Source organism: Taurulus bubalis, assembly GCF_910589615.1.
Source record: "Taurulus bubalis genome assembly, chromosome: 19".
NCBI lineage: Eukaryota > Metazoa > Chordata > Actinopteri > Perciformes > Cottidae > Taurulus > Taurulus bubalis.
This window is the reverse complement of record NC_136607.1, coordinates 10,527,845-10,649,740: the sequence shown is the minus strand read 5'-3', so window position 1 is coordinate 10,649,740 and position 121,896 is coordinate 10,527,845. Positions and strand designations below refer to the sequence as shown.

At 41.2% G+C, this 121,896-nt stretch overlaps 2 protein-coding genes across 2 annotated transcripts in view; one reads left to right on the top strand and one right to left on the bottom strand.

Moving 5' to 3' along the window:
• Positions 1-1,152: 1,152 nt before the first annotated feature.
• Positions 1,153-71,344, bottom strand: strbp (spermatid perinuclear RNA binding protein). Its single transcript, XM_079235565.1, has 19 exons — positions 71,312-71,344; positions 47,274-47,378; positions 30,003-30,177; positions 22,022-22,284; positions 21,270-21,438; positions 19,115-19,388; positions 16,306-16,418; positions 15,347-15,442; positions 14,535-14,646; positions 13,694-13,791; positions 12,221-12,326; positions 11,699-11,782; positions 10,879-11,087; positions 9,523-9,675; positions 9,152-9,286; positions 8,344-8,484; positions 7,772-7,901; positions 7,362-7,415; positions 1,153-1,266 (listed from the first exon to the last, which is right to left on the bottom strand). Exons 3-19 carry the CDS (start codon positions 30,003-30,005, stop codon positions 1,172-1,174), a joined length of 2,235 nt encoding a protein of 744 aa, XP_079091691.1. The 5' UTR covers positions 30,006-30,177; positions 47,274-47,378; positions 71,312-71,344; the 3' UTR covers positions 1,153-1,171.
• Positions 71,345-114,125: 42,781 nt separating this feature from the next.
• The window catches only part of sh2d3ca (SH2 domain containing 3Ca), a gene marked incomplete at both ends in the record, with an annotated part of 31,929 nt that continues 24,158 nt past the window's right edge, over positions 114,126-121,896 (top strand). Inside the window, one exon of the mRNA XM_079235367.1 lies at positions 114,126-114,206. Within this exon, the coding sequence (XP_079091493.1) occupies positions 114,126-114,206 (81 nt within the window). The remainder of the gene's footprint in view (positions 114,207-121,896) is intronic.

Below are 121,896 nucleotides of genomic sequence, written 5' to 3'. Positions count from 1 at the left end.
TGTGTTTGCAGAAACAAGGAATAGTAATGCGTGCGAGTGCGCTGTGCTTTTGGTTCCTAAGGCGAGCGGGACGGAGCTGGCGATTGTTGATAGGTGAGTCCGCTAACGTGTGTTAACGGCAGATGGAGGAGCGCGTACATCAGAGTATACACATATATACTATACACATACAGTACTGTATTTGTAACAACAGTATTCCCTGCCAGCAGTGAGACTATAGAAAATGTGCTTTCTGACAGGAAAGGTGTGTGTGCGTGTGAGTGTGTGCACAGGTGTGATTGGGTTATGAGTGTGTTCAGTAGCGGCCACCTCTGGTCCAGGTCACGTAAACAAACCTCGGGCAGCAGAGAGCGTGCTCACAAAGGCTCAGAAAGACATACAAAGATAGAGGAAACGTTTGAACGAAGGAGGAAAGAAAGAAGGAAGCGTTATCATTCTAACAGCAAAAGTTAATATGAATACCAAAGATAATATTGCATCTCCTAGAACTAGCTTCAATTGCTCAGTGTATATAAAATTGGAAGAAAGCTATACTGTGATATTACAGTTACATTACACTTTATAATTCTAAAATAATTTATACCAACAATAGTTATATTTTATAGAATATTTACATAAATACATTATCATATAGTAATATTATTGTCAACACATCGTTATAGAAACATACACCATACATATATGTGTATATAGTCATGTTATAGCCACACGTACACACACATACGATGAATATACAATCAGAATGAGCTATTGCAATGCTGTGTTGGGTAAAACTCCATCGGACATTCACTTCTTCTCAATAAGTAAGCTTAGAGAGGAGTTCTGGTGTATTGCTATAAGAAAGAGCCTCGCACAGTCGCAGCTGAACGTTTCTCGTAAAATCCGAGTATTGCTTCATGTAGTTTCTCTCCTCTGAAGTGATAAACTGAGCGGAGAGTAGAGAAAACAAAAGAGGAGCGATGAGCCTTTCGGTCAGTAGTTGAGATTGTTTCTGTCGCCGCTGCTGTCGGGCAGAACGTTTTTTGATCCCAGCGGACCGATCAAACGGAAACAAGTTTTGGATCGATGAGTCCGTCACCTGGATAGAGAGGCAGCCCGCTTAGACGGACACAAAAGCAGGTGTCCTGCGTATACAGAAAGTGTGAAGAGAGTATCCAACAACCTGCTGTCCCTAGAAGTCAGAGAAGAGATCTTGGGGACCCAGATGAATGATAAAAGGAGCGAGGGTCCGCGGCTGGTAGAAGGGATTGTCAATGAAAAGACCACCTGCAATGAGTTCAAGAACAGAGACAAATAGAACATGATTGGTTACTACACACACACATATCTGTACATCTATATCATCTACATATATATCACCCATTCCTCCAAAGTCACTTCCCAAAAATGAACACATGACCACACACTGCCAGACTTCTGTTGAAGAACGAGTCCACCAGTGAGCGTTAGGGGTCCAGGTCCCAGAGAAGCAGCAGAAAATGAACGGGTAAATTGGAAATGGAATCTTGTGACAGGAAGCTTAGCTCAACATTAAGGCTAAAAGCAGGGGAAGCAGCCAGCCTCTGTCCAAGGGGAAAGAAATACACCTGTCAGCATATCTCTGCTTTGTCCACAAGATAAAAATGATATCGCTGCTTCCGCCCGTTTCCAGTCTTTATGCTCAGTTCCCCAAAACTAGTCCTTTTTATATCTTACAGCTATTCAAATCATGACCATGTGGAAACGCCTAATAACAATGAGTTAAGATGGAAAACGACATCAGACACAAAGAACATGTAAAAACTCCCTCTAGTTCGCTCTAAAAATAGATTTCAACCGAACAGAAGAATAACAGCTGGAAATTAATCTTCAATCATGTGAGACTGAAATAAAGCTTTGATGATGTCAGACAAATATCATTTGAAAGGTTTCACAACAACTCAATGGAGCTCAACCAACCATTGGACGACATGCTGGGTCCTCTCGTCTAATGGCTGCGCCTCACAGCTGTAATCACGTTGTGAGCGGTTATCTCTGCTGGTTGGATGACAGATGTGGTGAAGGACAATCTGACCTTCTACGAGCAAATGCTCTTTTGTACTGTTTTTACCTCTTAGATTTGTAATTGTTTTTACCTCTGACATTAGGTCATTCTTGTGTCAAATATGTAATTCTTTATTGAAACAGACAGTCAGGGATAGTTTCAGCGCTTCAGTTGGTGCCGATTCTTCTTTGACGGTTGAGTACAAAACAAACAAAACAGCAATGGTACTGATATTATAAAACAACATAAAACACAGTGAGGTTTGATGAATACATGTGGGTCCCTTATTGCTGCTTTTGATTGTAAATTGCATCATAGTTTATGTTCCAGATCTATAATACATGTTTGATAACAAGCCAATAGGAACGAGAATTACCACCTCACAGTTTTAAGCCTAAGCCAACCTGTCAAGTTGTCCAAAATGTCATTTTATACTTACTTTATAATGTTATCTTATTAGACATTTGTGTGAAAGTGTCGTTATTGGGATATCACTTCTACGGCCAGTAATGTGTTTTGTGAGGTCACAGTGACCTTTGGCCACCACAATACAATCAGTTCGTCCTTGAGTCCGTGTGGATGTTTGTGCCAGATGTAATGCAACTCCCTCCAAAGTTATGTTTATGCTAAATATGAAGAAAATATGAAAAGATTCCCTCCAGGCGCTCCCGAGATATCGCGTTTGTGAGAATTGAGCTGACGGACGACCAACCCGAAAACATAACTCCTCAGGCCACGACTATGGTATGGAGGCATAACAATATAGAGATATGGAAGTGGTCTATGTAGAAGTAATGTATTTTTTAAAGCCATTTCAAACCGATTGATCCAACTACAATAACGTATCGAGCTCTAAAATGTATGCAGCAAAAAGGCTGCAGCTGGCTAACATGACTCCCTATAAGGCTCTGCTTATACTGTAGTTGATACCACTGATGGCTGTGGGAAATCTGCCAAGCATTAATCCACGTTAGGTAATGGGATCGTGCAGCCGACTGCAACATGCAGGATCTAACAAGAGCTTTCTAAATTCATCCGTTGTCTTCGTGCATTTCTCTCTGAATATCTATAAACTGAGGGTCAAAAGGAAATAACGAGAAGCCCCGAGGTACGTAGAAAGATTGAAATTCAATCTGTGCATGTATGAGGCTGGAATATTAAACACAGTATTTTGTGCAGCTTGAAAGAGTGGGTAAATCCTTTCTCATGTTAAGTGACATACATAATAACTGCTCTAAATAGTCAAAGTCCAACCCAAAACAAAAAGTTGCTACTCCAGCAAGTTTCTTACCAGATTAAAGTCTTCAAATCAGATGAACAGGCGTTCAGCTTTTATAGGAGATAAACTTTATTAATTTGTCAACATTATTTATTTATTCCTATACATCCGTCACACAGCTTATTATTATTTCCTTCTTTCTTTTTTACATAGAATGTGTGTGTTGTGTGTATCATATTGCAAAGGTTCTCCTCTTCTTAGCAAAGAATTAACACGATAACAAAAGGTTGATATATATATTTATATAATTTAGACTCAAAGAATGATGTTATAATTCACAGTACAAATCCTTCAAGTTTTTATCTCTTAAGAACTTAAACCTGCAGTATTTCTTCATATTCATAAAAGTTTTCGAAACAGAAATAAAAAAATAGCTTTTAAAAATCTTCATCTTAAATCCTTAATCCTCTCCCCATCATAGATATTGTAGAAAAAGTTTCCCTTCTTAAAAAAAAAAGAGCAAATTGTACAGTCTGAATAAAAATGTTTGGTATGGATGAAAAGGCGCTTGTTGTGTGTCTGTGTGTGTGCCTGCGTGTGTGTGTGTGTGTGTATGTGTCCTATGCTAAAAGAAGTGGTAGTGCGGGATGGAGAAGGTAGGCATTTTCATGACAGGCAACAGAAGCATTCTCTTGGGCAAACCTAGAGGGGAGACATGAGAAGAGCACAGCTCCGCATGAGTCCAGGGCAACAAACACACCTCGTGGTTATATTCTCACTCCACTGAGAGGGCTCCCAAAGGGGGAGTGTAAATGTGCGAGAACAGGCAGGGTTGTGAGTACACAAAGTGACACCCTTCGTCGGTGGTTAGAGGAACCGAGAGGGAGAGAGACTCAGAATGAAAGAGGAGAAAACAAACGGCCAAAGTTAACGATTCATTTTGATTTATTACAACTTGGATCTTGTCACTGTTGCCTGATCATTCCATCGATAATTAAATTGTACACTGTTCGCATGGCAAGTTGATTGCTGGGGAGTGCAGGTCAACGTTGAAACGTTTCCTTTGTTTTGTCTTTAAAGAATATTGGCATATCTGGGGTTTGGTTCTTTTCAATGATGTCACATTGCCATATCTACACAATTAACTTGGTGAGTACAATGTGGATGTTACTGACTGGAATTATGGACAAAACTAGGACCCACGTTGTAATAAAGTGGAAGAATTATTTAAAAGGAGACAGTTGAGCAGGAGAAGTTGTGTAGTGTAATGTATAGGAAACTAGTCATAATGTACATTAGAGATCTAATGTGCTATAAGATGTAATGCAAAAGGCTCCACAGAAGGTTCTAGTGATCCCTGCAGTATTCAAGAATGCATTGTAAGTGTTTCCCAACAAGGAAGCCCAAAGCAGCTGCGGGTGCCAGAGCACAGTGAAAAAGCAGGAAACAGGATGAAAGCTTTGTTTCCAAAAGATACAAGGAGAAGTTCAAAATGTTTTCATGTGCCTTTTTTCTTCAATCTCATTGAAATGTGAGCCCCAATGGGGCCCCCCAAAGATTGTTTTTACTAATTAGGACACATTTTCCTCTTATTCTGGAAGTATTATTATATTAATAATACTATCAGTATTCATTCTTATTCTTCCCCTCATCTACAGCTCTGCATCATAAGTCAACTGTATATATTACAAATGTCCACCTTAACAGCAAGTGCATTCAATATTTGTGTATTAACTCAGAGTCTCTGGCCACACGTTGGGACCCATTGAGCGAGCCAAGCTTAACAGAGACAAAAACCAGCACAGCAAGGTCCCAACAAACATGCTGTGCTGACACAAATTGCCAGGGTGAAACATTTCCTCCCATAATCAAATTCTGAGTATAACTCTAGTTTTCATGTCTGTCTTTTCTTTGTTAAATAACACAGGATTGACATCCTACCTACTTGGAGGAGGTCAGCTGAACGCACAATGATCTCTCACCAGGATACGTGATACAGTAGACTGCTGAGTCATGGTGGCAGAGATGCACACAGTTAAAGATTTACGCTCAACCACCCTGAGCTTCCAGACCATTTAGGCGCATTATGTGACACTTTTTTGGAGTAAGTGCTCCTAAATCTTTATAACTAGGTGCACCAATGTGACTTGCAAATACCCCCTTTTTCTTTTCCTAAAATAATCACCCTATATCATGTGAAATACCAGTTGGGAGCGAGAGCGAGTGTGTTTGTGTGTGTGTGTGTGTGTGTGTGTGTGTGTGTGTGTGTGTGTGTGTGTGTGTGTGTGTGTGCGTATCCTGTCCACACCAACACGCTGGTTTGCATTGACACTAATGGCACTTTTTACGTACTTAAAAAAAAGACCAATTCTGATTTATCAACGACGTGTAGATTCTGAGAGTGCAACTGAAGGTGAGAGAGAGAGAGAGAGAGAGAGAGAGAGAGAGAGAGAGAGAGAGAGAGAGAGAGAGAGAGAGAGAGAGACTTTTGCAGTCACTTTATTCATAGTGGTGGGTATGGCACCTCGTACACAGAAGCCATTATGAGATGTCTATGTTTAAAAAAAGGACTATTTAGTTTCATGATTTAAAAAAATTAAAGCAACACATCCCTTTGTGACTGTTCAAATTAAAACAGCACATTGTTACTTCTGTAAATTGTCATTCATTCATTACTAAAGCATTTATTAGTAACACAATTAGTATATTAAAATGCAAATAAATGAAACATTTTAATGTGTTGCCTTGCATGTGATTAAGTGTTGCTCCAAAATCTTGTGCTGGAGCCCCGCCCCGCCACAGAAGAAACCTGTTTATTTGCCAAGTCTTTTCATTGGCCGGGCATGAAGCGGCCTACTGAATGCCTTCTCAAATATTTTGGATGTCATGGCCATCAACCAACATGATAAAAAATAAGTCTGTCACTTAAATGTTCTAGTTGATGAAAGCAGAAACTACCATTGAGTTCTTTGTATTTCAGTAAAGATTTAGTAAATTGTGCGGCTACCAGGGACCAAAAAGAAACACCCCAAACGAATGCAGAGCTCCACCATAAACATAAAAACTAAGGCACACTTCATATTCAGGGCTGTTTTGGGGTCTCAGGAGGGTACTAGATGAGTGCTCCGGGCCCCGGATCAGTTTCTCCGAGCACATAAGACCCATTCAAACTCAAAGCTGAAGGATGGACAGAAAGGCCTCCCAATGCTACATGTGTGCGCCCGCTACACAAGGCCGAGTCTGTCGAGGTAAATATGACCTTGTCTGACAGAGGGACGTATGTGTGATTGCATTTTGCACCAATACCTCTGCTGTCAAAAGGTCAAGGATTCGTATAGATTTTAGCCTATGCACCGTGTGTGTGTGAGTGTGGGAGAGAGAGAGAGAGAGAGAGAGAGAGAGAGAGAGAGAGAGAGAGAGAGAGAGAGAGAGAGAGAGAGAGAGAGAGAGAGAGAGAGAAAGAGGCTCTCAGCAGTGATGACATGAAACCCCTTAGCAGCAGTGACATGACAGGAGCAGCCGGGCAGTGGCAAGGGTGCTCTGTCACCCTATCTTAAATAAAGTGGCGGGTAAAGTGACAAACCTCACACTATGTGTTCTGCTAATCTCAACAGAAATATATTTGCAGCAAAGTAGTGTGCCGGGGTTATAATCAGTCTAAAAGAGCTTGGAGATTTAGTGAGAGGTGGCTGTTTTATCGTACAGTTCTCTATTATTTTCCAGTTCAATTCAAGACAGACTGTGATCGGCTTCTAATGAGATACAAGCTTGAGACTGATGGCAGCTCTTTACTGGCAGATTGGTGATCCAACCAGAAGAGATGAGGAAGAGAATGGCAACAAGCAGATTAAGATCAAAGTGGTGAGCGGATAATAAGCCAAAGAACAGACTGATTAGCTTGACGCACGAAACAAAGAAGCAACGGTTTAGGCTTTGAGTAATTGTAACTGACACTTTGAGCACTGAATGATTAATTAACCCACAAATAGTTAAACTTTATGGTAAGTAGGATTAGAAAGGAACTGTATGGTTAAGAGAGGAGAGAAGGTGGAAGAAGGTCATAGATGGTAGACGGAGGGTAAAACGAGTCGACAGGGTAAACAAACAAGAAGCACATACCGTATGCAGGAGCAGCTGCTGCAGCAGGGCTGTAGCCATACGGTGTCCCAAAGCCTGTTGGGGAAGAGGTTACAGCGTCTAATTCAATTGTGCACTTGTTTAATTCAAGGCTGCATTTTCCAACATGTTGGAAATCATCCTACACTCTAGCAGACAGGTATAGGTGCAGGATAAGGCACCTGAGTGGAAGCTACTATCCTTCTTAACAAGATCAACATACTGTTCATTCACATATATGAGTGGAGGTCCAGCACAAACTGAAATGTAAAAAGGGCCATGAATATTATCAAGTTCAATCAAACCTGATGTGAGCGTCCAACAAATTGGGGCAAACACTCTGAGACATTATATATGTACACACACATATACAGTAAAAACAAGAACACCACACACAGCTATCCTCTAACTACCTTGTGTGACATATCCAGGTGCGGCTGCACTGACGAAGGGTCCTCTTGCGAGGGCTGCTCTTCCTCTTCCTCTGGCTACCTGAGCTGCTACTGCTGAGGCTGCTGCTGCCGCGGCCAGGGCTCCTTTAGTCTGGATACGGACACACTGTAAGGGAGAGTGTTTAAAACAGGCACACACGGCTTTTAGATGCATAGATTAAAAGATGTACGTCTGCATAAATATGATGCACATAAGTAATTAAACAAACACACACACACACTAATGCATTATGGGTCTAATTGTTCACAAATCGATTGGCACACAGGCTCATTGACAAAATCAGTGGAAGACTGTCCAACCTTCAGTAATCAATGAGATGACCAAAGTGGACAAACAGCTCTGCAGAATTGATGATTACTGATCACAAAAGACTATTAAACATTACCATCTACAAAGCTCCAGTTTGTCTCTCAAGGAAGAGAGCAACAGATTGCTTCAATTATACGTTTCATTGTGTATGTGTGTGTAAATTCCCCAAATTGAAACCGTGCCGTCTGTGTCTGATATGTATTGTATGTGTGTATCTCTTCACCTGAGGCAATATCTTCTTTTTCTTGTTTGCAGCTGCGTTGGGACCAGAGAAGAGCTTCTCCAGAGCCGCCAGAGCAGCACTGGCCTTTGCTACTTTTTTGTTGGGGCCTGCCCCACGAAACTTCTGTCCATCGACCTCCACCTGACATGACACACACACACACACACACACACACACACACACACACACACACACACACAGAATGTTAAATATCATTCCGAACAAGTTTTATGATTAGAGTTAGACAAAAAGAACACATGTGCATCAGGTGAAAAGTATTTTTTTCCACAATGGATTTTCTGTTCTAATTATAATTGCTATTAGTGGTTTAATATTTTATGTTGCAGCTCTGTCAAAACAAACAATCCCACAATAATTTTTCCCAAAACCCATGCATTCATCAGTCATCAGTAAGTCAGCCAGCGCTGAACAAGACGGCTTGTTTAGCGAGTCCCTGCTGCCAAGTAGGCCTGCTAATCAATCAGCAGAGCGATGGAGCAGCCGAGCATGTCGGAAAACAACACACCCCACAGAGAACAGGCCTGCTCCAGGAACCAAGTTGACTGATTGACGTACCCGTTTCTTTGTGTTTGTGTGTGTGTGTGTGTGTGTGTGTGTGTGTGTGTGTGTGTGTGTGTGTGTGTGTGGTTTAGCCTCTGTGTGTCTCTGCATGGCTAAAGCTCATGTGCACTTATATTGTTTTACATTATTTGGATTATATGTCACTCCATGTCGCTCCACAATATGTGACATGTTTTATAATCGTTTATCAGAGTCAGACTGTGTGTACAATAAGCTTTCACTTCACCTCCATAACAAAGCGTTTGTCGTGGCTGCCTCCACTTTCAGAGATGAGTTCATATTTGAGGCCTCGTCTCTTTTCGTTGAGCTCCATGACCGGGTTCTTCCCACTTGCTGTCAGTATGGGACCCTGAGTTCGCACCTGGAGAGTGAGAAAAGATTATGAATAATTCTTATCTTCTTAGCTATATTAGATACAGTACACAGTGTACAGTACACCTGGCAGACTGAGCGTAAAGATTTAACAAAGTTTGGATACCTTTTAGGCCCTTAAACCAGAGAGACGGTCACATTTGAATCACTTGCGTCAGACTTAGATTTAAAAGGATTTTAACTTAGTGGTTGCATTTGTATCAGCACACGTATCTCAATCCCCACCTCCAGTGTGTTGGAACTGTCCGTGGAGTGTTTTGGATTATTGCTAGTGTGTGACGACGTCTCGCTCTTCCCCTCACCATCCGACTTCTCGTCTGAACTCATGGGGTCCAAGTCTGAGTCAAAACCTGTCGGGTAGCCCATCGCTTGGAGAACCTAGAGAAGAAAGATGATATTAAAAAGGGTAAAAATTAGTTGGGAGGAAAGCAGACAAAAACAAAAGCTTATATTGTTGGCTATGACAAAAAATATGTTTTAACAACTTGTATTTTGCTGCTTTTGAGCAGGCCTAAATTAAAGTCTTTACTTTTGTTGTGTTGTTTTCGTTGATGTGGAAATCCAAAGTGACTAAAATAATTACATTGTGTTCCTACTGTCCTTACACACAATCTATGTAATAAAATAACACTAAATGGGATGAGATGGATCTTAAAATATGAGAATAAATTCCCACTGGCACATTTATAACCCTTTGTGTGTGATGGCTCTGTTTTGAACATACTTCATTGGCATTAATAGCCATAAAGGAAGAGAGCTGCTACCTCAGGCAATAAGAATGAAAAGGAGTGCATAGACAGGTAAATGTGTTCATGACACAAAGGACTATATTTTAACAAAACAATTCTACCGGATACAGCAATACTGCAGCATACACACTTTAATTTAATTTCCACAATGGTTACAATAAAGCCATTACAATATGCTGTCTGCTGCTGAGTCACACACGTCTACTGTAAGTCCTGGACAGCACACAGAGCAGCAAAGGGATTCTGAACAATATGCACACACAAGAGAATAGAAGTATGACACGTTTTTGACCCAAATAGGTGATTGCGTTGCACCTGCTGAACCAGCCAATACAGTGAGTAAGTACAGCAGAGAGAGAAAGAGAGAGAGAGAGATACAATGAGAGAGAGAAGGGGAGATCAAAAGGGCAGTACATGAGAGAAAGAAAGAGAGTGAGAAGAAGAATGGAAAAGGGGGAGAAAAAGCCTTTTATGGAAATGGAGCGGATAGCGGATTATCCTGGCTCTATGCTCTGGAGAGCCTCTTTGTTCACAACCACTTTGGGATTACATGGATTTGCCCACCTCCATCCCTCCAAGTACGCACATGCAAACACGCACACACACACACGTATAGATGCACACAGGTTTAGGCTGCCGCTGGAGCTTGGAAAGTTCTTCAGGTAGCCAAAATGATCTGTCTTTTTTATTCATGGATCTTTTATCATTTTGCTGTTCTGTGAACAGTATGTCCAAACAAGCACAAAATAAATGAGAGAGGACGTTCTTCACCTGTCAGTTGCACATACATAACACACACACTTCCCTCTTTCCTATTCACTTTCCTCCTAACCTTAACAGCGACGTGGAGCTTGGCGGTCTTCTTGGAGGATCCAGATGCTTCATAAATGGTCCCATCCAGATCCACAGACATGGTGAAGACCGGCGCGTGAACCGGGCCCGACTGGGACAGCAGGCGATACTGCAGCCCCGGCCGGATCTGGTTCAACCGCATCAGGGCGTTCATTGGCTGGTTGGAGTCTATGGCTTTACTGTCTAGGACTAATGCAAAACAAAAAAAAGGAGGAGGTATGGTTACAGTTGAAAGTAGAGCATATTAGGATACATTTAATAAGGTTTTGTAGAAGGTGTACCAATTATTCAGACGAAATTGGACAGACCGGGCCAATTCAGAGATACTGCATGTAATAAATCACACTTTCTAAAAGGTTTTCAGAGCACTCGCCGGTTGTTTTCATGATGAATAAAACTGTCTCTCTATTTTCGTTCTCTTTCAATCACTTTTCTTGCTTTTGCCAATATCTAAAAATGCCTCTCTGTCTCCATTAGACGTGTATCATCTTCTCCTTGTATGAAGAAAGAGCTGGGGATGGTTGGGTGGCCTACTAAAACGTTAGCAATCAATACTATTGATCTGCCTCCGAGGGATGAAAGGAATGTGGAGAGAAGCAGGCAGGGAAAAAATAGAAGTGGAGGAGAGAAGCAATGCTCGACTACAGACAACAGAATCTGATTACTTCCATCTCTAAGCATTGTGCTGCTTTGTTTTTTAGTTGTTTGAATGAAAATAAAATGTTAAATAATTGGTGTGAATTAACGGAAATAGCATGAGAAACAGATCTAAACACTTGTTCTTTCTTTCCCACTCTCACCTTTCCTCAGATTCCTCTTCATCTTCTTAATAAGATCCTTGTCATCCATCGCTCCATCCTCGTATGGCCTCTTCAGACCTAAGCCTGAGAGAAAGCAAGAGGGAGAGACCCAGAGAGAAACAAACATAGATTTACAAATCAATCAGTGACTACAAGAGATGTTAATATGAACACAAACAAAAGGCACTTATGTGTGACAGAAGAAAGGGAGGCGAAGGCAAAGAAAATAAGCAATATGTGAGAATAAGCATTGATGGCTAAACCCACAGAGAAGATAAACAGAACAGACAGGCAGACCAGCTAGAAGTCAAACAATGGGGAGACTTCTGTCTTGCATGCACCTTAATCGGTAAATGCTTTGTCAATTTGCCATGTCAGCGTCACGAGGCAACAAAAAGCTTGAATTGATTTTCCATGAAAGTCGCCTTGAAAATGTGCCAACAATGAACAAAAGCAGAAAGAAAAAAAAAAAAGAAAAATATTGGACACAAGACAGAGATGCACAGGGGGAGGTAAACACACCTTCCTTATCAGACCAAGGATATTTCTGCGATGGTTTATTTGAGGGAAGAGGCTCCATCTCCAACACCTTGTAGATCTGTCCGAACGCCATGAGTCTGAGAGCGTGCTGTTGGACGTAAAGCACAGGAGACAATTAGAAGATGCATTCAAACCTATATGACAGTATGGACGTTAATAGTCAAATAGTTTACCGTTCTCATACTGGCATATAGGTATTACAGCAATTTTGTATTGCGCTTACCTCAAAGTTAAACCTACATTTCCCATAATGCTAACTGATAGTGTGTTTCTTAGACCTTCCCTGCCTCCTAAATGCCCACTTCCTCCAACCAGAAGGCGTCCAGTTGAGTGAGTAAAGCCATCATAACACAGACCAATGCAAAATGAATACCCTGCAGCTAGATTTGTGGTCGCATATTCTGGTTTACAGTAGACATGTATCTTCCCTCATGAAGAGAAAGATGAATCCATAATGTTCTTTTTGTTCGGAAATTCTGTTGTCGCATTTTCATTCAATTTGAAGTGAAGCTGTCTGTATTAATATAGGACAAAGGTGGTGAGTTCTGGTTGAATAACTGAGACCGAGCAGAAGTTCATCTAGAATATTAATGCTGATGAAATGATATTCATCTTCACAAATATCAAGAGACCAAGTCTAAACATAGAAGCACATGGGCACAGGTGTACATATGTAAATGAACACTAAATCTCGGCCAGGTCTGTGCATTAATGAATGTCGACATGTTTATAAAAAAATAGTTATCTTGCAACACAGATAATCAAGTTTGTATTCAAAGATACTGACCAGTATGTGTGTGTGTGTTAATGTATCTCAATCTACTGTACACAAACAATCAGAAAGATAACCAGAAGGGCCAAAGTGGCTCTGCTAATACAAAACCATTAGGGAAGCAGAGTGTCTCAGATATTCATGAGGCTTGGTGTAGCTCATTGACAGAACAGCTCCCGCTCTAATATCTGCTCTTGTATCTGCTCCAATACAATTATCCCCATTGACATTCCTGCCTCGTTCAGGCTGCTGCCTTCAAAGGAAATGGACGGCAGGATTCACTAAGCCATGCGGCTCAGAGGCTGCCCTGCTCAGTCGAGTGTGTGTGTGAGTATGAGAGTGTGTGTGTGGGAGAGTGAAGGAGGACATGACGGCACGCACGCCCAAAGTGCATGCACACAAATACTGTCCTCGGGCTGTCAGGAGATGGATTTATGGCTTACAATGGCAATAGTTTCCCACACCAATCATTAAAATGCAGCACCACATAGGTCTTTTCTGGAGTGTGTGTGTGTGTGTGTTTGTGCATGCAGATTGTGTGGTTAGGGTGGTGATGGGGTATTTCTGTCTGGTAATCGGCATGCTGCTTACAGATTCCCACACACTGACAGCTCAGGGCGAGGGCAGCTGGGTGATAACAACTGTGTCTTTAAGCTGACGTGTGTGTGTGTCTGCGTGTATACCTGTGCACGGAAGGTAATGGCCTCAGCCTGCTGGTCGGCCATGTTGGCTAGTGTGTTTGTTGGCTCTTTCTCACATGGGTCGTGTAAACCTGGACCACCTGGGGGAAGCCACAGAAGAAGACGACACACACACACACACACACACACACACACTAGCCAGTTAGTTGTTTTCACTTTATTTCTCGCTCAACAACATTTAATTAGGCTTCACTGTTGTGAAATAAACAATCGTAATTGACAACCGCAGCTATTGGAGCAAATCAAACTAGTCAAACTGGCTGTGAGGTATTCAAACCAGTCACTTAATTAAAAAAGGTAAAAGTCCTCATCCTCTAATTGCGCCACATTTGGGTTACATCTATAGGTTAATATTCTCCTGCCAGGGCCACTTTTTTCTCCTGTAAAGTAATTCTATAGATTAAAATGTAACGTTCGTATACACTGTTCTTTCCCCTCTTAAAATATATTTATTGTATCTTTAGCATCCAAATAAAATGTCTTAAATCAAGTCAAATGAAACTCAGCTTTCCTATACTTGCAAAGAGTGTACAACATTCTGCAAGAAACCCTACAGCTGCTTCTAATTAAGATGCTCTCATAATAATGACTTTCCTCCGACAGCTGCGCTCTGCTAGGTCACGCATCGACCTCTCTTCGAGAGCAACGGCTCAAAGATGTGCCAAGCAGAGCCTCGATATATCCGCTCATCTCCCCAAACCTAGCATGCTCCCTCGCTACGCTCAGCAGCGACGCCAATTTGCATGGAAACACACATGCTCCTCTGATGATTTCTTTAATCTTTCCAGCGGTGTGTATTCATACATCCGCCATGGATCCATACCTGGTAGCAGTATTCCTGAGGCCAGACACTCCATGACTCGACGCAGGGCTTCACCGGCCCCGAGAGGTCTGTTGCAGGTGGCTATTGCCTTCTCGCAGATAAGCTCCAAGGGCTGCAAGTATACACACATACTTATGAAGACAGATGAACATGCAACAATATTTGGAAAAACGTATCACCATCTGTTGCAACAACACTTCTACACAGTTCAGCCACATGAGTAAAGGTATGTTTTCACAAGAGATTTGAAGAATTAAAAAGAATCGAGCTTACATTTTTCAGCAATTATCTCTTCACACTGTGCCTTAGGACAATAGTGCCTCATTATAGAGAGAGCTGAGATTGTTCTGCTAATGTTGATATAACACATTTTGTATCTCATATACAAGTGCCTTTAAAAGGTGAATTTAAGAAATTCTGTAAAATCGAGAGAATGACCTCAGATCTCAGGGAGTTAAATATTGTGAACACATAATATATTTAGCTTTTTTTTTTCTCATAACTAATCTTTCTTGCTAACAAAATTAAAAGCACTTCTATGAATCAGATATTAATGAGCCCTATTTTATGGTGTCCACTGGAATTCTTCAGCCTTGTATGGGCCACACGGTTCACTTATGGATTATGTTTGAGCACAACTCTTCAAAATGTTTCAATAAAAATAGGAACCTCCCAATACAGCAGGGTGATTTTGTTTGTACAAATGCAGACAACGGCTTAAAAAATGAATGAAAGTTCAAGGGGGCTTAACGCTTTCTTTTTATTTCATAGGATTAACACTCAAACATGGGCAGTGACAGCAAAAGACTCACCCATCCCTTGAGGGGTTCCCAGACGGGGTGTCTATTGCACATGTCTCTAAGTATCCTGAGAACGATAACGCAGGACTTGAGCCCGTTCACTCGAGCCTGAGAGAGATCGTGCGATCAAGGGGAGAAGAAGGACAGGTGGAGGGATGCAAGAAGGAAGATTAAACAGAAAGAGGGAGTGGTATTTAAACAAACACACACAGATAAACAGCCTGCTTTACATGACAAAGCCACATAATGAAGTGATAGTTTCTGTCAAAACCCCCACAGAGAATGAATATCCTGAGTTCTGAAGACACTAAACATTTTTAATTCACTAATCATGTTTTATTCAATATATTCCTCTAAATTAGTAAAAATAATAATCTAATAGTTTTGTCAACAGAAAAGGCCTACATCTTGAATGTAAAATGTTGTCAGTAAGGTACGTGAGTGAGGAGATGGGAAGGGGTATGGGAGGGGAATCAAAGGGAAGCACTGACATACTGAACAGAGCAGGCAGGTTCACATGATAGCCAAAAGAAAAACAAGTATTAATCATTGCTTTTGTAGCCTTACGATTCTTCTAATAATAATATTTTTGCCAGTTCATGAAGGTGGGTGGAGTGCAAAAAAAAAGAAGCTTTTCTGGAATAATTTTAATGACTGATAATCTGAAAGTATTTATGTATCTGATGGGAAATATTTCTTCAAGGATGTTGAAAAACAAAATCTTGCTTGACGGAACTGGTGATGGGCATGCATACAAACACATGTTTATCAGCCATATTTCCTTTAACTTTATGATAATTTGTAATGATTCGAGCATGTGAATTAAAACTGATAACTAGTAAGCTGTGTTTCCGGACTGATCTGATAATTAGCATCGCAGCATTAGCTGGCAGCGATTGTGTGCCCTCTGGGTGAATCGTCAGGCTACAATAAGCATCGGGCAGGAAGACAGGAAGTGAGTGGGTGCCGACCTGGAACCACTTGGCGTGTCGCAGCGCTGCCAGGGCCAACAGACATCTGTGTCTATCCAGCACCTCCCCCTCCTCCTCCTCAGCCTCCACTGTCTGCGCAGCAGCACCCAACACTGCCACAAAACAATAACAACCCAATATAGAGAACGTAAAACACACACACACACGTCATGTCTGAGTGTGTGTGTTTGAATTGTGCGTGCGTGAATGTGTGCAGACCCACTTGATAATGAGTGTGAATGCACACATACACACACACACATGCATGGATATTTTGGTACATACAAGGTGCTTTTCATGCCATAAAGTTGTTCCCCTCCTTGTAGAAAGCGCTGACTCTCTACAGGTCACAGATCTGTGATGAATGCACAGAAAAAACACCTCACTCTATGGACAATGTGTCATTTTCAACACTGTGATAAGTCTAACATGTTAACTGCATCACATGTTGACATCTTAAGCACGTAGTGATACAGGATGCACCGTCCCCCGTATACATACAGTACACGTGTTGAAAATGAAACACACTATTCAACAGTGGGTACGTAGTTTTCATCCATCCAGTCACTGACAGATCAGTGAAAGGGAGAGCAACCGGGGTCATGAGGGAAGAGACAACCTTTTGGGATGGAGAGCCCCCCAAAGACATACACCAAACAAATACCTAAGGAGTGTTTGATTTAATGTGTGGCCATTGTTGGGACACATCCATTCATTTCGCTGTGCCCAACACGGTAAATCAATCTCTCCTTTATGTATTTGAGGAGGATTTCATTTATTTTGATCCAATCCGCGCCAAGCAGGAGTCAAAATAGAAGTTTTATTTTTCTTCTGGATTACTTAAGGTGCACTTGATTTCACAGGCTTTAAGAAATGTGTTGCAGAGAAAACAAATCAACTCCCTGTCTGGGCAAACACAGAATCAAGCGCTCCTAAAGTAGAACTGAAAATAAAAGAAAAAATAAATAATCTAAGATAGCTTGACCCAGTCTCAGACAAACACAACACAGGAGGGATCCAGGCAGGGTTTAGTCAAGAGCATCGGGTTGGTAAAAAGAGGAGCATTCTTGAGCTTTTATATGTAAGCGTTTGATTCATGCTGCCAAGCACACCCCAATGGTTGAGTTACCACGAGCTCACCAATTCTGCTATTTTAGTATCCGGGAAATCTGATGTGCAAGGCGAGCTGAATCAAACGCAGCTGTGTATGAATGAGTGTGGTTACATGGGTTTCTGAAGAGGGTTTATTGTGTGCAGGATCTAGTGGAAGTGACATAAAACACACTAAAGAGCCCTTTGGGTCTCTATGAAAACACGACTAGGTAAATATTTTCTGAATCACTCTCCCTTGAAAAGAAAATCCTTCCCTGAAGAAATATTAAGTTGAAATGCCAAATATGTGCAATGTGCAGCAGCTTGAGCACATTTATCTCACGTTATCCCTGAACTCATCCAGTCGCTAGCTCTCCCTCTGTCTAATGCATGCAGTGGTGTGTGTATTTGTGTTTCTACGTGATGTATAACGGTGTATCCGAAGGTCTGTCAGCGGGAACCCAGCTGTACGTGGGACCGCTCTGTTGCTAGTGGATCATTATAGTGTTTGTCCTCCCACTGCTCTCTCAAACGCTCTGCTTGCTGAACCTGCACTCAGCACTCTTATTTTATCATTATCTCCTTCTGTGTTACTCTCGTTTAGTCTGATTAACATTTTTTTTTACTGTCACAGCACCCTCCCTCCCTCTGTCCCCCACAAAGCACTGCAGTGACCGGCATCTGAGCTCAAAGAGTACGCAGGCAAACACAGTAACCCGGATTCACATGGTGACCGACTAAAGTGTCCGATAAAATTACCACTAGTTTAAATCAATGGGTTGATTCCACATCAAGGCATTATTGATCAAAGCATTTAAATAGCCAAGACGTACTGCTGTTAATCCTATTAAATGTGTGCACTACATTGGTGTGCATGAGCTGGTGTGTCTTTCAGAAACAGTAGAAACACTCTCAAAATGCATTGCTAATAAATGTTCTGACCGGACACGAGCAGCTGTAGCTGTAAGAGAGCTGCAGGAGGTGCCGACATTGGAAAACACCGCCGGTATCTGTGCCGGTCAATGCATGTGTTAATGTGTAAAAGCACTACACCCTTCCTTTTTACGATGTGACCCCATTAGACAGATTGGCCCACATCCTTCAACGCCACGGGTGCCCGATGGTATCTGAGCAATTAGACATCCAGTGTGACAGCCGTCTCTATCAGTCAGGTAAAAAAAAAACAACTGTGTGTGCATGCCTTCTCCTCCGTGTGGCTGCGTGTGCGTGCCCGTGTGCTCTTCCTAATGTGCGAGAGAGAGAAATACGAGCGGCCCTCTCCGTCTTGCCGTGGCTCGTGGCATGACGTACGGCTAACCTTCGCGTTATCTTTCATCTCTCTCTGAGACCTGAGTGTCTAGTTGGATGGGAGCCACAGGATGGATGAGCAGCTTGCTACTGCTGGGTTATTGATTTTGCTGGCCTGCTGGCCTTGCCGTCCCGTCCCACCTCCCACAACCACTTATAATCAGTTCCTACTACTGGGGGGAGGTGGGGCTGTTATTAGAATGAACACTGAACAATTTGTGTGTGTTTTAGCTCTTGTATGCATCCTGCAGCCGTCTTGTCTCATGTCAGCATCAGTTTATGAGGTCATACCTCTTGTTTGAGGGAAATACAACTGTTCTATTAAATATACAAATACATTATACAATTAAATTACCCATTGGGATGTGTAGTGAGAAATAGGGAAAAACTGCAACTTGTGTGTTCCTACCTCGCCCATTCTGCTTCTCCTGCTCCTCCTTTTCATCATCCAATTCCTCCTTCTTCTCCTCCTCCTCCTCCTCTTCCTCCTCTTGTCTTTCCTCCCCATTCTCCAACTCCTCCTCTTCTTCCTCCTCTTCCTCCTCCTCCTCCTCCTCATCTTCCCTCATAGCTGGCGAGGTGAGGGTAATCGTCAGTGTGAGTATAGGGTCTGTTGTAGTTCGTACCAAGATGGCCGCCTCGAGCAGGGAGCTTGTGACCTCATATTTCTCTTCTGTCAGCTTCTGTCATGTGTCAAACGAACATAACTAGATGGTCAGAGCAGCCAAGGTCACAACATGACTCCGTGCAGATGAAAAAAATAAAACAGGAAAATAACTCTGGGCCTGCTTCTGCTTCACAATGCTGCAACAACATGACCAGGTGTGACAGAAGACAAATCAAATGAATCATTACAGAAACTGATGATCTCTTGATATTTTGGTCTCTAAGATGTGACTGATATCTTGATGTAAAGCAAGATTTTGAAATGTGAGACATGTCAAACTTGCTTGTCCACACATAATAATGGGCAAAAATACAGAATTGTTATTAAAAGTCACATTCGTACCAACACTACAGCATCCATCTTGATTTTACTTGTGACAACATGCAAATGAATAAAGGGCACTAAAGGAAAGATGTGAAACACATTCGATGAAAAGAAAAGTAATGATGTGTAGTATGAAAGCCACAAGCTCTTATCCTCTTGAAATTTTAGACACAGTCATGATCTTGTGTGTGTTTTTGTGTCGACATCTATTGTTTCTCAGTGTCACACATCCATTTGATACATTGTCCATCTACACACACTATGCTTTATTCAGCTCCCATTGATTTTTCCCAACGGCCACATGTGTTACTTGATACAGTCATGCATTTTAGCATACATATGAATACATACAAGAATGAATGGGATAACAACAACGCCAAAATCTCTCCTCAAATCTCAAAACAACCAACAGTCTCGCCCACAAAGACACTTCAACACAACCACACACACACACACACACACACACACACACACACACACACACACACACACACACACACACACACACACACAACAGATAAAAACAGACTACATCCCATTTGGCCTTGATGAGAAAATGTAAATCTCTGTTCACTGAGCTGAGACATGAGATTACCTCTCTGCGTGCACACACACACACACACACACACACACACACACACACACACACACACACACACACACACACACACACACACACACACACACACACACACACACGTAATGTTGTTCCCTCTCTCACACCACTTAACTACTAAAGACAATTAACAAAAAGGCACAGGGACAAAATCTATTCATTGAATATTTGTTGCAACAGTCAATGCTGGTGTGTGTGTGTGTGTGTGTATATATATATATATATATGTATATATATATATATATATATATATATATATATATATATATATATATATATATATATATATATATATCTGACAATGACTTAAGGTGTTTACAAGTGGGACTCTAATCCTTAAGAGCTACAGAAGGCCTGAACAGTACAATACAATTGAATTCCCAGATCATTTAAGATTACATGCAAGCAAGTCCAAGAGTTAAAACCACAGCATGTAAAAATTAGGAAAATATGTCATGCTTATTTGTTCCTGCATTTTCTGTGCACTCCAATGTGTACTGTAGGGATCAGTGTGTTTTGTATTTCTGTATCATGACTTGTTAATGAGGAAACCAGACACGTAGGTAGTGACGAGAGCATTAATCACACATACATACTAAAACCGCTCTCAACATCCCACTTGATGACATTGCTGTTACTTACCTTCTTATGCCAACAAGCGCCTCTCTACACTTACGCATGCACTTTTATACACACACACCAACGCACCAATGAAAGTTGCCAAAACCAAGCAGAAACACTCAATAAAATGTGGAAACTAATTTATGACGTTGCAGAGGACTGTGCAATACAAATAGAGCTTTTTGGATTACATTTTTAAAACTATGACTGAAGGTTTGATGCAGGGCTAAGATGCTTTTTGTGTGTTAGCAGTATGTTTGCCAGCGAGTGCGTGTGAGAAAACAAAAGAAGAAGAGAAATAAAAAAACAGCATTGGTGTTGATGTGCGTTTCTAACCTCTATCTGTGTGGGTAAATTGTGACAGACATTGTCCAGCAGTGTCTGTGTGGGTTTGTCTCTGCACATCAGCACCAGCTCCAGGTCCATGTCGCCTTTGATCAGGAGGCCTTTGGCCACGAGTCCGATCCTCATCACTCCACACAGCACGCCACCACTGCTGGGCTCTCTGTTTTTAATGAAAAGCAGACAAGGGGTAACATTCGTATCTCATGTAGTTGTTAACAATGAGGACACACATGTCAGTTTACAGCCGAGTAAATTCAAAGGTTACCACATCTCTTTTTTTCTCAATCAAATCTATGCTTGTACATGGAATAAAATATGGAAATCCCAAAGAAGAATTACTTGATGTTTACATTTGAAAGAAAAAAGAAAAAAACAGTTACATCTCATGTCTTGATTTTCAAACTCAGCCCTAAAGGCGTTTCCGACGCCTTTTGCCAAACATAATACCACAACTTTCAATATGTTTCAACATCTTGATTAACAGATTAAAACACAAGGTGCCAGTTCAAACTGCAAAATAAGATCCAAATAGGCAATTCAAGACATGAAAGAGAAGTTGTGAACCTCCAATAAAACAATTCATGAAGATAGCCGACCATGGGACTGTGCCCAGAGTCGATCAAGTGTTTAAGTTAATTTGCTCCTATTTCCTGGAAATTAAGTGTATTTCGCAATATGTTGACCTATTCCTATTCCATATACATCATGCATTGCAGCTCTACTATGCTTCACCACTACCCCACCTGTAGCTGTCAGTGGAATCCTCAGTTTCATTGCTGGGCTTATCGCCAGCTTCGTCCTCCTCTGTACTGGCTGCTGGTTGGCCGTCGACCTGGCTGTGGACATTGCTGCTGCTCTGATCCAGCCAATCAGAGACGTGTTTGAGGGCGCCCTCGACAGTGGACACCAGCGTCTGAACGGCTTCCAGCTCATGAGAGGAGGGGTAGATGGTGGAGTGTTTTGCCATGACGTGGCGGTCATCGTTACTAAAGGAACGGAAGGACCTCTGGAAAGGAAGAAATACGGAGTTAGTTGACAGAAAGACATCAAAACACAGAGATGCACAAATACCTGATCAATGTACACACACACACACACACACACACACACACACACACACACACACACACACACACACACACACACACACACACACACACACACACGGCACCATTGGAAAGAGGTTTTCAACATCAGATTGAGCTTCAATCCATCAAGCTTTGGTCTCCCTCTTGGACCTGAATTCTCTACATTACACACCCAAGTCAAACTAACACACGTTCGCAAAAATGCGTGCACCACAACGCACAGCAAAAACCTAATTCACACTTACTGTCCCACCAAGCGTGAGTGAAAATTGCTTTTGTGTGTGTGTGTGTGTGGCGTTGCTTTCTTGCAGACTGCGCATGCATCTTTTTTTAAAATGGGAAAGAAATATATCTCTAACTTAGTGACAGCTTCCATTAAATGGCACCGACCCTGACACGCATGAATGCACACATGCACACCCAGCTATCAAAAATGAATCGGACCACCATCTTCATATCCTCTCCACCTGTCCTAATTCAATCAGACATTCTGGCCCTGGGAATTCATGTCAGCCCTTTTGGTCTTTCTCATTTGCTCCTTCTTACGGTCTGGGAGTTATGTGGAGGGAACCACTGGAAGGAGGAGATCAGGCGGGGGTAGCTTCAGAGGAGAGTTAAGGTAGAGATATAATTCAAAGATGGCTGGAAAAGTAAAGAGATGAAGGGGAGTCGCAGGTGCAACCGTAGCATGTCAATGTAGCGGAAGGTCAATGGGATAACCCTACAACAGATAAGGTATATACAGTATATACAGTATATATATACACACACATTGTTTTTAAATTTCTGTTGTATTCTTAATTTTAATGAATGTTTAACTACTTTTGTGTGTTTCAACTATTTTGTGTGAAAAAAACATCACAATAGTTCAATAGTTTCATATCTCTTCCTTCACTTTCTCTTTTTCACTCTCTTTACCACTCTTTATTTTCTTTTGGAAACATAGAGATATCATATCTGAGGGAATCAATTAAGATTACAAGGTATTGTTTATCACGTGGTTACCTGAATCTGATGAGGTTCATTTTCAATCATTAGTGGTTGTCGCACTGTGCCGGGCGCCTGAGGTACATGACCCAGTTTAACATGAGTAGGCTGCTTATCTGCAAGACCCACATTTCCCTTTTTTTCACGACACACATCTACTCAAAAGAGAACCGCACACCAGGCATGCTAATTGACACACACACACACACACACACACACACACACACACACACACACACACACACACACACACTGACCTTTTTTGTTGTAGTATTGATAGTGCAGCTTGAGCTCTACTATCAATTTAGATCAAATCCAAGGACTGTGCGCACGCACGCTTTTCATCCCATTCCTAATTGAACTGGTGACATTTTCTTTCACCAGATTGAGTGAGATAAAGCTATTAACAGAATGGAGTACAAGCACTGCACAATAGCTGCAGCCTCAAAGCCCGTGTAGCTCAGTGTGTAGAGTGTGTCACGAATATTCAGCAGGGTTGGACTCTACATTCTCGCTGGGAAAAATAATCCCCCAACACTTTGGCACTGGAGTGACGTGGAGTGAATTTCAATACCTTGAAAGAATGCCAATGTTAAAAATCTCCATCATCGTGTCTTATTTTAAATACATGGACATAACTCGGCTTCATTTGACATTTTCCGACAATCAATACTTAATAAATGCTGTATTGTATAAATCTTTACGAGTGTCATCCTTGAGAGGCATGACATAGGGATCAGGATAAAACAACACAGTCAACAGTTTCATTTGTGTGAGCACATCAGTTGAATACAAAATACAACACTTTCCTGCAGTCTCTTGTGTCTTTTAAATCATAAAAAGGTGAATATTTGGCTTTTGGTCAAACAAACAAAAGATACAGTTGTTGACACATTTTTTATTAATTAGATTGTTTCTGAAAATTGTGAATCAACGCAATGTTCCGTCATTGAGCTAAGAGTCTCCAACTGATGTTTGACCTCTTTATAGAGAAAATATTGTATTTTTGGCTTCAGCAAAAAGCATCATACAAAAAAAACTAAATGTACCTACATGTGTATCTCTTTACTTGCGCGTCTTAGAGCGGTGTTTAACAGACCAACAGTCGCACATTTAATGAGCCGTTGCTAATGTGAGCTTCTGCTGCCATAAACCACATTAGGAAGAGAGTGTTGATGTATCTGTGTGCATGTGCGTGTGTGTGTGTGTGTGTGTGTGTGTGTGTGTGTGTGTGTGTGTGTGTGTGTGTGTGTGTGTGTGTGTGTGGGTATTACTCAACCATGGGGGAGTTGTGGCCCAGGCGCTCTGATCACCATGTAAATCAGAGCAGTAAAGGAGGACTCACTGACAGGAATCGACCCCCTAAGCCCAGCGTGTGTCCAGATAATGTTGCAGACATTTAGACAAGTGACACGATACGTAAGCAACTGTGGCCAAGATAGGAAGTGATGCAGGATTTCACATTTTCACACTAGTGAAAATGTCATGGTAACTGCAAAACCTAAACGTTCTTCCAATTTAATGAACCAAAACCAAACAAAAAGCAATACGTCTGAAATGCTCCCTGGTGAGTTAGTGCTAGTTGCTCTCATCCCCTCTTCTGATTAAAAAGACACACACTCAGTTTGTTGAAGACAACACCTTGGTTGTCCTTGAATCCATCCTGCCTGGCACATAACCCAGAGGTCAATCACACAATATGTTCTCCTGTCCACGTGAGCGATGAGCAAGCGTATGATTGAGTGTGAAATAAATCACAGATCTCTATCTAGATGCCTGTAACAACCCCCAGTGTCACTAACTAACAAAATAAAACGGTATCCAATTTCAGCACATTGACCTAAAGCTGATCCTTGGAAGGGAACAGTTCAGGTGTCTTATATGCCGCTATCTCTACAAATTCAATATACATCCAGAGTCGGCTCATATCACCACGCCCCTTTCCTACGTTCTGCGTAGACCACAAGAATGTAAAGGGAAGAAGTTGAAACATGTCTCCAAATTTCTACTTTAAAGAAATCGCTTTAAATTAACATCATTCTGTCCTAGAGTTGCAGTGTAGTTGGTTGCCTGAACCATAAATCCAAGAGCTGATTGCTGATTTGATCCCTTGCCTTGTATAGATATAATAGATGGGCTTTATGGTTCACAGACATAGACCAGACCAGAATTGCATCACCGCCAAAAAGCTGAGCTCCCTTTTTGGAGAAAGAAACCTTTCTGTCTCATTAGGAGAGAAAGAGGAATATGCCGAAGAGCTTTTGTGCAGTCGCTTTTTGAGACGCATCAGAAAAGACTAAAGGGGCCTGACGGTGATAAACCTTAATTTATTAAGGTATTGCAAACGCTCAGGTTCAGACATGGTTGCAAAAGCCTTGTGTGTATTACAAAAAATGGTTGTTTAACAAGAAATAAATGCATACAATTTGTCGAAATGACCACACATCAAATGTGTTGGGTTTCCAGCCCTCAAAAAGGGAAGCCATACTGTATGTGCTGGTCTGATGTCTCCAATCAAGATCAGTTTCAGATTAAGTTTCGATAACATTGTTGATTGGCTGTAAATAATTAAACCTGGCAACATCTCCACAACAAAGTGTGCAAGGGCAAGACACAACAGCAGTTAAGAGTATCAGCCAAGTTGTAAACAAGCCAACAGTTTAGCCAAATCATCCAAACCACTTTGTTTTGAGTGCGCACAAAATGTCAGAAATACTCTTCTAAATTGGCTAATTATTTAAAACCTGGTCTAGTTGTCTCACTGCTCATGTTCCCAAAAAATCAGCAATTAGCTTGATGAGTGCAAAGCCATTTGAACGATGACCAAATAAATGAAAATAACACAACGCCAGAATTTCCCCCAACAAGTCCCAGGATGAAATGTCCCCCAACGGTTGGCACATTTACTCAGAATAAAAAAAATAAAAAAAAACCTTAACTAAGCTGTTGTATATCACTTTCTCCTTTTGAATCACTTTTTAGATCCTGTTTAAGTGTTATTAATATTATAATAACGGGAATATGTAGAAATGATGCATATCATTATAAAGAAATGAAAGGATATACATTATTGAATGAAGACCTGGGCATGGATCTACATTGTGGCATCCCAGTGTACAGGTGTGTATTCTCAGAGTTTGAGCATAAATTCAACAGCTTGCTTCAAAGCAAATTGTTTCGCTAAAGCTCAGACATCCAAAACAACTGACAACCTTGAATAATACAAAATGTGTACAATTTTATAAGGGAATCTGTTGCTTGTTAATCTTCCCCTCTAGGAATCAGAAACAGAAATACACTCATAGCACTGTTGAATCCCAGCTGTCTGCAAGCCACCAGCACACACCATGCACTGTGCTTTGTGTGTGTACATACGAATGCCATAGTCGTGTAGTGCTCTTAGACCACACACACACACACACACACACACACACACTAAATACGCTGCATTTCATGCTCCAGTGGGGCCGACCGGCTGGCAGGCCCAAGTTACATAACCACACTATACAGCATTTACAACTCTCTGCGTACTAAACTAATGTGCACACACACACACACACACACACACACACACACACACACACACACACACACACACACACACACACACAAACCCTAAACATATCATGGCAAAACAAAAAAATCCAACATATTCATCATTTAAAAATGAAAATCATGAATGACACATGCACATAAAACCCATGTATCACCCATCCATCAACCCCCCGCCCTCATTATGTGCGTCATGCCCTGAAATGAAAACCTTTCAGTTCAAGGTGTTGTGGTTAGACGAGCACCCGGACAGTAGCACCGACGTCCCTTTAGGAGCAACAGAATCCAATGACTCTCCTTTCCATCACCGCCTGTCTCTTTCAGTCTCTTTCTGTGTCATCCTCTCTCTCTGTAGCCATCTGCTAAAAAAAATACCTGACCCAGTGCCAAGGACAAGACTCACTGGAACAAAAGCAGCTGTGATTGGATTCCATACCGTTTGATTTTTTTCTGTCTACAAAAATCATTTATTTTTAGAGCACCATATAGAAACATTGCACTGTATGTGTGTGCGGGCTATGGCAGCGCGCCTGAGGTGTTTGTGTGCTCATATTTTTAATAAGTCATGTGCCTAAAGTGCACGCCGACAACACACAAGACGAGGTTGTGAAGAGAGAATGAGAGATGAGGGCGAGAAGAGGAGACAGAGAAAGCCTCCGAAAGCAGAGATCGACAGAAGGAGATGCAAGGAGATATAAAGACAACTGGATTTTTATATTTTTAGCCAGATGCAGAAACAAACATTCTTTTGCTCTGAAGCTGACAACACATCTTTATTGTAAAAATACACTGAAACCCATAAATACCACGCAAAACTTTGAGAGAAAATGTCAAACCGAACATGAAAGCAAGTAAAGAAAAAAACTTCACAAAACTGGCTCAAAGTGATGGATCAAGCCACACATCTGCAAGACCCACATTTCCCTTTTTTCACGACACACATCTACTCAAAAGAGAACCGCACACCAGGCATGCTAATTGACACACACACACACACACACACACACACACACACACACACCTCTGTAACATCCAGCAGCCTCTGGGAGATTGCATTAAAAATTCATCCTGTGATTTATCTGCACTCTGCTATCCTGTTTTATTGGGTCTCTCTCTCTCTCTCTCTCTCTCTCTCTCTCTCTCTCTCTCTCTCTCTCTCTCTCTCTCTCTCTCTCTCTCTCTCTCTCTCTCTCTCTCTCTCTCTCTCTCTCTCTCTCTCTCTCTCTCTCTCTCTCTCTCTGTCTCTCTGTCTGTCTGTCTTTCAAATTACCACGTGTACAGTCCCTTCCACCTGCAGACGAGAGCAGGGTAAACATAAAAATCAAAATGTATCCATCAAAATGTATCCATCAAAATGTATGTGGAAAATCATCGCGCAAACAATGAAACAGGTTTACAATGTCAAACCGGCCAAAGGGATAAGGATGGAATGGAAAACTAGAAAAAACACGATACAGGGAAATACATAGTCATCACGTCTGCACAATGCCCAGCAGAGATGACATTCATTGAAAATGTGCAGTCATCAATCAAGCTTATAAACCAGCTACTCCAAACTACAGTACCCAGCCTACTTTGCACGAGAGGAAGAGAGTTTCCTTTCTACGCCCTTTACCCCCTTTAATGTGTCGGCATTGGTTTTAAAAGGTTTATGGTCTGCCTATAAAATATTATGACCGGAGCGCTAGAAGCAGATGAGCTGACATGGCACTGTTTCTGGGCATACTATTACAGTATTGAGTACGGTCATGTCTACAGGAGGGAAATACCAGAACACAATGAAATAAACATACAACTATGTGATATGGAAGAACCTCATTGATTTTTTTTAATAATGCAATGCGGTTATGTCTTTTACTAATTGTACATCAAAGATGCAACAAAGGAATATTTTACAATATGATATGAGAAGCGAAACTGAAACCACAAAATTGTTAAAACTTTCCGCTTGGCAACATCCGCAGCGTCTCCTCCAGGAACTGATGACATGTACAAGGACGGAGCGATACAACCTGCCCGGACAGATACCAAATAATCAAGCCAAGATGTGTGTGTGTGTGTGTGCGTAGGAAGGGAGTGAAGACGCGGAGAAGCACTGTGGACATGTAAATTCATTAAATGCAGAAAGCGCAGAGGTACGTCAATAAAGAAGCTGTTTGGTGTGTTGTGTGGTTTGCGCGGTGACACCCTTGGCAAGGTCACCCTCAGTATTTGCTGCATCACCATAACTCAAGACTAATCACACTACTGTGTTTTCAAGCTGCGCACACACACACACACACACACACACACACACACACACACACACACACACACACACACACACACACGTGTCTCATTACCCTTGGTTATTTATGAGCTCAACCATGTGCCCTCTCCTGCGAGTCCAACCTCAGCACCATCAGCAACATCTTGTTTTCTCTCAATCAGTCCTTTCTCTCCCCCCACCCCCACAGAACACTCTTCCACTCTCTTCCTTTCCCCCCTCATTTTTCCTCCTACCTCCTCTTGTTCTAGTTTTTAAATAATTCATCTTTTGCTCCGCTCGCCCCTCGGGGAAAAGCTCCCACTGTCACAGGCCAAGAGCATTAATCAATCCCTCGTCTCTCTCTCTCTCACCTCACTTCTCTCCTCCATTTCTTCATTCCACAATTCTCTTTTTGCTTCCCATATCCTTTGCACTTTTCACCTCTCATGTCTCTGTCCATCATTTATATTTTTACGGTCTTATCTGCCCCCACTTGTCGTTTCCCCCTCCGTTGCTCTCTTTGATCTTTTGAGACGCCCTCTCCTCCTCCTTAACAACACACTAGCTCTTTTTCCTGCATCTTCTTCCTCCTGTAACACGTCTCATCAACAAACCTAATTTTCATATTTTCTTATTTAACATCAACAAATGAATACGGGCAGGATTTGATGCATTAATTTCTTGCAGAATTACTAAACTACAGGAGTATGCACAATCTCTCTTGAACTCTTACACCCTCTAGTCTCGAGAGTGTTGCTCTAATGAGGATAATTCACCAGCATCCAAGCAAACACAAGCACAGCACAGGCATTCACTCACACCAGAACCTGCAGACAGAGAGTGTATTACCATGCCTGCAGGAGGAGTGGTCGCACGTTTCCTTCCTTCTGACGCCCCGCTTCTGGAGTTGCTGTGCTCGTGGTGCAGAAGCAAGGTTACCGGTCAGGATGTTGCTGTCACGCCGTTTCCGCTCCTCATGTGCTCCTCTGTCCCTCTGGCCACCGCTCTACGAGAGGTTGTGCTTCTAAAGTGATGGATAAATAGAGAGAGTAAGAGGGGGAAAGCATGAAAGATCCGTGCATCAAGAACTACAGGAGGGGAGTGTCAAGGGGGAATTGCAATCTCTTCCAGATAAAAACACAAAAAAAGAAAGAAGTGTAGATTGCATACATAACTAAAGTATTAATACAACACAATATAGTTTTTAAACAAAGAGCAAAGGAGATCAAACGAAGCCAGTAGCATGATCATCATCTAACAAGCGCCAATCCCATCACATTAAAGCAGCATTAGTCTAACCCTGCAGAAACCAATTCCACCCATACCTTCATTTCCCCCAGTAACACCCAATTTACTCTCACACGGTTTCTGAGCAGGGCTGCTTGAGTAAAAGATCTGACAGAATGGTTGATCAACCAATGTGGAGAGAGACAAGTGGGGGGGTGGACGGACGGACACACACACACACACACACACACACACACACACACACATACACACACACGCACACGCACACGCACACACACACTCATTCATTTTTCATGAACTGGCAGGGTCTGAGGGAGGGGGATGTAATACAAACATGTTCTTGTTTCTATACACTGGGTTACACACTTAAGCCACACCCTCCCCCATTTACACATACACACACTAACTAGTTGACTAGTCTTTCTTCTGGAAAAAGACACACACACCTCACATATATTCATATATATGTGATATATATATGTGTGTATATGTATATATATACACACACATATATATATATATATATACATACAGGTGTGTGTGCGTGTGTGTGTGTGTGTATAAAATAATACACTGTATATATATGCTAGTGCCATCATGAAAGATTTTTCCAACCACGTTATAGAAGAAGCAGTGATAAAATTGGCAAGAAAATATGATGTATTACTGGAGAATACTGCTTCTGAAATCACCCTGAGATGAACAGCAGAGAAAGCGACAGCTCGAAAGGAGACAGAAAGGGACAGAAAACTCAGAGCTGGATATGAAATTAGAATATTAAGTGATTGGCGAGAGCCGGACCACTGTGCTAGAGAGAGAGAGTGGTCCTGCCAATAATATTTGTGACAGTTATGGTTCTAACCGCATCCCTTCCTGGCTTTTATTCCTGTCAGTGAACAGAGGTAATACCGAAAAAAGAAAAAGGTCCATTTAACACACCGAACAAACAAAATGATTATTAAATGCCAGTAATCCAATTATTCTTTATGCTTTTCCATGCCTGTTTTTGTAACTTTCTAAAAAGTTAATTAATTGCAATCTTGAACGTCAATGAAGCTACTTGTGACTTTTACCTTTCGCTCACAGGGCTCCGGAAAGTAACCTAAACATCTGATGTTGCTACGAAAACACAGGCCAGCTTTATCAGTGTGAAGCAAGCCGAGCTGAACAGATACACAGGGTTCCTATTCACAACAGAAAATGTCAACAGTATCACCACTGACAGCACACAGACACATCTGGTCGAACTCAAACCAGAGCAATGACATTTATAGAGCTGCGCATGTGTTCACACAAGAGTGTATGAGATGATTCCTCAGAGGTCTTCCAAATTCATGTTTGCCTATTCAAGCAGGTGTGGAAAAATGCAGCCAGTTTTTAAACAGTCGAAAATGTCTTGTTTTGTTTTTGTCTATTTATTGTTGAAAGATTTAGCTAAAATGGGATTTAAAAATAAGTAAAAACCTGAATGTATGATGACAATAATGGAGCATGGTATTCATGAAAATATCAGGGGGGGAATCAGTTTCCCAGAGTTTAAGATGATGGTTAAAATGTCTCGTCTTGTCTGAGCAAATGTCCAAAACCCAAAGATATTCAACTTATAATAAAATAAAACAATCACTTAGGAGAAACTCAAACAAGCAAATTCGCATCCGATTTTGCATTAGACTTGCATGATAAATTATTAAAATAAGTTAATCAATCATAAAAATAGGAGCAGATACATTTTCTGTTGATCGGCTAATTATTTAAATAAAAAAAAAGCCTCCAAAATAAACACTTGCCAGAGCCCCATTACTGCCCCATCATCTCTGAGGAATCAGATTAAGCAGACACTGCACTGCTGTGGAAAACAATACGGAGATTCATGTCGCAGAATCCAGCTGAATAAAACACATATATATCTATTTGATTCCATTACAGACACCAGGCTGTATCTCCGCTGTTGCACCTTGCAGAACTATCAGTCAGTTTTTCATTTTTTATGCTCTACCTGATAAATAAACACCGTCTCTTATGTGTAGAGTATCTCATTACCTTGAGACTACTAAACATACATCCAGGATTCAATCTGGATGCTGTCAGAGGACAGAAAAGATAAACACACGTGTGCATATTGGTGAGTAGACCTGCTGGGGGATTTCATTGCGTTGAAGCTGCAGCCTCTCGGTGAAAGATCAGTGGGATCTGCAGAGAACAAGAGCGAGAGAGGAGACAGATAGAGATGCACGGAGTAGTTCAAGAAAGGTCAGTGAAAAATGGGGAGTGGGGGAATTGGAAATGTGCATGAACGGGAGCACATAGGAGAGCGGGCAGACGAGGCAAAGAGCTGAACTATAAAGGAGAATACAAAGTGGTGTGAGGGGACAGAGGGCAATCGGATAAACAACAAGGAATGGCAGATATTGAGCTGCCACCTCGGGCAAACAGACTCTACCAGAGGCTGCTCCTCACTTTCCCTCCAGGTCTCCCTCTGTAAGCTGCTGGCTGGCCACACTGGCTGTTACCCCCTCAACACACCTGGCACAGCGGCAGCGTCCGTGTCTATGTACTTGTGTTTTGCCAGTTACCTTACAGCCAACACGTTGTGCCTGAGGGGGGGTAAGCTCTCTTCCAGCTTGGCCAGGCCACTTAGGCTTGTATGCGCATTATTGTAGCGCACGCACACAAACACAAACACGGGCACAAAACGCCCTGCCAAGAAGCATAATAACAACGTGCCAGCTGCCATTCGATTCTCATTATCAGAACAATTCAGTGAGACACAACAACACCAATTCCCTCCCTTAGTTTCTGTTTCATGGCACTTTCCTTCTCATTTGTCTTTAATTAAAATCATGTGCACACGAATGAAAGATACACCCGTGGAAAAATATAATAGAAGAAAAACAGAATGCTTATGTTGTCTGAAATGAAGCCGTGGCTCTCCAGAACAACAACAACAACAACATGTGGCCTAATAGGTACCCAGCCTCCTCCGTCTCCCACTGGGACTGAGGGCGAAAGAAGGGACCATGTTTATTCTTGCAGGGCTGCGTGTCGCCTGTACAAACCGGAGCTGCCTGCTCGTGTTTTTTTTCCTTCCTTAGGCTCAAGCTGACCAATTATTACATTTCTCCCTGCATCCCCCCCATCCATCTCTTTATGTACGCCTCCCACCAGTATTCACTCTCATTTTACTTCTTCTCTCTTATTCACACCATTCTGGTGAAAAAATTAATGATGGATTTTTAGTTTTTCTCCAGAGAAGAAGAGGAGAGAGGCTGAGGGAATCTGGCCGAGGTCCTGCCTCATTAACACTGGTGGTGGCTCATCGACATTAGCATGTGCACACACACACACACACACACACACACACACACACACACACACACACACACACACGCACACGCACACGCACACACACACATGCACCAGCGCCTCAATTTGGTCCCATAGTTATTGAATATATTTCTCCTCGAAGTTTATGCAGAAGGAAACACACACCTGTGCTGTGTCCTTCGTGCGCCAAGAGTTGGTGATAAGATCCCATTTTCCCTCCACTGATGAAAGGACTCAGGCAGTGGATAAGAAACTTGGGAAGAGAAGTGAACGCTACAGGAGAGATGGCAGAGCTGGGGGAATTTGCTGAGATGGCTCTGAGCAGCAATTTACACCTTTCTCATCTGATAACCATCAAATGCGATGAGCAGTGGAAACCACGGAGCGAAGGGAGACAGAGGATTGACAAAAGCCAGAGAGTGTGCTAATTAGTGTTGGAGGAGCTCATTTTCCCCAATGCGTCGCCTTGTTTATCTGCTGAATATTGTGATCAGAAAATCAGCCGTCACTCCGTAAAATGTTGTGGACTGATGTTCCATGATTAAGGCTCGGTTGAAATGTTTCATCCATTTCAAAATTCAAGACACTGTACTTGAATTGAAAGGAAAAGATCTCCAATTAACGGCTGGCTACATGCATGGTAACTGGAGGACGAATGTGGTACAGCCACAACCAAAATGTGCTGGCGCTTCATAAAATTATGAATTACAAAACAACAAATTGGTATCTTTTTGTGTTAGGGAGTTTTAGACAACCCCAAAACTAATGATCTACAACAACAAAAAACATCTGTTGAGTGAATATAACCGAGAAAGCCCTTGGCCCTGTGCCAGGAAACAGCTTCCTGACAGTTTTTCAAATAAGATATCATCTCGCTCAAACAGAGTCCACTGGTTTGCTTTAGACATGATGCATTTCACTTCCGCCTTGCTGGTTATCGCTTTCCTTTTATTTCTTTAGCTTATCACAACTTTACTAATGCCCATGGTGATGTCTTCAAATTGCTGGTTTTATTCAACTGTCCCAACATATATATTCAGATATTCAGTTAACCCAAATATCAAACAAAGAAAAATCAACAAATGTCCACATTCAAACCAACGATTGGTCTTGTATTTGCTTGATGAATGAAGAAGAATGATGATGAATGAATGAAGGAATGATGAATTAATCATGTCAGTGCCAAAAAACCTCCATACAACTTATCAACACCTGAGGTCTAAACTCAAGCTTCTATCAATTGACACCATTATTAACTGCACGGTATTGTCTTCTTTAAAGATGAACCTTGACCTTTGACCACCAAAATGTGCAACAGTCCACGTAGAAGTTTGTGCCAAATTTGAAGACATTCACTAGAAGCGTTCATGAGGTATCACGTGAACGAAAATTCAACAGACAGACACGGGTGGACAACCCCAAAACATAACATATATAATAACATGACAATCAAAGAAGGCAATAGGCTTCGGTACGTTCTTGCAGCTCTGTGGATTCCAGCTCTTGCCCTGATGTCACATTTCAGACTGAATAAAACTGTACAGACGTCTCTATGCACTCCACTGAAGCACACCCATGAAGATAATCTTAGGCAGGTGTAAATATGGCTGATGCTTTTGGCAGTTAAGTTATTTTAAAGCTCAATTTGTTGATTTTCCTCTTTTTATTCTTGGGTAAAGTATTTTTGCTCTCATGAATGCTTTTTCCTCACCAGTGCTATTTCTGATTATGTTTAAACATTCATCACACACCTGAAAGGCTGTTAGAGAGTGTGAGTAGTCTCTGTGTTACATTAGGACTGACTTGTGTGTGGCGGGCTCCAGGGTTATTGCTGCCATAATAATGTTTGCATCTGCGAAAATATCTGCAAAAGTGTGTGGTAATGCATTGGACAAACCATGCGAGCACACACACACGCACACGCACACACACACACACACACACACGCACGCACGCACGCACGCACGCACGCACGCACGCACAATAAATAACCATTTCTGTTGTGAAGAGCATGCAGTGTGTAAACAGGTGCTCGTGACCGCGACCCCTGTTTGCCCATCTATTTCTCTACCGGGGTGAAAAAGCCAGACAAAGACAGATAGAGACAGATGGGGAGACAAGCGGTCAGAAATATCGACAGCAATACAGGAATAGAGAAAGACATGCTGAGACAGGGAGAGAGGTAGAAAATAAGAAAGCGTCTCATTTCATAAATATTTTTTTGGGGACTGTGAAGGAGATTGAAGAGAAAAGCTCCCAAGTGTTCAAAGGAGAATATGGTCTCCGTTCTTCATGAAAATGTTTAAAAAAATACAGAATTTCGATTAACATTAAGATTCTCTGCACGCTCATGTATTTTCTTTTCATGTCCGTTTCACTACTCATCTCTCCTACAACTTTACAACACTTTTTTCATCCATTTCCTTATTTCTGTGCTTCCGACACGTTAAAATGCTCAAGTTTAGCAGACTTTAACAGACTCGACTACAAACAGGCCGCCTAAAATAGAAGTTGCAATAGTTTGAATGTAATCTGGGCTGAAGAAAGCAGGGCCGAGACTCTTCTTTTGTTGCCACGAGAGTTAAATGACTCACAGCTATGCTGATAGAAAGTATTATGAGAAAAATAAAGTTGCTACTAATTGCAGGAAGAGAGCAGCAAAGACTACTTGCCAGTAGCAGGATTTCTGTGACAATTTAATTTCATCATGGCTTATTGTCACAACTATAACAAGCACCACAAACACGCAGACAAAACTTAATGGATTACTTTTAGACAAACACACAATGAACATCCTCATACCAATGTAACTTATTGACAATGTGACACCAATCCAGTTATACAGTTTAACCTTGTGAAGGCATTTCCTTCCCAAAATGAACTGCTAAATAAACAATGAGTTTTTCCCCCAGAAAACAACTTACATGTCTTTCAATTTAAGAATTAAGGAAGTCCTTCCTTTGTAGACAAGAAGTCATGTGAAGAAAAAGACAATAACCAGGGTGTGAAATTGGTCAGACTATGTAGATAACGAAAGTCTAAACACAAAGAAAACTTGAGTAAAACAGAGGAAGGGAGACACTTCAATGAGAGAGAAGCTCTTGGTTAGACACACTGTTCTTTTTTATTGTTTTAGGGCCGAAGGCAAAGGTCGGACACTCTGAGCCCTTTTGTTCATGTTCCGCTCGGTGTGCAGTATGTGGAGCCCACTTATCCAGATCTGAGGGGCAAGTCCAATGGCACTACTGTGGAGGCTCGAGTAAGCTTGCCCTGCAGCCAAAGTAATAGGCTGTATTCCATTGAGAGTTCAGAGACATGCCCAGATAAGAAGATGAGTGGAAGGTTGCCTTTTCTCATTCACTGGAAGGCTTTCCTGGCTCACCTGGCGGTGGAGGCCAGGCACTGCTCGCACCGGAATTGCAAATTATCAGCCAGTGATTAAAATATGAGTGGAATGCCTGGCCGGTGTCAGTGAAAAGGCCACTTCCACTCACTTCCACTTCCATCGTAAAGGTGTTGGGCGTTCCTGAACAGTAGGACGTTACACTGATCATCCTGGCCAGTGGGCACAAATGCAAAAATAATGTTCAAATATGAAAAACAACATATTTTAGACTATTAAAAACTCTTAGCCCTCTCGAGCCAGTGGTGCGGGTTAGCAGTTCAATCTTTTCGTGAATGAGGAATTACACCGATTGAGATAACCTGGACGTGCAATGGGGAGATCACCCTTGATTGTTTGTCGCAGAGAAGGATGGAAAGCCAATCCTCAGGTTATGAATCTACCAGGAGTAGATAGTGTGAAGCTCCTTTGATATGAATGCAATGGAATAGTTAGTCCAGTTTGTTAACTGTCAAGCAGATCTTGAGATTTAACTTAAATACTTAAAAAATGCTGTTTTTCCAGCCCACATATTCTTATGATTTCCACCTGTATAAATACAGAAAACAGCCAAAATACAACAATGCCCATGCCTATTCAAAGGTATCAGCGTTCATGCCCTCTAACACTCTCCATAGTGAGGCACGCTCAGGAGTAAGTGACATGCTGTGGATATTGTCTGCATTAGGTCTCATTAATGCAGTGCGATGCAGCAGTGTCGACACATGCTTTAAGGACATTAGAACGAAGGACACCGGGGATATGATCTCAGGCATGTACTGCATGTGCGTCATAGTGATGGTGTGGAGGCGTGTTGTTGTCTCTCCTCATTCCTGTTCATTCTTAGTTGCGTTTCTCTCAAAGAATAAAAAGATGTATGTGCACGCTGTATATAAGTTATATTCCTTTATAATGGCTTTCCTTTTGCCATTTCTCGCCATGTCTCTGTTTCTTTCTCCTTTTTCCAATTTGCTCCTCCTTTATTGATTTATGTATATTTCTTTTCTGTCTTGTTTTCTCTGTCCGTTCCTCGACTACGCTGCAGTTGTTGAGCAGTTGGCAAGGAGATTAATTAACGGGTGTCACAACAGGCAGAACAACGGCCAATTGCAACTTGAAATCACAGGAAGTGGCCGATTAAAACATCACATTAATTTAAAACTATGGCTCTTGATTCCAGTCCACGGAACAATGGTTTTCATTTGTGTAATCTGGAACTATTTTAAAACCGAGAGTAAAGGGGAATGCAAATTAAATAGTTAAATGGTACATTATTAAAGACATTTATGTCTTTTTAGTTTTTTTTAAGTGTTTCATCTATTGATATTTTCAGGAACAATGTGATTTTAATGGCCACATATTGTGGAGAAAAATGTCTAACATAGATGGTCTCACTAAGGAGTAAGCATGAGTCTCCTCTCCTCACAGTGGACACACACCGCTCCACTGCAGAAACACACAAGAGCAATTACTTACTAATACCTACTCTACCTTGCTGATTTCCCCACTGATTTCAACTGATGCACCTGGTCTGTTCCAATTGATCGTAGCCCTCCTACTTCTTATGTTTTCCTGCTGTTTTATTAGCGACTTGTTCCGTCTTTCAGAGTCAGTAAGTCTGGTATTACACGTGATTATCATCCTTAATAGTTAAAGTTTGCTCGTGGTTTCTTTTGTGATGAGATGTTGACGTAAGCCCTTTGGGGGGGTTTTATTCCATTTACAGAACTTAAAAAAAAAGAAAAAGAGATGACCTTGTTTTTCTGCATCAATGTTTTCTTTATTAAAAAAAAGACCTTCATTCAAAAAGATGCTCAGTGTGATGACTCAAATTATTTAGGTTCACTTCTACTACAATGACAGTGTTCAACAGTTCAATGGCAATCACCTCTAAACCATCTGTGCTGCTTTTAAAAGCCTGCAATCAGGAAATGCATCAGGATTGCCCACAATAAGAAACTAAACACACTGTAGGGCTGCACGTACCGTGTGGAATGCAGCCTGATGCAGTTGACAAAAGCCAGTACCTTGGAAACAAGCTTTAGTTCATTGATTCAAATCGGGATTCTAATCCATTCATCAGCAGGACCAGGTTAGGCCAAGCTTTGTTTAAACCCAGTAACTGTGACTGCTGATGAGCTTCTTTCAGGTAACATTTTCACGTTTTTTCTTCTATTTGTAGGCACAAGCTTCCCTGTGATCATCAAATGTAGGTCTAAAATGTGAGTTACACAACCCTGCTACCCTGTATATGTTTTAGAGTAGGGTAATATGGTTCTGTGCAGGTGGAGGCCAGGGGAGGTCAGACCACAGAGTATTGATGAGGCGGCAGAAAGCAGAGGAAACGCTGATGTTGCATCTGGAAGGGAAATAGATAACATTGACAGGGGCATGCAACTCCCCTCGGTCGATTATTAAAATGCAGAAAAGCAGTATGTGTGTAGTTCCTGCTGACTGGCTGACCGATGGGGCTATCTACCTATCTCCATAATATGTTTGTGCATCCACATCATCTTAAAATTAGCTTAGCATTAGTCATCTCTGACACACACCTGTCATCTCCATGGGCTACCTTACTTTTAACTGAAAACTTAACTGCCATAGACACACACACACACACACACACACACACACACACACACACACACACACACACACACACACACACACACACACACACACACACACACACACACACACACACACACACACACCCAATTGAATACTGTCCTGCGTCAGCGTGGGGAAAAAATAGACTATCACTATGCCAGAACTGAAGCATGCTGCAACTGTGTGTGTGTGTGTGTGCGTGCGTGCGTGTGTGCGTGCGTGTGCGTGCGTGTGTGCGTGCGTGTGTGTGCGTGTGCGTGCACTGTAGGCTCCTGCTGTGCTGATTTCAGCAGGAACAGATGGTGCTGCCAGGGCTCTGCCGAGGCTCCACACTCCCTATGGGAAGACTTGTGAATGTGCATACAGTGCGTGTGTGTGTGTGTGTGTGTGTTTCCTTTTTACCATTAATTTACCACACTACTTTACATACTACTGTCCACACACACAGACACTGATTGTCGCAGTGCAAGTGATATCCTAGTGGTCTTTGGCCTAGTTGTCTGTTCCATTGACACTTCGCAGCTTAATCCTGGTTGAAAGGCTTTTCACTGCTATGCTCATGTTTGCCAACACACAAAGCTGTCACACTCCGCCCTTTGTGTGTGTGCGTTTGTGCGTGTGTGTTGGTCCGAGCAGGTTTGTGAATATGTAAGTGGTTATAAACACTTTATCACATAACTGCGAGAAAATGCCAAAAAGCTGCATCCAAATGACACTTTTGTTACTTAATAATTAATAAATACAGAAAATACACAAATTAATAAATAGCAAAACAAAGGGTGCTACTGACACACAGCACTCATTCATGGTTACGTACGGTAGGTAAAAAAAAAAAAGAGGGTGGCAGAAAGAGAAGAGAGGTGAGATACAGAAAGAAAATAACCTCATGTTTGGTCCAGCTGTGTGGATGTCATTGAGAACAAAATCTAATAGAATATGATGAAAATCTATTTAAACAATGAGTTTCAAGGTTGTGGTATAGTCAAAGCAAAAGAACAGGTCACGGAAAAATCTAGACGGGTCACTTAAATTATTTGGAGAGAATTGACAATCAATTAGAATGTTGCTATTCTGAAACGTGCACGTTACAGTACGATTTGTGAGCACATGAGGACAGCTAGGGTTGTCCAGATGTGGACCAATTCCCTAATGGGCTTCTACTCAACAACACACACTGGCTGGCAAGCTGTCAACACATTACACACACACACACACGATATCCCAGTGGTGTGTGTCGATTCCCTATCTATCGCTCTCTGTGTATTTTCATCAATAAAAGCAGTCGGGTGGAGGCAGATGAGCAGATTAGCGTGGCGTATCACGAAAGCCAAATCGCATTGAAGGCTCAAGTATTTTTAAGAAATTAATTTTGCAGGATGCCCTCAGAGTGACATCATCTTACATTAATGAACATGGAACGACTTCAGTGACTTCGGAGAGAGGGCATCATATCATTCCGTCTCTTTCTGTTTGTCGGTGCTTTCCTAGACGTGCCTCTCTTTAGCTGCTGCCGTGCCCGTCTGCCTCTCAGTTCTCTGTTCAAACAGCAGAGAAATTATCTTGAATACAGCTCGCTTCCTCCTTCTGCTGAAATGCGTGAATTCATGGACTTTGCCAAGTATCGATTTCAGGCAGAATGCAGCAGAAAGAAAATGATTCTTCTGTAATCATCTATTATTTCAAATACAGCTCACTGGTATAATAATAATAATATTCCCAAGCAAACACACATACAGCGTTGTTGATTGTGTACTTTGACTCACCGATGCCCAAATTAAACACGTTTGTGTACTCATTCTGTCTGATAGTATATGTTGTGCAATACATTAGGCGGCTTAATTTTATCTCCCAGCCCCCTACTTCTTCATCTGCACAGCTTTGGCTGGAGCCGATCAGTGACTCCATTCATTCCAGGTCAATTTGGGCAGTGTGCTCGATATGGCCGTTTCATTACACACTTCCTTCCTGTCTGCCTCTTCGACTCTGGTTTAGAAGACGGAGAGACCGAGTGGGAGCAAGGAAGGGACAGGAGGAGGGGGGGGTGAGAGACTGAGAGCAAGAGAGAGGAGGAAAGGCAGGATTTAAATGGGTGTACGGTGGGAGAAAAAGTGTAAGGGAGGTTAGAAAGACAAAAACCAGAGAAGGAAAGGCAAGAAATGAACAGCATGAGGGAGATTAACAAGGTGCATGTGGTGAAGAGAGGGAGTTAAGTGGAATATGATGTGCTAGTGTGGGAGGTGGAGGGTGAGAGATTAGGAAGATAGAAATCAGGATGACATAAAGGAGAGAGATGGTGACAGGGTGTGGCTGATTTAGATAAGAATAATAGAGCCACAAGGAAGGGCGTGCAAGGCAGAAGAAAGGGGGGTGAGGGAGGAAAAGTGGTGAAATAGTGAAGAATATAAACTGCAAGGGAGAAAAGCAGAATGAAGTGGGAAACATGGATGAACGGAGAAAGGTGGAGACAGGAAGGAAGGAAGGAAGGAAGGGGAGGCAGCAGGATGGAAGAACAAGGGGGATGATATGAATTGAAAAAGAAAGAAGGGATGAAGTGAAGTAACAAGAGCCTGAGGAGCCATGACTGAAATGATTCATCTCAACTGTCTTTTTCACACTTTATAACAAATGTTTTATATTAATATTAAAACTAACTTTACAGAGTCACAGGAACAGAACTTGTCATTAATAATTAACTATTAATTATCATTAATTCACTAAATTGTATTTCCTGCACTTTTAAATCTCCAGTCTGTCTTGCCCAAGGCTGCGTCCATTAAAACTAGAGATTCAAAGATAATGTAATAAATAAGGAAGATCTACTTACAGGAGAAACTCAAATAAAACGAATCAAATAGCACAAAAACATGTTTGGATGGTTGCGAGATTCAAATGTGTAATGACCGGATTAGAAAATGTCTTAATTAACTCCAATATGTCATAAGAAGCATACAAACACCTCACAAACACACGTGTGATGACACCCTTCAGCAGCTGAGGTCGGACAGCTCACTCTGTCCATCAGTACAACGCTCTCTTATCCAAGCTCCAGATTATTATGAAATTATTATGCGCCTCACTTCATCTTCGATCTATTTGAATATATTTTCTCCTTCAGCCTCTTTTTTGTGCGAGTGTTAAACGTCCAAAGGGTCAACCGTAACACTCATGGTCACTAACAAGCAGCAAAGAAAGAGAGTAAGTGTAGAAGACAGAAAAAGATCCTGAACTCTGTCCCTGGGTGAACTGGTTCTCAGCAATCAGGTCACTAGTTTATGGGGCCGGATATCGTTTTCAAAAACAACGATAATATTACCAATACCGTTATCCTTAAAGTGATACAGACACAAATAGAGTACTTCATTTTCTACTTGTTTTTTTCTACTTAATTCGACACCCATCATGTTAATTGAAGCGTTCAGTTGCGTAAAATGTCGCCACCACTGCATTCATTTTTATCACCACCGGCGGCTTGCATACTTTCGCATGTTTTGGTGGCATCTCTGCACGCTGAACTGCACCGTGCTCGACTTCCCCACACACAGACTGGGTTGCAGCTACTGTGGAGGCGGGCCAATCAGACGTCCCAGCCCTACTTATTTTATTTCAGTGCTCAAATCAAATCTACGGCAAAAGAAACACAACAACATGTGACTCATAAACTGCGTCTTTTAGATTCTGGCTTGCTAGTGTGTGTGTGTGTGTGTGTGTGTGTGTGTGTGTGTGTGTGTGTGTGTGTGTGTGTGTGTGTGTGTGTGTGTGTGTGTGTGTGTGTGTGTGGCATTAGATGGCATGAGACAAAAGGAAAGCGAGAAAGAGATTCAGCATCAACTTTTCCCACTTGGGATTGGTCGCCATGGCTACGGAAGCATTTTCAGCTGAACGTAGGCCAAACATAAGGAAGAGTGAGAGAGAGAGAGAACATGGCGGCACTGATATATTGTTACTGCATTGTTGTTTTAATGTAAAAATGATTGCATGAAGTATTGCATTTGTCAGTGTAATACAACTTCAATATAAACCTTCAAGATACAGTTACAAAAACACGTCTCCCATATAAGGCCGTAGCGCTGCAGCTAGGTAACCACAAGATACTTGATCTCAAACAGAAAACACGTAAGACTGCAGGAAAACGCTGTGACCCAATACGCACTCTATGAACTCGAATGGAAAACAGAGCCCAATGAGAACAAACAGCATCAAGAGACTATAACAGCTCATCTTACCACCAGACAATCAGACTCCATCTATATTTCAAAAGCTACGGAAAACTGTGACAATGGGCTGTCATGATCTAAGATTAGTGGAGGGCGCCTTTAATGAGGAGGAGGCCACAAAGGGATCGTGTTTCCATACTGGCAGCTAACTGCGGTATCACCTGAGGGCAATTTGTTAGAATTCTGTAACAAACCTTGAGGAAGAGTAATTTAACATGTGCAACAAATCCAGTTTTCTGAAATGTCTCATCGTTTAAACAACAGATGAGGATTTGACAGAAACGTTTGAATTATTGGTCGACTTTTTTTTTTACTAATTAATAACTCCCTTTCACTATCTTCTGAACAAATGATTTTGGGAACACTCTAGTGTGCCATGACTTTGAGATATTGTATTTGTAGGAGCAGTTTGATTTACTCCATGTTTCTGAAAACAGTAAGTGTGCATAAGTGTGCACAAGACACGCCCGTCTCATTTTTTCTCAGCCAAAGGTTTGTCAATATTTGCATAAAGTACAGCCAATGTTACGGGTCATGAATTATTTATGTGGACTAAAGGAAAGAGACTTGTAAGGGCTGGTTCTGCTTGACAGTGTTGCCATGGACCTTCCAAATGTGTGTGTGTTAGTGTATATCTATGTTCAAGGGGATTGAGTGAGCGTCAGTGAAAGAGTTTGTTAGAGGGAGAGAGAGAGAGAGAGACAGAGCGAGAGACAGAGAGAGAGAGAGAGAGAGAGACAGAGCGAGAGACAGAGCGAGAGAGAGAGAGGCTCTACTGCGCTCACCGGCAAAGTCACTGCTTTCTCAAGGACACTGCGGCTAAGGGGCAAGGAAGACAGAAGGGATGACACACAGGAAGAAGAAGCAAGAAGGAGGCAGAGAGAAATCAAGACATTTAGTGATAGAAGGCCAAGCGGGATAAATAAACAAGCAGAGAAAACTCACACAAATGAGTGGAGCAAGAGAGGGAAAGAAGGAGGGCTGTGCCTCTCATAGTGAAAGTGAAACAACACAGGTATAACGTATACACTGTACAGCATGGGGAGAAACCAGAATACATTGTTTGGCTCTTTACCTTGAATCTGTTACTAAATACAAACTGGGGTAAAGCTACAGATAATTGTCATTATCAATGCCTTGACTATTCTTTTTAGTTTAACCAGTTCATCATTTAGTATGAAACATGTGAAAGAAATTGCTAAAACAAATGACAGTCACAATTCACCAGATTTCATAGTGACAAAATCCAGCTTTCGTGTGTTTTTTTTAGCTTGACAACATATTTTAATGATATCGTCATAACAATAATATCTTCAACAAATGAATGTCCTCCATCCCAAACAACACAGGGAGCCCACTGAGCGGCAGCAGACATGTTATAGTAATGTTATGCCCACTGAGGAGGTGCAGGACCTGGAAGCGCCTTCTTCTGCCTGGTTCAGTCTTACCAGCGATCCACTAAAAACCTCTACAGCAATCAATTATTTACACATAAACGCAGACCCCAAAACACTCCCACAGAGATGATAGTGGGGAAGGCCGCTGGGTGAAATGCATAAAAGCTACTTAACATACATAAGTAGGCAGTTTACCGAAGCAGCGAGTGAACTCTGCAACCACTTGGACCACAGCCGCTGACCAGCTGTGAGACAGAAACGTGTCTAACGTAAAGGCAACCTCAATGTTCATCTAGAACAGTGATTGTCAACCACTGTGCCGCGGCACACCAGTGTGCCGTGACAGATCGTCAGGTGTGCCGTGCGAAAATTTCCAATTTCACTTAATTGGTCCAAAAAAATATTATTTAGCTGCCGCAAATAATTTTCCATTGTTGAGCGTCTGAGCCTGCAATATAGTGGCTGGCCTAGTAGTTTCCTATAGAACAGGTCTGCACCTTGTTCTGCTATTAAACAAACTAAATGGCCGTATGTTATTGATCGTACACGACAGCTTGTAATTTCTGGGTCGCGTCTACAACTCTTTCCGCCCCGATGCGATGCACACAGGAGAGCACACAGTGGACAGAGAGAGCGGCGAAAAATATGTCGCGTGCTTTTCACAATGGGATTTGCTGCTTTAAGCTATCACTATTTTAAGCTATGAGCTCTCACGTTTAAAGCCCAACAGTTAAGGTATTTGTAGGTCAAGACAAACATCCAACAGGCTGCAGCCTGGCGCTCCATCAATGACGTTTCTGAGGCTCTGGAAATATTCTTCCAAAAGCCCGAAAAACACACTCAAGTGACAAAGCCTGCTCACTTTGTGGTCATCATTAAAATAAATGAACACTATGCTTCCTTTAAGTCAGTATTTATCAAACTGGGGCGTATTACAGGTGGGGCGCAAGAGGAAATGCTGATTTTACCGTACGCCATTAATAGGTCACATGCGCATGTACGACTCGCCGATTTCTGTCAATTCGATCTTTATGAGATCTCCGTGAGGTTGTCTTTTCTGCTGTTGCGTCGCTAAACATGGAGCATGAATTGAGAACGGCTGTATCAAATCTACCTCGTTTTCAAAAGAGTTGTAGAGGAAAGCAGCTCACTGCAGCCACTATTAATGATACAACGTTATGCTCACACATCTGCACTCATTCTGTTTTGCAAAAAAATAGCTTGTTGTTTTCCACAATAAGCTATTTAGTTGTAACTAAATATTAGCTATTTTTTGCACGGATATAACTTTATTTTCATTTTTCTAACAAAGTGTTAACACATTTGTTTTTGTCTGATGGAGCAATCTGGTTTAATTGAAAGTGATTTCAATGTTCTATTATTTATAAAAGCACAGATGGAGTCACTAGTACTGTGAAGTATTACTTTGTAGTACTGTGAGGTGCCACGATGTAGTATGTCCGTCAGTCGCTCCCCCCCCTAAAGCTGTAAACCTAGGGGAAACACTGAATACTGTGACATTCTGTAACTTTTTGGGTTGTTGGTGTGCCGCGGGATTTTTTTATTGTAGAAAATGTGCCACGGCTCAAAAAAAGTTGAAAAACACTGATCTAGAATACTGAGGACCTGACCACCAGATGAATACAGGGCTTGTGTTGATTAAAATACACTGATGGGAAAGGGAGAGAGCGTGCATTGATGGGTATAGACCACATACTGGCACACAGTAGGAGGGAGAGAGAGATATATATATATATATATATATATATATATATATATATATATATATATATAGAGAGAGAGATAGACAGAGAGAGATGGTGATGGAAGATTTGAGTCATAGATATGTGTTGTTTTCCAGCCAACCATCGTGCAGCAGTCCAGCAGTAAACAGACACATACAGATGGAGAAATAGGAGTGGATTTTGTTATTCTTTTCACTCACCTCCCTCTCTCCTCCAATCTGTTTATCTGCCCACTTCAAATTCAGTGTCCGTCAGCCAGTGTGTCTGTCTGGAGTCACGATGTCAGAGCAGGCAGGGTTTGGTACCTGAGAAGACAAGAGTTCAAAGGTCAGTTAACATCAGTGCGACAGCACTTAAGGATCATGTTCAACTTGACATCAGTGAAACCCTCACCAGCTGACGTCACAGATGGTGCAATTAAGGATATACTTGTTTACGTCAATAATATAATGTATCCTCATGCAGCGGTTCGTATGATGTCTTATGATGCGTTCTACAATTGTGCAGCGTCATAAGTGATCAGGGCGCGTGAGCAAGTCCCTGCAGTGCAGAACCTGTTTAGAACAAAAAGATCGTGCTCTGGGTTAAAATAATTTATTACGGAACTAACACAGATGGCATTAGATAAACACGTAAATTACTTCCCTAAAGTAAGGTAAAATAAGTCAACAATGACGTTGTGTCCTGTGTGAAACCAATGACAGTCTGCTGAGGTACTCACGCCAACAAAAGCATGAGAGACGGAGAAACACTCCGCTGCTATCCATCTGAGGTATGAGAGCCGAACAGACACTTAAAGATGAGAAGTTGAAAGACTAAAACCTCTATTAGGCAAGTGTATATTTATTCTCTGTGCGGTGAGAGTACTTATTTTGCCTTCAAGTATGACTGCTTCACTTATGCATGTAGCCAACCCTTCATTTTGATAGTACTTTTCCCTCTTCTTCCTGAAAACATCCCCGGAAAGAGAACTAGTGAGGGCAAAAAAGAAAATAATATGAAAAAAAGAAAAAGAGGAGAGTAAAAGAAGAGATTAGAAAAAAAGGACAGAAACTGAAATAAACTACTTGTGGAAAAAACAGTTTTTCTAAGTGTGTAAACACTCACTGACCAGAAAATTGAGACCCTGTCCCTGCAGAGGAAGTGGGCCCTCCCTTTCTCATTTGCTTATGTGCTGGTACATAAATACATGCATGCAACATCAATTCCATTTCCATATTTTCTTTCCATGCAATCAGATTACAAAGAGTGAGCTCGAAACATATTGCACTGTATAACAGAGAATATTGTGGTTTATTCCTGAAGGACACATTTGACTTTGAGAAAAGCAGCCGATAAGCATGTCTGCTGAATTCTCCAAAGCTGGTCTCAAGCACTGCTGACCCATTCTTCTACTATACGCCCAGCATAGCATGGGAAAGTTGCTTACTTTAAATGAAATGTGACATGATGTACAACCACACTGTAATAATCACCTGTAGCTACCAAACGGCTTTGCATAGACTACATTTTAAACATAAAAACTGTGAAATATCCAATTGGCAGGACTCAACACTAACTTTTAAAAGTGGTTGGCAGCAGTCATCAGTCTTTAGTTAACGAAACTGAAAACATAGCTGCCATGTTTAGTCAGTTAACCTTGTGTCATTGTTAGTCGGATTTTTAACCTCATTGTCAATCAATCAAATTTGTTTCACCGCACACACGAGTGAACACACGAGTGTGCTTCGTCTTTCAAACATCACTAATTCAAGAAACCTAAAAAAAAAAAAAAAATGGGGTGCAAGTTCTGCTGTCCGTATTTTTTATGGTGTTAAAAAGTGTCAACTAAAGGCCAAGAATTGTTTGCCAATTTCTCAAAATGGATGCCAATGGCAACCTGGTGGTAACACTTAATGTAGAGCCCTAATTGGTTTCAGCCACTTCTATTCTCCAGTAAACATTGTCCTGACTACCATTCTCTATAGTCATTTCAGACTTAGGTGTGAAACAAAGCTACAGTAACACTTAACACCCGCCCTCGCTGTCAATCAATGTCATATCATGTTTCACATTTTACTTTCTGAACATTAGTTTCCTTAAGTTGTGGTTTTTAGATGGTCCTCTTTCTTCTATTAGCTCAGACATCTTTAGGCTCCATTAACGGAAGAACAAGGTCGCGTAATTAAATTATCTTGTTGGGTTTAATTTGCCTTATTGTAAATCAATAAGAACAACCCTGGCTGCTGGACTACTGAGAAATATCACACTGCTTGGTTCATTATTTATGAGTGGATTTATGACATGTCTGAAACAGTAATAATCCTTATCCTTATACAATGCATAATAATTTATATACAATAAATAATACTAACACTATGTAATACTGGCCCCTCCCTGGTGGAGCAAAGTCTGACAGTGATGATCCTGACAAACCTGATACAACGAGCAGACGTTGGTGCTCCCTCACAAATAGGAGACGCAGTCCAGAGCCAAGAAAATCAAAGCAGAAGAGTTGTGTGGTATTTGTGTTGTTTGGGGAAGCAGTCACACCTCGTTTAGTAGAACATAACTGAGGTGGGTGTTGGTTGGTGTAGACGCAATGCCATGGTTCTTCAAGACAAACTGGTTCCCAGTCACAGACTGTCTATTCACATAAGTCTGACGCACGCACACGCACACGCACGCACACGCACACGCACGCACACGCACACGCACACACACACACACACACACACACACACACACACCTTACAAGTACACCGCACACACACAAACAATTAATCTTCCTGTAGTGCTAGAAAATGTGGTATGAGCAGTCAACACCATGGCAGTTAGTTTTAATAATACCTTATTGAGATCAAATAAATTGTACTTATTAAAATACTCTTAACTCTTTAACATTGAATGCATTTATTTGAGTAATGTCTAGACTGTCACTAAGTCAAATTACTTACACCATTTATTTTAAAATGCTGTGTACTTGTGTAGAAAAACGTTGGTCAGTTAGACAGCTGGGAAACAAGATGTGGCAGTTTGACAGTTCTGGTCCTTGTTAAAAATCCCAATTACAAGTAAATCATAAATGAAAATTGTTTTGCAAGCAAAAGATTGATCATCATTCAAACTTGTGAGTCAGCAATCTGTTTTAGTAATTACAGTTTGATACAAACAAATGTCAACGGTTCATCATATTCAATATAAAATGAACATACAGTACGAATCAGATCCCAAACAAAACATGAAGCTACACTGTTAAGAGATGTTCACATCATATCTAAAAAAATATCTTTATATAATTATTTTTCACAGAAAACCTGGCATATTTATTAGGTAGAGTTAAAGTAAGAAATGTAGATTCGGCTTGAACATAATTTTTCACACCTCTAGACGAAGAATATCAAAAAGCTCAAATCATAGATTTGTATTTTTCCCTGATGTGGCAGAGCACTAGAGGGAGGGCGGTTTATGGAGACGTACTGTCAGATAATGGTCTCCAGTGACTGACACGTGTTATCAATAGAGTAAGAAAAATAAACCTTCAGCCTACTGCATTATCTAATTTGACTATCCTTCACATCTCATTTGTGAACCATTACTGCCAGTGAGAAATAAGAAGCTCTGTGTCAAACTGAGACACTGCGGTGCGATGGAGCATAAACAAAGACATCATTTTCTGCTGCAGTAGGTGGTAAGAGAACCTGACTCATGCATCAAACACAACCTGGAAGACATTGAACTTGTTAGTGAAAGATTGCCAGTTTCCCTGATTGCATTTTCTAAATCAGACAAGCTGTGGGGAAAAGTATCTGAAAACACACGTGTGAACAGAGAAAAGTACACACACCAACGAGGAAACAAAAGTACAAATGCCACAATAAACACAGACATGAATGAAGAGGTCTGTGTGGTCTCGTCTGTCCAGCTGCTCTGAATTCTGGTCCACGCACTGCATAAGAGCCCGCTGGCTTGTTTGAGGATTCAGCGGCAGGGCTGAGCACTCGCTATCTACCACCTTGAATAAAGCAAAGTGCTCACCAGGTCTAGGAGTCAGCCCCACCTTTTAAGCTGCTCATTTCCTCACACGACAATGAGAACACACTCACCAACAGCCCCGAGTTCATGGGATACGTTTCACCACATATCTTCACACTGTCAGAGCGCTGTGTTCTCGTGAGTGCAGGTGCCTTCACAGTGCCTTCACGCCTCTGGTGAAACAGGCACAGAGTTCCTGGTTAAAAAGGGCTGTTTCATCAGCTTGAGCCCTCACAGTGTAATGTGTGGCGATGTAGCCATTAGCCAATGGACTACAGGCACTAATAATACACTTAATGAAGTGTGGACACAAAACATGGTGGAAAAGCAAACAGGAACTTTTAAACGATTGAACTTTTTAAGATAAAAAAAACGGAAATATAAATGGCGCAAATTGTAACATCACTTCTACAGCTCTACAATGATGGGAATTTAAAATACATTTACATTAAGGCTGCCCCCCTCTTAGTCGATTAGTCAACTAATTGTTTTTTTGTTTTATTTCTGCTTTTTTCATGATGAATTACTTATTTCCAAGAATTTCTCGAGTTTCTTCATGACAAACACAAACACAAAAGTAAGTCATTGAGTCACTGAAGCCGTACTTCTGTCAAGTCAACGATTCTCAGGTTCGCTGTTCTACTTCAGTCCAGCGTGTTTATTAACATTGCAGTCAGTGAAAATGTGGTCATTGAGAGTTTCTTTAGCTTTGCACCCGAGTGAGATTGATGTCTCATGGGAAGCATATTATTCGAGCTCACTGTGAGACACCAGAGTGCTTTCATATTTTTATTTTTTTATAATAGACCACTTTAATTCTAAATTAGTTTGGCTATTCAATTTGTGAAATACAATTTAAATGCTAGACCTGTTTTAATAGTAATTATGATGTGAGAGAATATGCCTAACCTCATTCTTAATATGAAAATATTACAAGTAATCCTTATCCAGATAATCTCCGCCATAACTCATTTTCATTACGGTGATGCTCTTGCATACACGTCTCCGATTTATAATGTGTTTAAAAAGACACGCATGCATAACAACAGTGGAGGAAGCACCTATATATCCAACAAGAGGCACGGATTTAGCCTTGGCTTTAGAATTCCAATCAGGAAACAAGTAGAGGGTGAAGGGTGAGATGGGTTGCAGCTAGATGGAGAGAGGATGGGAGGAAGGTATGAAGACAGAAAAAGCTAGTGTGTACAATATCGGATAAAAAAACCTGTTTGCATCCCTTCTGGAGCTACAACAAGGAACAGAATGCAGCAGTGAAATAGGAGGATAAGGGGCGAGAAACAAAGACACCAATACGCTCCCAATGCAAGGTGAGAGATGTATAACAATGTATAGATTCAGAGAAAGAACGTGGGAGGCAGATGAGAAGGGAAGTGGAGACGGAGCGAGAGCAGACAAGGAGTTTCCAGGTTCAGACTGTTGTTCTCCATTCTTGTGTGTGACCTCCTTCCACTCAACTATAAACACAATTTAAGCGTATACACAGACGCAGCCACTGCAGAGTAATTTGCTGCCAAATGCATCTTTTTATTCCTGAGGAGCAAGTGCTCAGAGAAATCGAAAAGCCTTCCCTTGTGAAAGAAATGATCTAGTGACCAAACCTTTGTGAGCTAAAATGATCCGGGGGGTTCATGAACAAGACACATCAATTCTGGTAGAGTTACTCTGTTTGTTCAAGCAAAGCTGGTGGGACACTGAGCCAGGGCTCCAACGGAAAAACACCACACACTGTTCTGAACCAGGACACATCTATTCATACATTTATGCACATGCGCACACACACACAGTGATCTGGCATCTACAAAGACGCATCAGTTTCAAACATCAATAAAGACCCCCTCTATGCTACAGCAATTGGTGGTGGTTTGTGAGCACACTTGTACATCTAGGCGTGGGTCCCTAAAATCACAAATGAGTCTACATTCAGCGGTGGTTTAACACTGACCCATTCTGCAGCAGAACACACACATAGGACCCTATACACCAATGCAGCGTAGAAGGCTGAACCACCAAGGAAAGAACATAAAAAACACCGTCATGTTATGATGTTAAAGGAAGAACTAATTTGTGGCTGACAGCATGATGTGTGATAGAGAAAGTGTTATTTTGCATCAGTGGAAATTAAACTACCGGCATAGGGAAGTATTGCAGAAGTATTTTCAAAGCTGCCGGGGATCCTCTATTCGAGTATAGTGTTTTATCTAGAGCCGAAACACACAATCGATTAACTGATTCATTATTTTAAGAAATGCCAAACCTTCATGGCTTCAGCTTTTGGATTGTTAGTTGGAAAAGACAAGCAATGAAAGATGTCACATTGGGCTTTGGGAAATCGGGATGGGCATTGTCCACCTTTTTTAAATGATTAATCGCTGAATCAAGAACATAATGAATGAGGAGATCACAGAAAATAGGTACAAATCACAAAACAAAGCTCCAATCTGATATAGTAAGAAAGGACAAAATAACTGGGAGTTGAAACATTGGGCTTATATGGTCCATTTGATTATATTCTGCTGCTGCTTTGTATCTCCCCCTGCATTGGATTTGATTCAATTAGCCACGCAAGTTAATGCAACCAATGAATGCCATTTAGTCTTTTTCCAGGTTTATGGACCATGCTGCAGGGAGTAAAGCTCACTCAGATCTATCACTTAACAGCCCGACAACGGACGGAGAGATCAGACCGAACATGACAAAGACAGACAGGAAGGAGAGGGAGGAAGAGAAGCCTCGACACACACCAAATGAGAAAGAGTGACTAAGTCTCGCCCTGGGCTTCATACAGTAGCACTTAACAAATTCAAGCCTTGCCCAATCATTTCCCTTCTCCCTGGGTTGCCATAGCTACAGCCTGCCTCCTTGTCTGTACTTTGGGAAGGTTGAGACTGTACCACTGCGTCTGTGCATGTGTGTCTGTGCATGTCTGTGCGTGTGCGTGTGTGTGTGTGTGTGTGTGTGTGTGTGTGTGTGTGTGTGTGTGCAGTAACACTTCCTATCCGTCAACCTTACATTCACACTGCTACTGGACGTCTGAGACGGGAAGCTGTCAGATAGAAGGGAGGTGAGATGCGCTATAGAGGGGAGGAAGAGGCTGGAGTGTGGCGGATGTGATGCTTGTGACCTAACACGTGTCTTCTCATTCAGCACCGATACCGTGTCTAAAGAGGTTTCTACTGTGGGGCCAGAGAACGGACTCTACTACATTTTTTATTAACTTCTCAAATGTAAAAAGTAAAATACCAAAAAGTATTGCGTTTTGAGAACTACGCTACGGCAATAGCATCGTAAATGTGAGGATATGTTGCTTTATATGCTTATAAATTAAATATGTTTGGGTTTTAGGCTGTTGGTCAGACAAAACAAGCAATTTGAAGACCTAATTTTGGGCCTGATTAACTTTATCTTGTTTTTTTTAAACTTCAAGGACAATGACAACAATATTAATTAGATGTAGCCTTACTCCATATTGTATCTACTGTTTATTCTGCGTTTGACTTATCACAAACAGTACTAACAAAACAAAGTGTTAATCATTTCATGTACTTGTTGTCAGTAGCCTGTATCTCTTGGAGTGTGTGTTTGGTATACATCGAGGATTCCTTTTATGATAAGACAATATGATTATCTCCGAAATACAGGGATTTGCTGTTCACCAAACAAACATCTGTTCAAGTAAAATGATTGTTTATTTTTAAATATGGCACTAAAATACAGGAACAGAGTACAGCACTGTTTGTGAAACTACCACGAGTTGGTGAGAAAATGTGTGTGTGTGTGTGTGTGTGTGTGTGTGCGCACACACAAACACACACGTACTCAAGGTACATGTATGTATTCAGAAGCATGCTTCTCAAGGTACCAGATGTCCCTTTGCAAGCACACCTCACAGATGTGTGTGTGTGTGTGTGTGTGTGTGTGTGTGTGTGTGTGTCTCTCTCTCATCAGGTACTGTAGATGACAAGAATGATATAAACACTTGAGGATCAACATATCACTAAAACTCCCGCCATCTGCCCGCCAGCAGACAAATATAAAACACAGTCTTCTCTTACTCCGCTATTTCTTTATCTCCTTGCATCGCTCCACTTTTCTCTCGGCTCTTGCTCTCTGCAGTCCTGCCATCCATCATCATTAGGAGGCGAATAGATGACCTGTCTACACCTGCAACCACTCTCTGTCCCTTTACTCTCTGGAGAGGAGAGGAGAGAGGAGAGGAGGAAAATACAGATACATGAAGTGAAGCTGTGATGTCTGTTCATTTTAATGTGCTATTGTGAAGTGAACATCATCTGCATAACTTAGACAGGACTGACACTTTGCCTGTGTATTTGTAGGGTACCATGTGATATCATACTGCGTGTGTATTTGCATTGAAATGTAAACTCTGAATCCTGCTCTTTCCATTGTGCTACAGTACAATGCTTTGCGAATTGCACCAAGTATAACACCAAATAAAGTCAAATCCCATAAGTATAATTCGAAATGTGGCACTAATATCTAAAACCCCGTCATAATTGTATTGATGATTTGCTTTTGTTTATGTGCACAATAGTCTGCCATTTTGCTCAAGTTATTGTAGTCACATTGCCATCAATATAGCAGAATACCACCGAACAAAGCAGGGAGTCTCTAAAGGAGGATAAAGGATCAAAGCAAATAGAGAAGCGACACAGAAAAGAGGGGAAAGCATGGGACAGTGCGAGAAGGAAAGGATGAGAACTAAGATGGAGGAGGAGAGTAGCAGAAGGAAGCATGCCGATGAGGGGAGGACGGGTAGAGGACAAAGTATTGTCTCCTGTTAATATGTAAAAATAACTGTGCTGCTGCCTGGTGGAGGAGCTAACTGGGTCAGAGAATTCCCACAGAGAGAGAGAGAGAGCAGGAGGAGAGAGAGGGGATTCACATTGATTCAGTCTGTGCTATCAGTGTGAAGCAGAAGTCAGTCTCTCTCCTCACCTCAGCTGAGAGGCTTCTCCGTGCACATCCGTTCTGTGTATTTGTATCTAATCTATCCATCTAGCCATCCATCCATCTATGTATCCATCGATCTTCTTTCCTCTGTTTTACTAGTTGCTCGTCCCTTCACTCCTCTACTAATAAACATGGCCTCGACTTCATCACACACACAAGCCTCTCTAGCACTCTGCTCCAGAGTTCCCCTCTTGCAATTAACCTTACTCTCTTTCCCTGTGTTTCTTTTCTCGCTCTGTAAATACACATCCCACGAAATGGGTGAATAAAACAGGGCGTGTATTACGTTGCCCGTTAATCTATTCATAATATGGCATTTATTGCCCAGCAGTTAAGCCCATGTGACGTATCCAGAACCAATGATAGTGGACTGATTAGCCTGTAGGAATAAGAAGAATGTAGGAACTTGAGTTACTATATTCCAGTCTGTATTATTATCAGTGGGACAAAATCAGTCACTGGTTAATGGGACATCGCATACTCAATTTCTCGTAATTTACTGGACTTCCATAACCACCACCCCCTTAATGTCATTTTGATTTGGTTAATTTCAAAGACTAATTTACAGCAATAAATAAGTTTGGTCACAAGTTGCTTTGCACACCATTCCATGTCAGACACTTTTTCATTGGTCTCTCCATCTGGACTTTTCCCTATTTTATTCATTCCTATTATTTATTTATTATCTCTTCATTCAAATTTTCTTTGCATGCTCTTCTATTTCTCTCCACATATTCCTACCCATCAAGTAGCTATGTGGAAATATCCCATGCACCAGGAAACATCTTTGCTAAATGTGATCATAATACCGTCTTTAAACTTTTCCTAAAACGCATCTTCTTCTTACCCTCTGTATCTGCTTAACCGCTGCTTCTCTTTGGTGTTCATGCAGCTCCTGTAAATTGAGGACTAAAGATTATTTGTTTACATAACTGAACAAAACCAATCATATTGAATTATTCTCAAAGTTGTACCTATTTTTAGATGGACTCTAAATTACAAAGACACTGTGAAGCTTTTTCCTAGTTTCTCTCTCACAGTTTTTAATCTACGAAATGTAATCCCATGCACCAAATATTTCATGGTCTGCTGTGTTTCTGCTTTTTTTTTTTTACTGTTCCCTCAGTAACTGCAGCGACAAGAGCCAGCCATAAACCATATGATGTGCGTGGGTCAGCAATTCTTAGCAGTAATTAAAATCTTTATTGATGAAGACCGCTGTAAGCATATTAACTATTTTGCAGACTATTCGTCAGGCTACTGTACATACTTTACTGGCTGTGTGCGTGGGAGCCTGAGTCGTACATCTAGAAGACAAATTAATATGGGAGCGCTCTTGCACACGGGGAATTCCCACCTGTGTATTTTCTCGTTACTTCAAATAGTCATATGCAATTTCTTTGGCAATGGAAAGCAATAATGTGAAGAAATTAATATTATGCAAATAGGTTCTGGTGAAGGTCAATCTACTGCTTATAATCAAGCTAACCTTCACCTCTTTGTTCCTTTTACTTGCCATGTTTCTGCTATTTCATAATCTTTCTGGTTAACTATGTGCAGATTAGCCAATCTCCGCAATGAATTCATACACTCATGTGCCTGGATAGAGCTACTTAAAATGCGTACAGAGCTTAAAATGATTAAGAACTTAAGGCCTCAATGGATTAACCTGCAGGGTTGATCTGAAATGGGCAGGGCTGCTTCTTGGCTAGCTGACTGGGGGCAACAGAAATAGCTTGAGCTGACTACAGCATATGTAATGCACTGCAGCAGTCCTCCAGGGTTCCATGTCTTTGTATCTAAACCACCTGCTGTATTTGTGTTTGAGCATAAAGAACAACATCATGCGTTTGTGAACTGGAGTGTACATGTAAAGGCGACATGGCTGGCCTAGGGCGTTGATGTGTTTTATGGAATGGAAGAGGAGAAATGCTTATGGGTTGAATAACTCATATCTTAATAATGGTGCAGTGGTACTGTGCAGTGTTTTAAACCGAGCGCCCAGAGAGAGCCTTTCCTAATGAACATAAAACACTTTATTACCCTGGTCATGTGGAGGCCTTTAGTTGAGGAAACACTGCAGTAGTGTAGCTACAGTAGATCTTTGAAAGCAAATAACTACCAGGGTCGCTCTGTAAGCCTTCTATGTGTTTTTATGCATTTGTGAAAAACAAAATAAACAAAAAAAGGGCAATTGTATGTTTGTTGTGAGCTGACAAACCTTAAAAGGCTTGAAGGTTACAATTCAATAACTTGTAATTCAAGCTTTATTTATAGTTGTAAATTAAAATAAATGTTGCTATTACACTGTACAGTATTTGATACTTCTAATTGATGCCATTTTTGTAACGGTGATCAGAGTCAATGGGCTTTGTATGTATTTTAATACTCTATTGTGACTGACAAGAATGCAGTATGCAAAAACACAAAACTAATGCAGAAGCTTCTGGAACAATACAAATATCTGTCTTGCAATGAAATATATTGTTATGAGAGTCTGCCCATGATCTACTGCACCACAGCCCTGAGACTGTGAGCTGAACACCACAGTTATAAAACATGTGTACTCCTTTCCTTTTATTTCAGCACCTCCATACAAGTTGAATCAAAGGAACATCAATTTTGCAAACCGCTGTAGGTTTCTTGTTTAGAATCCACTTACCGAAAGGTTTAAAGTCCATATGCATTAAAACTATAAAAGACATTTTATGACTGAACAAGAGTTAGCAAACCTAAAATATTCCATCTTCACTGGGACTTTGCTCTTTAAGAAACATCTTGCTTGGAAATTTAGCACACCCTCCTTAAGCCACCATCTCTGACTTACATAGTGCTTACAGACCTGTGTGTGCTTTTATTGGAAACAGTTTAGCAAATAGACACAGATTAGAGTACAGCCTACACATAATCCAGAGATGACTGCAACCACACAGAGTGAGAGAATGGAATCCTGTCTTCTGTGATAACAGCGCTGTTCATTCAGTGCTGAAACATTCATTGTTGAAACATCCACATGGTTTCAAATGTGGCTGACATTGCTCATCAGCCTGGTGATGGTTAACTCCTCGTGAGAAAAGTCAGGGACTCTATTTAGCATGTATGCATTTTAACAGTGGTATTAGTTTGTATATGTTGTTGAAACTAACACATACATTGCTGCATGTATGTGTGTTTGGATTTAACAAGTTAATAATAAACAATGTGTACAACACAAAACAGATTATGAAACTAATGATTGCTGTGTAACTGCAATGTTTAGAGGAAAATATGATGGGCACGCAAAGTATTTGACATGCTATCACACTTTCAAACTGCCAATATCACCACAAAACAGACAGCACAGGTGGCTAAAAGGTAGAGCCACTAATCAAAAGCAGCACAAGCAGAAGGCCCCTAATCTGTGTCGCAGTGATCAAATAATCATGAATGACGTTGAGCGATGACAAGAATAAATACAATATATTATCTCGCCTTGAAAAATAAACAATTCCAAACATATATTGAACAGAATATGCAGGATGCATATGAATGAAACACAAGAGTGACGCCACATACTATTCAATCATGATCAGAGTCCAAATACTGTGACAACTTTGACAGCCTCTGTTCCCCATGTGCCTGCCAGCTCTGAGTGCTACGGCCTCTTTTCCTTCCTCTCTAATGACCACAGTGTGCTGGACTGTACATTTGTCCAAAAAGAAAATTGCTTTACCGTAATTCCCTCACGCTGATTAACGTCACCAAATCAAGTTCTCATTCCTGGAAAAGAGCTGTAGTAAAAAGATCCTCGCTAACACAGGATGAACGCGGCGTGATGCGCCTGCTATTGCAATGTTTCTCAGCTGATTTCCTTTAGAAATCTGATTTGGAACATAGCTCACCTCTCAAATGTGCTGGTTGTTTGGGTCAGTCAATGACCCAAACACACCTTGTTTTTTTTTGCCATCCTGAAACCGAGATGTCCCAAAGGGGATGTTTCCCTCAGTCTGACCGGTTCGCAGCTCCTCTGCTGGTGAAGGAGAGTTGTTATGACAACCCATTTACACTCTTGATATTTAGCTTTTCCCCTGACATGCCCTGAAAGTCGATTGCTGCGCTCTTTGTAGTCTACATCTTCTCTTCACCATTAAGCGACCTACAGTTCCATGATAGCGACGCATGCCAGCGGAAATAAAAACCTGCCATGGATTCACAATGAGCGACAGCTTCCACCTGCATCGCTTTATATAATATTTCACTTAATCATGTGGACCAATTTTGAGTTTCTGACTCCCTTCTTTTTGCTTTCCCGGAACACAAATCATTGCATAAATATGACAGGCCTTGTGATGCTCCAGTAAATAAATATTCAAAGTGGACGCAGATAAATGTGCCCATTTTTCATCCTAAGTAGCAATAAAAAAAGAACAAGATACAAATATTTTACAGTTTACCAATTTCATGCTGAAATACTGAAAAAATTACCCAAGTGGTCTGATAAATGGCTATTAATATTGTCAGTTAAATATTCAAATTAGCTAAATCTAGGGAGTCATAAATACCTGTCATGGTTTAAGTTATGGGATCTAAAACCCAGCTGTGCAGTGGCACGTTAAGTAATAATATATTTGAGGTACATATGCTGGATGGATTCTGATATCGAGCAACTGGTACAAAAGCAATTTGAACAAAGAAAATCTCGACTAAAGCTTAGTTTATACTTGGCGTAGTGAAGCTGGCGCGTGGGCCGCTTGGTCTTGCACCTCTGAATTGTTGTACCTTGGCATGCGATCACGTGACTGTTATAAATAGTTCACTGATAAAAGGATTTACATGTCGTGGGATTATACAAAGAAAAGAAGAGAGAAAGAAACAAAGACTAATTCGCTTTTAAATACTTTAGAAACAGGTGGACTTAAAAATCTTCATTTGAGTATATATATTTAGCTCGCCAAATCAAATTTGTTTCCAGGATATTAAACATTTGCTTCCTTATAATAAATGTAATATTTTACTTATTTCTTTACAAGGCTTGTGCAAAGGCAATAAAGTTGGCCATGAATATGAGATATGAGTTTACAGATAATAACAATTCCTCCTCGGCATTGTTAAGGTTAGTTTATGGCTTTTACTAGTTACACATTCTATGGGCATATCTATGAGTTACCTTCATTGTCTTTTTGATTCTTCAGTTCTTTTTGTTTGTACATCCTCTGGCATTAAGGAGAATAATGCAGCCCACAGCGCAAAGAGTATAAGCACTTCCGTACATACTCAGAGCTTGCACTCCGTCTGCGGAGGCTCGCGCTATGGCGCCAAGCGCGAGTACAAATGAAGCTCAAGTTCTCAATATAACATAGAACTTCAGCACCATGGAGAGCAAACATCCCAAACTAAATATAATATTCAGCAAAGTTACCCATAGTACAACAGAATAGTTTTAATTGTCAAAAACGGCAAATAACAGCTAAACTACACAACATGCATAATCCCATATGGACTCACCAGCAGCCGGCACAGTTGCAGGCAGCACCCATCCCCGAGTCACACAATGTAATACAACTCACAGTATGACATCAGTCTTAACAAAAAAAAGGCCTCCTTCCTCAGATACTACACTCGCAGGAAACAACATGGGAAGATCATTTCTCTGCTTTGGAACACGTTTCCTGATGTTCAGATGATTTGCTTGATAACAACGTGTTGTTGTAAACTCAGTAGGACTTCAGAGAGAGAGAGAGACTGCACCTCAGCAGATTGCAGTGTTTTATAAATCAATGCTTGACATATTTATCTTTGATTAAACAGCCAAGTCATGAATCATGGTCTTTGCATTGTTATCTTTGCCACTTGCTGCTTTTGCTAACTGCAGCAGCAAATCACATCACGCCTGTTTAGCAGCTCTACGCTGGCCCCTTTTGGAGGTCTCGATTTTAAATTTACTGATAACTAAAGGCCCCCAGCGACATATCAAACCTCTTTTTATCACTTATGAGCTGAGCAAAGTTTGGTCCCCTAACAAAGGGGACTGGGCCTCGACTCTCAGAATTCTCTGGTGTTGCAATTTCCTCCAAGGGGAGCTTTTGCTAGAAAGATGATGACACGATACCAGGGTAACGAGATGGGGTCTGTTGAGATTGGGAACAGAAGAGGGTGTTTCAGGAAGACACTTGTTTGAGGTGTAGTGTCTCTTAGGCGGTTAGTCATTTGTGAAGGAAGGTGCCCACTTGATAATAACGATGTCATGCCCACACTCACTCGGGCTGAGAGATAGAAGTACTGCAAGTGGTTGTTGAGAGTCTGATGGTGCAGAAGAGCCTGACGTTTGCTTGACTTTGAAATGGACCTTTTTAGGAGTGCTCATCAACAAAGCCTCACCTGTCAGTCAAGTCGGTTTGCAATCACGAGTTCACCATGCATGTTTGAGCTAGTGTGGTTTCTATCCGTTTTTTTGCATTTGGGCAGGCAAGAGAGAGACTGTTTGGTGAGACCTGTGTCGGACTATAGCTCTAATGAGCTGTGGATGTAAAACATAAAAGGTCTTTATTCCAAGACAACGTACATCCCACACAAACCAGGGTATGGTTCACACAGCAAAGAGTGCAGTTTACAGAGCTCCTTTTCTAAATATTATCTGCATCATTATTCTATTACTTATATATTTAGTGTATTCATGTGGCTCTTACTCTCCCCACCTACACATACAACCCACAGCTGAGTGCAAAGTGTGTGAGATGTGTGTGTGAGAAACAGAAATGTGAGGAACCACATTTGAAGCAAAAATATAAATTGCAACATGTCCTCACTGACAAAAGATTACTGAAATACATTAGCATCACAATGTAATGCAAATACACACATGCAAACAAATAGTCATGAATTTAGGTTACGTTCCACAAAAAAGGAAGTTTGTGAGTGTAAAAGTGTCATTATTTCAATTGTATACTGATGATCAATCTAAGAAAAAACTAAAATGATGCACAAAAAACACACACACACACACATATATACATACATACATACATATATATATATATATATATATATATATATATATATATATATATATATATATATATATATATATATATATATATATATATATATATATATATATATATATATATATATATATATATATACACATATACATATATATACATATACATATATATATGGCTGTGCGTACACAAGTCAGGCTGACAATCATGTGTGTGCTGGAGTGAGACGATGATGTGGCTCTAAAGGATCTCAGGAGAAATATGGTGAAGGATGTGCGTGTGCGTGGCTCTGTTGCATCCTTTTTATCCACATCGTCCCCAGGCACAATAAACACGGGTGGATACACCGCAGTAGCTCTGAAGCATATGACACAAGTATGTGTGTCTACTGTACATTAATATCTTTGATTCTACACTCTGTGTGTCCATGAAGTAGCGTATACATGTACAAAAGATGAGCATAATTGTATCCGTTTATTTTTAGTCAGGCTAATACTCTTTTAGAGATTAGTAATAGTCTTTTTGTCAAAGAAAATCATAAAAGGTACTTTAAATGTAGCTTCTTTTGTCCGAGCCAAAAGAATTAAAGGGTTTTCCATTTATAAACATATTCAAGAAGCTGTCACCTATGCATCTTTGGAGTTTTAACTTTATAAAACATTGAAAAGATTAAATCAGCTTTTAAAACAAACTTTATGTCAATTGTCTAAATCAGGGGTGCCCAATACGTCGATCGCGATCTACTAGTCGATCGCGGAGGTAGTGCGAGTAGATCGCATGCCATTTAAAAAATAATAATAATTTAAAAAATTTAAAAAAACTTTAGCGACAAAACCCAGCTCCCAGTGTGCAAATTAATGTCAATCACTACGGCCGCTGCGCCCGCAATGGTTGGCCGCTTGAATGGATGTATTGCCAAGTACGGGGAGATGTTTTCCCCGACTTCCTTAATTACCACTGCATAATACACCAACAAGCATTATGCGCTACAACGCTAAACATGAAAGAGATCACGGATGTGGCAACAAAGATCGTCTAATCGAGCGAGAGCTACAGGAGTTTCTCCATGTTGCTAAACATGCAGAATACAACCAAATAAGAGTATGTCAATATGCTCACGTTTCTGAATTACAATTTAAAACGTGTGTAAATTGTGTGTTCCCCTGAAGGAGGGAGCAGCAAGACGTGGGACTGTAATGAGTCATTTTGATTTACTTTTAAACCCTTGCGCTTTAATTATCGGGTAGGATGGACAATTTTTTTAAACTTTTGGACTTTGAATGGCACTTGCAGCCCAGTTATTCTTTAGTTATTTTGCACTTTCAGAGGCTTGATTGCTATGTTGAGTTACCTTTAAAGCTTTATTTGTACTTTTTCTTTACTTTTAAAGCATATTTGCACTTTAATTTGTATTACTATATCATTTATTTGTTATGATGATGTTCTGATGTTCAGATCTTGTTACTCAAATACATTTGAAGTTCAAATTCCAACATTTTGAGTTACTATTCTTAATTTGCAATGGGAAATAGTCATGAGATTAGTCGATTAATCGAAAAAATAGTCGATAGATTAGTCGTTTATGAAAATAATCGTTAGTTGCAGCCCTAGAGTCAGCCTTTTCCCACATGAAAAAGATTAAGTCCAAACACCGTTCCACCATGACTGATGACCATTTGGTCTGCCAGACGCTGACTACCAGCAGCTACTGTCCAGACTATGCAACCCTGCTGGTTCCATGCAGTGAAGTCATCAGAGTAAAATGTAATGACCAAAAATGTACAGAATTGTATTGTGTCATAAGGGTTCATGCAGTTATGCAAGGTACACCAATATTGTAACTATAAAGTATACTCTGTATATTTATAGATTAATAATGCTTTATATAGATATAAGCATTATTAATGTAGGTAGATCTTTTTGACTTGGTCATTTTAAAAGTAGCTCGTGAGCCAAAAAAGTGTGGGCACCCCTGGTCTAAATCAACAACAAATCATCTCAGCACTAACAACAATGGTCCATTTTAGCTTTAAGCCTTGAAAAAGAAGCCGTGTAGAGGTCTGAGCATTCAGTTAAGGCATTGCAATATGCAATACCATTTTGCCATGAACATGCGGCTCTCCTCCGCTCAGTCGCTGTCGGTGTGGGCTGGTGTGTGTGTGTGTGTGTGTGTGTGTGCGCAGAGGAGAGACAAGAATCCCATAAATCCTACTTTATTAGATAAACTTACTAATCAGATAAAGAAATCTAGCACACCCCTGTGCACACACGCAGCATCTCACTGATAATCTCCATTACCAATTACGGGGTGATACGCCACAGCTTAACATGAAAGCAGCAATTAATCTGCTAACACCGGTCACTGGGTCATTGTAGTAGAGATAGATGCCTGCAGGCACACATATGCACACACATCATTGAGATTTATTTAGAGAGGAGAATCTTTTTTCCTCATTTCTCCAGAGATGCAATTCAAATATATATATTTTTATTTTTTCCTTTCCATCTTTTGCCTGTGTTCTAAAGTGTGGTGAAGGACTCAAAATTGGTCCCAAGACTTTTTCTTGTGAGTTCCTTTCAAAGCATGCTTTAGATTGGTCTAATGCTTGACTGCAGTTCTTAATGACAAGGTTTAAAAACTAGCCGAGGGGGAGTATAAACCCTAAAAGATGGTATGAGGGTGGCTACTTCAGATCTACATCATGGAAACAAGTGCTTCTTTTGATTAGAAAATAAGTCGATCCACCAGTGTTTAGCACTGTTGTCAAATGCCGATTAAAGTAGATTGAGCTGGATTATGTTTTTCAAGGCACTAACAACTACACAAACAGACACTACAAACTTGAGCTGGCAGTATTTTGTATTTGTTATAAAAAAAAAAGGGTAGCGAACAACGCTTCATCTGCTCCGTCTAATATATTAATAAGAAAAATGAATGGAGAGATTTAACATTGACAGATGAAGCTCATAAACACAACCTGTCACACTGATTCGACAAACAGCCTTTCATACATTGGTGAAAGCATGGCAATGAAATTTCCTCCGTTAAATTTCTTCGGAACAAATTTTTCAAATAAATTACCAGCATGCACGAGTTATCATATAATAATACAATAAACCATTATATTCTAGAGTATGATACAGACAGTTAAAAAAGGCTAAAAAACATCCCAGTACAACCACAAGTCTTCAACCGCTTGTTGGAGCAAAAGGAGGTGACTGCACCTTTGAACGTGGTTTGGTTCAACCAAATGTGTTAAACCATACTGGGATTCAAGCTGGAAACCGTCCAGTCACAGTCCAAACAAGGTCTGCTTGGTTTGAATAAATAGCCCGATCTTCCAGGAAGTCTACATCGGAGCGAGCTATGGTTTCCCTGATCTAAGCTCTTTTTGATGCAGTAAGCAGAGCTGGGACATTAGAGGAGGGAGATCGGGGGAGGTAGTGTGTCTGTGTGTGCGTGTGAGAGCTCAGAGTTCGGATGGGGTCTGAGCAAATGGGTTATCAACATGTGTGCACTAAATGCGTTACATGTTTCTGTCAGCGTGTGAGCGACTGCAAGGCCGAGCAAAGGGGTGACACTCAGTGAGTCACAGTCGTTGAGTGACGGAGCAGATGGGCCGCTCATACCAAACTGTCAAACTGAAGACGTTCTCTTCACCCGATCATTCACTCCTTCTGTGGATATGTGTGTACACGCATGTCATCCTTTTTGCTAAAGCCAGAGGAAGACTCTATGCTGAATTTTGTAATAATAATGTAAAACAATATTTCAAGGTTGACGTACTACACTGAGGGTTTTGATTGAGACCTTTGTTGTGGTGTGCACAGAGAGAAAAGGATGCAAAGTTGGATTTCAAATATATAAAAAAGAAAAGATCATGACAACAACAAAAATATGAGCAATAGAGGAAGTGGCTTTCATGTCACACACAAGTAAGAGGGTTTTGTATTTCAGCCCTCTTGTGTTCTTCATCTCACTTTGGAGGACAGGGATTCTGCATAAACCCACATTAAGTGGTTTACAATGCCATCTGGAGCATTTTCCATTGTGATAAAATATGTCAATATTTGATTTTTAATTAATTGTGCAAAGCAATGATGGTAAGCACACTCACGCTGCATGTCATTTGGATTTCACTGGTTTTGCTATTAAAAGAACTATTAATATTTATTTATTTGAGATTTTTCTCAATCTCTGAGGAAAATAGGTCGATCTAGCTATCTCTGCATCTGCTTCTCCATTAATTTCACTATTGACCTTTTATATGAAGCCAAATGAGTGCTGAGGTTTTTGATATGAGTGTGCGAAAGCTACATTAATTCAAAATATTGATTTCATTAAGAGGATATTAATAGAATGACTTTATAGAGAATCCACTTAAGATTGTGTTCATTCCTCACTGCATCGCATAATCACACTGTTGTGTGTGCACGGAAAGGGAAATATATATATGCATTTAGCAGCACTAATTTTGTCAAGGGTTTACTTTTCATTGTGAAACGTCATAGGCCTAATGAGAACAAAATCATCATATAAAAAAGGTAGATAAATAACATGAGAACGCAAACAGCCATTCCTCAGGAGGAACTGACTATTATCACAAGTTCCCCAATTCATCTTGTGGTGAAAGCTCCCTTTGTTTCATTGTAAAGCAGCCGCACAAAGCCAAAGTTCAAGTTAACAGTGACTTGAGAAACCAAACCCTGAACAGTTCATTGCAGGTTCAGTGTTTGTGTGGTGCAAGCTGTGGCGCAGGAAACCTTACATGGCCATCTCACGCGCTCGGTCTGTCTGGCAGTCCCTCTTTGTCTCTCTCATCTCTTGTCTCTGTCACTCTGAGCTATTCCTGGATTCCACACTGAGGTGAAAGGAAACAGGAACTGCTGCAGTGGATGTTGGTACATAGCAGCGTTTTTTTCGCGCGGACACACACACACACACACACACACACACACACACACACACACACACACACACACACACACACACACACACACACACACACACCTAATGGCGTTGTTCCTTAGCCAGTTGGCATTTCCTCAAACATGCCTGTGTGATGAAAGTCATTCTTGTTCCTACAGCTGGAATGTGAGGGCAGTATGTGTTTGCATGTGTGTATTTGCATGTGTTTGGCAAACTACACAGCCGAAATTGAGATGGTCAGCTGGATGGATCGGAGTCAGCAGGGTGCAGATGAGTTCTTCCTTTATTTTACCATGTGGAGGGAATATTCAAAACAGTAGAACACTCTCTGCTATCTCCCCTTTGTTCAGCCTCTCCTGCACCACAGCACCACTGGGACTCTCCCCAACTCCCTGTTGTGCTTACTGGAACCCTGGCAGCCAGCTGCCCTATCGGCCAATTAGGACAGCTTTTACTAAAGCTCCAGCCAATTGGATTAGTGCTACATTTCCTTGACAGAGGAGACTCTAAATGTGCTGCTCTATGCTTGAATTTGAGAACTGGTAAGCAGACTCCCGTTTCGCTGAGAGGCACTGGGCACCAGTGAACACACACGTTGCAGAGGCAGTGGCAGGAGAAAGAGACATCCCATGATGCAACTGGAACTGTGAGTCCTCTGCAACTGAGAGTGTGTAACTGAGATTTTAAACAGGTTAAACCAGGAGCATAACTTAAAGCAAACCAGAATCCAAGCAGCCGAGGGACCACGACACTGCTCCCAGGTGTATAAAACACACACTTACACAGATGGATTTGAAAGAGCTGATCCAGGCTAAACATACTGAGGTGACAGCAGACAGACAAGGGAATGAGGGCAAACGTAAGAGTGAAACATGAAGGAGACCAGACATCTTCATTTGTCAAATAAAACAGTTACTCTTCCTGAGGCGTTTTTCTTTTTTTCTCTGTAAAAGTTTTTTTTGGGAGGAGTTTTTCCTTATCACAATCGAGGATTTAAGGATAGCTGTGCAAATTGTAAAGCCATTGGAGGCACATTTGTAATTGGGGTATGTAAATAAAACTGACTGGGCTTTGAAAACAAATGAAATGTTGTTTTTTACTACCTGACTGAGTGTGGAATAGATTGGAACAAATTTACTTGACTCTAATTGTCACTCCACTGCGTTTGTGTTTTCAGTCTGTAGTTGTGTTAGTCTTTGTCATGCATGATCAGCGTACCGATGGGTGGCAGTTCCCCATGTGTCCTTAATCTGAGAATATGGTAAAGTAAATTTCATTAGTGGAAATTAAAGCAATTTCGAAATCCAACCAAGTAATTCAAATCCATCGTGCTTCAATCATCTGTTTGAAACTTCGGATCAAATACCAAAAGCTAAATATAGAAATTTTGAAAAAACATAATGCACTAAATCTAGGACCGACATGTGTGTCTGGCTTATTTGTAAGTGTGAGAGGATAAAGGGCAAACGGGGACTAGTGATGCAAAAGGAAAGGAAAACTATACTGAATTAAGAAATGGAATGAGTCACATTTTCCCCAAATAATTAGGAGAAATATAAATAAGAAATACCAAGAGAAAACATTCCTTAAAGAAAGAAATGCCGACGGAGACAAAGCAGCAGATAATATTAAGCTCGCTCTCTCCCTCCCTCCTTCTCATCGATACTGATTGAGAGTTCACTGCAAAGTCAATACTTTTGAGCAAGAGTCTGTGAAAGTGCTCATGGGGGCCTGGAGCATACACACTCAACCGCACAAGTACACACACACTTTCTCAACCGGACCTATTCCTGGTACTCTGTTCACTTTGGAAAGTTGCCGCTGGATACTTGTCCATCACAGAAAAAGGCACATGAATGCACACAAGAAAATACGGGAGACTGCAAAATCACTGACAATCTCTCAAACACACATACCTAAAGGGCAAAGAGGAACCTACTCCATCGCTCTCGCTCTCTCTCTACATCCAATGTACGCAGCACAAGAGGAGCATTATATGTCCATAACAAGCAACAACTAAAGACGTCTGTGTTTCCACTCAAATCAGCTAAGGGCTAGGTATTAAAACAAAGACACCCCACATTTAGCCGGGGCAGGTGTGGCCGAGTGTTAAACGGGGACATCTCCTGCACACGAAACAGGGTGGAGCAGACACAAATAACCCAAAGGCAACAGGCTATTAGTCGAGCCTGGAGACACTGGTCACAAAGAGCTCATCAACTCCTGAAACCAGCACAGACCAATGGGAACCAATAGACCGCAGCAGAGACCAAATGCAGCTCAATTAGCCAGGCAATGAATACAAAAAAAACAAAACTGAGAAACGATGCCAAATCTGCAACAATGCTGATTCAGCATCAATAGGAAGTGTTTGGGAAGCGTTGCATGACAAACCCTCTGTACTGTACCTGCAGCACACCGACGAGATAAGATGTCTTTTGTGGTCTTTCTGCTTATTGTGAGAGCGAGAAGGCGGTGCTCGTGTCAGATCGACCCACTTAACAGGTTTAGGTACGCCGACAAGCTGGTTCAGCAAGAACAGGAGGGCAGTTCAGGGTTTCTTTCATACGCTGTCATTCAATTACAACCCACGCACGCATGAACGCACTCATGGGCACATTCTCCCCCTCTCTCACGCACACACACAAACACAAACAGAGAAGGTGTATTGTGTGAGGGAAATACCCTCGATGGTGAAACACGTTGCTTCAATACTTTACTTTTGGTTCCCTAAAAACAGTCCCTCGTGTGGGGTTAAAAAGAGGAAATTAAAAAATATATATACTGAACATCAAAAAAGAAAAAGACAGAAAACAGGGCTGCTGAAAACCACACAAGCGGGACATCTAATAACCGAACACGAGTTGAGGAAAACATATTAAAATAGTCCTCAATGGGTTCACATACAATCGATACCTCGCAGACTAGTGCGGAAGTGCGCTATCAGACACCTGCTTTAAAAGATGAGCTGCAGTCAAACCGCCACCTCCGGGCTCCTCGCGGAGTAATTCACCAAAACGTCGTCCGCAAAAGCCGACTGGCAACATAGTACCCACGACACGAGGAAAGTTACCGTTTCATCACGTGTAGAGTTCCTCTTTTTGTTCTCGCCACGGGGGGAGGAAGCAAAAGCAAGGACGGAGCAGATAACGAGACAATGCATGTCCACTGTGGACCAAGAAGCCCGAGAGAGATAAAAACAAATGAGCCCCAAAACTCCGAGAATGTTCTCTCTCGTTGTGACAGCGCGGAACTTGCATGTGAAATACCGGAGGGAGAAGAAGAAAAAAACAGCAAAAAAAGAAAATATCAATCAACTTACGGTGTTAGCAATAAGTTGCCGATAGTCCGTCACTGCAACCAAAACATAGAAATCCAAAGAGGCGAAAAAAATCCGCCGAACGAGAGAGAGAGCCGATGTGAGCTGTCACCGTGCAGCCGTCAGACTGCGTGTGTGCCTTATTGCGACCGGAGAAGTGAGCGCGAGCCCGGAGCCGCCTGCTGGTGTCTCCGCTCTCGCACGAGACAAGAGAAAGGGGCGAGATCCCTAGAGATGAATGTTGTCGGTAGTGCGCAGGTGCGGACTGAGTCGATTCATTCCGGTGGAGTAAGGGCTATGGAAAAAAAGGCAGAATGCGCTGCATCTGTTCATCTGTTTATTCCTGTATTCTTCCGAGGAAGCGTTGGAGACGAGCAGAAGAGTGACAGCGAAATAAACAACCGCAGATATATTTAGAGAATCGAGCAGTAGAAAAGGGTGTTATTCGCTTATAGTGCATCTAATTTAATTAAATGTGGGACTATATTGATTATTTTCGCCATCAATTAACCAGTCAATATACATTTTTTTTTTCAGATTGATCTTCATCAATCGTTAAATCAAAGTTGTAATCTGTCAATTGTGACAAATGCCCATTACAAGTTCCCAGAGCGTTTATTTTGTAAAACTATTTTTTTTTTTGTTATCTTACACACACTTTTAAGTAAGATACATTAGATAATGCCCACATTTGAGAAGCTAAAATCAGAATATCAGAGTTTGTGCTTATTACTTTACACATGCGTTATGACTTAAAAGCTTGATTTAGTCAATAGATTTTTCGCCTAATCCTGTCAGCACTCAATTTGATTTATTTGACAAAATAAAATTCCACCCACGGCTTTTTAATTATCATAGTCTATATCTTAAATTGGTCAAAGTAAAACAATATCAATACAATACATTTAAGTGGAAATGGGGAGAAATCCCGATTAGAAAGAGTCTAGGAATATATCTTGACTCCCTCTCAAGAGAAGCATTTCTCTCTCCAAGTCCCAGACAGTCTTATAAATAATTCAGCAATGAAAGCTTGCCTCTGCTTGCCTGGTTGCATGCAGCACCAAAAGCAGCGCTCTCACTCCCGCTGCACGGCGTCAATCTATGCGGGCCTTACCAATTAAAACACATCTCAAAGAAGAAAAATAAAGTTCAATCAACATTCTTGTTTCGCAAATGGCTGTGTCCGGTCAGCCAGATCAGCCAGGGGATTATAAAGCTTCTGTCAACTATCAATAGCCTCGTGCGCCTGCGAGGGAAGGTGGGAGGGAGGGAGGGAGGAGCGGGACGGCTCGGTTTCAATGCGCAGACGGTGCAGGGCGACCAGCCGATGATGCTGTTTGTCCTGTCCGCGGATCGGAGGAGAGCACAGATTTACCCGCAAGCGACGACACATTTAATCCAAAACACAGTGTCCCAAACCTCCCCTCCTATCTGAACCGCATACTAACCAGGCAGGGTAGAGCCGGGGGTGGGGGGTGGGGGGGGGGGGGGGGGGGGGGGAGCAATTTACCTGCACACCGCTCCCGTTCAGCTCGCCGATATTACTTCCCCACTCACTGTGGCTTTCAGCGCTGCCGCTCACTCCGAGCTGCTCCCAGCCGAACGGGAATTTAGACAACGGGATTTGTTCACGTGGTCACGCTCAGTGATCCTAATTGGCGGAGCGGCTCGAGCCGCTGCTGGCTTCGCACCTGTATACGGTGAACGGTGCCACGGTGCAGCCAGGAGGAGGAGGAGAGAGACTGAGGAAAACAGATTGGTGCAGTATATCTATATGTGTATAGATATACTTGCATAATATCGATGGAAGGATGCCCCCGTGTGTGAATGTGTGTGTGTGTGTGTGTGTGTGTGTGTGTGTGTGTGTGTGTGTGTGTGTGTGTGTGTGTGTGAGAGAGAGAGAGAGAGAGAGAGAGAGAGAGATAACCCAAAAAGGAAATTGAAATTGAGTTTTATAAAGCCTCCTGCAGATTTATAATAATATAACAAATAGCCAGGATTTCAGATAACTTAGGGCAAGTATAGCCTATAAAATGAACACAATCAGATCAGAACATTGAGATACCAATAAAACAAAAGAACCAGGCTACTGTCAGATCATTGGAGGTTTTGTTATGTTCAAAAACCCACTGCTTGTAAAGTTCTATGATTGTTTTCATGCAACTGTTTTGCATAAAAAATAGAAAGGACTGGCAATATTTGTATTGCCATATGCAGGCTTTGTGGGGTTAATTCAGATACTGTTTGATGGACAAATAGAACAGCCAATTAGAGGTGCTTGACAAGTTCACATGTGACAATAAAGTTTTATTTTTGAATAACAGAGTTCCACTGAAACTGTGATGCCCCACGTTGTCTTAATCCTCAATCATTTTATGTGGGTTAACACTGGGTATATACGCCAGGATCGCTATACAATCCACATCTGCTACCATTGCATGCTACCATTGCATTCCAATAAGCATAACCTTGTAACATAGACACACAAGTAAACAGAATCCAACACAAAGTACATTACACCAACACACTGCACTGCTAACACTTGTATTCCAGCGTTATTGTTGGCAACCTTTTGAGTCTTGCTATTCGTTTTTCACTTTGCTTTTTAATTGTCAGTACCCCCATATGAAAACGGCAAGCAGTCATGCCATTAAATTAATGGTATTATAGTAATTTATGCCTCTACTAGTGGCCTAATGGTCAGACCCACACACACACACACACACACACACACACACACACACACACACACACACACACACACACACACACATATATATATATTTGCAAAGAGGTTTTGAGGTTGAGGCTTGTAATCAAGGCAGTGGCCAACCTCAGAATATGCTGTAGTAGTCCATACCATATTCCCACTTTAACACATGCACACAAGCACAGCAAACACACACAGTTATTCATCTACCTACTGAGGCCACGGTATAGTAGCAGTCAATGGTGCGGGAGTATTTTTAGATTTCATGTGGGTTGCAGATGCTGCTCTACTCAACCGGGTCACAGCAAATAGAACAGTGTTTTAACTGTAACATGCAATGGCTTTGAATTCCTCTCAGTTTCCCCCTAAATGTTTGCCTTCCCGTATTTAGTGTTGGTTTTTAAAGAAGAATTTGAGAGCAGATATTGTGATTGTTATGTTATTACTTGCCTTGCAGCTCACCTGAATACGGCACTCTTATGAGAGAAGTAAGGATATCCAAAATGTGTAATATATTCTCTTCTATCATCTCTTCATCGTCCTGCTATTAGACACTCAACTGGCCTCCAGGCTGTTTGGCGGTGATGTGGCTCTACGTAACCCTCATACTTAGTTTTGGCCCAAATTAAAAGCACGTTAGTTTTTTTTTAGGGCAACGTACGGCATTTATAATTGACTATGAAGAATCTGGCACAGTTGCAACCCAACTGTCGAAAAAATACAGTGCATCATGTTGTCAGATAATATGCATAACCAGTTGTCATAACCACAGAATAGGCCTGAATGTAATGCCGGCTTCAAGACTGGAGGGGTTACCTTGGTTTTTGGAGTCAGGGGGGTGAAGAGTTATTATCTTGGAGAACAAAAGCAGAAGAGCAGAGAACAGAGTGATCTCCCCCTCCTCCTGTTTCTTTCTATCCCTTCCTTCATCCACCCCCGTCATCTCTCCCCCCATGCACACACCAACACAAACGCCCGCCATCTGACAACCCCTATGAGGGGTTCTTTTTCTGAGTTGTCTTCTAAAAACCACACACACACATAAACACTGTTTGGTGGTTGTGCAGAAGAGCTCCCATGGTCTCAGTCCAAGGCGGAGAAACAGGCCAAATGGCATAGAGAGAAGCAGACGGAAGGACAGACAGACAGACACCCTTTCTGCGCACTAATCGGGCCTACGTGCACATCAAGAAGGATGGAAGAAGCAGGAGGATTGAGAGGGACTTTCTGTTGGTGGACCACTGTAGGTCACAGCGTGTGCATAACAACCGTTGGTCAGTTGGTGCGATGCCACCTGGCTGTCTGACCACAAGTAGGACACAGTGAGTTGAGTGCGTGCGTGTGTGTGTGTGTGTGTGTGTGTGTGTGTGTGTGTGTGTGTGTGTGTGTGTGTGTGTGTGTGTGTGTGTGTGTGTGTGTGTGTGTGTGTGATTGTGTTTGAGGAGTCTTGCTGGGCCGGACAGAACTTCGACCAGCAGCAGATGGTACCAGCGTGGCATGGGCATAGGAGCAAGGCGGACTCACACACACGGAAGCACACAGGCAACCCTGACTGTTGACAGACTGCCAAGGGTTGCCAGGACGACTTTCATTAAATACTAATCTGACTTTCACACTTTCACTCGTTGTATTTTCCATCAACTTAAAATTAAAGAGTTATCCATCTAGTTCTGTTTCTTTAATTTTCATCCTTGCTTATTAGCATTCATGATTATGCAGACCACGGTTCTAATTTAATTTCTAATTAAAAAAGTTTCCCCACTATATTATGGATGTCACTGTCAACAAAGGAATAATCAATCTGTTTAAATGAATGCCATTCAACTCAGTACCGGTGTCAAAGGCACGATGTGGAGACTGTCAGCCAAATATGTTTCAACATGATGCGAGTATTGCTTTTTCAATATGATCTTATTGTAATGCTAAAGGTTCATTAAATACACAAACAAATGCACTCATGTTTGCTTACGTAAGCATGAACATACAGATGCACATGCACACACACAGACACTTTCAGGGGGCTGTGGCTGAACAGCAGTCTAGGGAGTGGACGACATCTCTATTGTTGGAGTGTGATGGATGAGACGGGAGCTTTATATGCAGCATTGTGGTGAACTATGAACTGGGGGAAAATTTCCTCTGCCAACACTGTGCAGCTCCATTATTGCAGATAATGGAAAAAAATGTTTCGGAGCGGATTTTTGAGGAAGGACGTCCTTTCCTGGTGTCCTTTTCCATCTCGGAAAATGTGAGGACATGAACCATCAAATTAGGATCACATGGAATGAGGAGCTGATTACATGACATCTCTATAATGCTGGGATTGTACGTGGAAGATGGCCTTGCTTTGAGGGCATGTATGTATTTTTGAAAAGTTGCTTCATATTTGGGCTTTACATCAATAAAGCGTGACTTCCATCACACACACACACACACACACACACACACACACACACACACACACACACACACACACACACACACACACAATGTGGCTGGTGTGTAAATAATCCTCTGGTGAACATCTGTTGTCAGAAACAGGTGATGGTAAGGTGAGACCACACTTTTGCCCCCTCCCAAAACCTCACACAAATAACCAGCAGACACACACACACACACACACACACGCACATGCACACACACAAACACACACACCCACGCACACACACACACACACACACATGCACACACACACACACACACACACACACACACACACACACACACACACACACACACACAGTGCTCAAGCCTTTCGCTGTCAGACTATATCTCCGTCTCTCTGTACTTTATCTCCTGATGTTCTGTTCTGTTGAGTACATTTTGCTTTGAATAAAATTCACATAAAAACAATAACGAGGTGATTCAACTTCACAATTTGACATCTGATGCTCTATCATTGTTGCTTTTCTTGAATGGTGCAGTGACCTTTTTACTAAAGGGACTTTAGTGAGTGAAAGTATAGCACACATTCCAGTGTGATACTTTGATAACCTCACTGTTGCATGAAGATACACCTACACATGCGAACCTGCAAACACAGAGGCTGTGGAGACTTTAAAAGTGGAAACACACAGAAGCTGAGGGAACAGACTTTGAGTAAAACAGACTGTTAGCTAGATGATGCAAAGCAGTGAAACCAGCAACTCACGCTTTAGTCCCCATTGTATCAGTCAGGCTACTGTGAGCCAACCTGAAAGTGTTTTAGTTCGGCTGCACAAAGTGCTGTTCGTATGAATCCCATGAAGAGTACAGCGACTGTAGACTTGATAGGAAGGAGAGAGAAAAACAGAAAAATTAAGACAAAGAGGCAGATATACACAGAAGAGAGTTAACCCATACAGGGTAGCTCTGATTGCAGCATTGATCTCGACCTTGACGAATATTGGTTACTTTACATCAGCCGGGGCCATCAATCTAGCCTGTCCAACCTCTTCTCTGTATGCTTAATCATTACTTGTCAACCACCTGCCTGTTCCCTCCTTCCCCATCCTATAACATCTCCGTGCTTTCATCTTCCCCCATCTTTACATCTAAATCTTTCCTCTCCATCTCCTGAGATTCAGTCCAAAACCCCATGTGTCTATTTTTCTGCTGTAGCACTTCAAACGCAGCTGAAACAAGGGGAGAGCCATGGGGGAAGAGAGGGAGACATATAGAAGGGCTCCCGTATATAAACGGGTGATTTTTAATGAGCATAGAGCCGCAGTGGTGCTGCTGCAATGATTCTTACAAGGAGCAGGTTTTTGGAAAGAGGATTACCTGATACAAGATATCACTATCAGAATTATGAGTACTTTACATTCATAATGGTAGAAGACGTGACAAACAAAAATATGTTTTGCCTGCACTTGCGGGTGAGAGATAAAGCCTAAAACCTTCCATCTGTTGAGCAATAACTGACCTCACATTAGATCAGGCTAAGTGGAGAAAAATAACGAACAATGATTACCTGTAAGCCTCTAACTGTAGAAACAATCAAATATTTTATTTAGTGGTCCTCTCTTTTTGCCACCACTACAAACAGGAAGCTTTTTTTATGTTAACGTAATTTCACTCACTACTCAATTTAAGCACTACCTTAACACTTGTATTGAACATCATGTTTGTCTATTTGCAAAACTAGTAACAACATTAGTTTATGTGTTTCAGCAAGGGGCATATTAGGCTAATCAACCTGTGCGTAAGAAGAAAAAAAATCATCAATTCATTACGTTGAAAAACACAGATGATTCCATCCTGAAAAACGTTTTTGACGAGTAATGACTTGACTAATCAAGTCTAACTAAGAGCATGTGACTTCCTTGTATGCCAGTGATTACTAGTGTGAGTCTGTGTCAGTGTCTTCATATGCAAACAGTACATGCATTTTCCAATAAAGCCAAATACAAAAATGTTGGGTGACATCTGAAAAATGTGACCCAAGCCATGAAACACTGTGCTTTATGGGCAAACTGTCTCTTACCTGCTGTATGGAAGAGATTTACTAAACAAAGGACAACTGTTCCGTATAAATTCACACCATGTGGTGCAATGTTGGTTCCTCATTGATTCAGCGTAGCACCGATACCTTGTTTTAGAACGTTAACAGCCATGCTGAGGAGAATATGTGAAGCAGCACTGTGTTGATAGTGGTGGAGCAATGATTCCAAAAATGAAAATGTCCCAGGGTTTCCTGCCAATCCAGACTCTGAAACACCTTGAATTCAATATCAGTGTGAAGCCATCTGGTGTAGCTGCTATGCTAAGAATACGATTGTAATATGGCTACAATTATAATGGCATGTTTTGTCAGTATGTGTTAGTCTACCATCATGGTACTGTCACTTTACCTCTATACAATATATATGTAAAGAAAAAACATTAAGATAGCAAAAAAAATGTAAGTGCAAAAATAATACATTACCATCATTATTACTCCTAATGTTAGTGGTCTTACTGTTGATTGCAGCTAAGCATTTATTGTTTATTGTGTGCGTGCACATTTCTGATGTCTGGTAACTGGTATGGGTGTGTACTTTATGAAATATAAATCCCCTGGACTCAGATCCAGAGAAGTTAAGTGTGATTGACACGTCTCTGTTAATAATACCCTCTCTTACTCAACATTTGTATACTAGTTTGCCCACTCGATTCCCTAATGATGGTTCAGGCGCAGGATTCTGGGTGCTATGATGAAAATGAGCGCAGGATATTTACATCTTTGGAGCTAATCCACTTTTAATGTGTCCCAGGCTCCTAATCTGCTTCTTTTATTTATGCGTCTGGTATGTTGGGTTTAAAGGTGTTAATTACAGTTCAGTTTTAGAGAGGCAGCTGTCTACCCCTCCTTAGAGAACATGCAGCACAGGGAGATGTGTGTATATGTGCATGTGTCTCCATAACTGTAAATTAGTCTAAATGTACACACATGCAAATGTTCAACTAAAATCGTGAACAAAAATATTCCATTTTTATTTGCACAGACTTCTCTTGGATAGTTTATTCATGGAGGAGTGTGTGTGTGTGCACAAACACACAAATACCACTGACATCCTCCTTATTTTTCATTATCCTGTCACTGATAAAAGAATTTCATTTCTGCAGGGGGCGTCGTTTATTACAGGTAATACTTCTCCTTACAGACGTTCTTGACAGTTTGGTCTTTTAATTTAACAGAAAACCTTGAACCCATTACAACCTGTAATATTGTGCAATAGCAGCTATGAAAGTTTTAAATTAAATTAATGATTACAGGGATCTGAGCAAGGTTGTATTTAAATGTCCGACCATTTCCCTCATGAGCATGGTGTGACAAAATGATGAGCAAAAACAAAGTGATCAGGTTGAGACACAGCAGATTAAAAAGAGGATAGGAGAGAAGAAAAAACAGAAAGAAGAATAAGGAAGTACATTTTTTAGATGCAAAAGGCACCACATTTAATTGGGATATTCATTCATGTTACTAGGTCTTAGCCTTGGTTTTAGTTTCTTTGATAAAAAAAGGGCTTCTTTCTAGTTTTTCTATTTTGAATGAAGACGAGAAAAATGCTCTCTATTTGAATTTCACTCATCTTCCTATACTTGTTTACACATCTGAATCAATATGTCAAATTTGTATCTTCATTGAGATACAATCAGTGATCAGCAGCATCTCAATGTATGTATTTGTGTGGTGCTGGAAGCAAGGGACATTACCAAATCATTTGAGACTGGGTTTTTGATTAGTCAAAACCACAGGAAAGAATAGAATATGTGAGCGTAGACATGTTTAAAAATCTGTCTCAGGTGGTTTAATAAATGTGCGTTTGTTTGTCAGAGTCAGAGATAGAAGAAAGACGAAGGACAAATTAAGACAGCTTGAAAGAAAAAAATGAATTCTCCATTGTGAGTATGATGCAGTCAGCCATTTACAGCCATGAAGTGGGATGTGTGTGTGCGTGCATGCTTGCTTGTGTGTGTGTGCTTGTGCGCGTGTGTGTGTGTGCGCGTGTGTGTGTGTGGGCTTAGACGTCTGCCTCTGATCTACAGACTGAGACTAGATTCACACCTGCTGAAGATTTTTTTCCCTACACTCAGAAATCTGTCACCTCTACATCTCTCTCTCTCTCTCTCTCTCTCTCTCTCTCTCTCTCTCTCTCTCTCTCTGGCTTTCAATTATCTCCTTCCACCCTTCCTATCTTTTGCTTTCTTTCTGCAACTTTTACTTTAATTTATTTCTCATTTCTGCATTGGGTTTTAGGGCAAAGATGTATTTCCCACAGAGATGTGTTCCCTCTCTTTTTATAACCCCCTAACTTTTCTGTCTTCTCGCGCAGCTCTCTTCTCATTATTCTACCCTTTCTCAGTCTCTCAGCTCTCTTGTGACTCCGTTTCCTCTCGTTCTTCTTTTCTTCCTCCCAGTAGAATTACAAATAATGGGGGCTGTGTGGTCATGAAACCTTATACAACAGAATGTAACAGAATGCAGTGCTTTTACCTTAAAATATATCAAATAAATAAAAGACAAAGGCAAGTCTGTACGTTCATTGTTCTTTCTCCTTTTGTCTAAGCTCAGTGCCATATATATATTTATTAGCAATGTGTAAGATACGGCGTTCATTTTAGTTTAAAACATTCAAAAAGGAATACATCTTTTTTGTTGTAGATAGTAATGATTTTTTTAGACAGCGCTATAGACAACATGCAGTGCAATTCAGTACATCACCATCTGCAGGATTCACAGATGGTTTGCAGTGTCCTCCCTGATACGTGGGACTGGATCACTGAGAGGATGGCACCCGGTCCCAGAGCCAGTTTTAGATGAAGTGATAATCAACGTCATCAACAGGATGTGAAGAGGTTACACTGCTCATTAGCAATAGTTAGTCGCGGCCCATCCTGTCTTGTAATACCACTTATTCCTCAAGAAGTGACTGTGAGTCACCAGCGCCAGTCTGCCCCCAGTACAACATGAGAGGATGAGGAAGTAGCCCTTCCCAGATGGCTTGTCAGTTGTGCTGAAGGTATACAGTGTGCTTGCATGTTTTTGATAGTGTTTTTGATTTCATTTTGATTAAAATGGCAGAAATGAGTAGGAGATGGGCCTTTAGTTAGCAGCTGTGTAGCAACTCAAATTCAGCAAGTGCAAACCGCATGTTCATCAGCACCAACCGGGTTCTCCTTGTTTGATCAACGCTTAAGCAACATCTGCAAAGCACATTGTCTGAAGTGCATGGTGTCTAAATGCCACCAAACATAAAGAATCCTCTGATAAAATTCAAATGACTGATCACAGCAGCATATTCCAAAGCATAAAGATGTTATCCAAGTATCGGCCAAGTAAGACCCCTGATGTACAGCTGTGAACTACTTCCTGTGTGGTCTGTTCTGATCAGCAAAAATACGCCACCATCATTAACACCCAGCAACAATGTAAATTTAGACAATGAGATCTTATTTCCTAGAAGTCTATAAGCCACACACACACACACACACACACACACACACACATGAAAAAAATGAGCGGTTGTTTGTCAACAGTGCTGCGGAATCTTTGTACTGACAAAAAAACATCCGAGCAATGAGGCCAAGATGTTTCTGAAATGTCTGTCATGCTAACCAGCGCTGTTGGTCAAATGAATATGTCTGTGCTCACAATTTTTGCAGGCGGTGCTCAAGTGAAACAGAACACACTAAGAACACAGAAATAGCTCAGGGGTGTGGGGGCTTTATGACAATGAGTGGGATCATTTCTGCACTTTATCCGATGCAGTCGTTATCAAGCGAATAATACTGCACATGAGCAGCAGCCAGTTTATTTCTTTCTTATTTTAAGATGTGATACTTTTTAGTAAATCAGCTGCACAAAAGTAGGTTGACATTTTCTCTTTTAGAATACAGTGATGTTGAGAATAATTTAAGTAACAAAGCAGTCAACGTATTTATATGGGCAAAGCAATAAGAGCTCCACCACCTGTTCCTGATTAGTACGTTCTAGCCTTGAGCATAGTAGTTTAATAAGCGTACATAGAACATGGCAAAAATATTTACCACTAAAGCACCTCAACTCTACTTTGTCTTATTTCATTTACTGCTGGAGTACAAATGGAAGCATCATGGGTAACATGCATAGAAATGGAACGGATCACGTTAAGGCGCTGTAATTGGTTTTCATAACTCTTGCTGAGAATCCAACTGAATCCATACTCATTAAACATAAGTAATCAATGATCATGTTTATTGATCTTCAACCCAAAGGAGAGGTTGGTCACAAGGGACAGCCCACATAATTGACTTAAATCAATGCACTCACACTAATTGGGTTGAGAGCCAATGGAAGGGTTGGATTTCCTCAGAAAGGGTGGACAGGGGTGAGGACAGCCATCTGGAGAGAAATTGAAAAAGAGATCCAAGATGAGCAAAGACGGCATTTACCTGTGACCTTCACCTGAACTTCTGCAGAACCCTGAGGAAGTCAGGGTGATATGGAATTATTTGATCAATACTGAATGCTGGAAAAAAAGCCTGGGGCACCGAATGTTGTCTATTTAGTATATTGAGATGAATCAATCAGATGGTTAAATGTGCACAATACAGTGCTGCACTGTGCATTTCAATACACAGTGCAGCAGAATAAAGAAATCCCAACAACAATATACACGGAATTGTATTAAAATAGATGAATGTACTTTTTTATACAATTAATGCTCAGAGGCATGCCAGTAGTGTGGTAGTATGTTGTAAGTTAATGCGTTCTGTGCTTCTGAGTAGTATCTTAAACATAGCTGTTGCAAGACTTTCTAGGACTAATCAGGGCTGAAACTTGTAGGGTTGTGTCCCACTGAGGAACAAAAAATAATAGTTTTTCGACCATAAATTAGATTTTGGAAATCATAACACTTGGCCATGATCCATCTTTTTTTAACATGCATATTTTAATTATAATTTCAAACATTCTGGCTTGACAGCAAGAAAAGCACAGGTGTAATGGTGACAGTAAAGGAACTGAACCATCAACCGTTTGTGTCACAGTTTGGAGAGCAGGCAGCAGGGGAAGAACCCAAGTGTGGATTACAGACGAGGAGGCAGCAGGTACAAGTCAACCATTCATGGGATATGGCTTCACGTTTTTGAGTACAAAAGGCAGACAGGCAACAGCAGGGACAGTCACAGTCCAACGATGGACAGGTGGAACTAATCACGGTGGAGCAGGCAATCAAAACTGGCGGGAAAACCCACAAAGGCAGGAAGTGAAGGGATCTGAAACGAGAAGAGAGCTGGTTCACAAAATAAGACACTAAACACAAATGAGTGACTTGCAAACAAACAAAACATGGCAGATAAGACAATTTCTTCCAACTGATTTAATGGTTTGCTCATTACTCTGACTGTAGATTACTTCATAGAATGACCAATGCTTGAATTTCATGCTTGAGTTTGACTGATCTTTTTGCTTGATAGGCATCACAATTATTTTAAAACATTTTCCCCTGTCAGAAATATGTCCAGCTTGTACTTTACATCTTATTTTGCTTACTGAATAAAACATATCTGGATTTTGATAGCCTTGAAATGTACAAGTGAATGTGTTTTTCTGATAGGTGTCAAGACTAACATGAATATAATGTGTCACTCAGTTTAGAGTGTAAGATTATGTTTGGTTATTTTTGGCATTGTGAAGTGGAGCACTGATGGAGTGTGAACAAAGAGACCAACAAGACAGCCGGCAACTGGTCTGTGCCTGCTCTTCATCCCCAGTGACGTTATGTCCATGCAATATTGAACTTTTACAGTCAAAGGCCGTCTTTTAACCCAATTTCAGTTGGCTGTGCGAACCACTTTTGTAATCTGAGCTCATCTCTCAAAGACAATAATTAAGGAGAGAGGGAAAATTACTGGAATCCTGAAAATTTCTCACTCAGAGTCCTGAAATTGAACTGTTCTGTATAGCCTCAAACACAAACAATATTTATTCCAGTGTCTCAAGATGAATTGTGAAGGCACAAACATGACTCACTTTTCTTTTCTCATTTATTGTATTGTGTGAAGTCAGCCAATCAATCATTGAGTACTCACAGGGGGTTTTCTCGTAAGACTGTTGTGTTGCAGTGCAATAAACAATAATTGATATAAAGGAGCAGGTTCGGAGGAATGGAGAGGCTAAATTACTCAGTGTTAGAGACTGCAGGGTGTTTTTTTGTGAGAAAACACATGCTAATACTCCTCAAGAGTGTCACAATAAGTTTGAATAGAAAGATTTGGAAGATATGAGAAACGAGATAGCAACATAAGTGTAAGTAAGAATCATTTAAAAAAAATTGCAATATAATCGGTTGTGAAAATAGAGCCCATTCCCACTGCATGTGCCTTCAATTCTAGTATTTGTTTGTCAGTTATATCAGATTCAGTTTGTTTAACATTTTGTTTTTACCAGCCTGGTTCCAGACCTTTGAATGGCTGCTCATAACTCATTTTGCAATTCACATAGTACATTATGTTTTGATGCAGCTCACGTGGCTGTGCAGGCAGTGCCTACATATACCAGGATGCACTGCTCGCCAGCTTCCAACAACAAGGTTCCCCACCGGCCTTATCCTCTTGCATGGCTAATGAAGCCACAGCGTTTTCCTCTCTCTGCTGCCTCTTTTTTAGACGAATACTCTGGCTCGAATAAATACTGATGAATACGCGAGTTGGCTTAAACACTGTCCATGACAACCTCTGCACTCATATTTCGGAAGTCATTTTTACTGTTGGAAATGTGTATAGTTTGAGATACACGCGTAGAGAGCAGCATCTAGAGCATGCACGTCCTCCAGAGGCGGAGACTAGAGATACAAGCTAAAATAGCATCAATGTCACATCAAGTGAAGGCACTGGATGCAAGAAGTACAACTAATGTTGCAGCAGGAGTACTCAGTAACCAACCATAATAACCAATATAGCGCACACAGAGGAATATATTGCTTCAATCAACTACATTCATCATCCTTGACATCCACACATTTCTTCTCTATGCCACGAGCCATGTGCTGTAGTGTTCAGTGAAACTGGATTTGAGGAGAAGAAATTACAGCTGGGGGAAAAAAAAACACAGGTGTAGAGAGTAAGAAGGACCGGGGAATAAAAGAAAAAATAGCATGCATGTGGAAATGAGATTGTGTGTTGTGGGAGCAACATGGCCTCAGGTCAACAAAGAGAGCGGTGGAGAGAAACGAGTGGGGAGTGGAAGGGAGGGGGATGAATGGGGAGGGAGAAGGAGAAGTGAAGGATCAACAGGCTCTTCTATATGAAACCAAACACCTGAGGCCTCGCTTTCTCTGCCTCTCTACTGTGAGCCGTAGCAGAGCATGAAGGCAGGATTCATCTTATTGGAGTCCAGATGCATTTGGAATAAAGGTGTGTTTGTGGTTGTTTGTGGTTGTTTGTGTGTGTGTGTGTGTGTGTGTGTGTGTGTGTGTGTGTGTGTGTGTGTGTGTGTGTGTGTGTCTCAGAGAATAAAACATGATGCTAGCATTTTGCAAAATAGACAGTGGAAAATATACAAATCGAAATGTGTCTGTTAATATTCTGCAATGTCTGTGGATTTCTCAAAAAATAGTTAGTCCCACATTATAGATAAATCAATATCAACTGAATTTATGTCGCTAAAGTTTTGTTTTTTTCCTTCAGTTGTGCTTGCCAGATGTTGGCTGCTTGCTAACGCATGGCAAAACTGTCTCCTGATTACACCATTGCTCATCACTATTGATCGAATGTCTGACAAAATGGCTGAAGTTCTGCAAACTCATCGAGTGCGGTACCATGAATGAGGAAGAAAAAGAGCGACGCACACAAAACCTTCCTTTTTTAATGAGGGTTGTATTTATTCATACTGCAGTGAGTTTGCCAACAAACTCCCTTCAGACAGATACCGTATGAACAGTGAGATCAAGCAATGCATCAAGTCACTTGTCAGGAGTGCACACAGTCTAGCAGGCAGGCAGGCAGCTGGGGCATCATTAGAGCAAGCAGCCACGCAACAAATGTTGCAGATGCACTCTGTTCTTGTCAGGGTGGATCAGACATGAGAGCTGAAGTGGGAAAATACTTTTCTCGAGCAAATCAGAATGAGAGGTTAAGGCAATGGCAGTACCGAGGACAAAGGTTATCTATTTATAAATCTCACTTTCTCTCTTTTCTCTGTGTCTGTCCCACCACTGTGAGCCTTTTTTCAAACCTATGTTTCACCAGGATATATGTGTGCCCCTAATTGGACACTTCTACGCTTCACGGTTGCCCCCAAAGTCACCGCAGGAGACATCTGAGAGGCCCAGGTGTGCCTCTGGTCAGCCAGAGCGCCCTCCTGTTAGCTCTGCTGTGACCTCTGGGACAAAATGAACCCTGGAGCTAAATGTAACCCTCACCTTTCTTCCTTTGCCACTAAAGGTAGCAGAACACTGCACAACACTGCAGTTGTACAGCAAACAGCTGACACAAAGTACAGGACATTGTGTTCATGATTGGAATTCTGGTGTAATATATTTACCAGATTATGGTGTTTTATATATTTAAACCTTAAGTGTTTCAATATGTACTCTGGTAAAGGTGTAAACTGGCATTGCAACACATCTGTGCTGCATGTAAGTGTGTTAGAATGTGACTTTGCATGATCACACAGGTCATGTATGTGCTTTGCTAATCCTCCACATTACAGGGGGATCAAACACTGTCACGTATAGCTGTCAGCAAATCCTGTTCACTGGCGCACACTCATGCACACACACACGCACACACGCACACACACACACACACACACACACACACACACACACACACACACACACACACACACACACACACACACACACACACAAACACTATGGGTCAGGAGACAAAAATCCCCATCTTTTCTTTCTGTCAGTCACAAATCAGGTTGAATGTCGACATTTTTACTGCAGCGACAGCCTGGTTAGTGGGTGATACGTCTGATGATCACAGTTAATTATATTTAAGTATCATTTATAGGATGACATGGATTAATATATATATATATATATATATATATATATATATATATAGATATTTATATTCTTCTCTAAGTTTATAATATCCACACAGACACACTGATTTGATCAACGCTTAATGCAACTTTGAGCTTGCGTCTTATTAAACCACAACCTTCTGATGTGTGCCAGCTTCAGTGACACTATAGTTCTTTTAAACATGTGTTGGAGCATGACATTGTGAAGAGATAAAGAGAAAGGGCATGCCACTGAGGAGAGGCTGTTGTTGTTGTTGGCTGGATTTTTACGGCGGGGATGAGCTTCAATGGAGAGATTCATCTGCTTGATTGCACATCCCTAAAGGCCTTGAAGTGGAGGACGTTATATATGTCGGTAGAAAATAAGCAGTTAAGTTGAAGGCTTTTGGAAGGACCCCCTGCTTCACTGTTATGTGAGCATTCACAAACACTAGAAGAGCCTGCAATTCCCAAACTCTCTCAGGTGATATTGTCTGACTGAGACTCTGTCCTGGCTCTGAGCCTCTGAGCCTCTGAGCCTCTGTGAGGAACAAAACAGCCCTGTCAGCTTCTTTCTTTCATGTCCTGCTGAGATTTCCATAACTCTGAAGGTCACTGACGACTTCAGAATAACTACAATACTTCTGTCCTTTCAAAGCGCTTTAGAGTGAACTCATACGCCACCAAAGACCCATTGCTAGAGCCTCTGCACCGTGCAGTGGCGTGAGACTGACTGCGGCAATTATAATCAGAGCGGTGGAACCAGAACTCCTCCTCTGTATGGGGACATAACGTGTCTGAATGTGGCATTTAAACGTCTTCCAAGTGGTAGTTAGTACTTGTTTTTCATATAAATAATGGATAAGATAAATACAGATATACTTGGATGAAACTCCCCAAATAATCTGAAACCAATTATATCACAGTCACTTACTCTGATAGAAAAACTCTTTGAACTTTTACTTAGTGGAAAAGTTTCCACTTTGAGAAAAACATCATTAGTACCATGAGTTGTTTTCTTCTAAGCGGCACCTATACACCTTTTCTCTACCCTCCGCTCTGTAACTAAATAAATAACTAAACAAGTTGTTTTATATGCTCTTGAACCACAAATGTTTGATGTTTTTTTTTGCAGGGATGGCTCCAAAACTGAGTCGGAAGATGGTGATGAGATTCAAACTGTCCTCGAGAGTCCCCTCGCGATGCTCAGAAATACGACAACTCACTTGCGCTTGCGGGAGCTTCACGATGAAGAAGGTGATGCTCTTATTTATAAAGGATCTGGGGTATCAATCCCTGAGGCTTCTGTCTCCTGGCTGAGGAGAATGTGATTTTGTGGTGCTCAAAGCATCAAAAGATTACATTTGAAAACCTTTTTGCAGGATTAATGCCCAGATGATCAGGATCAGGATAACCCACATCCGGCTGTCACAAAATGTCACCATTTTCTACCAAATGCAAAAACTACAGATATTTCTACAGAGTCAATGGCTTACCCTAAATACACAATATTGCATTCACCTCTCTTGTATTTGGGTTGAGGCAAAAGTTGCTGATATCTCAAAACCTCAGCAAATACAACCCTTAACAACATGTTAAGTATATTGTTTAAAGGAACATAGACAACCCACTAAGCTTTCCAAACATTGCGACTTACATTTCCTGCATCCATGAACTGAATTTGTTTTTTCCTGCATGGAAACAGCAGACACCAGCTTTAACCCAAAACAGTGACATATCAACACCTCTTATCTAATATTATGTCTATTCAGTATTTCTGTGCACCATTTCCCATGAGTCCAAGCTCAAAGATAGAGGCGAAGGTGTGGACAATTTAGACGGCAAAGGTTACAGCTAAAACTGCTTATGGACAAATCCAAGAACTAGTGCTACACCCTCGCTGCCATGTGAGCTGTAGTTTATTGTATGCTCACAAATTAATCGTAGTTTAAATCAAAATCTCCATTTCTATGTATTGGTGCTGCAAAGGAAGAGGATTCATATACTTGTGTTACATCACTTGAGCTTCCACCACATTCACACATGAGTAATAATGCTCAGTAATACTCTTAATGAAGAACTAGAACGCTGCTCTATTCACCTCATAAATCAAATATATATGCAAATATGGACAGTACACAAACAGAAAGGATCTCTGTGCGTCTCAAAGACTGTCACTCCCCTATTGTGTTGTGGGATCCAGTGCACAGGTGTTTTTTTTGTGAATTTCTGTGTACATAATTAAAATCTGACAATCACTTATGATGAAAATATATCAAACAAGATAACATCAACCAGCTGTACTTCTATATCGCAACAATCTAACACAAGCTTCAACTGGAGTAAATCCCAAATGTCTCATTCCAAATCAGTGGATTTTAGAATTTTAGTTAGATAGATAGATAGATAGATAGATAGATAGATAGATAGATACATACATACATACATACATACATACATACATACATACATACATACATACATACACATACATAGTTTGATTGATGCTCTACATGCAATAACCCAACCACACACACAAACACACACATACATGTACCAACAGAGTAATGCATCATGTGATGTCAGTACAGCAATCCAGCTGAGGAAACGTTTTTGAACACCAAAGAACACAAACACAGAGAATTACAGTCACTTATCAGCGTTGTTTTCCACGGGATAATGATGTTGTAACGTTGCAGCAAATAGGGACTCTGTCTATCTGTCAATACGCTCGCTGCCCATCTAAAATCCTGCTTCTTATTAGATTTCTCCCATAAATAATTGATGACTTTGTACCTCCCCCATCTCCTTCAATCTCTTTTTGTCTCAACCACTCAGTCAGCTGGGAGAAGGACACTCAAGGTTGAACAATGTGATTGTGTGTGTGTGTGTGTGTGTGTGTGTGTGTGTGTGTGTGTGTGTGTGTGTGTGTGTGTGTGTGTGTGTGTGTGTGTGTGTGTGTGTGTGTGTGTGTGTGTGTGTTAAAAGAGAAGGGGAAATGGAGGTAGAGAGGCAGAATCTTCAGGTTAAACACAGTAAAGGGAAGTGCATCATCACAATAACACAATGGTGTAGTTTATTTAGTATTAGAGTAGATGAAACCTTTATGAGCTGCTTGCAGCAAGTGGGTCAGAGTGCAGGATAAAAGATAGGCAGACATTATGACCCATGAGGAGTATGTTGGAGACCAAAAACAACATTTTAAAACCTTTGCTCAAAGGCTAGTTTTTTGCTTTTACAGTTGCAGGTCAGCAAATGTTTTACGGTTTCCATTTTTTCATAAACAATGAGAGTCTTCACTTGTGTGATGGTTATCTGCTCCCATCATCCAATATACAGATAGAAGAACACTGATAGAGAATCATACACATGTGCATTTTGAGCTCCTGACATAGCAAACCCTTAATTTATCCTTTCCAGTGAGTGATTATTTCTTTCGTTTTCCTTCATTCATTCGTCGGTTCACAGTTCAGTATGACAGTCACATGTTGGATCAAAGTCTGTGCCGGCTGAGTGGATGCTGAGAGAATAAGAAAAGATAAAGATTAAGCTGAGGGAGAGGGAGTGTAAGTAAAGAAAGTTTGAATTGTATACCCACAGTGAAATGATCATGCATATTACCAAACATATAGCATCCAAAGTAATTTGATCTGTTCTTCATTATGCTGCCTGTGGGGCCTGTGGGGTGTCTTATAGTGCTTATAGTTATGAATAATGTTATAAAAAATAAATATTTCCATGTAGGGCAATAAGTGAGCTATAAGAAGCAATGGATAAGAAGTAATGAAATATTTAAAAAAAAGAGTTACATCCCTGGAAAGTTCATATATAATATATATTTCAAGAGCTTAAATAGCAAACTGTGGTTCAGAGATTACTGGAGTGAAAACATTATGTTTTTGTCAGGTCTGAATACACTTTGACTTCTTGGCACCTGCATAATTTGGATTAATTAGTTCAAAGAGCTGATGCGATGGGATTTCCTGTTTACAAAACTAAAAAAAGAACAATCTAACGGAGAAGTTGCACAGAGACGCTACGCTCTTGTAGCTTTAGATCTGAGGGTCGATTGAATGCATGTCGTCATACTCCCACAGAAAATGCATGAGTTTTATTAAAACTGTGGTTATTGTTTGGTGAGAAGGGTTTCTCCACAAAACACATATATACTACATGAAAAACTCTCTACTAATTCCATGACCAGTTTACATCCGTAATGTCAGGAGTAAAACTGTAAAAAGGAAACATCTTCCATTATGATCCAGTGAAATGGAACCTGGAACTTTCTGGAAAACAGTTGATCTTGAGTGGTGATGCTATCGTGCACTATAGTAGATTTAACTAATTAATAAATTTATCTCAACTTTTTGTCCCTTTTCTCCATTCTAATGGCCCACACTTGACTCTCCACTCCTCTTTCAACGGGACATTCCTCACATTAGAGAAAGAATAAGACCATTTCATTGGACCTGTAAGTTTAGCCTTTTATTTCCACCCATTTTCCTTGTTTCCTGCATCTCTGGGCCGCTGTCCATGGTGCTGAGAATGCAGCACATGTGAGAATTACGACTCAAAACCATGTCAATTCGTCTTCCTCGCTTTAGCTGACGATGTGGAGGATTTAAGCTACAATGAAGCACACGGCATGTCAGTGTGACTGGATGCCCAGAATTTTATCCAGATTATTCTTTTCTCCTGGAATGTTTTTGGGCTGATTCGATAATCTTCCGTCACTCAATATGTGAGAGCGTCATCAGACAAGGGCAAGGACAGGACCTGCCTCTGTTTCGTATCATCTGTTTTTTAAACTCTTTGTCTGGAAATCTCAGTAATCACCAAGATCCCCTTTGAAACTCAATAATGTCTGTCTGAGAATTATCATCTTACTCAAACAGCCCTCCTGAGATTTACCCCACAATCAATCCTGTTTAACAATCCAATGGTTACAATTTACGGTGACCCTTACTGCTGTTGTTGCTCCTTACCATGAAATGATTTATCATTCTCCAATTCATTTGCAAAATGTCCAAGTGTTGATATTCTGAAAGCTCTGCTGTGCTCTTAAATTATGTCATGAATTTCATTCCATTCAGTAAAACATCAAGCATTTTCCAAAACAATACTGCACATTCAATGCAGTTGAATCTTCTCTGGCACCATACTGCTCCAAACACACACAATTACAATATGACAGTGAAATACATTTAAATTGTATATAAATATATCACAATCTCAGTCATTTGCAGTCCTCTAGTGGTTGAAGCATGACAGTACACTGTACTGGATATGGTGTGTTTTTGAGAGCAGTGATATTGTCATGTGAACACCTCACAGATAATGGTTCTATGATCATACGCGTGTGTTAATTAAGTTTCATGGCCTCTGATGACTCTCTTAACACCCCCAATTTGAAGGCAAGTAGTGGCAGTGGCCTAATCATTTTAAAGTAAGTGGACTGAATCCTTGGAACGCCAAGAACATCAGACGGTGAAGTGAAATAGAAGAACTCATCCCATCCTTCAACAACTCCCACTGAAGTGATATTAAGTACTTAATCCCCAGCTGCTCCGGTGAACTTTGTCAGGGGCCAAAAGTAGAAGCGAAATGACCCCGGGTAGGGCTCTTAACCCTGTGTGGCCTGCAGCTACTCCCACTGCTGGTATAGGAAATACAGCAAAACTGTTCTTTTCAATGTGCCTTTTCTTTCTTCATTGGACAAGGTTAGTTTATTTAACGATATAGCTTAAAATGAGGCAAGTCTGTAATATAGATATTCCAATAAAACCATTAAAAAAAAGTGTTGAGTGCTTTATTCCCATGAGAAGTTGATCTGCTTTCAGGAGGAGTTTCTTCAACATTGGTTGTGATATTAATGTGATAGTGTTACTGTGTTTATGCTTGAGTATACATTTTGATAGAAGGAGTACATGTGCACATATCCTATATATAACTGAGTTAACAAATGCATAGAATCCAGGATATCCTGATTACCCTAATAGCCTCTTCACTTAATCCCTGATAATGCAGGAACATTCTGATATAGAAATGAAGCAAAATTATTGACAAACGGCTTAAACTCAAATCCGCACTGAATTAAATAAATTGCCAATTTAATTAAATAATAGCTTTTTATTTCAACACCTCACCAGCACAGAGGAGTGTTATTATGAGAGCTGCCCCTGGTGCAGATGAGTCACCTTCAGCTGGCTGGTCTCATTAAAGACAGACAGACACACACACACACACGCACACGCACACACACACACACACACACACACACACACACACACACACACACACACACACACACACACAGACTTGTATTCCCTATTACTAAGAAAGCCTCTTGACTTTCCTCCCAAAGCACAAAGGGAATGACACAGAAAAGAATAGCGGCGGATCAACAGTAGATTGTTGGATAATGAAGTGTTTGCATGAGATGATTATTCATAAACAGCGCCTAATTAATGTCTTAATGACATGTTTGATCCCATAACACATTAATGGTTTATATTATGTTCATGAGTTGTAGTCTCTCTTCTGTCGAGTGGAAAAACAGATGCTATTGTCTAGGGCTGCAACAACGAATCGATAAAATCGATAAAAATCGATTATCAAAAGTGTTGGCAACGAATTTATCGATTCGTTGTGTTGCGCGATTATTACGCCGGGCAATAAGTCGCGGAGAAGAAAAAAAGAGCGGAGCAGAGCAACTGGCCGGCCAGCAATTCTGAGATTGGAGTGAGACACGAGAAAAGCTGAGGTCGTGATGTTCTCAAAAATAGAAGATCTTTGACAAGTCGAGTCTTGGCCAATCAGCGTCTTCATGTTCCTCAAACTTGTTTTTAATGGAAGCTAGTCAGCTTGCTATCGCGTTAGCTAACGTGTTTGGGTTGTGTATTGTCGTTAAAGTTACGTTATGTTCCGTTACAGTTCAGTCTTGCTTGTAAAAAAACGTAACGTGATGAAACATGCCGTCACCCCCCCGGTCTGGTTCAGTTCACGCTGTCACTCGTTAACGTTAAACCGGCACACCGGCGGATCTGGCTGCAGGTTTTTTTGTTTTTTTTTACTCAAAGTAGAATGAAGCAAATCACGTCGTTGGGCTTAGCCAACAACGTGACGTCGTGGTCATAAGAGACCCAGAATGAACGAGTTTAAGGAAGAGGACGCTCTATATGGAGCAGTACAGCTTCGCTCTGTCCCAGTATTTCATTCATATTGATAAAGCAGGGTATGTAAATGCAGCCTCTGGAGGGATCAATTACAGTAAAAAGGGCTCACATTTGGCAGATGTAAAGCATAGATGTGTATGTTTTTAGTGTTAGTCCATTTTGTTGTTTTAATTAACAGCTCAGGGATGTTCAAGGAGCAAGCTGTTTGTGCACTTTCTGAAGATGTTTTGCACTGTCACTTCTGTTTTTGAATAAAGGGTTGGAAATGAACGCTTTTTTGATAAAAACATTTTTTTATCCGATTCATCGATTAATCGAAACAATAATCAACCGATTAATCGATTATTAAAATAATCGTTAGTTGCAGCCCTACTATTGTCCAGTTATAAATGATGTGTGTTATGCATTACAGTTCTTTGCTGTGAGTCATCTGTGTTGGTCTTCTCTCTCTCTCTCTCTCTCTCTCTCTCTCTCTCTCTCTCTCTCTATATATATATATATATATATATATATATGTCTTTGGCGCCCCCCACTGTCTGTAACAAATGATGACACATTTTAAATGCTATGCCGCATTTTAATCCACGATCCAATTACAATTATACTGAATTCCACTTGTATTTCAGGGTTCCATGAATACACAAGCACATCATAAATTATACTACACTTGATGTGTATGACCTCCCTGTTGTCGATGTGTTTGTGATATTTTGTCCTAATGTAGTAGCAAAAGCAACTAGAACATTCCGCAATACATTTTGATGGTGTGGCTGCTACTGCTGTAATAATAATACATTTTATTTGTATAGCGCTTTAAAAGGTACTCAAGAAACTTTACATGGTAAAGACAAATATTAGAAGCAACAACAAAACAAGAAATACGACAGTAGTAGTTATTGAGGTTAGTGAGGTACATTATATATACGCCAATATTACCATGTATTAAGATGTGTTATTAAGAGGTACATCACAGTGTTTGTATATATGCGTGAGAAGAAGAAAAATATATATACATGTATATAATTACAAGTATGTATATATCTGTATTTATGTATAAGAAAAACTAAAGAGACTCTTTATTTATATATAAAATCATTTAATTTTTGTTTGGAAATTACTGTCCGGAGCCCAATTTAGATACTGGTGTAAGTAATATTCAGTAAAAAGTACAAAGGAATATCTGCAATTTTTGTTTAATTTAATTTAATGTTACCACTTGAGGCCTTCAGATATATTGTGACAAATGGAAAAGTCTAAAGAGGGAATATCACTCGTTGAGCTGACAACCACAAAACCTCATAAATGCACCGTGAGTCACAGGTTAAATAAAAAGAGGAAGCCACGGCTCTATATGACTCTGACTTTATTGAAACAAATGTAAACATATTAAAAGTGATTTTTAATTAAAATCTTTAAACTTTAGCTAAATATAAATGATGAAATGATGAAATAAAGATGAGTGGAAAATGACTTAACTTATCTTTAACTTAGATTAACACTATAACTTCATATATGTGTTTTTTTGTGTTCTCAAGGAAGATGGAAGTTAATAAAAGAAACAAGGTAAACTCAAAGTTTGGACATTTTATTCTCAATTTATTGTACAAGGTACTCAAGGCACTTTACATGGTAAAAACAAACAGAAGCAACAACAAACAAGAGAGATGACATAACAGTATGAAACATAACAAAAACATAACAAAATATAGTTAAGTAGCATCACAGGTTAAAAGCAGATTCAAATAAATTGTCTGAGGTAATAGAGAGAGTTCCAGAGGGAGGGGGCAGCAATGGTGAGGTTGGGAAGGCCTTTAGGTGATGAGGAGAATCTTGAACTGGATTATTTGTATGTCAAGCAGCAGCTTTCATGCTGACTATTAATGGTGTCAGTTTTAATAATAAAATCTTTCCAATTGTTTGACCCATTTACATTGACACTACTAGATGTCTTTTAATTAAAAGGCTGTGCCGACGTCTGTGTTATTTGGCCGTTTGATAGTCCAATATTACATATTAAACATATTACCGCCGTCCCTCGATGTCATCGTCCCTCGATGTCGTTTGGTGGCTTGTATATATTGTATATATATATATATATATATATATATATATATATATATATATATGTATATATTTTAAGACCTTCATCGTCTACAACAAAATTCATTAATCATAAATCTGACAAAAGTTAGCCGACGTTACTGCAGAAATCATGATTTAGTACATATTTCCTCCTGTCGGCAAACTTAATTAAAAAAATTAAATGGCAATCATCTGTACACCAGAATATTTTCAGGTTTATTCAAGATATTTCATCTCCACAATGCATAGACTAGTCCAATGCATTATAATTAATACTAGTAAATTTCGCAATACATTTTTATGGTGTGGCGGCTACTACCGTAAGACGTCTTAATGTATACGCCAACATTACCAGTAAGATGTGTAATTGAGGTTGTTGAGGTGTCATTTCTGTATTTGTGATGGACTTGAGAGCAGCTATTGCTTGATAGACACAGGTCACTGGCTTCTGATGCAAAAACATGTTAAAATCACCAAAATATTATATATAGATCACTTCCTCACAAGCCCAGCAAGGGATGTGTCCGTATATGGCACGGATGACTGTGCGCTGCTTTAATTTCCTCTTGATGACAAGGCTTCAACAATTCAGCCTAATGTTTGACAAATAGAGGCCACGTCAATGCAAAGTGCCAAAACCTGATGACAACACATTTGGAAAACGTCTTAGTCTTGAACTTTTCCTCTTCCACCAACATTTCACGATAATCATTTTTTTTCAGCATTTCTCTTTTGTTGGACAGTATACAATAATAAGAGACAGGTCGGAGAAGGACATGACATTTACAATGTTCAGTTATATAGCAGCTGTGACTTTCATTCTTTCACTTTCAAAATGTTTTTCTATTTTTCTTTTGTGTTTTTGTTTCTAACCCTCACATGATTACTGTAGTTTATCAAATATAATACATGTTATAATATAGATTATGTAGCGCAACCACATTTAATGCAGTTAAAAACAACCATGACATTTATTGTTTTTACATTGTTGTACATTATTGTATGACACCACTGCGGCTGACTACAGCTTTCGGTGCCCTCAGTAAATCAAAGTGAGCATTGATCCTTCAGCCAAAAGCTGACAACAGGATCATAACACAGTTCATAGTCACACTGTAATAACGACTGTAGATTGTAAGTCGGTTGATCTTACAGTGACATTAGAAAAGGATGATTTTGTGAATCTATTGAAACACACAACCTGCATTGCACAGTATTGTACAGCATGATACAAGATATATTGTGGATGTCATCCAGAAATAACTTCAGAATTTACATTCAAGGATAAAGGCTCAGTGTAATGCATTCAAGTGCTGTTCAAGTGCTACACTGGAGTTTTGAATTACAGCAGCTTTGGAGAATAATAGAAAAGATCATCACAAAGCTCTCCACTATAAACTGCCAGTAAATACAATATGACCACCGCTTCACAAATAGGAAATGCTGACATTATTGGAAGTGGAAGGAACAATCATAAGACCAGATGTTTTTATGTTTATACAGGCTACATTGTAGGGCTTTCAAAAGGTCTATTATCTTCATTAATAAGAGAAAATCCTATTTATGTTTTGTTTTTTACATTGCTATGATTTTAAAAACATAAACGGAGGAAGATAGTTACCGTTCATAGATGTATATTACCTTTAGTTCTTTTATTCCTATACAGAAATATTAAACTTTAAAAAACTATATATACAATAAGCAAGAATAACACGTATTAGTATAACCTATTAAGGCACATACACGTGTTTGTATACTGATTTAGTCCTGTATAGCTTCTTTTTGGGGAAGAGAAACACTTCTGTAATATTTGGTGCTATAATTACTGTTACAATGTGTGATAAAATGATGAAGGATAAGGATTGTCTTGATATTTATGTTGGAATGGTGAAAATATAGATTCAGTGAATCTTAGCAACATGTGGGAGGGACTTCAGTCAGGCCGACAGCTTTTCTATTTTTGTGTAAATAAGGTTTCAGTTTTGTGTGTCTCTCAATCTGCAGTGTGTATCAGCATAGCCTCGGGTCAAAGTGACTGATATTTGTCATCGCATGAGGAAGCTGAGAGCTGAATTATTGAAGTCTTGTTTTTCATCAAGGTGAAATTAAAGCTGCGGACACAAAGGCACAACACAAACACACAGTCCTTCACTATAACAAATTACTTCTGTGGAAAACCTGGTTGGGACACGAAGCCCAAAATGAAAGTCCCACCTTCAAGTTCAGTGTGTGTGTGTGTGCGCACACGTTTTGTGTGTTTGTGTTTACCACACTGTGTCATATTCCTCCCTTTAGTCCATCCACCTCCATACTGGTGGATTACAGAGTCATGCTCATTTGGTGGAGTCTGTAGGCTGAACCAAAACCAGGTGTTCCATTAGACCTTAACCCCGGAGAGGATGCTGACCTGATGGGAACAATGCATTACCCCGAGGGAAAGACAAATATGGCATCACAACAACACACTTTAAGACACACACATGATTTCACAACCAGACAAATAATGATCCCAAACTGTTTCTGTACAAACTGACCACAGTCTCCCTTTCTGGCTTGTATGACAAAAAGTTGTTAAGGATGCATGTGTGCATTTGTGGTTTGAGTAAGAAGTTGAAATTTGTTGAAAGACGATTTGATGGTAAAACAAGTCAGCAGTAAAATATGAACTATTACCTCATATTTGGGTGGAAAATGGAATAAAATGAACAACAACAATAATATAAAATAAAATACATTATAATTATTTAATTATTGCTGCTGATGTTGCCTTTAATAATGAGGGACAGTTTGAATATTTCAGATGTGCTGGAGTTGCTTTTTACTTTTAAATGTATTTACATCTGTCATATGCCTTCACACTTCACAGTTTCATGGTTACATATATACTGGTGTGGTACTTCCTTGACAGGAAGACTTAAAGTGTCTATGCAGAAGCTGCACGCCCAAAAGTCAACAGGAAGTGAAAGCCCATGAAGGCATGTGGCTCATACAAAACTTTATATAGACTCTTATACATTATAATACTGTGATATTCACTCCCTGATCTGGCCTTCAAAATGTAGTGTGTCATGCATTCTATTTCGAAAGAAATACACATATATACGTTAGCGTTAAGCAAAAGTCATGTTATTGAATTTAACATCTATGCAAAGTAAGCAAAGTGACAAAGACAAAGAGCAGATTGTGGTTAGAAGAAACCATTGCTGAACGCTGAGGGGAACAGGATGCTTACCCTGGTTTCTGGTTTTAAAGTGAAACCATGTTGGTTTACCAGCCACTACTTGCATGGCACGGTTACCTGTCAGGAAAACAAACAAACAAACTGCACATTCTGTCAGTTTTCCAGTTAGGACTAAACAAAAGAAGTCAAATGTTTCAACATTAATCACCTTATTTCACAAAGTATCACATATAGTCTATATATGTTTGGTCCAACTCTTATTATACAAGCTTATATTTGACGTTTGAAGAAGCCTCCACAGACCTTTTCATCAAATTGGAATATCCTACATGTCGTTTGCATCATTTTATACACATAACCAAAATTCAGTGTAATTTAATCAAACATAATTGATGTTTCAACTTGATAATGCTGAATAACACTCCAGCTCTATTACACCACCCTTTCATCAGGAATCCAAGACAATCGCCCAAATAGCTGTAATTGCAATGCTTCCATCCTGTGGAAAAAGCAAGTGGCATACACATCAGATCTTTTTTGATAAAATCATTTTTCCTCTTCAAGGTCAGGTGTCTTAATCATGCATAAGTGCACAGCAGAGAGATTACAACATCTCAACCCTATCAAACATTAACTATATGTATATAAACAGTACTGAGAAGAAGAAAGACTCCGAGCTTCAAGAAGATAATCGGTGGTATTGAAGGTGATCATTATTTTTACCTAAAACTGTCCAAAACTGACCAATCAGCATTTCAGTTTTAAACACCCCTCCAAGTTTCCATCAACACTTCTTCATTTCAGAGGGCACAATTACACGTTTCATATATTTATCTTCTTATCTTGCCCTTTCAAGCCTTGTCATCTCATCTCATCGTTTCATTTCCTCTTGCCATTGGTTGTCTTAGCCTCACACAGGAAGTGTCACAGTTGGCCCTGCCCCCGTCGCTGCCGCTCATCGCTCAGTTTTTGTCTCTGTCACACATACAAACAGTGTGCAGGGAGGAACAACAAGTTATCTTCTGCAATCTGGGTCTCTTTTCTCTGTTGTATGCAGCTCCTCTCAGATGGTCCATCGGTCCCCACCTGCAGCTGATCTTATACCTGCAGTCATAACATAAGCATGCGGAAACTGAGTGAGTATCGTGTGTGTGTGTGTGTGTGTGTGTGTGTGTGTGTGTGTGTGTGTGTGTGTGTGTGTGTGTGTGTGTGTGTGTGTGTGTGTGTGTGTGCGTGTGTGTAAAGCTGCACTGGACTCATTTACTAAACCAACTAAAATCAACTTATACCTGAAATTATTTCTGTTGATAAAGGAAGACGTTCACAAAAATGAAGCGACGTTGGACCTGTTTTAGCTTTCAGTTCATTATATTTTATATATATAAATGCACTGCATGATTATTTAATTATTTACAGCTTTGTAAAAACAGGCCTTTATATAAATAACAAAACATGTGCATGACTGCTGATGTCGACACACAGGGATAACCAAGCAGGACCACACACACGCACACACACACACACACACACACACACACACACACACACACACACACACACACACACACACACACACACACACACACACACACACACATCCCACTTCATGGCTGTAAATAGTTGACTGCTTCTACATCTAAAAACAGGCCTTTTTATAAATAACAAAACATGTGCATGACTGCTGATGTCGACACACAGGAATACCTAAGCAGGACCACATACACACACACACACACGCACACACACACACGCGCACACACACATCCCACTTCATGGCTGTAAATGGTTGACTGCTTCTACATCTCATCTGTGCAGCAACATAATCAAAACCTGAGCTCTGCAAAGAGGAATTTTGCTGAAACAACGAGCAGAGACTTTTTGTTTTATTGAAGCTGCATTTGTGAGAAAGTTGAATTAGTATGTGCTTGTTATTATAGATTTACATGACACAATTGTGTATTGTTGGGTGATGATTCTCTGTTGAGTCAGCCCTGCAAAACGATAGCATCACATTACACTTAATTATTTGATCCATTAGCAATTTAAAAAGATATTGTGCAGCTTTAATCAACTCTGCTTCTGTAACTTCTCTACGCCTCCTGGTTGAAGATAAATCTAATTGAGAGGTTGCATATATGAATTGGGTAGACTGGTGGGCAAACACATGGACCAACGCCATGGACTTGTTACCACATAATGAGGCCGCTATTCTTTTCTAACTGTTCCCCTCTCAAGATTTCAAGTGGTTTGGTAGCCTCACCAACCTCTCTTTTCGCCGTTCCTCTGAGAAATCAGAGTCCAAGTCTGAAACACGACGTGTGTCTGGAGATGGCACCGACTGTGGTGGTGCCACTACACTGTCACATCTGGATCCAGTTGTCGAGACAACGATAGACGACATGGGTGCCATGCGTCCTCGCACTGCCAGCTACGTCCGCTCCAGTGACAGCTACACACACCTGGGTACGCTGCCCCGGCTACTGAGGAGGAGGAGAGACAAGAGTAGTAAAGGTAACTCTTAGAGAGCCTGGCAACAACATTCTTTGAGAAACAGGACAACAATCCCTGTGATTATACTCAGACGTCTATTTCTGTTTTCTCCAGGAGGCCCCAGCAGCAATAAGAAGAGTAAAGACAAGAGCAGAGTCGGGAGAAGTCAAAGCCAGCGACCTGCAGGGGACCAAGACCGCGGGCCCTGGAGGCCCCCAGCAGCCTCCTCCAAAGTGTCTGGTGATGAAGCTGGAGCTAACGCTGACACTGGGCTCAGCAAGGACTCCTTCACTGATCCCAAGAGCCAGCTTGAACCTATAGGTGAAACTGTGCCGCCATCTGGTGGCTCAAGTGTTGCACTCCAGCCAGAGACTTGTGACGAGCTGAACCCCGAGGAGACTTCATCTCCTCCACTCAGCCGAGGGGATGATCAGACCTGGACACATGCACATGATGAATTAGAGTCCGGGCCTGCAGCGGACCCAAAGGTGGAGGCAGAGCGCAGAGAGCTGACAGAAGGAAACACAAATGACGGCATTTACTGGTGATTATCTCTTTTATTTCTTTCTTATGTCAACAGCTCATTTAACTTCCTGTGTTTCTTCTTGGACAATACAGTCATTGGAGGAGGAACAGTTACTGGTTGGGTAGGAGAACATTTTGACCCACATTTGTTTGGTATGCATAGTTTATAGATTATCTGGCTAATACACCTTCAATAAAACTAAGCAAAGGTCAGAAAAAAAAATGTCTACACTTGAGTCACTAACCATTATGAACCCTTTGTAAGCTGTGTTTTATTTCCAATGTGGGAAACTGAAAAGAGTTCAATCTGGTTTGTGACCCCTTACAAACAGCTGCATGTCGTTGCAGCCCCTTGTCCTGTGTCTTTAATGACCTCTTTACTCACATGGTTTTATAACTGTTTGAGGCCCTAAGAGGTCAAACTAAGAAAGCTTGATCATATCGGCGTAGCAGAGAACATTTGCTCTTCAGAAACATTACTTTGTACTTAAACGGAGTAGATATTGCTAAGAATACTGCACTTCCACTTCAGGACTTTTACTTAATGGAGTATGTAAACATAGTTATTTTGGCATACTAACTCAAGCATATAGGCCTGTCCCTCGAATAATAAGCTCATTCAAATAAAATGACCACACAGTATACTGTATGTTTACCTGGTTATATTCCAGCCCTGAAAAGCCAGTCACATTGCTGTGAGAGTGAAGAAGCCGTGGGGGGTCATAGAAGGAGAGCCTCAGCTCATTTGTATTCCCGCCATGCTCTGTGCGTCCGCCAGGGGGCGCAAACCGGCTTTTACCTGCGCGTGGACCCACGGGGGAAGTTGGACAGTTCACAGTTGGTGTTGACTTTGCTATGGACAGGACTTGCCTCGGGCAGTGGGTGTGAGGTGAGGCGATAACCGGATTCATTACTTCACTTTTGAAAGGCAGCAGGTGCTATTGATTCCTTTTATTGATCCGATGCTGGCCGGAAAGCTGCCGCACTGTTGATCTGATGTTTTCTTACTTTGCATTGATTTGTTACAGGAGACCGACACGAACACGCTTTCTGTGTGCAGCTCATTGAGTGCGTTTTCGCGATGTTGAAGTGGGCTTTATCAACAAACTCTGAACTTTATTGGGGAGTTGAGATGAGATAACATGTTCCTCACAGCAGAGCACATTTGGGGGTTTCTTGCTGCATTCTCGCTTCTTTCCCCACTGTCTCGTGCATGATAACAGAGTGCATGAGTGTATCGCGTTACAGTGGGATTTACACGTGTGCGTGCGTGCGTGGCTGCAGTTGTGCTGGCATGCATGGGCGTGCACGTGCGAGCGTGCAGCATCAGCCCATTAGTTCAGGGCCGTGGGAAATACGGCTGTGTGGTGTAGTGAGGTCACATCACAGATCTCTCATGTCGGTTCAGCCCTAAATCACCAGCCTCTCAGCCTGGTCCACTGGAGAACTGTTTCACTTTATTCTCAGACAGTGTTGGTGGGTACCGTTACTGGTAAGATAAGGCTATGATGGTGTCTCTAATTGTGAGTTTTGCCTGTGCATGTGAACTCCTTTGTCGGGCCCTAATTTTAGAAGTGGAGGATTAATCAATGAACAGAAACTCCATCAGCAGCAAAAATGTCAAACATTCGCCGGTTTCATTTGGGAATGTGATGCTTTTTGTTGTTCATTGATTAATCTAGAAAATAACCTTTGTTGATAATGAAGATATTGATTAATTGCAGCCCTATAAAGCCAATTTCAAATACATTTGAATTATATAGCACCAAATCACAAGGTCCTGTCAGAAGGCTTCACAGTTTACAACATGTGTGAACCTCTGTTCTTACACTTGAGTCTGATGAGGCGGCTGCCGGCACAGTAGACAGTAGCAGTAAGATTGCAATAGAGTTTCAATATTAAGTAAATACAAGTCAAGTATAATATCAGCTTCAAGTTTATGCAGTAAATAATATAAATCAAGTATGAAAGTGTTTGAACAGTGTTAGTTTACTAAAAAGGGTGATATGATTGCTGGGCTTTTTTTGTTTTTTTGTTTGATAAATTATTTATAACCACAATAAAGATTGCCTTACTGCATTAATCAAACAACTGCAAGGGGGTTCACAAAAGATTATGTGGAGAAGTAGGTTATGCATTTGAAATGTTTATCATTAATCCAAATCCGACTTGCATGAATAGTTTGAATCATTTTCAATCATCTCAAAGTGTAAGAACCACAGCTGGTCTGCTGGACCTGGACTTCATTTCTACTGTAGCGCTAGACGGCCTCTGTGTTATAGTTGTTGTTGGTTTTTGCCTGATGTATGATTGGTATGTCTCTTTCTTTTCTATTCACAGCTCACATTCTTCTCTAGATAAATGCTGACGTTATTATCAATGCAATTGATGGAGGCAAATATTTTACATTTTTACAACCATTTATTTAAAAGTTTGAGCACAGGACAGCTTATGAAGGGAATGTAGAGCTCCTCTGTCATGGGACCTATTAACATTCCCAAGCCCGCTGCCATGATGGGACCCTTTGATCTGGCCTCTCTGTGGTCATGTGTAACGCGGCTTTTCTCTGGGCCCTATGAGACCCATCAGGCAGTTTGGAGCTGCGCTGAGTGATTGATCTTAAAACTTGTCTGGGAGTGTAATTACCCCTTTAGCTTGCGCTTGCTCCGTATCACAAAGTACCCGCAGCATGGCTCCCTAGACTGCAGTGCAGCGGGGTTCTGACACATGATCCGGATGCATCATGAGTGTAAAAGTGTGAGTTATTGCGCCTGAGAGATTTGAGAGGCCAGCTCCATATTCAGCAACCTTAGATGCTCAGTGGGGTTTGTTTTTTCCCAATTTTCCGTGAAGCTGGCCTGCAACAACATTTCATTTACTGGAGAGGCCGCTGCAGAAGTGGGTCATGGGAATACAAGGGTGTTTCTTTTGTCTGTGCTAACATGCACTGCACCTGTTACACGACCAGATCAAACACAGACACGTGTGAACATGTGTGTATCACGCAATGTGTCTTACGTTTTCTTTTCCGTTACCACAAATATTTCCCCTTATTCATCTTTATTTTTCTCTCCTTCTGTTTCTTCAGCCGCATGGAGCCAGCAGAGAGCCAGGTGGGATATGTGCAGGTAAGTCTCCTCTGTCAAGGTGGCATTGCCCTTGTCCTCTTCAGTCTATGTGATTGTACAGATGTGTGTGTGTGTGTGTGTGTGTGTGTGTGTGTGTGTGTGTGTGTGTGTGTGTGTGTGTGTGTAATGTAATATTCTCCCACATAAATCTGTCTTGCTCCATGAAACAAGGTCTGTTCTCTATCAGTGACACACATGCAGACACATGCAATGCCTGAGATGCCAGTAGATATATTTGTTTTTCAGCCTCCAACAGCAATCCAGTTTTAGTTTCCTCCTCTCTCCAACAGTATTGAATTAGATTTTTTTTAATGTGAGCTCTCAGATGTAATTGTGGCTGATTATTGGCCCTTAGTCTTCAACAGTTATGCTCATTTCAGCAAGCTCACTCTGCATTTAGCCTTATTCAGCCTGCCATTTAGCTAATTGAATTTGGAGCGAGGCAGTGCTCATGTCAGCGCTGCGCAGCTAGCGAGCAGTCTGTGCTGCGGCCAGTAGGTGGAGCAGTACGCCGGAGATGTGAACTCCTTGTGGAGCAGAGAGTATGTGAAGCTGTTTCATGACCTTGGAGATGGGTGATAGGGAGTCATGCATCCTGTATACCACAACGCACACATTCAAACAGATATTGGACTTCAAACTGAGAGCAAAAGTGGGAGGAGAGGGTCAAGAAAGTGAAGCTCAAGGAAGGAGGGAAGGATGAAAAGGGAGAGGGGAAGGGGAAGGGAAGTGTTGAGCTGGATCAGTTGTTTTATTGATTATCTATCTCAGGCAGGTGGTAAAAGCCGTCTCCTATGAACCTGACCTGTATTGTTTTTGTAAAACAAGTATATCCAACTTCCTCCGATCACAACACACAGGTCAACCCACCACACTGCAGAACAACAGCGTGTGAATGTACACTTCCGTAACATCGTCACTCTGCGTGCCTCAAACATTCTTTGAGGCCCAATCGGTTATTTATTTTACTTCAAAGAGCTCTTACAAATGAGAAGTAGTAGGTTTGTTTTACTGCTGTGTTTATGGACATAACTGATTTATTTTATTGGCACCAGAAAACCTTTATACAATGCATAGAGGTGTTTATTGTTGTAGTCATTTATTTGCTTAGGTGAAGGTCTGACCAAATACTGCCTCTGCTCTTAAATGTTTTATTTTATAAAGGTGCATTCATTTTTTATGATGTCAGTGAAGCGTCTTTATTTCAGGCAAGGTGACCCACCTTCATTGTACAACACTGTGGGTCTACTTATAATATAGGTCACCTTGTAACTAATATGTAATGCCATTAGCAAGTAACTTTCAAGTAAATGCTGGACTAATTTTTATTCTTAAGTTTGTCCAATTTTAAATAAGCATGATATGTGACTGCTTTTAACATACATTTTTATAACATTTCACGCATGTGATATTGGATGAACACGCAACAAGCACATCATTCACATTTCAGAAGTGAAGTAGGATAAACCCCAACCTTTTTAGAATCCTCACACATGTTATGTCACCCAAATTTGTTTTCTATGTCCTTACATCGCTCTCAAACACCATAACAGACTTGCCTCCCACCACCCAGCGCCCTGCCCCGCCCCGCCCCACCCCGCCCCGCCCACTCCCTGAAAGCTGTCGGCAATCCCTCCATCTCCTTCATTTCCCTGAAACATTTATGACAGCTGATGTTTAAATCAGGAGTTGGCCTCAATGTTCCCTGTTATAACGGAAAAGACCAGGCTAGTCACTCTCCCCCGGTTTGTCACACATGCGCACATACACTTATTTATTCACACACACATACACACACACACACACACACACAGTACCCCATATATGCATAAAATGAAAACAAGACACGGTGAGACGGAGAGAAAGACAAACCGATCTGATGTGAGTATGCTCAAAGAAAATAAGCAATCAGTAAGGAAGTTATTCATCTTTTAGGCTTCATCATATCTATCATCATTAATGTTTCATGTTGATGCACAGCTGGTCAAGCAATATCTACTGTTTGTGTTGTCATGACTTTTAGTGTAAAAAGCAGTTTTAAAATGGCTGAGGTCGGCGTTAAAACAGGCCTGATGACACTGTGTCATTAAGTGACTAATAAAAATGGTCCAGTCTCAGTTTACGTGTGAGCTTGTTTTTGGATATATGTGTGTGGCTTTATAATTGTGTGCGTTTGTTTTTTCCTGCAGCCCAGCCCTGCTTTGTCTACCGTCCTATGTAGTGGTTTGGTGACGGGAGCGGCAGGAAAGGGGGAGGTGGGATGGGTTGGGATCATATGTGCTTTATTAACATACGTCTGGCACAAGAGTCACACTGGTGCTGAGTGTGGAGGGGCTCAGCTGTGTATCTGCTACTGCATGTTTGATTATGCGAATGGTTTGAATTTTCTAAATCTGTCTGTGTCTGCGCAGCCTTAAATGAAGGCAGTGCCCTGTGGGTGCGCATGTGTGCGTGTGACTATTACAGTTGATGAATTAATGTGGCGCCTCTGTAAATGAGAGGGGGTGTAAACTGGCAGGGTTGGCCCTCGGTAACAAACCCTGGAAAGTCTCCAGTTACCATTCCTTCACCGTGCAGACAGACTGACAAAGACCCAGGACAGACACATTTCCACACACACGTGCAGTACATACACCGTGTTTACATACATCTGTTTATTTAGGTCACCAAAGAGAAAAGCCCATAGTGCCATTATGGAACATAGTCATATGTAATATTTGACTTTGACAAAATACCAGAAACACAATAATTGTGATGTAACAGTTTCCCTTTGCCACACATATTTTTCAGTGTTTGCAGCTGACCAGAAAGTTAAATACAATAATGATAATCCTAGCAGGTAATGTTTATCATGTTTGACATCTGATCTGATTGGGTAAGCATGCTAACATTTGCTAATAAGCACTTCAACCTTATGGTGGCTTTGAGGAAAAGTCAAGGGGATCATCGAAGTTGGTAGGATTCATCCTCTGGGAACTATGAATGTCTGTAACAAATCTTGTGGCAATTGATTTGCTGTAGTAAATGGTGAGTTAATTTCACTAAATAGGGGAAGACTTTGCTCGCTGATGGCGAGAGGATTCAGGTTGTTGAGCCGTTCAGTCTGGACCAAAGTGACCAACCGGCTGCCAACACCATCCCTCGAGCCACAAACATGCTGACTATCAGCCACACTTTGCTAATTGGGTTTCGCTTCAGATGGCTCATTGTCGTTCTGATTTACAATAAATCGGTTGCTGCCTGTACTCCTGGTATTTCAGTCATAAAACACGAAAAGATGATGTGATGTAGTCAAGAGAAAAGTCTCAAATATCCTTCGACCACATGTACAATACAAATACAACTGTATTAGCAAAGATGCACAAGCACACAGTCAGAAACGATGAGTGAAAGACACCTTATTGGACATTTCTCGAGTTGACTCAACACCTCAGAGCCGTAGAACAAAAGCTGTGATATTTACTGTAAGGCCGTGTTATTCTCAAGTGTTTCAGTTATTTCGTCCACCCCATTCAAGGTCAGCATGCCCATGCACACGTCGCACAGAATAATGTCCCATTGATCTCTCTAAAACAGTATTACACACTGCTTTATTCACGCTCAATATGTGTCTAGTTGCTACAGCAACACAATTGTGTAAGGCTAAGTCATTTTAATGCGATTAAAGCAGGACAGCTGATTTTTAATTGCGCTATTTCACACCTAAATTCATATTTTTTTCTACAAAGTCACAGCGTTTTCCAGCAGGCCTCTTTCTCTCGCTGCATCATTATCGCGGGCTGATGTTTCAAACGGCCTTTGAAACACACATCTGGTGGTTCGATACGGATTAACCAGCCGGTGAATGGGGTCCACCTTGTGAAAAAAAAACACACTGATGACAATCAGACACACACAGATCATTAGCTGTACCCCGCTAACCCCCAACGGAGCCCGGCCTTTCTTTTAGAGACACACGTGTGCAAACACATAGACACACATAAAGATGTGTGTGCACAAGTAATCTTGATCTGCCCTCGGTGTGTCTCTTTTCATCTCTCACACACATGCACCTACACACATTTTACTCTTACACACATGCACTATCTTTCGCTGTCTATGTTCTCTTTTTTTTCAATCTCTCTGTGTCTCTCTCACACACCCACACACACGCAGATAGACACACACACTCCTTTCATTAGTGGGACGCTTGCAGGCACATGCAGGGATTCTCCATTGTGCTCCCTATCAGCCTGCGGGATGGGGCTCACTAATTAATATTTAACTGAAGACCGCCTCCAAGCAGGGGAGGAGATGTAGAGATAGATGTGTGGAAGGAGGGGAAGGTGGAGGGATGACCATGGAGGAGAAGGGAAGGACAGGGAAGAGAAGAGGACGAAAGACAGGGATCAGAGAGTGGTGGAAGCTTGAAGGAGGAGGTTCGGCTCGTGATGAGAGGTCGGGAGAAGGTGGAGGGAGAGATGAGGGGAGGTGCACGGTGATAAGAAATAAGAAGCGCTGGGGAAAGGTTGTATTCGATAGAGCACAGAGAGAGGGAGTTGAGGGAATGCTGAAGAGAGAAACGAGAGGTTCAATGAATGGATAACGGTAAGAGTAAAAGAGAAAAACTGTGAAGAATATGGTGGAAGGAGTACCTGAACAGATGTTTTCTGACAGGTGTGAATGCAGAGAATGAAAGGAAGATGGATAAAAGGATTTGCAGGGAAGCAATAGTGGAAACAAAGTGAGGATGAAGCAAAGAAAGAGAAAAGAACAGGACAGACGACTCAGCGTAATGAAGTGAACAAGACAGTAAAGTAAGAATGAGACTCTCTTCAGTCTTCCCAAAGGCACGAAATGGGGCGAAGTTACCATCATTTTTCTTTCAGCCTGTCTTTGGAGCGTTGAGTCGATTAGATTTAAAACATCTTAAAGGAAATGGAGCATTGAGGGCTCTGGCTGGATGATGTGTCGTAGACAGTTTTTAAAATATTCGTGATTTGTACTTTCTTATGTTCACTTACGTCTGTTATGTTCGTCTTGATTCGTATGTGGAATGGTAGATAGTATGGACTGGTTGGTCGCACTACTGGATAAGAGTCAATTTATTCTATGCTAAGTTAAATGTGGGATTCAGACATTGGAAAATTGTGAATCAACCATGTCTGTAATAGATTCATAATATTGTTATTCCAACACATTCAGTAACACATTCACTTCATACACTTCATATACACTACTACTACGACACTACACATACTTTGCATTTTTGCACTTTCTCTATTGTTTTAATGTAACTTCCTGAATTAATACTCTCTGCGCTGTACATATCTTTCATCCCTGTTATTTTCATTTTTGTATCTGAAAGCTGCTACTTTGACAACTAATTCCCCCTTGGAGATGAATAAAGTATATATCCATCCATCCATTCAGTCACTCAATTCGAGACATAGTTCTTTTTAGTTCCAGGAGAAAAGTAAGTAAAACAAAAAAGCTAGTGACTGACAGTGATATCTGCCCTTTTAATGTATCCAGTATTTTCAGAGAACACGTTATGACTCTGTAAATCTGTTACTTTGCTTTAATGTAACAGCTCCCAAAGCAGCCACTTGATATCTGTTTGACTTGCGTTCATCTGAGGATGCAGCCATGTGGAAACACAAGCTGGAGCATTCAGAGTGAATTTGTCTCAGGGGTGACTGTGGCTAAGTGGTTAGCATGCCCATTTTTCAATCAGAGGGTTGGAGGTTCGAGCCCTGGCTCTGCTAGGCCATGTTGTTGTGTCCTTGAGCAAGACCTTGTTGCTGTGTCCGCAAGTGTATAGAGTGAAAATGTAAGTCGCTTTGGATAAAAGCATCTGTGTAATGTAATGTCTCAAAACAACAAGAGGACGTGCTTGTTTCAGCAGCATTGTTTTCACTTGCGCAAATCAAAACATTTGATCGAAAGGATGAGGAGGTGTGATATGAAAAGTATATGTTTTATGAAAATCTAATTTTGTGGAGTGGCTTTTAGCTAATGGATCCTACAGAGCAATACATTTTCATTACGGCCGGTCTGAGTGGGAATTAGTCTGCTAACATTGCCAATTTTCATGCTAAACTCAAAGCGGAGCATCAATGCTTCAAACTCTGCCTCCATCCTATTGTTCCATGTTTTTTTTCCCCACAGCATGCGTTTTGGGTTGCGTGTGTGTGGCGCAGCAGCCAGATGTAACATGCTCTATGTTTTGATTGTTTTGGCAAGGTATTACAGAGGATTGAAGGAAGGAAAGCACAGGGTCCTTCTTATGAGATTATTTGTGTCCCCACTGTGTAATCTGTCTAATCCAGCGCTGGATAGTTTGAGATTACATTAAGAGGAGTCGCTGTAGTTAATGAATCCATCCTGTGTCTTGTAGCTCCTTATCTGTCGGCCTTTTCTCTCTCTGCCTGTGACCCACTAGCATGCATTCAAGAGGCAGATTAGGAGAGTGATTACTGGCATCATCTTATGCCGTGTGTTGTGGAGATGACCTCAAAGACAAAGTAAGAAAAAGAGAGTAAAAGAAGGAGCATGATCACCTGGTTGGCATGTTGCGTATTTCTCTCTTTCTTTGGCTATGTCCCTGTCTTGCGTTTTGCTTCCCTGCAGTGGTGCAGACACAACTAAATGCAGTGTCAGAATTTTGGATGCTGTCAAGTACTCCGGCAGTGTTGCCATGGTGAGGCGTCCTCAATGATGTCACTCACTCAGGCCTCTGGAGACAGCGCCCCACCTCTTCCGACATCTCCTTGCCGGTATGTGTGTGTGTGTGTGTATGTATGTGAAATGGGCCGGTGAAAATCACACCGTGTTATCCTTGAAACACCTGCCTGTGTGTTTCAGCCTATAATGAGCTGTCTAGCTGCAGTCTGCATGGCTTTTTAGAGACACATCATTATATTCTGCTGTGCGCACACACACACACACACACACACACACACACACACACACACACACACACACACACACACTTAGAGGGATAACACTTCTACCAACATTATATCACAACAGAAACCAAAAGCTCTGTAGCTCCTGCCACCGTAATATATATAGTGGTGTGTGTGTGTGTGTGTGTTGAAATGTAGAAAAGGTATTAATTTGCATTCAAGCGCGCCCGCGTGTGTGTGTATGGTAGGGTGGGGAGCCCCCCTGCTGGGTTCCTTTCATGGCAAAAGAAAGGTTAGATTCCTTTGGGAGGCTGCACTCCTCCTACTTTCTTTCCTCCTACCCGCATCTTCTTCATTCATCAGCTCATCTTTTGATTATCTTTCTTTTCCTCCTCCCATCCTTCCTCACTTTCTCCTTGTTTTACTCAGTCCATCGTCCCCCCACCCCGTGTCAGCATTGTCTCAGCACTTGAGCGGGGGTCGTTGGGTGGGTGGGGCTTTCTGCCTGCATTTCGACAACACTCCTCTCTGCTTGTGCCTGCGAGCATGCCCCCCCACCCCCCGCCCCCCACCTCGACCTCTTTCCCTCCCACCCTCCATCCATCCATCCATCCATCCCTCCCTCCCACCCTCCCACCCTCTCTCTCTCTCTCTCTGGTCCGCCCTCCCCCCACCCACACTTCTTTCATCAGCAAGCAATGAGGTAATCCCTAGCAGCCGCGTGAAGTGCAGCAAGTGCAGTGAGAGGCAGAGCAGCAGCAGCGAGAGCGAGAGCGACAGAAGCCGGTGCAGGGCAGAAGCAGTGGAGATGTCAGGAGCTGTAATATCTCTCGCTGTCATCAGTACCAGCTGTTAGCGGCTCGCTCGTGGCTTACAGTGTGGTGACCAGCAGCTGCTTGCAAGTGCTGTGGTGTTAGCTGTTTAGCTTGTAGCCGGGTTCTGTAGTGGTTGCACTATGTTCAGGGGCTGTTAGCCAGGCTGAGAGGCAGGCGAGGAGGCAGGCAGGGGTGGGACAGGCTTAGCCCAGGGGCTGGGGTTTGGATCAGACACCCTGGGTAGGGTGAAGATAAAGGAGAGGACAGGAGACGGAGAACTGAAGAAGAGGGAGAGGTAAAGTAGAGGATTTTAGGAGAAAGGTTTGAGGAAAGGGAGCAGAGGAAGGTGTGCACTTACCATGACGGAGAGGTGTAGTCTGTGGAGTGCCCTGTCGGCTGCAGCATGCTGCTTCTACCGGGGATCTTTTATACAGGTGCAGGTGAGTGAGCATCTATGTGTGTGTCTTTCTGTTTGTTTGCATGTGTTGCGATACAGAAGCAGTGAGCCTGTGCTTCCTAGTGTGTAACAACGTGCTCACAGTACACACTGTGTCATTACCAGGCATATGTGTGTCCTGATTTAATTTGCCATCCAAGTGTCCAGTATCCAATATTTGGCACATTTCTTTATGCACGTGTGTGTGTGTGTTTGTGTGTGTTTGCGCTTGTGTGTATTCGCGGGAGGTGTGCTCGCCGTTGGCTCCCCTCCTGTCCCGGCAGCCGGTAATGTCAGCCTGCCTGCGAGTTGGCAGACTGATGATATCATAGATTGCTGTACAGTACTTGGGTGTCAGATGGACTCTGTGAAATCACGGCGTGGGGAGAGATAGAGGGGAATAGTGAGGGAGGACAAGGGTCTGGGACTAAAGGGTGGAAAAAGAGAGAGATGTGTGTGTGTGTGTGTGTGTGTGTGTGTGTGTGTGTGTGTGTGTGTGTGTGTGTGTGTGTGTGTGAGAGAGAGAGAGAAGGGTACAGTAGAGTGAAGCATATCAGTTTTACTTTGGTCTAATTCTGGCTTCATGACTGAAACCTAATATCTGACCTTATTCCTGGGACAAAATGACACCTTCAGTATATTTTGTACATATATACTTGTGTGTACAGTATGTCGCCGTGTCCGCTCTGCTGTTTTCTGGCATGGTTTGGTTTGTAAAGCTCAAAGGTTGGAGAATATCACCAAATATGGGACTCCTCAGAGCAATAGCAGTGACAAAAGAAGGAGAATACTTAAAGATAAGTGCTTAATAGATGATGAGATTATAGTCGATTGTGAATAACCAAAGTATGTTTTTGCCTGGGGTTATAAATCAGTGCTGGACTGAAGTGGCTGTAGAAGCTTCTCTTTTCTCCTCTCCCTGCCACGTTGTTTGTAGCCGACTGTGTTGTTATAATTATGGCGTTACTTTAAACGGGGAAGCAGCAGAGCTGTTTTTGTGTGTGTGGTTTCACTGCGTTTCAGGGCAGTAATCCTCATGTTGGGTGTTGGCGTGTCCCACCCGACAACTAGCTGAGGCAGTCAGCGTCTCCATGCTGGATTTCTTCCGCTGTTTTGTTGTTCTAAAAACAAACGTCTGTCCTCAAAAAAGATGAGGAGCGAGAGAGAGTCTCTTCTTTCGAGGTTTTGGAGGCATCTGCTATTGTTTAGAGTGAAGTGTTTCAAGGCTCAGACTAATTAGGTTATTTTAATTCAATCTGTCGTGGGGTTTTTGCGAAGTGGTGGATATGGAAGGGGTGCGTGTGTGTGAGCGGGGGGTAAATTAATTAGCAGTCACTGACTGGTTAGAGTTAAGTGGGAGTCTTTGTATTCTAAAATAAATAATGACTTCATTCCCTGAAACTTGGGTTTGTTTACAAACGGTGCTATTTTGTCTGTGGACCAATATTGATTCCCCGATCCAATCTAATTAAACATAGCCTGTCAAGCACAATGCTGTGTGTCATGTAACTGAAACAGTGTCTAGCAGCCAGAGAAGTGATGCTTTAATCATTAATTCTTCTGTGCATTCAACAGCATGTTGATGCTGTTTGCTTGCCTACTGGGGGGGAATAATTTGTTATGATGTATACACTCATACTTTTCTCTCATCCACCTGCAACTTGTGATGGAGTCTTCTTTTATCTGGAAACAGAAAGATTACGCACTATCTGGCTGGTGTGTTGAATTGTGAACACACCAGTGGTCTTCCTATCATCCCCCCCCCCCCCCACACACACACACACACTCCCCGCCCCAATGACTGCACATTGTCTTGTTCATGCCGGCCACTGCTTCACGAGGGTTCATTAGTGGTCAGTAACCACAGCAGGGAAAACTGTTATTTTAACCATCATATTTTCTCTTTTTAAACTCAAAATAAACACAGTTGTAATGTTGATACTTTGCTGTTGAGTTTCTAAACCATAATTGCAGTCGAATAGCATAAAAACACCATAAAACAAATGGTATTATAACTGAATTGATTCATTACGCTGCTTTGAAGTAACATGCAGAGAGGATGTTGATCCAGAGACAGTGAACAATTCATCAGCTGTATCAGTGGAGAGAGATTACACTTGATCCCCTGGTCTAGACTGCAGTATGCTAACTATGGTAACACACACACACACACACACACACACACACACACACACACACACACACAGCTCAATGCATTATACACCCAGTGCTTCCAGCGCATCGATGTAACTGGGACAATGTAACTGTCCGCTGAACTCCCGCAGCTTTAAAACGTTAAAACCCCCATGAGCTGCCAAATAAAAGACACACACACACACACACACACACACACACGCACACACACACACACACACACACACACACACACACACACACACACACAAATACATTACCAGATGCATGGACACTCACAAACACAGAACTGTCCCCTCTACTTAAATTGTTTTTTAAGTTAATCCTTTCTTTTCTGCGAGCCTCTCTCTCTCTCTCTCTCTCTCTCTCTCTCTCTCTCTCTCTCTCTCTCTCTCGACCCCTCTGCCTCTGTAGGCTCACTCCCTGCTGACCTGACCAGCATGTTACAGCCGTCATGCCAGCCAGCAGCCGGCCCCTCTGTCCTTTAGCGTTCCTGCAGCCCGACTGTATCTGGAACGCTGCTGTCGACCTCCAACCTCGCAGCATGGCACCTCTCATCCAGTCCCCTTTACTGTTCAGCGATCCAGCACTACATGGTGTTTATTCCATGCACTGTGGAATAATATAAGACTCAAATATGACAATACAGTAGACTATGGAGCCAACTGTTTTAGATTACATTATTTATCTACCTTGTTGTGTTTCATGCTGCAAGAACATCCTGCTCCCCTTAGTTTACAGCAAATGAAGGACTTGTGACGAGCAAAGCTTCAGCTTTTAGAGCGTAAAGAAACAAATGGGCAGTAAATGCAAAAGAGTTCACAGGGTGTTGGCCCCCTGTTAAATTCAGATTTGTACCCGGCTTGAATTCTTTATCACATTTTTAAATATTTTAAAACAACACTGATAAATTCACACATGTTTAAGAGAACGCCTACAAAATATTCAGCTGTCGTGACGTAAACAAGTTAGGTCATCATAGAGCTCCATTTATTACATCCAGTAGGAGGATTTTCACAGGAAATCCTGCAACAAATATATCATTCATATTAAACTGGCGAGCTTTATTGCATTGCTGTCCCTTCTGTATGTCTCATCTATGCGTTATCCCCAAGAGAAGGTCGCTGTGTGATAACAGAAATTGAACTGGTACCTTTGGCTGCATGTTCCTCCTCTACATAATACCTGTATGTATATATATATATATATATATATATATATATATATATATATATATATATATATATATATATATATATATAATCTCCATCTACACGGTTCACACTATGTGCTTTGATTTGATTAGTCTTACAGTAACAAAAAAACTGTTACATACATTCTCTTCACCTGCAAGGTACTCAGATCTGCTTCCATTGATGTCTTTTCGACTTTCTTCCAGATGATGTCACAGTCTTGAACTGAATGGGAGAGCTTGGTTGGTTTCAGTCTAGTCAGCCAGTCACAGCAGGTTAACCAGCAATCAGCTTGTCGGTCAGATCCCCGGGGTGGCCCAGTGGTTTTTATTAGCTTTACCCATCACCCCATGCTCTGTCTAGTCAGTGCTAAGCTAGCTGTAGAAGATACGGCCCTGCTAATGCCTTTGTGTGTGTGTGTGTGAGTGTGTGTGTGTGTGTGTCTGTCCAAGCCAGAAAAGGAGCCCAAGCCAATTGCTATGTTTTAGCATTGAAATATTCACCATGTAATCCCCTCTTCTCCACTCCTCCTATCTCGCGCTCCCTCTCGCCCTCCTCCCCAAAGCTTTTCACCGCAAATCCTCTTTTGGCGTGCCTGCCTGTCACACCCTCAGGCTCATAGTGTGAAGGGCAGCTGTGTGCGTGTGTGTGCGTGTGCGTGTGTGTGTGTGTGTTTGTGTATTTAAATATCCTTGTCCCAGAGTCCATATCCTCATTAGAGCACTGTGATGTTTTTGGCAGTAATGAGGAACACGCCTGTGTGTGTGTGTGTGTGTGTGTTTGTGTGTGTGTGTGTGTGTGTGTGTGTGTGTGTGTGTGTGTGTGTGTGTGTGTGTCTGTTTGTGTGTGTGTGTGTCTGTTTGTGTCAGCTATAGTGTGTTTCTCATGTGTGTGTGAGTGCCTGTTTGTGTGTGGAGCTCCAGACCATTCTTTCAATGTGCTCATTCATATTTCTCGGCTCTTCTTTGGTTTGTTTGTCGCATGAGCTGAAGCGAAGGATTAGTTTAAGCCGGAGTAATCGATCAGCAATTCTTTAGATTAACTACTTTAGTTTCTATGACACTTGCGACCTTTATTTGAGTTGGTGACAGTTCCTTGGAGTGAGATTTAAGTAACACTACAACAAGTCCTCATATGTAAACTACAGAATGTGTTGTTTGTCATTGCCTTCCCAAGTGACCCTTTTGAGCATCCTCTGGTCTGGTGCTGCTATCGGCAGGAAACCATTGCACCACTATAACATCATCCTGCTACTCTGAGAGAAAACTGATCACAAGAGAGGTCAAGAAAACTTGAACATAGTTTCAGTGGATGCTTCAAGGAATTTACTATTTACGGAAAACAATGCAATAGTTAGAAGTGGTGGGAAAGACGGGAAAGCCTCTCCTCTTTGAGGGAGATCTAAAAGAATTTGAGCAACAGGAAGTGTTAAGTTAGCTTTACCAGCACACTAAGAGTTCTCTACTATCTCATTCTTCATCTTGGCCTGGTAGGTAAGAGAAAACACTGAGGGTGAAGTGGTCCTTCAGCTGCAGGTCCCTATAGTGCAGCTTACTCTATAAGGTAGAAAGATAAAAAAAAAAAAGATACAATGTCGATGAACAGATGTGTTGACATATGGTCAGTTGAGCCTGTCATCAAAATAAATGTTAAGTTGTTTGAAAGGTTGATTGTACACATTAAAATCTCTGCTCTATATCAGATCAGTCGTCACACCCAACAACAATCAGGGGATGGCTTTAGTGAACGAGTTTTAAGTACTGTAATTTAAATCAATGTGGCCAGGCTGTCTGTTCGAAATGTGTCTTCGGGCACTGCATGGTTCAGCAAACTCAAGTGCTTAATGTGCTCACCGACAAGTAAAAATGCAAAAGTTGTCTCTTTATACCATGGCTTTCAGCTGTAGGCCAGGATCACAGAATTTTCCAGCTCAGTGCTTCATGTAATCATCTGCTCTCTCTCGTGACATGATAGAGGAAAGCTTTAAAATAGAATAGGATAAGAACAAAAACGTATGGCGAGTGCTGCTCTGCATTTAATCTTGGACTGGGCTCCTTTAAACGGAGGCTGGTGGAGGAGAAAGATTATTCCTGCCTGCAGGTTACAGATGGAAATGGCCCTGAGCGTTATAATTATCTTCTTCTCGCTCTCTCTCTCAACAGTTAAGGTGCAGAGGCTGAAAGTAATTACTTTGGTGAATATTTACATTTTGCTCCTTTATCTTTTAGTCCCTTTGCCTCTATAGAAACTCAAAAGTGTTCAGCATTTCTTTTGCGTTTCTGCAATTTATTTAGGCATAATTTAATCTGGCAGAGTTGTTTGAAAGCGAGAGCGGGGTAAGACATGCTAAACAACAGCACCCATCGCCTCACAACGATGGACCGCTGATTGTTCCTGGGCTTAAATGGTAGTATGGATGCTGCAAAGTGTCAGCGCTCGTTTCTAGTTGACGAGAAATGATCCATAAATGGTGAAAGAGCTCTCGGTAGCTGTGCACATAAAGGTGTAATTTCACATTGAACGTAGCTTGATAGCCCATTAGCACAGTATTGCATCCACTCTGCTCACCATTGATTGAGAACAAGAATAATATTCCCCTCTTACTTCCCACTCCGTCTTCTCTTACTGCTGCATTCATTCACAAATTCTAATGTGGAGTTTTAAAATGAATGAAGTCAAGTGTCTGTTAGTCTTACAAGCAAACCTTTAGAATTGACACGTAGGGCTGAACTGTGTGTGTGTGTGCATGTGTATCAATCCTCCACTTCTCTCGCTGGAGAAATCACACATGCCTGTGGATCCACACACAGACACACCACGCTCACAAATGCTGGGAACGACACAGCTGAGAGGGAGTGTGGCATACTGGAGGGATTCGGAGCAGGAGGTTGCCAATTGTTTGCGCTCCTCATCTTTGACCTTACCTGACCTCGGAGAACGCGGAGGCTATCGGATCAAAGGCGGCCGCAGCTTTAAAGGCTCGGTTCTCCCATATGAAAGCAAAAAGCTGTTCCAGCACGGGGAGTTGTGCTCGCATGCTTTTAATGACCATTGTTTGGAACAAAAAGTAGAGCCTTTTGGTTTGAAATGATACATAATTGATGCAATCTGGAAGTATAGCATAGTATATACTATATATAAGTATAGTATATACTATTTGGACATTAAGCGTCATGATGTTTAATTAAGTCAAAACATATTATTGATCTATTTTCAGTTCATCATTTGCAGTTGCAGTTATACAAATGCCTGCTGTCCAAATTAATCACAAACATAACAAATCTAGTCATTGAAGTTGTTGTTTGTACTATATCCTTATTAATATATCTGAAAGAAAACTATTCATTTATTCATGTTGGCTGAATATTCAGTGCAGAGTCCGTTTCTTTAGGCAAAGGTTTTTTTACAGCTTTCCGTGCCACTGTTGCTCTCTGTTTTAATCTCTAATAAATCCCACTGGGTGGAGTGTGTTTGAGTAACAAAGGGGCCCTGGACCTCTGCGGAGTTTTTGAACGCATCATTTTCCTTAAAGAAAAGACTTGGGGCTGTTAGAGCGTCTCTTGGTAATTTGCAAAGAGCAGCTGAGAATGACAATGAACACACTGTCTCTCGTATGATACACACAGACACACACCCGACATGTACATGCCTACACATGTTTTCACGGGTCTACAGATTCTCTTGATTGTCTTTAAGGTGTCAAACTGTTTGCATTTCATTTGCATTTGTCCTTATCAAACAGCGATGAATCGACTATCAAACATGTTTTCATAATTTTCTGTCAGTTGAGTAAGCAGCAAGTAGGGCATTCCAGCAGACACACAAGTTAAACACAAAGTGCTCACTCGTAGAGATTTGGCAGATAGAGTCTAAATTTGCTTAAGATACTGATAACATGTATTAGTTATTATTAATGAAGCAGATCGGGGTGTTAATGTGAATCAGATACAGATACAGATTAGAGATTAAACAGATTTAATTGACTGAAATGTGATAGCTTTGTTGGATGTAATTCAATTCAAATCAGATTCTGCTAATAGGATAGAATCCATGCAGTGTGGACACAGATCGTGTGCCGCAACACATATAAATCATGCATATACATAAGCACGGTTTCAGTAAAAGTGATTAAGTTCAGGCAGAGAGACGGAACAGTGGATATCAGTTATTATGTTTCCGCCATGTAACAAGTGAGCAATAGAAGTGCCCAGATGTAAGAGAGTAATGGACAAGGCACAGGCAAAGAACATCCTCCAGCAAGGCAATTATTTTCTGTATCAGGACATCTCAAATCGCATTATCATGGTTGGGGAAGTGGCTTTCGGTATGCCGTATCTGGACTTGTAT

Coding starts and splice junctions, on each gene's coding strand:
- strbp (XM_079235565.1), bottom strand. Junction 16,419..19,114: donor GGAGAAGCAGAATGGGCGAG/GTAGGAACACAC, acceptor GTTTTGTGGCAG/TGTTGGGTGCTGCTGCGCAG. Junction 9,676..10,878: donor AGCTCCACGTCGCTGTTAAG/GTTAGGAGGAAA, acceptor TTTCTTCTCTAG/GTTCTCCAAGCGATGGGCTA.